A 143545-nucleotide genomic window follows, 5' to 3' on the forward strand; every position below is an offset into this window, starting at 1 on the left:
GAAAAGTGTTCGTGTCCTTTGCCCATTCCTTAATTTTTTTTTTCTCGATTTAAGTTCCTTGTAAATTCTGGATATTAGATCTCAGATGCATAGTTTGCAAATATTTTCTCCCATTTTGTAGGCTGTCTGTTTACTCTGTTGGTAATTTCTTTTGCTGTGCAAAAGCTCTTTAGTTTAATTAGGTCCCAATTATCAATTTTTGGTTTTGTTGCAATTGCTCTGGGGGACTTAGCATAAATTATTTGCCAAAGCCTGTGTCTAGAAGGGTATTTCCTAGGTTTTCTTCTAGGATATTTATAGTTTGTAATCTTAGATTTAAATCTTTAATCCATCTTGAGTTCATTTTTGTGTATGGTGAGAGGTAGGGGTCCAGTTTTATTTTTCTGCATATGGCTAGGCAGATATTCCACCATCATTCTTTGAATAGAGACTCCTTTCCCTACTGCTTACTTGTGTTGATTTTGTCAGATGGTTATAAGTGTGCAGGTTGATTTCTGGGTTCTCTATTCTGTTCCACTGGTCTATGTGTCTGCTTTTGTACCAGTATCATGCTGTTTTGATTATTGCAGCTGTATACTGTAGTATAGTTTGAAGTCAAGCAACAGGGTGCCTATGGCTTTTTTTTTTTCTTTTTTCTTACAATTGCTTTGGCTATTAGGGCTCTGTTTTTGGTTCCAAATGAATTTTAGAATAGGTTTTTCTGATTCTGTGAAAAATGATGATGGTATTTTAATAAGAATTGCATTGAACCTGTAAATTGCTTTGGTCAGTATGGCCATTTTAACTATATTGATCATTCTAATCCATGAGCATGCAACATTTTTTCATTTATTTATTTATGTTGTCTCTGATTTCTTTCAGGAGTGCTTTGTAGTTCTCCTTGTAGAGATCTTTCACTTCCTTAGTTAGATGAATTCATAGGTATTTCATTTCCTTTGTGGCTATTGTAAATGGGATTGTGCTCTTGATTTGGTTCTCAGGTAGAATGTTATTGGGGTATAAAAATGCTATTGATTTTTGTACATTGATTTTGTACCCTGAAACTTTACTAAATTTGTCAGTTCCAGGAGCCTTTTGGCAGAGTCTTTAGGGTTTTCTTGGTGTAGAATAATATTGGCAAAGAGAGAATTTGATTTCCTTCTGTTCCTATTCATATGCATTTTCTTTCTTTCTCTTGCCTGATTTATCTGGTCAGGACTTGCCGATATTATGTTGAATAGGAGTGGTGAGAGTGGGAATCCTTGTCTTGTTCCAGTTCTCAAAGGGAATTGTTCCAGCTTTTGCCCATTCAGTATGATGTTGGCTGTGGGTTTGTCATAGATGGCTCTTATAATTTTGAGGTATATTCCTTCAATATTATATGTTCAACTCTCAGGATAATATGTTGAGAGTTTTTATCATGAAGGGATGTTGGATTTTACCAAAGGCCTTTTTCTGCATCTATTGGGATGATCTTATGGATTTTGTCTTTAGTTCTGCTTAGTGATGCATCATATTTGTTGATTTGCATATTTTGAACCAACTTTGTATCCTAGAAATAAAATATGCTTGATCATTGTGGTTTAACTTTTTGATGTGCTGCTGGATTTGGTTTGCTAGTATTTTGTTGAGGATTTTTGCATCTATGTTTATGAAGGATATTGGCCCGAAGTTTTTCATTTTCATTATGTCTCTGCCAGATTTTTGCATCAGGATGATGCTGGCTTCTTAGAATGAGTTAAGGAGAAGCCCCTCCTCCTCGATTTTCTGGAAAAGTTTCAATAGAATTGGTATCAGTTCTTCTTTGTACATCTGATAGAATTCGGATGTGCAGGGCCGCGTGCAGTGGTTGACTCCTGTGAGCCCTTTGGGAGGCCGAGGCAGGTGGATCACTTGAGGTCAGGAGTTGAAGACCAGCCTGATCAATATAGTGAAACCCCATTTCTACTGAAAATACAAAAATAATTAGCCAGGCATAGTGGCACATGCCTGTAATCCCAGCTACTTGGGAGATTGATGCAGGAGAATCACTTGAACCCAGGAGGTGGAAGTTGCAGTGAATCGAGGTCACATCATTGCACTCCAGCCTAGGCGACGAGTGAAAATCCATCTCAAAAAAAGAAAGAAAGAAAGAAAGAAGGAAAGAAAGAAGGAAAGAAAGAAAAAATAATTCAGATGTGAATCCACCTGGTCCAGAGCTCTTTTTGGTTGGTAGGATTTTTATTGCTGATTCAATTTCCAAACTTGTTATTGGTGTATTGAAGTTTTCACTTTCTTCCTGAATGAATCTTGGTAGTTTGTGTGTTTCTAGGAACTTACCAGTTTCCTCTAGATTCCTAATTTGTGTGCATAAAGGTGTTCATAATAGTCTCTGAGAATCTTTTGTATCTCTGTGGGATCGGTAATAACATCGTCTTTGTCATTTCTTATTGTGCTTGTTTGGATTATCTCATTTCTTCCTTTGTTATTCTTGCTAACAACCAGCGATCTTATTTATTCTTTTGAAGAATCGACTCTTTGTTTCATTGATCTTTTGTATGGACTTTTGGGTCAAAATTTCATTCTGTTCTTCTCTGATTTTAGTTGTTTCTTTTATTCTACAAGCTCTGGGTTGGATTTTTCATTTTATCTAGTTCCTCCAGTTGCACCGTTAGGTCATTCATTTCAGATCTTTATAACCTCTTGTTAAAAGCATTTAGCACTATAATTTTTTAAAGACAGATTCTCACTCTGTCACCCAGGCTGGAGTGCAGTAGAGTAATCTTGGATCACTGCAACCTCCACCTCCCAGGTTCAAGCGATTCTCCTGCCTCAGCCTCTTGAGTAACTGGGACTACAGGCACGTGCCATCACACCTGGCTAATTTTTTTGTATTTTTAGTAGAGGTGGGATTTCACCATGTTAGCCAGGATGGCATGTAGTCAATCTTAGAATAGTATGAATGAAACATATGTATATTCTATGGTTGTTAGGTGGAATACTCTGTAGACATCTATTAGGTTCAACTGGTCACATGTCGAGTTTAAGCCCAGATTTTCTGTTAGTTTTCTGCCTTGATGATCTGTCTAACACTGTCAGTGGGGTGTTAAGGTCCCCCACTATTATTGTGTGACTGTCTAAGTCTTTTTGTAAGTCAAGAAAAGTTTGTTTTATGAATCTGGGTGCTCCTATGTTGGGTACGTAGATGTTTAGAATAGTCAGGTCTTCTTGTTGCGTTAAACCTTTTCTTATGTACTGCTCTTCTTTATCCTTCCTGATTGTTGTTGGTTTAAAATCTGTTTTATCTGATACAAAAATAATGACTCCTGCCCTTTTTTTGTTTTCTGTTTGTTTGGTAGATCTACTCTATCCTTTTACTTTGAAACTGTGAGTATCTTTATATGAGAGATGGGTGTCTTGAAGACAGCAGACTATTGGGGCTTGTCTTTTTGTCCAGCTTGACATGCTATCCATGTGAAGTTGGGCATTTAGACCATTTACAATTCTGGGTTAGGATTGATATATGAGATTTTGATCCTATCATCATGTTGTTGGCTGTTTATTTTGTAGACTTAGTTGTGTGGTTGCTTTACATTCTCTGTAGGCTATGTCCTTGCATGTGTTTCTGAAGGAGCATGTTTCAGTTCTTTGTTTTCATGTTTAGCACTCCTTTAAGTACTTGCTTATGTGAGTAGTATTTGATTTCTCCTTCACTTATGAAGCTTAGCTTGGTGGGACACAATATTCTTGCTTGGAAATTATTTTCTTTAAGAATCCTGAAAATAAACCTTGATTCTCCTCTGTCTTGTAAAGTTTCTGTTGCGACGTCTACTGCTAGCCTGATGGGGTTCCCTTTATAGATGACCTGACCTTTCTCTCTAGCTGCCTTTAAGATTTTTTTCTTTTGCTTTGACTTTGGTGAATCTGATGACTATGTGCCTTGGGGATGGTCATCTTGTGTAGTATCTTGTAGGGTTGTCTGTATTTTTTGAATTTGTATGTTCTCCTCTCTAGAAAGTTTGGGAAACTTTTCATGGACTATATCTTCAAATATATTCTCCAAGTTACTTCTTTTTTGGAAATGCCAATGAAATGTAGGTTTGGTCTTTTTACATAATCCCATATTTCTCAAAGATTTTATTCACTTTTTAATTCTTTTTAAAAATTATTTTTCGGGCTGGGCATGGCGGCTCATGCCTGTAATCCCAGTACTTTGGGAGGCTGAGGCGGGTGGATCACCTGAGGTCAGGAGATCGAGACCAGCCAAACCAAGATGGTGAAACCTCATCTCTACTAAAAATACAACAATTAGCTGGGCGTGGTGGCAGGCGCCTGTAATCTCAACCACTCAGGAGGCTGAGGCAGGAGAATTGCTTGAATCTGGGAGGCGGAGGTTGCAGTGAGCCAAGACTGTGCCACTGTACTCCAGCCTGGACAACAGAGCAAGACTTTGTCTCAAAAAAAAAAAAAAAAAAAAAGACTGGGGGTGGTTGCTTACGCCTGTGATCCCAGCACTTTGGGAGGCTGAGACAGGCGGATCATGAAGTCAGGAGATTGAGACCATCCTGGCTAACATGGTGAAACCCTGTCTCTACTAAAAATACAAAAAATTAACCGGGCAAGGTGGCAGGCACCTGTAGTCCCAGCTACTCGGGAGGCTGAGGCAGGAGAATGGCAGGAACCCGGGAGGTGGTGCTTGCAGTGAGCCAAGATCATGCCACTGCACTCCAGCCTGGGCAACAGAGCGAGACTCTATCTCAAAAAAAAAAAAAATGTTTTTTGTCTGACTAAGTGATTTGAAGAGCTAGGCCTCAAGCTCTGAAATTCTTTCTTCAGCTTGATCTATTCTGCTACTGATACTTCTAATGTATTGTAGAATTCTTGAAGTGAATCTTTCCGTTTCAAAAGTTCAGTTTGGTTTTCTTTCTTCTTTTTTTGTTTATTTGAGACAGAGTCTTGCTTTGTTGCCTAGGCTGGAGTGCAGTGGTACGATATCAGCTCACTGCAACCTCCACATCCTGGGTTCAAGTGATTCTCCTGCCTCAGTCTCCCGATTAGCTGGGATTACAGATGTGTGCCCCCATGCCTGGCTAGTTTTTGTATTTTAGTGGAGATAGGGTTTCATCATGTTGGCCAGGCAGATCTCAAACTCCTGACTTCAAGTAATCCACCTGCCTCGGCCTTCCAAAGTGCTGGGATGCTGGGATTACAGGTATGAGCTATCGCACCCGGCTGGTTCTTTCTTAAAATGGCTATTTAATCTTTCAGCTCCTGGATTGTTTTACTGGATTCCTTGGATTCAACTTTCTCTTTGATCTCATTGAGCTTCCTTGCCATCCAGATCTTGAATTTTATTTCCATCGTTTCAGTCATCTCAATCTGGCTAAGAACCATTTCTGGGGGACTAGTGTGTTTGTTTGTAGGTAAGGGGGCACACTGGCTTTTTGAGTTGCCAGAGTTTTTGCATCGACTCTTTTTCATGTGTAAGAGTTAGTGTTCCTTTAACTTGATGTAAGTTGAGTATAGTCAGTTGGCTTCATTTTAGGGTGTTTTCAGAGGGTCAGGAGTATGTACAGAATGAGCATTTGTTGCTTAATCTTTGCCTTAGTTTTCACAGGTGCTGTATACTGGCAAAATACTTTTGTGTTGTATTTTCGGCTGTGATCCAGTAGGTGGCACTTAAAAGTGTTAGCCAGTGGATAGGCAGATAGGCTGTTTCTCAGCTGCACAGCTCTTTTGTGTTTTCCTCAAGTTAGCAGGAGTGCTCTGTAGTGGGTGGGGGAGAGATGACCCCCCCTCACCTTGTCCACTCCTGAGCCTTGAAAGAGCCCCCTCTGATCACTGGCTCCATGCCTGTATTTATTAGGTGTTCTCGTCCATGGGGCTTCCTCATGCAGGGGCCACAGTTGGCAAACAGGTCATATCCTTTCTGGAATGGCTGTACAGAGGGAGGCACAACCCACTCCTCCACCGGCCTGTGAACTTGGGCATCTCACCTCTTTTAGTGATGCAAGAATGAGGACTCCCCCATGGCTTGGGCACCACCCAAGCCAGCAAGAACTGCTTGGCTAGGAGTTGCAGGGATGAATAGAGTCACCTATTCTGTCCGGGTGCTTCCCAGGGGAACATGGAGTTGTCCCCACCTGCAGAGTTCATATAAAAGCAGGACTGCTGGGCTGGAAGCTCTAGCAGGTATGGGCTGCTGGCTGTGAGCAGTGGGAGTTGGTGGAGTCACTCGCCCTGCCATTAGGGTGTTTCCTAGGGGAACAAGAGGCTGTGCTTGTCAGCAGAGTTCAGACAGAAGTGGTACCACTGGGCTGGAAGCTCTAGCAAGTATGGCCTGCCTGGCTACAAGTGGCGGGGATTGGGTGATGTTGCCTGTCCTGTTGTTTGGGTGTTTCCTGGAGGAACAGGAGGCTGCACCTGTTGGTAAAGTGAAAACAGAAGCAGGACCATTGGGTCAGAGGCTGGTGCTGAGCTTTGTCTAAGTGATTTGGGGTAGAGCAATCTTACTGCTTCCAGGTACTATGACTGCAGCCTCTGTTGGGGCTATGGCACTGGTGCTGGACTGTTCCAGGGTCCGAGGCTTCCAGCAATCCCTGGGGACCTGAGAGTTGCCTCCACAAAACTCTGGGTGTCTCTCTGCATTGGCTTAGAGGTGCAGGGGGTGGGTCAAAGGGATTATCCTGTTCCGAGGCTTGCACAAGTCCCTGTAAAGACTGAATCCCCCAGGGGCTCTCAATCACTTACCCCTTTCCTATGTTTGGGAGCTTCTCCTAGCTCCATGCTGATCCCAGATGGGCCGCCCAGCTTCACTCCTCTCTCCTGTCTGTGTATCTTTGCCGCCTTGATGGATGCTGATGTGGCTTCTTGGAGGATCAAATTGCAAGATCAGTGTTCACTAGTCATTTTGTTTCCTCTCCATGAGAGTAGTGTACATGATCTGCTTCTAGTCTGCCATTTTGACTTAACCCTTTATCCCCAATTTTAAAATTGATCCTGGCACTTAGTCTGCTCTCAGCAAATATTTACTGAATAAATAAGTTAACCAGTGCCATAGCTTTATGTAGCCACTTCTATTACTGCATAACAAATTACTTAAAATCATAGAGGCTGAAAATAACAATAAATATTTATTATCTCATCCAGCTTCCAAGGGTCAAAAATTTGACTTATATATGGAATCTAAATTTATAGAACTGGAAAGTAGAAGGGTAGTTACCAGGGGCTGGAGGGAGAAGAAAATGGGGAGACATTGGTCAAGGGTACAGCATCTCAGTTACACAAGGTGGATAACTTCTGGAGACATAGTATACAATAATATGACTGTAGTTAACAACAGTATATTGTACACTTGAAATTTGCTAGGAGGATAGATCTTAAGTGTTTTCACTACACACACACACACACACACACGCACGAAAATGGTAATTATGTGAAGTAATGAATATGTTAACCTAATTGTCACGATTATTTCACAATGTATGCGTATATCAAATCATCAAGTTGTGTTCCTTAAATATATACAATTGTAACTGTCAATTATACCTCAATAAAGTTGGTGGCAAAAAGAACTTGGTAAAAAAAAGTTCTTGGCAAAAAGAACTCGGTGGCTTAACTGAGTGATTGTGGCTCAGGGTCTCTCTTGAGGATGTAATCAAGATGTCAGCCAGGGCTACAGTTATCTGAAGACTTGATTTGGACTGAAGAATCCAACTCTAAGATGACCCACTCATACGGCCTGTAAGTTAATGCCAGCTATTGCTAGGAGACATCAGTTCCTTGCTAGATGGATTGTTCCATGGGACTGTTTGAATGGTTTCATGACATTGCATCTAGCTTCCCCTAGGGATATTGATCCAACAGAGAACAAGGCAGAAGTCAAAATTCTTCTTATGACCTAAACTTGGAAGTCAGACTCTGTCATTTCAACAAAATCATACTAATTAAACAGATCAACCCTTTTTTCTTGTGGGAAGGGACTATACGAAAGTATTAATAATAGTTGATGAGAATCACTGGGGGCCATCTTGGAGACCGGCAGACATACCCCTTTGTGGTTTCAAAACATGTCCACAAGTGCTTTGACTAGACTCTCTTCCAAAGGTGGAGGTTAATTCTCATTCTTTTGAGTGTGGGCTAGACTTAGTGACTAACTTCCAAACAATACAGTATGGCAAAAGTGACGGTCTGTGACAAAATTATAAAGAGCATTACGTGTTCCTTCATACTCTCTTCTTGGATCTTTTGCACTGGAGAAAGCCAGATGACACATTGGAGGACATTCAGTCAGCCTATGGAGAGGTCTATGTGGCAAGTAAAAAGACCTATTTCCAAGAGCCATTCTGAAACTGAGGCTTCCATCCAATGGCCATGAATAAGCCATCTTTGATATAAATTCTTTAACTCTAGCCAAGTCTTCAAGTAACTACAATTCTCACCAACAGATTGACTGCCACCTTTTGAGACTCTTGGAAGAATCACCCAACTACATTCTCCTGAACTACTTATTCACAGAAGCTGTGAGATAATAAGAGTGTATTGTTTTAAGCCACTAAGCCTTAGTGCCATATTTAATACAGGCCTAGAAAAAATATTTCCCTCCACATATATCCAGATACCATTCTGGAGAGGAACTTGGGGTATCATCTTGATACCATCTTGGGACAGGAATTTGCTTGGGTCATCATTATAGAGAATAATTTGCTTAAGCAGATAGGTGGAATTAATAAGTCAGACTAAAATTACAGGATAAGTTTAAATGTAATCATTCACAACTTCACTAACTCCCAATGGGCATGAACTTACAAAGATGACCACTTATAAAGAAGATTAGATGAGAGCAACTCTTAGGATAACCAATCAGGATATGAAGATAAAGTCCAATCAGAGTAGGCCTACAGGTTTTCCCCCATCCAATCAGAACACAAAGTCCAGGACCTCATTTCTGTAACCTCTATATATAATGCACGTTGAGGGTGTGTTCTGCCATTCCAGCCTCTTCTGCCACGGCTTCACTGTTGCTCCATGCCTGACTTAGAGGAGTGGGTGGAGGCTGCAACTTGCAGCCCCTGGCCAGGCTCCCTGTGGTTAGTGGTGGCCACCAAGACTGCAGAGTGGTCAGAGTGGTAGGAGGCGGCCATGAGCAGAGCTTCTCTGTGTCCCGCTACAGGAGGAGTCAGAAAGGGGAGGCACCTGTCACACACTGGAGGCTAGAGCCTGGAGCCCAGTGGCTCACCTCACTGCAGTTTGTGGTGGTGACAGAGACTGCAGCACGACCAGAGTGGTAGGACAGGGGCCTCAGCCTCCTGGGCTCCCCGGCTCCTCCCGCCTTGGCCAGAGCTGCTGGGACCCCAGGAGCAGCCACCGCAATGGCCTCTGCACCCATTTCCTGCACAGTCCCCTAGACGTGAGAGGTGCTAGGAGAAGGCAGCTGGGCCTCCTGGTCCCAGGTAGCACAGGAGGGTCCTCTAGGGCCTTGCCACAGGCAACCTCCCATGCTCTTGGACAATGAGCAACAGCCACGGGCCTAGTCATGCTCTGAGGACAAAAAGGGGACCCTGAGCCTGGGTGCTGTCCCTCATTAGGTCAGGTGAGAATTGTTCCAAATCCCTCTTGGGAGATGAGGAATGGTTTCTACACACATGTGCGGTCAGGGAGGACACCCCAGGGCCAGGAAATGCAAGCACGGGGCTACCAGGATGAGGCCGGGTGTCCCGTGAGGTACCCGTGCGCCATCCCAGGCTGGGTGCAGATCCCTCCCAGGGAACTTGGGCCCAGCTCTCCGGGTCTCCGGTGCCACCTGGTGGTCACTTGCTTTTCCTGGTTGTGTCACCCAAGCTGGCCTCCAACTCACACTTTAAGAGATCCTCTTGCCTTGGTCTTCCGAAGCAGGAAGCGGGAGGATTGCAGGCTTCAGCCACTGCACCTGGGCTGGACCTATGTATTCTAATTTGTGGATGAGTTCAGGACTGGGGAGAGTTTCCTCATTCGGTATCTTCCTGTGTCCTAAATGACTCTTGGTTAGAGTCATGACTATCCCTAGCTGACCCTGCAGATGGGGCAGGAAGGGAGAAGATATGAGGTCCTGGACAGCGAGGCTCCACTCTTCCCCTTCATGTGCTACACACACACACATGCACACACACTGCACACATACTGCACACACACACACGCACACCCTGCACGTGCACACTGCATGCACACATATGTACACACACTGCGTGCACACACTGCACACACAGGCACAGAAGCAGAGTGTGAGTTCAGAACAGATGGAGCTGTGTCTGCTGTGAAAATACTGAGAAGCATGGATGCCTGGGGAAGAACCCCTTGCCCACACCCCACCTGGTGGCCCAGGTTAACCCCTGGCCCAGCAGAAAAGCCAGCCAACTCCTCCTCCAGTGTCCATTCTGATTGGCCAGTACATGTAACCAGCCCTGGTGAGAACATGCACACCAAAACCCGGGAGCAACATACCCAAGACACAACACACTCACAAACCCAGGTGCTCATGCAACACACCACATCCAGGGACAGCACAGACACCAGGCATCTCCCTGTCAGTGCCACCTGTCACCACCCAGCCTCTACCCACATTTCCCAGGGACTGCTTCCCAAGGTCCCAGGGTCTTCTACTTTCCATGTGGTCCAGGTAGTCCATTCTCCCCAGTGGGACCAGAGGATCCACAGAACGAGAGGAATTGGGGTGGGTGAGTGTTGGCCTCCAGCCAAGGGACCCCTCAGGACTGGGGCACAGAAGAAAGGGGTAATAGACTGAAGGCTGGAGCTCAATGGGGGTGGCAGGGTCATTGGTCACTCACAGGCTGTCTTGGCTCACCATCCTTGCCGTAGTCACCCTTAACACTGTCCTGATCCTGCAGGGATGAAGCAAGGCCAGACTTGGCTGGCATCACCCCTAAAACAGCTAAACCTTGCATCCCCCTGCTTGCCCTGCCATATCTCCAGCTTCCCGACATCCAAGCCCATCAGTTGCACAGAGGGCCCCCATGGAAGCCCCAACCTCTTCATCCCTTCCCCTCCATGGGTAAGACTCACATGAACTACCTTCTTCCGGGAGGCCAGGGTCTCCAGGAAAACCAAGACCCTAATCCAGAGGGAGAACAAGAGTCAGGGTCACAGCCCTGTGAGCCCACCCAACACAGACTCCCACAGGCACATGAGACCCTCTTCCTCTCTACAGGTTCATATGTCGGCACCTCCTTAGGAAGAGGGTCTCTGCATCCCCATCCCCACCTTGAGCACTGCATGCTGTCTAATGCCTTACAGTATTAGCCACAGGTTCTCTCTCACTTTCTCTCTGGACTCCAGATCCCATGCATCCTCCCAGGACACCCCATTCCCAGAGCCTCCCTCCCAGGCATCCCCCCACTCCCAGTCTCCCCACACTCCAAGATCCTCACTCACAGACACCCATATTCCCAGAAACTTGGCCGCTCTGACTCTCCTTTCTCACACTCCCCGTGTGTACCCTGCAGAACAAGTGGAGAGCACAGAGGGTCTTGAAGAACAGAGATGCAGCCCCTGCTTCCAAGACACCTTTAGCCACTCCCTATTGCCCTCGAGGACAATGGGACACACAAAGTCTAGCCTATAAGGGGAGTCCCTGGTCCCTTTCCCTTCAAGGACAGGGTGGACAGGCTCGTTCAGAAGATGATCGGGAGTGGAGACTCCTGGCCACAGAGGAGCTCCAACTTAAGGAAGTCACAGGAAAAGAGGGGGTGCAGCTGAGGGGGGTGAAGGGAATTCTGAAGCTGAAGCAGGGCCCTGGAGCTGTCACTCACCTGACACCTGGCTCACCCTGGATTCCTGGAGATCCTGTCTCTCCTGGCTCCAGTAGCAAAGAGATTGAGGTCAAAAACTTCATTTCCCCCTCACAAAATCCTGGTATTCTCCACGTTTTATTCTCTTTTGTCTCCTCAACAAAAATTGGCAGAAATCCAACTCTCATTCCTCATGCACAAGACTGGTCCTTTCATCCCCTTTACCCCTTTCCCAATTACCTTCTCTCCAGGAGGACCCAGGTCCCCAACACCTGTCAGGGGACCCTGTGGATCCTGAAAGAGGAAGAGAAATAGGTGTCATTGCTTTGGGAGGTGGGGTTATTGCAGGGGCAGAGGCCCCGATGAGCGCCCCAAGGTCATGGCAGTGGGACAGTAGAGGCCTCCCAGGGGAAGGGGCTTCTCAGGGGTGAAGAGTTTATGATCTGGGGAAAGGGGGGCAGAGGATCAGACACGTTGATCTGAAGGGGCAGGGGCTGGGATGACTCATATCAGTGCCACTGGGTCCAGGTAGTCCTTGCAGGGGAACAGATACACCAGAGCTGGGGAAGGGACATGAAATGGCACGATGAAGGAGTATAGATGGAGGAAGAGCAGTCAGGCCAGGGAGGCAGCAGTAGGGTGGGGACTGGCCAGGCGGGGGTGGGCATTTGGGGTCTGGGGTCAGTAGGGGTCACATTCACCATAGAACCCACATCTCCTGTTTCTCCTTTCTCCCCAGAGGGGCATGGCACACATATGCAGGTGCAGAAAGCATGGACCCACGTGACCGCCCACCCAAAACACAGCCCTAGACTGATGGATCCCACAGCCCCTCCACTCAGACCCCACACGGCCCCCAGGCTTCTGCTCCCACTGACCCAGTCCTCAAAGCATGTTGCTAGCAGGGTCTGGGACACACAGCACCTCATCCTGACCCTGCCTCTCAGCCTGTTGCCAGTCGCAACTCACCTGTAGGTCCGTGAATCCTCTTGTTCCTTTATTGACTTTGGCTCCCCACACTCTCGCTCCAAAGTGTCCCTGGTGTCCCTGAGATCCGGGCTCCCAATCTGCTCCCTGGGGAAGGAGGGAAACAGGGACAAGGACATAGATAGACATGGGTCATGGGTCAGGCGTTCTCTATTCACAAACCCCTACAGAGCTGGGTACCAGGTCCAGAGCCCCCACTCCCAAACCCAGCCTCAGGGGCAGAGGGGAACTGAAGGCAGAGCAGAGGCTGCCAGGGCCTCGGGTGGGGCCCAAGGGTTCACTCACCACTGCTCCAGGCTGTTCCATAGACCAGTGAGTCCAGGGGGTCCAGGAGAGCCCTGGGGGAGAGAGGAAAGTCAGAAACACCAAGGCAGGGAGGGACCAGGAGGGAATGAGGTTAAAGGCCAGGGCGTCAAAGTTATGGACACTTGTTCCCTTTGGTGCCCTTCTTTCTGGGGTTCCCGCACCTTACCCTGGAGGAGAAGGCAAAGGAGATATTAGAGGGAGGAAATGATAGAGCTCAGGGGTCAAGCCCACCTCGGCCCTCTCATGTGGAGAGAAGATTGGCTGGGTTCTCTGGGGTTCTTCTCTTGGTCTCCGTCTTCTCCAGCCACACCTGGAGGCCCAGCAGGACTGGGAAGTCACAAATGACTCTGCACCCTATCACGGCCAGGCAGACAAATGGAGCCCTTTTCACCCTGTGGGGCAGGAAGGAGGAGTCATGGCCTGGAGGTGACCCTCACCCTCAAATACCCGCAGGAAACCCTTCATAGCCCATCACCCCTCAGCCCACAGACCCCTCCCCAAGAACCCCTCCCCAGGATCCCCGCTCTCACTGGGACACCTGTCTCTTCTGTTGATCCAAGGGGTTCCTGAGGGCCGGAGCACCCTGGTGGGGGACAATGGGTCCCTTGATCCTGCTGCACCTCAGTCCCTAGGGGGAAACCCTGAGAGCTGAGATGAGTCAGACCCCTAGGAAGGGAGACCCAAGCCCACTCATACCGGGACCCTCAGAGCACAATTCCCAGGAGAAAAGCCTCAAATCAGCTGCATTCTGGCTGACTCTTGATTCCCTCTGCCCAGTCCCACAGCACCTGCCTAGATCCGGATGCCACCTCCACCCTGCCTCAACACCCCTTTTCCTGGTTCCCTCCTCCCACTCCCCAGGAACCCCAGGCTCCCTGCAGGGTAAGGGGGCCAGCTAGACCTCATTCCCCTTCAAGCTGGGTCCACGCCCTGAAGCAGAGATTTGGGGAAGGTGGAGCTTTACAGAAAAGAGAAGGGTGAGGGCTGGTGAGAGGAGATAGGAGAGATGGGAGTGGGGAGTGGGAGTGGCAAGGAGCAGGGTCAAGGTCTGGGAAGGGGTCAGGTCGCTTGGTGCTTGGTCCAAGCAGGGCTCTAGGAGTCACACTCACAGCAGGGCCTAGGAGGCCTTTCTCTCCTGGGAAGCCCCTCAGACCAGGAACATCCTTCCCTTGAATCCCATGGTCACCCTAAAGGAAAAGGAGAGGTGAGGAGCCACAGCTATCCGTGCTGCCAAATTAAACAGAGAGATTTCTGGGCCTAGCTACCTGTTCCAGACATGCGAGCCAGGGGCAGGGCTGTGTGACTGAGAGAAGAGAGCCAGACAGACTTAACTCCAGGGTCTGGGAGCCGTTCCCTCCTGGGGAGAGACCTAGCTGAGGTCCCACCACTTATGGGGGGCCATCGGGGCTGCTCTCCCCTTGGAAACCCTGAGAGGAAAAGGGGAGCATGCAGTGGGTGCTGTGGGGTAGATGCCTGGGCTCCAGAGGAGGAACAGGGTCACACTGAGCCCTGGCCCATGGGTGTGGGCAGCATTAGGACAGGCTCTGTTCTGCCCAGAGAATGATTCCGTGGTCCTTCCAGACAGCTTTGGAATTTGATGGCCCCCCTGAGAATTGGTGGCCAGGGGTATCCCTCACCACCTCTCCTCTCTGGCCCGGGTTTCCCGCAGCTTGTCATTCCCAGGGTGCCCTGGAAGGAGTCCAGATGTCAGGTGAACTCTGGGCTGGAAGGAGGGCAGGGAAGGACTCAGGGGTGGGTCAGAGCTCAGGTGACAACTCACCAGGGGCCCTTTGGGGTCAGAAAATCCATTGAGACCCTGAGATTCAGGGAGACCCTAGAGAAAGAGGTGGACAGAGTCAGGAGAATGGGGCAGGTGCTGGGCAGGGGAACTCAGCTTCCTCCTTGGGGTGAGGAAGGAGCCAGCACACCCAGGCTCCCTCTTCCTAAGAGTGAATTTTCTCCAACTCTAGTGCTGGGATCCGACGTCCCTATGCCTGCAACTCTGTCAAGTCCTTCAGGGTCACTGTGATCCAGTTGCTGCCCACCTGCTAACCTCAGCTCCATCTGCCCCAGCACCCACTCTTGCTTCACCAGGACCAGTTTCCCCACAGGTCTCCGGCCCTTTGCCCACGCGGTGCAGCACCCAACTCCCCTGCATACCCCTTTCTCCTGCTGCTCCAGGGCTCATCCTGCCCAGGCAGCTGTGGGGCAGGAGGTTGGGAGCAGTAATTCTGCAGCCCAACCAATGTGGCTCAGCCCCTGCCCTGTCATTTGATGACCCTCTGATGACTTGGCCTGCTTGTGCATCTGCAAAGCCTCACCTGCAAAATAAGACCAGCTACACCCACCTCACAGGATGGAGAGGAGGTCCCGCACAGTGCCTGCATGTGTCAAGTGCAGGAGAAGTCAGCTCTGGAGACCACAGGTCTCGCTGCTGTTGGTGTCTCCCTTCTAGGGGCTGCCGCTGCTCAGTTTGGACGCATGTTCACTCTGCTTGGACCTGTAGACACTCTGTGCCTGTCTCCATCCAAGTCTTCACGACAGTGGCTTTTCCTTGACTTCTATACCCGCCTCAATCCATCGGCAGCCAGGAGGTGCCGTATACAGAGAAAGGAGCATAATGAATACGTAGCCATCTTTAACTGACTGGCTGCAGGCACCCCCATGCCCACCCTGACCCCGTGTGCCTTCATCCCTAGAGTGTCCAGGCACAGATCCCTCTCTTGTCATCTCCCTGCCTGTGAGTCCAGGGGGCCCAGGGTCTCCAGTTGGTCCAGTGTGTCCCTTTGGCACCCTGGGAGCACTCTGATGCTGCTGCTCCCTGGGGAGCACAGAGGAAGACACTCAAGCCACACCCTTTCTCTGGGGGATCATGGAGGCCATCAAAACCTGATGCTCCCTGTGGAGGAAGCACAGTCAGGGAGGGAGAGGGTGGGAGAGGTGAGCGTTAGGGTCTGGGGATGAGGTCTGAACCCAGAGGAGAAGCAGTCGCCAGCGAGGCTGAGTGGGGCTGGTAGATCCCAGGAGCTATTGTGGGACAGGGAACGCCGAAGTGTATGAATAGTGTCGTCATCCATGGCCAGCGTGATGCAGACTGTGGGATTACAGTCCTGCAGGGGTTAGGCCCCCAAGGATGCACAGCACTGGTGAGCCCAGGGCCTCCAGGGAATGAACTGGTGCTTGGGGGCTCCAGAGTGAATCATTAGGACATGAAGTTGGGGCCAGTGTGAAGTCTCCACTCATCCTGATATCCTTCACACCTATGTCACCTATGAATCCCAGACAGTCGTTCTCCCCGATGGAGGTGAGAGGACCCCCACAGATGAGAGAGGGCTGGGGGTTCTAATGTAGGATTCTGAGAACATGGCTGGAAGGGTGGGCTCAAGAGCTGGAGGGTAGCGTGGGGCAGGTGGGAGTGAGGTGCTGGGAAGCTGGGGACATGGTGCTCACCTTTGCAACCTCATGGCCCTTCAGACTCCAAATTCCATCTCTACCCTGGACTTAGAAGTGAACAGAGATAGAGTGGTCAGGGGATGGAAGTGGGTTAAAAAGACCAAAATCTTGAGACCCCATCTTGCTGCCCTGAACACAGTTCTTTATCCCCAGCCAGGAGGTCAATTACCTTGACCCTCGAGGTCCTGGGTATCCTAGAGGACCCTGAGGTTCAGATGGACCCTGGAAGAAAGAGGCATTTATAAAGGGGTCTTAGAGTACTCACTGTCGGGGCTCTGGGGTGGGAGAAATGGAAGTAAAAACGCTGGAGTCTGGGTAGGGCTACAGGGCAGCACAGGAGTGTAGAATATTGTCACAGCCACGTGAATGATGAGACAAGAAAATCTCAACAACTTTCAGTCTCCAGGGTCTGGGTGGAGACTTTCTCTGGGGGTGAAGGGCATGGCAGATTTTGATTGTCCTTTCCAGTGAATTGAATGGAAGAGATGTAAAACCACCCAGACGATGAAGCCAAGTGAAGCATTAACAAATCTAGATGCTTGTTTTTTTCTGATTGAAAAACCGTCAGTATTACAGTGAATTTACAGAGAACTGAATGAGAGTGGAAAGCTTTCCCAGCTTACTGCTCTCAAGGGAACTTTTCTATTTGTGTAAGAAGGATGGATGGGCTTTGGAGCTTCATTTCCTGCTAGTTGACAGGTTTGGGAAGGTTACTTCTTGCTCTGAATAGTAGTGACAAATGTGTGAAAAAGTCATAATAGTTATCTATTTTCCTGAGTTGTTGAATGATTCTATTATATTCAAAGGGTTCTTATAGTATGTGACCTAGTACTGAAAATTCCCTCCCTTGCCACTAGTATTTAGTAAATTATGTTGTTTTAATAAAAAAAAAACATTAAAAGCATAAGTAGACCTGTGATTTGTTTAAATTTAGTGGAAGAAAAAATTTAAGACTCTTGTTTTTTAATTGGCTTGGCTAGACTTGCAATGCCCATCTATGGAGTGTTAAAGCTACCACCACTGTTTCGATTATTCATATCTTAGAAGCATCATTAACTAAATCATTATCTCAAAACCTCCCCATGCCTCACTCAATCTTTCTGGTTTTTCATTCATCAAGTCTTACACCTGATTGATCAGGAAAGAAAATCTTTTTCTCTATTCTTTTAGGTTCATTCTGTGGGGGCCTGTAGATTAAAATGACAAAAGACAAATTAATGTAAGAATTCAGCTCTCTAATTGTTTAAAGTTTGAGGCTTATACAGTATACCTAACTTAGTAGAGGAAAGGGACGGGGAAGAAATTTGTCCTAAGAGAGGAGCAAATAGGTTTCTTTTTTTTTTTTTTTTTTTGAGACGGAGTCTTGCTCTGTCACCCAGGCTGAAGTACAGTGGCTTGATCTTGGCCCACTGCAACCTTCACCTCCTGGGTTCAAGCGATGCTCCTGCCTCAGCCTCCAAAGTACCTGGGATTACAGGCACATGCCACCACGCCCAGCTAATTTTTGTATTTTTTAGTAGAGAAGGGATTTCACCATGTTGGCCAGGCTGGCCTTGAACTTCTGACCTCAAATGATCTGCCTGCGTCAGCCTCCCAAATTGCTGGGATTATAGGTGTGAGCCACCGGACCTGACTGCAAATAGATTTCTTTAGGGAAGAAGAATAACTGGATTTTTAGGAGAATAAGAAGAAGATGCAAAATTTCATAATAATATATGTCGATGCAAGTGCAGTGTTCTTTCCCTCTTCTTCATGGCCATGAAACTATACCAGAGAGGGGATCTATAACAGGTATATTCTTGCTTTTCTTTCTGGGAGTAGACCTGCCAGAAGAGAATTCATGGCAGCCTCATCTCTCAGCAGTTGCTGCTTTTAATCACATAAGGGAAGCTCTGAGACTTCTTTCTGCATCTCTTGAAATTGGAAATAATGGTCGGCTGGTTCCCTCCACTGCCCCATCCTCCCACCCCAACCTCCATACACACACACACAGACATACACACACACACACTTTTAAAAAGTTCTTTAAGATGATCCTCACAAATCCTGTCCAGACAGGCATTACTTATTAAACAATTTTTTTTTAGGCCAGGCGCAGTGGTTCACGCCTTTAATCCCAGCAGTTTGGGAGGCTGAGGCAGGTGGATTGCCCCAGGTCAAGAGTTCGACATCAGCCTGGCCAACATGGTGAAATCCATCTCTACTAAAAATACAAAAAATTAGCAGGGCGTAGCGGTGGGCACCTGTAATCCCAGCTACTCAGGAGGCTGAGGCAGGAGAATTGCTTGAACCCAGGAGGCAGAGGTTACAGTGAGCAGAAATCGTGCTGCTGCACTCTAGCCTGGGTGACTGAGTGAAGCTCTGTTTCAGAAAAAGAAATATATATATATATATTTAAAGTAGAGATGGGCCAAGCCCAGTCTCTCTCTTATTTGTTTCATTTGGCAACACACATGCCCCAGGCTCTGGGTCCTTACTCCTCAGGGGCAGCTGAGCAGACCAGGACATGTCCAGTCCTGCCCCAAACAACTCATCAAGAACTTTCTTCTAACCCCAAGTCACACTCTAACAGTTGTTCTAGTGAATGTAGCTTTATCTTGTAACTTTTTCAGTGATATCTGATGCCCTTATAATTTGTGCTTAAGGAAACAGCCTGGCTGGTTAGCCTATACCCCATCCTCCAACCACGCCAAGCAACCACCACATCATTCAGGACCAGAGAGCACACAGGAGAGGTATCAGACTGAGGGGAAAGCAGAGTCACCGTTCTAATTTTATACTTGGAAAAAAATTTGCACAAATTACAGGAAGTCGAGCTCAGCAAAACAATCTTCTAGGCAGAGATAGAGATGCAGGAGGGAGGTTATGTCAGACACTAGTAGGTTGCTCACAATGCGACAGAACCACAATTTGCACACAAATACATCGTGGACACATGTCAAAGTTCCATTTTAACCCATTAATGAGGGAAAACAGTGGGATGACAAAGGTGCTTCAAAGGAGAATGCAGGCAACTGACCTACACACGCAATCAAAAGCGGGGAGAAAAGAGAAAGGAAACGCTGGGAATGAAGTGGCTAAATCAGATAGGAAGCTGGTTATGATTCCTACCCCAAGCTGGGGTCATTTGCCTTACACACACACACACACACCACACACATTTTAATGGAGATAGGGTCTTGCTATGTTGCCCAGGCTGGTGTTGGCGGACTCCTGGGCTCGAGCAATTCTCACACCTCAGCTTCCCAGACTGCTGGGATGATAGGCAAGAGCTACTCTGCCCGGTCCATTTGCATTTTTACAGGACAAAATCACTTTTATCGCCACTGGAAAAACATTTGTCTTGCTAACACACAAGCTTTCAGCTTAGTTTTCTACAAGTTAACTTTTCCATTAAAAAGAGTTGTAAAATGTTCTCATTGTAAACAGTAAATCAAAACTACTAGAGTTCAATGACCTTTGGCAGGCTTGTCAGACAGGTGCCTTAGCATGACTGAAGGCCATAGGCCTCATTTCTAGCTCTGACAGGTATCGTCAGGTGGTGCATGCTCTATATTAATCAAATGAGGCTTTGAAAGCTGGGAAAGAGTTGGGGACTTCGTCGGGTGACATCTGTTTGTGTGACCCCCTCCTTCCACCTCTTGTGCTGCGCAGTTCATATCCTTTATGCCCCTCTGTGATGCACCCACCTCCTGGTCTCCGCACTCAGCATTCTGCATCAGGTGGTTTAAGCGACTCTCCCTCCCTCTAGGCTACGGGAGCAGTTTTCTTGTCCTCCTCTCGACCTGCAGCTCAGATCTGGTACATCTCACAAGTTCAATAGTGTTCGTTGAATAACCTCATGAATGAGGTGGGATCTGAGCTGTGTTGTGAAAATAGTGTCTGCGAGGACATGGAGGTGGGGTCAGCAGAGGCGAGGACAGCGCGAGCTCCGCACAGTTCTCTGCTGCGGGACGGTGGCCTGCAAGGCGGGGCCGGTTGCGATCAAGTTCATGTAGGGTCAGCACAGGACACTGGCATAAAAAATAGCCACATCCAAGGGAGCAGTGAGGTGTGGGGACCATCTATTTCGGTGGGCCTTCCCACCCCCAGGCCGACCTTCCCATCACGCGTGGGTGTGGAGGCACTGCCCCCGCGGCGCGCAGGAACAGCGGGAGAGCCAGGAGCGCAGCGGCTTCGGGATGCCAGACTAAACAGTGGGTTCGTCTGCGGCCACCTTTCAGGGAACAAGCTTCCCCTCGCGGAGACTCTGCTTCTTTTAAAAGCCTTCCTGGGTGTAGTCAAGGGCAACAGGACGACCTCCCTCGAGGAGGGAGAGCCTGGCAGTCCTCCTCCCATTCCCCGGGCGGTGCAGCGCCTCCTCCCTCCCCGGGAGCGCGCACTTCAGCGTCGCGGGCCTCGCGCCCCGCAGCCGCGCCCCAGGCCCGGCCTCGGGTTCCGGGAGCCCGCGGGCGCGCGCCTGGTCGGGCGTGTCGGGAGCGCGCGGCGGCCGGGGCGGAGCGCGGCGAGGGCTGCGCGGCGTTCCCCGGCTCCCGCCCGCTCCCCGCCGGGCCCCCCAGCGCTCGCCGGCTCCCGGCTCGAGTTCGCCCGCCCGCGCGCCCCGCGCGGGGGCCGAGTCGCGAACCGCGCCTGCGACCCGGCGTCCGGGCGCGCCGGAGAGGACGCGAGGAGCCATGAGGCGCCAGCCTGCGAAGGTGGCGGCGCTGCTGCTCGGGCTGCTCTTGGAGGTAGGGGCCGGGGACCGGGCACTGCCGGAGGCGCGGCTCCCACCATGCTGGCGGCTGGGGGCGCGCAGTTCCGAGGCGCCCGAGAGGACCTTGCCGGAGAGCGCAGACGATGGAGGCACGGGGAGCCGCAGCCCTGCGCGCCTCCCGGAGCTGGGAGGTGCGGGACCCTGGTGGCGGGGAGGCTCCCGGCTCCGGTCCGCGCCTTCGTCGTTCCTTCGGTTTTCGCACCCCGCCCCCACCCTGCGGGTGAGCGCGTTTCCCGCGCCGGTCGCCTCTGTTAGCTCGGGGTGACCTTTGTGCACCGTCCGCTCCTTTTCCCAGCCTCGAAGGGCCGAGGATGGATGGACCCCGGGTAGCGGGGTAGGGGTGGTCCTCGGGCGCGGCGCAGGCGCCGGGAGGCCGGGGCACCGGGCAGTTCGGGATTAGGAAAGGATGGGTGCTGAGCCTGGGTAAGGGGAGCGGGCAGAGGGGACTGTGGGGAAGTGTCGCTGGAGCTGTGGAGGTGAGCAGCGGGAGGAGGCGTTCCCGCGTGTGAAAAGGAAGCGCAGCCTTCAGGTGCGGGGAGGAAATTCCGCGGAGAGCCTGGCTGGGTGGGGGTGCGGAGCCGAAGCCGGCGGGGAACTTGTTGAGCGGCTCTCGGTTGCGAGCGTCCGTGACCGCAGCCTTGGCTGGGACCGCGGCTGCTCCTGGCTGTGAAATTGCATCCTCGGATGCGGCCACCCACTTGTCACTAAAGCAGGTTCCTTAAAATGCGAACTAGAGGAATTCTGGCGTGGGGTGTCCAGTCTGAATCAGGGCTTGTTCAACTTTTTCCTCAGCTTCGTTATTCTGAAGGAAATTTGCATTAAATTAATGAAGTCAAAGTAAATAGGTAATGAGTCCCATGCCTCTGTTTTAGGAAGTTGTGAAACTGTTTTCCTTAATCGTTGGAGATTGATGCTGGAAATTACTAGTTTGTCTTCGCCCTTTATTTAAAAGTAATTATTACAAAATGTTGGAGGAAAAGTGTTTTCCTGAAAGGAAGGCTGGTGGACAAATTTCTCCTTGCTCCAGGCTCCGCCATCGCCAAGACTTCCTGTTTCTGTTCGGAAATATTTCCCTAGCTTGGTATTTAATGTTTTCGTGGAGTGCTCTGCTTGCATTCTTTGCATTTGTTCAGAATTTTAGAACCTTAGGAATCACATTCTCTGAGTGACTCACCATAGAGAACAAAGAAGTGCATCAGAGACCACTAATCACATGACAACAGATGTGTATGTACCTTAATGTGTGTACCTACACTTGCAATCTGTATTTTTTATTTTATTTATTTATTTATTTATTTAAATATTTATTTTTGGGACGGAGTCTCGTTCTGTGGCCCAGGCTGGAGTGCTATGGCGTGATCTTGGCTCACTGCAACCTCCGCCTCCTGGGTTCAAGCTATTCTCCTGCTTCAGCCTCCGCGGTTGCGGGGACTACAGGCGCCCACCACCATGCCCGGCTAATTTTTGTATTTTTAGTACAGAAGGAATTTTGTCATGTTGGTCAGGCTGGTCTCGAACTCCTGAGCTCAGGTGAGCCGCCCGCCTCGGCCTCCCAAAGTGCTGGGATTACAGGGTGAGCCACCGCGCCCGGCCTTGCAATCTTTTAAAATCAGCACTTGAGGCCGGGCGCGGTGGCTCAAGCCTGTAATCCCAGCACTTTGGGAGGCCGAGACGGGCGGATCACGAGGTCAGGAGATCGAGACCATCCTGGCTAACACTGTGAAACCCCGTCTCTACTAAAAAATACAAAAAACTAGCCGGGCGAGGTGGCGGGCGCCTGTAGTCCCAGCTACTGGGGAGGCTGAGACAGGAGAATGGCGTAAACCCGGGAGGTGGAGCTTGCAGTGACCTGAGATCCGGCCACTGCACTCCAGCCCGGGCGACAGAGCGAGACTCCGTCTCAAACAAACAAACAAACAAACAAACAAAAAAAAATCAGCACTTGATTAAATTATTTAGCATTTCTTTCATTCTAGTTTGTGCCACCCATGTCTCCCAAACCTTCTGTCTCAGTGGTTCTGTGTCCTGTGTGTAGCCTAGACTGCCTCAGTGACTCCATTCTTTCTAAAATAGCTGTTTCGTTGCATAGGAATGTATCATCTTAATAGGAGTTCAGATCATGTCTGCAAAGTTGGAATGACCTTAAAGGCAGAAGTGTGATGTAAAACTGAAACGTAATTGCTTAAGATGATACTTTCACAGTCAAATATTATTTGATTGGCCAGTTTTGTTTCAGAGGGGACAGTGTGATGTCACCCACTTTGACATGATGATTATCCTAAGTACCACCACTTTGTGCTGGAGAGGTGTCTCTCTGAGGAGTTAAGGAGATTTCTTCATCATTCATCACATGAAATTTCATGTATGAGATTTATATTTGAGATTTTTTCAACTCCGATGGGGTGCTCTGATGAGTACCTGTAATGCTTCTGAAGTCCTGAATCACATACGTGGATGTGCAGTCGCAGGTGTGGAGCATGTGCCATGGCAAATGGCTGTCTTCAGGTTGAGTGCATAAAAGCAACCCAGGGAGCTATTTGGTGGCTTCTGGCTTCTGACTGCTAGCTGCAACCTGGGACATTTGTCTTTGTTTCTTTGTTCTGCCTGAGCTGGTTTCAGTGTATAAATTTGCCATGTGGTTGATCATAAACCATTTGAAATTAAGGGGTGGCTTTGTGGCAGTGGTAACTCCGTTCCCACCCCCAGCACCCTGTCCCTAGCTAGCACCATCCAGAATCTCATATGCACCGGGGTTTGTGTTAGTGAGGGGTCCTTGAGTAGGAAGGGCAATCCAAAGACTGTTTTGAGAAGGGCTTTCCTTCCCTGACTCACCATCCCTTTATAGAAATTTACTTACCTGTTAGGCATAGAACTGCATATTTATTTTTGCTTACCAAACATTCATAAAGTGCTCCAGGGTAACTGCCAGGCACTGTTCTATAAATGTTACACATGTTATCTCATTAATCCTCCTAGCAATTACTTTTATCTTCATTTTTGTTTCAAATGGGAAGTGAACACTTAACACTGCTGTTAAGTGTGAGGGCTTAAGATGCTAACCCCGGCAGTGTGGTTCCAGTGTGTACCCCGCTGCGATGCTCTGCTTCCTCTGCCATCTGCGCACACAGGAACATGTTAGGAATTTGCATGCTCTACATCCCGAGGGCAGTGGTTGGCCCTGGAAAGTGTATTCCCCTTAGAAATTCAGTCACCCTTCCTTAGAAAGACAATGTGATTCAGCCTACAGACGGTGACACTTTGAAGAGTGAAATCAGATGTTGTTAAGAACTGTGCCTGGACAGTGGCCATCACCAGGACTCTTCTGAGAAACCCTGGTTGTGTTCCCCTCCTGAAGCCCAGGCAGGGCTTCTGGGAGGAACAGGCAGCAGCTGACAACACCATTCCTCCCCTAGGGAGGCTTCTTGGAAGCTCATTACTGGACTGACTTTTCTTTTCTATTAACTCAGAGTTTCCTATGAATTATATGCACAGCCAGTAAGGGCCCTGATTTTATCTCCCTCTCCCCTGTTGCTCTGTGCCAGCTGGTTATAATCCAGGGACCCAGGCCACGAATGTGGCAGATTGTCAAGGGTGACTAAGATTAGGGAACCTCAGAGGCCTTTTTGGTTCATAAAATGCTAAGGTTCTATGCTTCTGTTCTGCCAGCTGACTTAAGTGAGGGCCTGCAAACAATCCTTATAAGAAGAGTGAAAGTACTAAGCTGTCTCCTAGTAGCCCTGCTGAAGTAATTCCTAGTGGCCTTCAGGCAGTAACTCCTTAGAAACTAAAAGGAAAAAAAAAAAAAGGTTTTAAAACTGACTACACTTCAGTTGAATCCTGGGAGTAATGGGGCCCTGAGCATGTCCACCTCCCCAGGGCTTTTTGTTATGTGCTTTATTTTCTAGATATTGTCACTGCATTCTCTTTCTAGAGGTTTGGTTGTTGACACTTTTGAAATCTACTTAGTATTTGTTTGAAGGACTCTGTTCTTATTGAAGTAAGGCCAGAAATGTATCGTATACTATTTAGTGTAAAATTCACCAATACCAGTGCCCCAGTGCCTCTGCTTCCAAGGAGATAGACTCATTTTAGTGAAGGGACTGATCTCATTGTCTTTCTGATCTGTCCCAGGAACCAAGAACTGGAAACGCTTAAGCCAGGTTGCCTTGTGCTTCAATACTGTTAGGCAAAAGAACAGTTCTTGGACTAGAAAAAGGAACAGTTGTCAGGCCGGGCACGGTGGCTCACGCCTGTAATCCCAGCACTTTGGGAGGCTGAGGTGGTCAGATCACGAGGTCAGAAGATCGAGACCATCCTGGCTAACATGGTGAAACCCCGTCTCTCCTAAAAATACAAAAAATTAGCCAGGCGTGGTGGCGGGCACCAGTAGTCCCAGCTGCTCAGGAGGCTGAGGCAGGAGAATGGCGAGAACCCGGGAGGCGGAGCTTGCAGTGAGCTGAGATGGCGCCACTGCACTCCAGCCTGGGTGATAGAGCGAGACTCTGTCTCAAAAAAAAAAGGAACGTTTGTTTCTTAGAGAGGGTTGCAAAGTGGACATTATCTTTGAACTAGGGAAAAATAATAAGATTACTGAGTATTTTTCTGAAGTTCTGTGTATTTTGATGCCTGAGAGTCTGGAAATTAGAACCGAGTTATGTTTAAGAGTATTTTTTGTCTCTTGCCGAATGTCTTTTGTGCCCTGGAATTCCAACAAATGTGGCAGTCCCTGGCTGCCAATTTCCTGAAATAAACCTTTCAGCCCACCCACTCTTAGAGTTTTTAGAAACCGAGCAACATGCAATTTGAATGAAAAAGAATCCTGCAGGGAGTTTACTGTCTCTGGAAGCTCCACTGGAGGCCAGGTGGTCATGAGTGAGAAGTGGCAGCAATAAATGAACTGGCTGGCAAGAGCTCTGCTCCGAAGTGGGGAAAGCCTGGGTCCAGGTGTCTGAGGAGGGCTGTGGGCGTTGGACCCAGACCTGGGCTTTCTTTGGTCTTTGCTTTCTTTTACTTTGGGCACAGCTATAAAGGCTAACTGGGGGGTAAATGAGTTAGAAATATATGGCAAGGATAGGATTGGGCTAGTGTTCACTTGATTGGCTCCGCAGGGCAAGGACATTTCCTAGAACTCACTCTATCATGTCCTCTTGATGAAGCTTCTCAGATGTCAGCTTCTCAGTGAGGTCTGTTGTGACCACCCTATTGAAAATTTCTTCTCAGTTCTCTTCCTAGTCTACCTTACTCTGACCAATATCCTCCTTTCCCCACAACTATCTTTAAAATATGACGGAATTTACTTTCTACCTTGTAAGCAACTTAGGGGCAAAGGTTTTGCTCTGATTTATTGATTGACGATATATCCTTAGCTCCTGAAACCATGCCTGGCACAGAGCAGGGACTCAATGGAGACCTGAATGAGTAAAGCGGTCAGTGGTCAGGGCGCTGTGGGCAGGAGCGGAGTAGATGGGCAGTGGGAAAAGAAGAGGCAGTTGATTAGGGGCTGGAGGGCAGCAGAGCACCTCTAGTGATGGAAACCCACTGTGTCTTAAGACAAACTATCAACTTTTGGGGCAACTTCAGTTGTTAAAGTTTTCTGTAATATTGAGGGGAAATGACAGTATTTTCAGCCTGGTCCTAGGTCTGCACTCATGGGCTTTTCAGAAATATCACAATGACAGGCCCTCAGTCTTCTAACACAGCTGTGTGGTCCCCTTTTGTGTGTGTTCTTCTCCAGGCCTCACCTCCTGTTGTTTCAGAACGTGGTTTTGAATCATCTCACCATCCTCATAGCTGCAGTTTGAAAATTTTGGACTAGATGGTGATGAGGATGTCCTCAATATCTGAAAATTATTGGTCCTAGAAAAAGGCCACTTAGCCATTAATCCATGTGAATCAGGGATCAACATTTCCTAGTCAAAGTAGAAAAAAAGTTTGGTTGGGACTTTATTTTGGAAAAAAAAAAAGATCAAATTATAAACATAAAAGTTAATTTCATCCTGAGTCCTCATTTTATTTTATTTTAAATCTATTTATGTATTTAGAGACATGGTCTCCCTCTGTCGCCCAGGCTGGCGTGCAGTGGCGCGATCTCGGCTCACTGCAACCTCTGCCTTCTGGGTTCAAGCGATTCTCCTGCCTCAACCTCCTGAGTAGCTGGAATTACAGGTGCACGCTACTGCAGCCCAGCTAATTTTTGTGTGTGTGTGTTTTTTTTCTCTTTGGTAGAGACAGGGTTTCACTATATTGGTCAGGTGCTGAGTACTCATTTTAGAATGATGAGTCCATTTTGGGGGGATGGTGTAATTTTCCTGACAAAATTCTTTGATGCACGTAGGACAGTCTTCACTTGATGTTGGACTTCAGTGGCATGATCATAGCGAAAAATTTTTTCCCCAGAATTAGTTGCGCTAGTCTGGAAACTCCCACCACCCCCATCACCAGCTTCTCTTTGTCCTTTTTATTCATATCATTCTCCTTTGGGCACCTTTTGTTTCATATTAAATGGCTTGACTGCCAGATCTTTTGTCACTTTCATTGGCTTCATGAGCTGCTGCACCTTTGTGAGGTCTGCAGGGCCTGTTTGCGGTCTGTGTCTGGCATTTGGGTTGCACTCTCCTGTGATCGTGGGATCAGAGATTGGTTATGGAACTGCCACTGTTAAGTGGGCTGGGGTGAATCCAGTGTTGCTTGTGGTTTGTCCTGAAACCTTTGGTTCCCCTCCAGTTCCTCCCCGTTGGCACTTAATTGAACAATATTCTGTGGGTGTGGTCTGACTGGCAGCATCAGAACCTTTGGCCCTTGACATTAAGCAGATAAAATGATACTAGTGCATCCTCCCACCTCCACCCCTGCAGCCAGGAGATTCACCCTGAGTTTGCAGTGAGACCGAAATCTTTTTAACATGTGCTGCTTGCTAACCCACCACATCTCGTAATGGTTGTAGAGCTGTTTATTATTTTTTTAAAACCTAAATTGAGGACTTTACATTGGTTCCAATTTCACATTACTTCATTCATCTCATATCCTTAAGCCTGTCAACATCTGTCTGAACACTATTTTTTAAAATCCAGTGTTCTGTATTGTTTTGTGCCATGGACTGATTTGATTATTATACTCCTGTTGGTTTTATCCAACTGATACAAACATGTTGAGCAAAGCAGAGTCAAGTACAGAAATCTTTTCTGGGTGGAGATGGATGACTGAGATTTTGACTTGGAGAGGAAATGATATCCTTACTTTTAAAAAGTCAGAGTTTAATTTTAAATACTGATTTTGAAGTGCTTGATTATCTGTCCTTGGTGAAAAGAGATTCAACAAATGAGAGTCTAGAATGTGGGAGCAGGGTGTCTAAATGCGAAGGTGATCTGCACTCAGATACTGTGGAGCAGTAGAGAAGAGACCTTGCAGAAGGCCATCAGATTCCATAATTGGCAAACAGTGACCTTCCCTTGTCAGGGTTAAAGAATCAAATGGTCAGTGAAGACAGAGAGGCAGTGACTAATACATATATATATATAAAATTTCAGAAAGTGTAGCTATATACTTCAAAACTGTCAACAAGAGAACAGTGTCCTCAGACCAGAACAAAGAGATATTATCCTGTAAATCAGGTTTGAAGTCGATCAGTTGCTTGCTTCAAGTATAGGGCATATCTGGTGGTCGTTAGGAGTCACGGTTGGATAGTGCCATGACTGTGTATTACAGAATCTCAACTCCTTCTGAGTTGCCTGGAAGTCTTTGAAAAACTAACCTCCCACTGATGTTCACCTGTAAAGGGAGATCACTTAGTGTTGCTGGAGGCCCTTTGGACAATTCCCTACTTGGTCTGGAACTCGTGGCCCAGAGTGGATTAACAGAATATTTATGTTGTCAGTCATTCCCACGCAAGTTTCCTGTGCCCAGGTGGCTGCACACCTGCGGACAGGAGGGAGGGTTTCCTTATCCTGTCAATTAAAAAGTGTATTTGCTTGTTACTATCTGTGACTAGATTAAGAAGAAACTTTGTCATAAGCGTCCACAACAAGGGAAAGCAAGATTGTGATTATGATCATAGTTGGCTCTTACTTTCTGCCCTAAGTAAGATTAAAAAAAAAAAAAAAAAAAGGGTCCATAACCATCTCTTCTCCTAGGATGGTTGAGCAGCTACTCAGGTGACAGCGTGACTTTTTTTTTTTTTTTTTTTTTTTTTGAGATGGAGTCTCGCTAGCTTGACTTTTAATACTGGGAGGAAAGATGAGTGAGACTCTTTAGCTCTTTCGTTGGCCTCATTCTCTTGTTTTGTGAGCTGAATGTCATCAAGGGCCAAAACGTGGTATTCTGGAGCGGGTGGGGACAGATCCTAAACCCTTATGGGGAGCAGGGAGAAGAGGAGAGCGAGAGCGAGAGCGAGAGCGAGAGAGAGAGAGAGAGTTGATGAGATTATTATTGAAGAAGGTACTAGTTCCTAGTTCCTCCTGCTTCCCTTTAGTTGGAGAGAAAAGAAGCCAGGCCTGGGGTGAGTGAAGCTATGAAGCCAGGTTCCTATAGCCTAAGGGCAGCTGTGTAAAACAACATCAGTTTCCCTCAGATTAAATCTCTGCAATCTCTGTTCTTCTGTGCTGCTCTCAGAATAACTTCCAAACACTGTTTTTCCACCTTAGAATTTCTTCAGGAATTCTTTCTTTCCTCTCAAATTGAGCAGCTTTCTCTAGCTCAGAAGTTGTCAAAATTTTGGCTCTTATACTCTCTTATGCAATTTTCAAAAACTGTATACCCTCTCACATAATTTTAAGTGGAACATACAGGTTAAGCATCCCTAATCTGAAGTTCCAAAATCCTAAGTGTTGCAAAATCTGAAACTTTTTGAGCGCCAATGTGACGCTACAGGTGGAAAATTTCACACCTGACCTTATGTGACAGATCACAGCCAAAACATTGTTTCATGCACACAGTTATTAAAAATATTGTATAGAATTTCCTTCAGGCTATATGTGTAAGGTATATATGAACATAAATGAATTTCATCTTTAGACTTGGGTCCTGTCCCCAAGATATTTCACTGTGTATTTGCAAATGTTCCAAAATCCAAAGAAATGGCAAAATCCAAAACACTTCTGGTCCCAAGCGTCTCAGGTAAGGGATACTCAACCTGTGTGATCTTGTTTGTCGTAGATTTTAAATGGTTACAATAGATTTGATTTATCATGTATTGTAAACATTGTTAAAAATTAAACTATAACATCACTTTTTTAATGTGTTCAGTGGAATCTAAATAACGTTAGCAATTTGATACTGATTATCATTCCTTTAAAAATATGCAAATAATCTTCTCTAATGGTTGCAAATATAGCATTCCTTTTTTGATTTTCTATTTTCTCTATAGAATTTTCTTCTAATGAAATATATTTATGCTTGAAAGTCTAGTTTTGCTCTGTCATTTTTTGTAACAAAATGTGTATCCAAATTAATTTTTAAAACATTTCCTCAGATATACCTCCAAAAAATTTAAAAATGGCTAATTGATTTATCATTTTTATTGCACATTTGATTAACACTATTCATGTATTACCAATTGAATATTATTAAACATAAACAGTAAAATTTACTGGAAATAAATTTCCGAGTGAGATGGACGAGGATATTTCAAGTTAGGGCATGTATAACTGATGGAAATGGAAAAAGTTTCATGTTGAACTTCCGAGTGATGTGCCCAAAACTCATAGTAATCTACAATTAGGTCATCTTTCAATTTAATTGAAAGCAAAGAATTTGAAACCAGTTGAGATGCAAGGCGTGCGTTGACAAAAATTCTCCTCTTGACCAGACTTTGGTTAGAATCCTCTGACCCCTCTTCTCACTAGGCCTGCACCTTGCACTCTGTGTCTGTCCTCAGTGGAGCTCAGTTTCAGCAAGAGTCCTGCCAAGTCATCCCCTCACCCTTAATATCTCATCACCTTAGGCTGTCTTCAGCAAGAATTCCTCCTTACTTCTCCCCATCATGCCTCTCCTCTTAGCAATTTTGTATCCATTGACCCCCTCACTCTGCTCCTTGGCTGTGAATTCACACTCATTTTGGTTGTGTTTGGAGTTGAGCTCAGTTTCGCTTCTGTGTTGTGATAGATTGACCCCTATTGCAATAGTCTTGAATAAAGCCTTACCATTTTGACAAGTGTCAGAACAATTTCTCTTTAATAATGTCACTGCCAGTATTTTCAGTGGCCTTAGATTGGTACCTTAGAGAGTTTTTAGTTCTGGACCAGCACATCCCAGTAAGACTAGAAATGGAAGGGAGGTGTGCCTTTCTTTGTATAAGGGGAGAAAGGTGACTGTAAATGGGGAATTAGCACTGTCACTTGACCAGCATCTGGACCAGGGCCTGTGTCTCAGGCAGTCAGCTTTAGGAAAGCAGACCCGTGGAGGTTGAAGGTTTGGGATTTGAGTCCTTTAGCAGTATGGAGGAGCGCCATTGGAAAGCTTTCAGCATCTACAGAGACTTCCTTGCCATTCCCAGCTTTGGCTGTACATTAGAATGAGGTAGGGAGTTTTGAACAATTACCTGCACCTGGAGCCTAGGCATCTTTATTTTTTAACAGATGAACATTGCTTCTGATGCATAGATGAGGATCAGAAGTCTTCATCCAGCCCAGCAGACTGAACTGACTGCTGTGGGTCCTGAAGGCACCATACTTTCACTTCTTGTTTTCCCATCCCTTTGACCTTGCCGTTTCAATGCCCACTATAATTGAAGACCCTCAGGTGGTATCATGGAAGGCTGTTCTGATTGTGCACTCAGGTATGAGTTAAGTGCCTGACTTGGGCAAGCTGTTCCCTGGGCAAGCACTCCCACGTGCTCTGAGCCCAGATACTGTAATTGCCTGTCTTTTTTTTGGCGGGGGGGGGGGGGGGGGCAGGGGGATGGGGGCGGGTCTGTGAATTCTTTTTTTTTTTTTTTTTTGAGACGGAGTTTTGCTCTGTCACCCAGGCTGGAGTGCAGTGGCGTGATCTTGGCTCACTGCAACCTCTGCCTCCCGGGTTGAAGTGATTTTCCTACCTCAGCCTCCCGAGTAGCTGGAACTACAGGTGCCCACCACCACACCCGGTTAATTTTTGTATTTTTAGTAGAGACGGGGTTTCACTGTATTGGCCAGACTGGTCTTGAACTCCTGACCTTGTGATCCGCTTGCCTCGGCCTCCCAAAGTGCTGGGATTACAGATGTGAGCCACCATGCCCGTCCTGGTCTGTGAATTCTTTAGACCTTAAGCTCCTAGAGGACCTGTCTGTTCCAGAAAGGTTTGACACAGTGAGGGGGATGGGATTGGGAGCTTGGGTGTAGCGGTTAGCCTTAGGAAGGGGAGTGGGGGTGTGAGGAAGGAGATGAGGAGGTCATCAAGAGGGAAGGTGCATATAGACTTGAAGTTCAGTGGGGAAAGGTTGGCGACCCAGGTGGGATGTCAGGAACTTTGCATTGAAGTAAGCCACAGAGGTAAGCTGGGAAGGACCTGGGCCTCCAGGTCATAGTGACGGTCGCACAGCGATTGTGGTGAGGGCCCTGGGAAGCAGCGATTCTGCGTCTTCTCATTTCTCTCATGCTTCTGTCTCTCTCTGTCACTGTAAAGACTCTTGAGATTACATTGGGCCCACCTGAATTACCCAGCATAATCTCCTCTTTGTAAGATCCTTAACTTAATCACGTCTGCAAAGCCCCTTTTGCCACCTAAGGTGACATTCCCAGGTTTGGTGGATTAGGATGATGACATCTTTGTGGGCAGGAGGTGGCATTAGTTTGCTTGCCACGAGGTTGGAAAAAATATTGCCTAAAATGGATATTATAGTGAAATCACTTGTAAAGGTTTTTTTTGTTTTCATTTGTTGTTTGAGACAGAGTCTCACTCTTTCGCCCAGGCCGGAGTGCAGTGGCATGATCTCGGCTCACTACAACCTCTGCCTCCCAGGTTCAAGCGATTCTCCCACCTCAGCCTCCCAAGTAGCAGGGACTACAGGCATGTGCCATCATCCCCAACTAATTTTTGTATTTTTAGTGGAGACAGGGTTTCACCATGTTGGCCAGGCTGGTCTGGAACTCCTGACCTCAGGTGATCCGCCCGCTGCGGCCTCGTGCAGTGTTGGGATTACAGGCGTAAGCCACCGTGCCTGGCCAGTAAAAGTTTTTATACTCCATTGCCATGTTCTGAGGTTCTTCTGTGGGGCTGACATGGGTGTTGGAATGAGTGAGAACTTGCCGGTTCCACTGCATGTGCCCTGGGTTGGGATGGAGTCATTAACGTAGGTTGCACGTCTGTTTTATGCTTTGAGTTCTTGATAGAATGACACAGGAAAAATATGTGTTGGTTTTATTAATAGCTGGTCACCCCAGTGGAAGCTGAGATTCACCTCTGACTTTCTGAATTGCATGAGAAGATAAATTGCAGATAGGGAGAAGGCTTTCTCTCATAATGAGAGCCTTGGACAGATTGAGATCACAGGTTACTTGATACAATTGATGCTTTTATCACTTCCTGGCAGAAAAGGAGCAGGACTTCAAAATCACGACATCTAGGCCCTGGTGAGCTGAGCCAGGCATTAGAGTCCTTCCACTGTGGAGGCCTGTTGGTCGGCTCAATGGCAAACAGTCAGCTCTGGGGCAGCGGCTGCTCTCAGGGGCTTGCTAATGGGCAGTGCTTACGTTCCTCCATAAGATGGGAAGGGTAGGCATCCTAATTAGGAGTCTCTGGTCCCTTTCCGAGTGTCAGCATGACCGAGTGATGTATTCAGAGAAGCTGCCAAGATTGGAAGTGGATTTATTTAGTGATGATTGTCACCACTAGAATCAGTACCGTTTTTAACTCCCACCCTGTTTATCAGAATTCAGTTGTGTGTATGGTTCTTCTTTTGATGGATGACTCAGGATCCCATTGAAGCCATCAGTCCAGAGGATGAGGGACCAGACTAAAAAGCCCTGGACACTTAGTGACTTACATATAGCCAAGTTCTTTGCAAAGCTTTGGGCACAAATAAAATTAATACAATTATGTCTTCAGAAGAAATGCAGGATGGTATTAAACTTCTCAGCGAGGCTATCTTGTCACTAGCCTTGAACACTGACCTTTCCTTTGCTTTCTTCTTTGGTTTTTAGCAACTCTGCATTATTATTGCTGAAAAGGTCTCAGAACACTAAACTAGCTCTTTGTCAGTCAGCTTTACTAATGATGCCAGGGTTTGGTGTTCACCCTGTAGCCATGCTGTGTTTGAGGCTGTATGTGGTCTGAAGTTTTTACTATGTCTTTTGGATCTTTGTCTGCAAGGAGCCTGGGGTGGGACATGGATGGATGGGTGGGTGGATCTGGGAGGTGAAGAGACTTCACAGTACCTGACACAGCACAGTAGCCTCTGGACGGGGATGCCTGGGCTCTCTGGAGGCTGAGCAGAGATGGTTGGAATGCATTAGCAGGGTGTTTCTGGGGTGGCAGGTCCTCTCCCTGATTAAATCATCTGTCACCCTTGCAGGTGTGCACACCTGAACAAGTAAGCAGGTGAGAAACATTATTTGTATGAGTTTTCATTTAGTTGTCTGAGGGAAGTTTAAAGAACATATTGAAAATATGAAGAATATTCGTTTTCTTAAAATTCAACATTCTTTTGTATTTAATTTTTTTGACATACAACAAGCTGCACATAATTAATGTATACAACTTGATGAGTTTGGAGATAAGTATGTACCGTGAAACCACCTCCACAAGTTATGCATAAGCCTCTAAAAGTTTCCGCCTGCCCTCTGGTTATTATTATTATTATTGTGTGTGATAAGGTCTAGCCTTTAGCAGATTTCTAAGTACACAGTAGAGTAGTGTTAACTGCAGGAGCTTTGTGGCACAGCAGCCCTCTAGGACTCACTGATTTGCATAACTGAAACTTTGTACTTTTTGACAAACACTCATTTCCCCTCCTCCCAACTCCACGCAACACCATTCCACTCTCTATTGAAGGATTTTCTTGTCTGTCTCTACTTACAACGCCCCACAGAGTACTTATTAAACTGCATATTGATTAGAAGGTCTTTGGCCCTCAGTGATAGGAAATCCAATTCAAATAGTGCACACTTGGAGGAAGTTTATTATTTGGCATGGTTAGGAGTCCTCCTGTTGGAGTCCCCGGACCTGGGTTGTTCAGAGGCTCTGCACACCCTCGCATTTGCACCTTCCATTCTGCCATTCTCTGGGGTCGGTCCTGACCTTGTGGTCACGTGTAGGTTGCAGCAGCTCCTCATAAAATGCAAATCAGTCAGCATCCAGCATGTCTTTCTTACGTATGTGTTTTGTTCTCTCGTGGCTGGGCAGTGTTACTTGGCCCCTTCCTTTTCCCATCCCCACAATATTCCGATATTTTCTAATGGGGCACTCATTTTGGGTGGGGTTGGTGTTAGATGGGTCCTGAAGAATCGGTATTTTCAGGTTGTGAAGCCAGTGATTGAAATATGAACAGACATAGGAGCCTTCTTGCTAGCATATGGGTTTTTTTAAGTCCTTTTTTTTTTGAAACATCTTATGTGTGACTATTTTTTTAAACTTTCCAACCTTATTTTATTTCTCTAGATGATGGTGGCAGTGTGATAACCAGCACTTAGCAGGTGCTTGCCGTATGACAGCATTGTTTTAAGCACATGGTGTTTAATCTGTGAAGCCCTCCCACCCCTGCCCCAGGCTCCGTGCTGTCCTCCTGTCCATTTTGCAGATGAGTGGACTGTGGCTCAGGAGACTGGGGCTTTCTCAAGATTTTCTGTAGTCGGACCTAGCATTCAAACCTCAGCAGATTGACTTGCCAACCTACAATAATGAAAGGGGTCAGAATCTGATTTAAAGAGCATTTTAAGAAGTGCAAAGTGTGAGGTAGGCCACTCAGAAACACTAAGTCCAAAGAAATGGAGTCAGTTTTCTGAAGTAGAAAGTGAAGGCTTCGTTTATGTGGGCGGAGACGGGAGTTTTTAGCAGGATTACATTATTCATACAAGGTTGGTACGTATGTTATAGCAATTTCATTGACTATAGGTGGTATTTCTTTTTGGGGAGGGGATGTTTAACATTTTCTTAACAGAAGGTGTAATAGTCCTGGGTTTTTTTTCATCTGGTCTAAGCAAAGCAGGGCAATGGAGGGGGAGTTAATCTATAGCAGGGGTCATTAATTCAGAGGGCAGGAGGCTTTTGACCCTGACGTGGTTTAATTCTCTTTAGCCAATGTACAGAACAAGAAAAAGAAGAAAATGAGTTAATCTATAATCTGAGAAACATAAATTGTAACCGTATGGGACTCAGATCACAGTCGCATTTGTCTCAAAGCTTGCAGTGTTTTGGGGGAGTTCCAACAGCTTTTAGGTTTGTTTGTTTTCACAGACTTCAGAGTGTGTTCTTAAGGGCCCCAATGTGTAAAGTTTATATAATCATAGCATTTTCCTCTTTGAGGTTCCATCATGGCCTGTGCTGGAGGGAGTTCCTGTTGCTGGTTCACGTTATGCATTTTGGTTATTAAGAGACTGAGAAACTCAATCATGTTATCCTAAGTAATGTGTCTTTATTACAAATAGGTGTGGAAATTTGGAAGATGAGAATTTTGGCTCATGGAATCCAGAAACGGATGAACAGGTCTGTGAACTGGAGGGTGGCTTAGGAAGGAACTGGCAAGGCTTACTGTGGCCTTGAGACCTGGTGGAGTGAGTCAGGGTCATTGTCCTGCTGGGCTGAGCCCCTGCCTCTCCCACCTTCTCCTGCCTTGCTAGGTAACCTGCACTCGCCCAGCCCTTTGTGGCAGGCTGGACTCAGGAGGTCTCAGAGGAAGCTCAGCAGGAGGCTGGGAGAGAGCAGAGGCTGCCATTAGGGGCAGTAGGTGAGTGCAGCAGCTTTCTGCTTCATACATTGAGTGCTTGGGGCCCCACATAGGTAAGCAGCAGAGGGGCTTCCAGCACACACCCATGTTCTTATTATCATATACAGGTTATTAGAGAGGGGAAATCTATGGGGAAACAACACATGGAAAAGAAAACAAGTGAGTTGCTGATGGCTGTTGGGGCTATTCATTAGTTTATATTTATTTGCTCTGTGCTGTGTTCAGCAGAGCTCACTGAAGGGAGTCCAGCATAAGCAGTCTCTGTGATACTACAGTCCCTGAAAGGCTTTTGTAAGCAGGAACTATGTAAGCAAAATTTAGTTTATTGTTTCAAAATTCTCATAAAGAATTATGTTCCCAGCAGAGCCTCCTGCTGTGTCAGTGGTAATTGATGACTACTACCATATTTAATAATAATGAGGTGTACACTAGTGAAATGAAGAGGAGCCTATGCCTGAGGAGCTCTGATACTTAGGAAAAGGAGAAGGGCTGCTTAGAACAATACCGTGGACCCAAATGGCACGACTGCTAGGAGCTGGATCTTACCTGGCACCTAAAATGTGCCGTGCAATGTCCTAGTGGTTACCCCCACTGTGTCCCTCACGGTAGCCCTGGAAGCTACGTGTTGCTGCTCATTTTACAGATGCACAAAGTGAGGTTGAGACGTTAAGGGACTTAGCAAAGGTCATCTGTGCAGTGAAAACAGGCAGTAGTTGTTCTTTCCAACTTTCACATGTGAGGAAACAGTAGTGCTAAAAGTGAGCATTTGTCATGCAGTCTGCTTCCCTGGGGCCAATGATTGAACTGGGGGTGGTCGGGAGGCACAGGAGGGCAAGCTGTCCATGCAGAGCACCCACCCTCCCCTGTCCCTTCCCCCTTCAGGCTTGGGTCCCCGTCCTGTGCTTTGCTTCCGTCTCTCCTTTTCCCTCCACTACTTCTCCAAGTTCTACAGGCAGATTGGAAATTTATTTTAAGACTGGTTCCTTTTTAAAAGTATATTTCTCTATGTAACTTGTTTCTGATGGATTTTTCTTTTGGCCAAGAGGCATGATTCAGTGTAGTGGTTTAATTTGTAAACAGGATCTTTCACCTGATTTTCTCCTTCGTGAGATGCAGCAAAAAGCAGCCACCTCGGTAGCTTTCCTTCTCTGTTCCCAGACCCTCATCTCAGCCTCAGATGCTGATGTCTCCTGGGCTTGGGTGAGGTCTTCCTTCTCTCCTCATTCCCCAGTGAAAAATCCTGGGGAATCTCATCTACATCTAAATCTTCAATGACAGTTGTTTATATGAATGTCTCCAAAATCTATGTTTCTGGCCCAAGAATTCCCTGCTGAGCTCCAGCCCTTATCGACTCAGTTGTCTAACAGAGACCTCCTCCAGGGTGGCCTGAAGGCCTCAGCCACTGTATCTGAAGCAGAGCTCACCCTTTCCCCAAAGCTCTGCCCATTGGTTCTATGTCAGTCTGTGGCACCACCACCCATCCAGGACAGTGCTCGAGAAACCCCACCATCCTTGCATCCTCTGCAACCCAAGTTCTGCGATTTTTTTTTTACTCCTTAAAGTTTCTAGAGTGTACCTCTCCCAGGCCCCGTTTTCTGTATTCCTGACTCAGTTCAGGCCATTTTCCTCATGTATAGTCCTTGGGATGTTTCTCCTCCATTCTGCCCATGTGAGCTTTCGAAACGTTTGTCTGATCTGTTCCTTTTCTTCTTGAAATCCACTAATGGTGCCTTATTGGCCTATGGGAAAAATTCCAATCACCCTCAAGTTAGTTCCCAGTGCTCTTCAGTGCCTTGTGAGATCCTGAATGGAACGAGATAGAGCTGCCCTCTCCCGACCTTGGCAACTCCACAGCCCTTGCCCTAAACCAGGTGCTGTATTAGGAAAGGAGGCAGCAGGCATCACACATGTGTAACCTTGTTTCATTTTAGGATTGACCAGCTACTTGAAAAGTTTCAGAGCCTATCTCTCAATAAGAGATAAAACTCTTATTGGCATACCTCTCTGTCTCTCTTCTTTACCAGTAATCACAATTTTGGATAAGCTTTTGCATTTTTGCAACCATGAAGGATGGTAAGGAAAGAGGTCTAATATGGTGAGTCTTGAGCAGGGCAGGTAGCAGCTACAGTTGCCAAGATGGATCCCTCCAGGACATGCCTTCCTCAGTGTGGTCTTTGTAAATGTGTCCCCTGAGTTGTGCAGTGCAAGCCTGTGCGGCTGAACAGGAGAGACTTGGGAGCATCCCTGCTGTGCGGCTGCAGTCTGAAAGGAAATGATGCCTGGTTGCTAAGCCTAGGAAGAGGGTGAGTGTCTGTGTGTATGTGTGTGTGTATAGAGTGGAGGGGAAGGGAGCACAGAGATATCAGGGGAACCAGGGCTTGAAGATGGAGCTCTTTTTCTGAGATGTGATGGAAGGAAGCAGTCGTGGTGTGTGTGTGGTGGGGGTGGGGTGGGGTTGCAGGGATTGAGGCCAGGGAGTGGCGGCTTCTGGAAGGGTTGAGAAAAGTATTTACTTTTGACCCCCAATTTGTATCATTGGTTTCGTTAAGGGATATATTTAAACCAAAAGCAGAACTGTGAGGCCTAGATCTGTAATCTAAATACTATTTATTTTATAGTAAATGGATTGGAGTTTACAGCCAAGCCTAGTGACCTTTGGGTCTTATAGGAAGACAGCCCGTTGCTCCCCAGACTAGTCTTTTTATTTTCCTCACTGTGGGAAGCAGGCCCCTTAAAGAGGTTTTTACTGGTGACTCCTCCCAAGTACTGCAAAAGTAGAAATGAAAATGTATCCCCAATAAAATCCTGTTAGGTGTTGAAACTGTTAGGAGCTACATTAAAAACTGTCTCCCACAAATTCCCCCTTTTTGAAAACCCAAATTCATGAATCTAAAATATAAAAATAGCCTATGTAACAGATGAACTGCAGCTCCTTTCCAACAATGCCTCCTGCTAGGGCAACACATGTATTAGAAATGAGATTATGAGATATAATTAACTCGTCTGCCTATACTGTTACTCTTTGAATGTTTCCAAGTTTATTTTAGGAAGATTGACAGTCATAATTATATTGTCAAGCATTTGTCATTTTTGCTGTAGCAACAACACTGAAACCCAGACAAAAAGCTCCCACCTGACTTTGATTGGAATGGTGCAGCAGACAGATTTCAGTTGCATGTCTTTTCCTAAAGTGCCTTAGCATTTGTCAGCAATTTGCAGCTAGCAGCGTGTATAATTTTTTCTTTGGGTTCAAGAGTTTAGTCTAGGAGGAAATCCTGTCATGTTGCCATAGTGCTTTGTCACCTTTCTGGGTTGAGCACAGCTGAATGACTCAGCCCATGGGAGGTCTCCTAGGAGAACAGGCTCCACTTGCTGCCTCCTCACTAGCTTCTGCGTGAACTCTGTGCCGGCAACCTGGCGAAGAGACTCCTACCTTTGGAGGGGCTGGGGCTTCAGGACCTCAGTGCCCCCTATTTGTTGGAAGGCGGTGTCATGTGGTAGGAAAAGTGCAACTTTGGAGCCACACAGACCTGGTTCCAGCACTTTCTTTTGAGGCATCAGTCACTTGGCATTTTCCTAGACTTCATTTATCATCCTGGGAAAATCATGCTTGTGTTGCTGGGGATGTGTAAGCGTGGAGATCCTGTGTGAGTGTATAGGTCTGATAAATAATGGGTGTCTAATAAGGGGTAGCTGGCATCCTTAGTATGTGTCATCTGCTTTCTGATAGAGGCAGCCATTTGATTTAAGACAAAAATGGGAAACTGTTTCCCACCCCATTCCTATGAAGAGAACAGCATTTTATGATAGTCTGAGCTTCTTGGGAGAAGAAGCATTTTGTACAGAGGTTTTAAAATCAACTAAATTACCTTCTTTTTGTCATTGCTATTTCTAAATCCAAAAGGTGCTTATATTTGTCCGTCTCACCCAGTCCCTCAGTGGACTGCCTTGCCCATGCAGTGCGTGTTAATAACTAGCAGAGGCACAGACCTTGACCCTTGTAGGCCCACTGCTTCCTTTTCCACAGGGTCACTGGTCCCTGACCTGGCTAACCTGTCTCCGAGGGCTTTCCCTGCACCTCCACACCTTATCAACACCTTTTTTTTTGGGGGGGGACACAGTCTCCCTCTTGTTGCCCAGACTGGAGGCTCACTGCAACCTCTGCCTCCCGGGTTCAAGCGATTCTCATGCCTCAGCACCCCAGGTAGCTGCGACTATAGGCATGCGCCACCATGCCTGGCTAATTCCTGGATAATTTTTGTATTTTTAGTAGAGACGGGGATTCACCCTGTTGGCCAGGCTGGTCTCGAACTTCTGACCTCAAGTGATTCGTCCACCTGGGCTTCCCAAAGTGCTGGGATTACAGGCGTGAGCCACCCCACCCAGCCTTCAGCATATATTTTGTATTTGATAATTTCCTCCCTCAGAGTTTTTCTGCTTTCCTTCCCACTGCGTTTGAGATGAAAGAGGGGCCCTCTTCCTCCACCTCAGCCCTGACAGGTCACCGTGTTGAACCCTTCCCCACTTGGAATTTCTTTCCCTTTTTCCTAAGGAAAGGGGGAAAAACAAGGTGACCTATTCCATTTCTAGAAATGGAATAACTAGACCAGAGCTTATTGACAGAGTTCCTGAGGGAAAGAAACACCAAGTGTTTGTGCATTTAATCATTTGCATCTGATGGGAGAATTGACTTTCAGGGTATGCTTTGGGGAGCACTCAGAACCTGATTTTGAAGGGAAAGCATTTTGTGCTATTTCAGCCCCACGGGACGTATTTGCCAGCACAGGTGTGTGTGTGGTGTGCACGTGGGGTTCTGGTGCTCCATGTCGTAACATTCCAGAACATTACTTTGATGTCAGTGAAAACTTCTATTGACTCTAGGAGCGATGAAATAGCAGCAAGCATGGCAAATAGGTTTATTTCATGTGAAGCCTTGCTCATCTTATTGGTAGCGACAGCCCGGAGTGCCTTGCTGTAGAGAAGTCTGGAAAAATGCAGTGGCTGATGAGGGAAGTTATGTCTGGGTGGATGGTAGGGCTCATGGTTCGTTGTTTTCTCTGCATAACAGGAAGATAATTTGCCAACCCAACTGGAGTACTCAGCGTCTTCATGCTGTCATGTGTCCCTTTGCCTGTCACCATGCCCTTCCCTCTTCTAGGGCTGTCCTCACTGCCTGTCTCTCAGTTCTCATTTTAGATACAGCCTTGTCCAGGAAGCCTGCCCTGATTCATTCAAGCCAATGTAGTCTCTGACTCTAAAATTTCATTGTTTTATTATGAAAATAAGCCTAATGCATTCTAATTGTGGAATAATTGAAAAGTAGAAAAATATACAGACACGAAAACGGATCATGTTTTCTTTCCTTCCAGCCATTTTCTGTGCAGTTTTCATACACTGGTCGTTAACATATACCCAATCGTGCATCCTCCTGTCATGAGCACTTCCATTCCATTAAAAATTACCCATCAGCCCATTAGCGGCTGAATACTTCGCGATAGGGCTAATGATGGACTCGCAAGTGCTCCTGACATTGAATATTTAACTTGTTCCCATTTTTGTGTGTTGTAAGAATGCTGAAATGAACATCTTTGTACATTTTGGACTTTTTTAAAGGATGGATTTCTAGAAATGGAATGACTAGACCAGAGCTTACTGACAGATTTAAAGACATCTGATACATCTTTCCAGACAGTAAAGTTTCAGAAAGCTTTTTTTCAAACCAAATTTATATTCCCTCCAGTAGTGTACGAGACCATGGGGTTAAACATTCTATCATTGCTTCTTAGGGCAAAAATAAGTGTTCCCTGTGTTACCAGGTTTGGATCTTCACCCTTATTTGTGTGCACTTAGGTATGTTTGTTTACAATCTGTGTTGGCAGATTTTCTCTCCAGAGGGTGGCACCTGCCAGACTGCAGCACCTAGTGGCTGCTGTTGGGCTGGTGTCGCACCCTTGGCTTTTATGGCAGCCTTATTGCTATGCCAGGAAGTGGATTCTGCCAGGACTCCTTGGACTGATGCAGTGAAGGAAATGCTGTTCCCTCTCCCAGGCGCTGCTGGCATTGCCAGGGCCCTCCCTTGTTCTGGGGAGTAGCACCTGTGCACAGCTCTGCAGTTCCCTTGGCCCGGCCCGTGGTGGCACTCAAGCTGTCATGCTGAGGAGAGGCCTGGCTCATGATGTGGATGACCAGGGACTGTTGGTTTTCCTGGTCAATGTAGGCAGTCCCTGCAGTGACCATGATGGGGATGGGGGTGGGAAAAAGTCTTTTTCCAAGCAAGATCTGAGAGCACCGCTCATGGAGGAGGGGAGCAATGGCATTTTAATATGTGGGATTTTTGTAAGGGGGGATATCTTGCAGAATGTGTGCATACTTTCTTGTCTGGAAAGAAGGAGGTGTTCTTTGTGTAAGTGGATGTGTGCCTAGAGCGTACTGTTTGGGGAAAGGAAGTAGATGAGCTTCTGCTCATTGCAGGTGCTTCTTCCGCTTGTTTCTATTCCCAGGGTAACTGCCCAGGTCCCAGGGTACACGACTGGTCGCACTGCAGAGTGTCTGCCAGTGTGTCCCGCCCCTGCCGGCCACCTGCAGCAGACAGCTGGATGGAGCACAGCCTTTTTTTGAGAGTGGAGAAAGGGAAAAGGTCTCTGTAGAAGATTGAGGTCTGGTTTAGTCCCATTTGCAGAAACAATGTTTCAGGGTCACTTGGTTCTTCAGCTTTTGTCCAGACTCCAGACTGGCTACGGATTTGGGGATCTTAGGAGAAATTAAGCCATGGGCCTGTGCATGCGCCATCAGTCTGCCTGGTCCAAGGGAGTCTGTATGCCTGATTGTGAGGGCCACTTGCCCTGAGTGAAGGGCAGATTATCAGGAGGCTTAGACCCCTTGTTCATCTTCTTGCCCGTGACTGTCTATGTAAATGGCCCTTGGATTTGGGAGCTTGGATGCTTTCAGTGTTTTGGAGTGGTTTGTGATAAACTGGTCCTATCTCCCCTGTCAAACCTTTAGGTAATTTAGGGTGCATTTGGAGTACCTGGTCTCTAGCTGCCTGGACTGCCCATTGTCTGTTGGCAAACCTCTTGGAAGTGGTGTTTTCACTTCTAGGCACGCTCCTACCTGTTTTTCCCCTGTGTTTAAATCTCCAACTTGCCTGCCTTATAGGTGGGTCTGCCCTCAGGCTCCATGCCTCCAGATGGCCAGTCTCACTGTGGTCACCCTGGGCTTTTCCTAGATATAAATGATGATAAAACAACATCCCCCCAGGGTTGTGAATTTTGTTGGGTTTGGGAAATGCTGGGATCTCATGATCCTGCAGTGCCTATTATAGAACCCAGTTGCTTGCCAGTTTTCTTTCATCTTTCATCTACTTGTAATCTACAGAGCAAGAATGCTGGTGATTATGGACTATATTTGCCAGATTTCTGAATGTAGTCTTGGGCCAAAAGGAATGTGGTAAACCCAAGCACAAGGCTAATAAAAGTAAAGATGGTTAGAGTCTGTTAGAAAGTGTGCATGAAAGAGAGCTTTGTACTCCCCAGTAGCAGACCTGTTCACCCACACCCATGCATCTTGCTGGGGATGGCCTGCACAGAGCAGACAGCATGTTTGGGAGTGTGGGACTCATCTGAATGCTAAGTAAGTAGTAGGTTTGCCTCTCATGGAACGAATGCAGGTCCCTGTAAGTGAGGACAGATACACGTCCCAGCTGTAATGTGAGAAAATAAACAGGGAGGCAAGCCAAGGATCCCCCAAGGTATCCCCAAGTCCTGAGGGGTGGAGGGCGGAGCCTCTGAGGACCAGGCAGTCAGCAGCTGCTCTTCTCAAATTAGTCATTGCAGTGTGCTGGGAGGAGGGGAAGACACAGGCAGCATAAACCTGGCAGATCTTCCTGGAGCCTCCATTTTACTTGAAATGTTTTGAGTTGGGGGGTTAAAGGCAACCTTTTGATTGATAAATAATTGAAAACGTTGTGTATGAAAGTTGATGCAAATATATAGTGGTGTAGAATACAACGTGTAAATGAAATAGAATGCAAGGGTGTGAACTTCTAAGGTAAAGCTTTGGGTGTCAAAGAAATTTTGCATCCCACTGAATGTCATTTAAGACCACATCTCCATTCACCTGGCTCCTATTCCCAGAATCTGCAGTCATGGGCATGCTTCTAGGTCTGTGCTCCAGAGCTCTCTGTAAATGTGTATTCCTGTTGTTTCTCAAGTTTACATGAGATTCTGTAACTCCCAAAAAGTTGGCAAGGTTTATTGGTACGCAGAGGCTTATGTTTAAATTAAAGATTCCTGTACTTACATGTCAGGGAAGACTAGGGTTTCACTGTACGTTAGCCCAGATTTCACTCCCAGCCTCGGTGTATGTGTGGCATCAACCTTAGAAAGCCTTGGAGTTCACCTTGCCTGCCACTCCTTCTATTCATTTTGCCCCAGGGGGAAGGTAGCCTCAGTCCTGTTGGGGTCCTGTTATCTGTGGAACCCCTGGAGCCTCTTTGTCCCCCATCCCCAGCCTTAGAGGGAGGACAGAGTTGGATCTGGGTGTTAGCTGACATTAGGTGAGAACAGTGGAATCAATACCCAACCCACCACTCCCTCCTACAGCTCTATCGACTTCTCCCAAGTCTTAACAGCTGACCTGGGGCTGCTAAAATCCAGGTCAGAGGGATTACAAATTGCATGGCCTTCTGCCAGTCTGGGCGGTTGGCAGAATGTGGGTCAAGAGAGCTGCGTTGCTGAGTCATCTCTGCTCTGGCTTGCTCATCAGTGAAATGAAGGCTGTCCTTCTCCATGTTCAGGGGCACTGGGGGACAAGGCCTGCAGCTCCCATTTGTGGAGGTGCTTCCTGTTAGTTTTAGGATGCAGGCCTGATCCCGTGGCTTAGCCTCCCAGGGTCTGCGTGGCCTGAGCTCTCGGCCTGCTGGCCTCCGCTCCATCACCACTCCCTTTGGGCTCTGTGCTTCAAAACTGGGGCCTTATTTCAGGGGTGGTGGTGGTGGTGCTGGTATCACTTATTTCTTAGCAGGGGAGCACAATATATTTGTATATTTTTAAAATCAGCTTTTAATTTTGGAATAATTTTAGATTTACAGAAAATTTGCAAAGGACGTTTGCAAAGCAAATACAGAGTTGCCATATAACTCAGTTTCCACTAATTTAACAACTTACATTGCCATGCTGTATTTGCCTAAAAAGGAAACCAGCACTGGTATATTGCTATTAATTAAAATTGCTTTATTTGGATCTCTCCAGTTTTTCCATTAATGTCCCTTTTTCTGTTGCAGGATTCAGTCCAGCATGGCATATTGATTTACGCTTATTTCAGTTTTGCCAAAACTTTTGCATCCTACCACCTCACGGTCCATAGAGCATATAATTCTGCCTTTCCCTTAAGTGTTAAGTGTTCTCTTTTTACAACTATTCTCAACTTAGTGAACTGCCTGGGAATTATACGTTCATTCATGGGCCAGATCCTGTCTACATCTCCCTTGACTGTCTTGTAACTCAGGAGATGGCACCACCTCTGCCCTGCTCATGACTGAGTCCTTGGCTTCTAGCACAGGCCAGAGCTGTGGAGTGCTTAGTGAGTATCTGTGAGCTGATTGAACAGCTGGGCTCAATAAATCCTTCCTTTTTTTCACTTTTTCTTTTCCTTATTATTATTATTTTTAATTGAGACAGGGTCTCATTCTGTCACCTAGACTGGAGGGCAGTGATGCGTGCAATCACAGCTCACCGCAGCCTTGACCTCTCAGGCTCAGGTGATCCTCCTACCTCAGCCTCCTGAAAAGCTGGTATTACAGGCATGTGCCACCATGCCTGGCTCATTTTTGTGTGTGTGTGTGTGTGTGTTTTTTTTTTTTTTTTTTTTGTAGAGTTGGGGTTTGCTGTGTTGCCCAAGCTGGTCTGAAACTCCTGGGCTCAAGGGATCCTCCCACCTCAGCCTCCCAAAGTGCTGGTGTAAGCCACTGCACCCAGCCAAATCATTCCTTTTTAAACACAAGGGCTGCAACTCTCCACAAATGATAGATCTGTGAGCTTCCATGGGGCTTGCCAGACGGAGTCTTAGGCACAGAGCACGAGCAGGCGGTGTTCAGCTCAGTGGATCCCTCTTGAGTCCCGGTGGATGTGTAACCAGTGTGGCCCACAAGCTGTGATTCCAACTGCAGTCACGCCTGTGTTATTTTTCTAGTCACACTGGAGTGTAGTCATACCTGTTTTTATCCTAAGGTAAATTCAGCCATGCATACTGGGCCAGAAAGAGGGAGGGGGAGAGCAAGCTTCTTCCCTTGTGACTCTGCCTCTGAGTGCCTCCCTCCTGCCACGGGTCAGGTGTGTGCTGCTTTGTCTGGGGTTGGTGGGATCCTGACATCAAGACAGGCCTCACAGGGGAGAGCACCACGTTCCTGGACCTCACAGAACTGGGGGCTTCAGTGACCCAGTGGGATGCCCCTCCTGATGAAAGAGTTTTCTTCTCCTAGTGTGGTCTTACCTGTGCCCCTTTGAAGAAATAGTGATCACAGGCAACATTGACCATAAGTGACTTTTCCTGTATTCAACAAGTTTATTTCATTTTTAAATAAACTAATACATGCATATAAATGGAAAGTTTAATAATGTCAGAGCTTAACACAATCTTCCCCATGCCCCACCGTTGTGGTCTGCTTCTCAGAAGAACTACTTTCAACTCTTATTTAGCTGGTTCTTTTACTATTTGCCTCCGAATTTTAAAATAATACGCATACCTTCTAGCTCTTGATTTAACAGTGCTAGACATTATTTAATCTCTCTTCCTCTGTCCTCTCAGTATATCTGTTAATATCAGTACCTATTACAAGAAAGTAAAATGTATATAAAATATCTGGTTAAATTCACATTTAGTATTGTCATTATTGTGACTCCGTTTTGCTGACTGTTGAGCTGTATAGAACACTAAAATTGCGCTTTTATTGGACAACTTTTTTATTTTCCTTGAGTTCAAAATGGCCTCATGGTTTCATTAGCTTAGTTTATTTCAGATGTTCTCTTGAGTTCCCTGGTCTCCACCAACTCTGTGGAAGCCTTCCACAACACTTTCCAGAGTTAAATGTCAGATTACATTAGTCAGTTTCAGTTTCCCCTCTGGTGTTGTCCTCCCTGAAACCCCCACTCTTCCACGCCAGTTGGAGCTGCGTTCTTTTTGGGAAGACCCAAAAAAAGTTTTCAGCACATTCCAGTATGAGAAAGACTGTTTTCTTCTTAAGAAAGACTATCTCTTCTCACAAGTTTTTCATCTGGTAGACACTGATGTTGTGACTAACAGCGTTCCCCATTCTGCCTTGGCCCAAAGCCTGGAGCTTAGTGTGGGGCCATCTCCTTCCCCCACCAGCCCTACTGCCCCAAACCATGATAACCGTGCCATTGTGTGCATTTATTTTGTTCCAATTTCATCATGTTTTCTTCTTGTGTCGCTTTTGGTCAGCTAAAATCTTTTAAAGAATGTGTTTTACAAATTAACACAGAAGAATGCTGGGCCACACATTTACAGCCAGTTGATTTTTGACAAAGGGGCTGAGAACATCCACTAGGGAAAGGACATTGTCTCTTCAATAAATGGTGCTGGGGAAACTGTGTATCCATATGCAGAAGAATGAAAATAGACTTCTATTTCTCGCCATATACAAAAATCAACTCAAAATCAAACAAAGACTTAAATGTAAGACCTGCAGCTATGAAAGTAGTATACTAAAATAAAACTTTGGGGAGATGCTTCAGGACATTGTTTTGGGCAAAGATTTCTTGAGTAAGGCCTCAAAAGCACAGGCAACCAAAACAAAAATTGACAAATATGATTACATCAAGCTGAAAAGTTTCTGCACAGCAAAGAAAACAGTCAGCAGTGAAAAGACAACTCACAGAATGAGAGAAAATATTTGTAGGCTATTCATCTGACATGGGATTAATAACCAGAATATATAAAGAGCTCAAACAACTCAATAGCAAAAAACAAAATAATCTGATTTAAAAATGGACAAATCATTTGAATAGACATTTCTCAAAAAAAAAAAAAACCTTATAAATGGCCAACAGGTATATGAAAAAATACTCAACACTACCAATCATTAGGGAAATGCAAACCAAAACTGTGATATACCACCTCATCTCAGTTAAAATGGCGATTATCAAAAAGACTGAAAATAAATGTTGGTGAGGATATGGAGAAAGGGGACCTCTTGAACACTGGTGGTGGGAATGTAAGTTAGTACTGTGGAGGCTCTTCAGAAAACTAAGAATATGGAACTACCTTATGATCTAGCAATCCCATTGCCAGGTATTTTAAATGGGCAAAGGATTTGGACACACATTTGTCCAAGGAAGGACATGAGCATATTGAAGCGATATTTGTACTCTCATGTTTGTTACAGCACTGTTAATAGCCAAGATAAGGAATCCACCTAAATGCCCATCAATGGATGAATGGATAAGGAAAATGTGGTTTTATATACACAATGAAATATTATAAAGCCATAATAAAGAATGAAATCCTGATAGTTGCAGTAATGTGGATCAACATGGAGAACATTCAGTGATTTGCCAGGCACAGAAAAACAAATATTGCCTGTTCCTTTTTTTTCTTTTCTTTTTTTTTTTTTGAGATGGAGTCTTGCTCTGTCTCCTAGGCTGGAGTGCAATGGCACGATCTCAGCTCACTGCAACCTCTGCCTTTGGGGTTCAAGTGATTCTCCTGCCTCAGCTTCCCAAGTAGCTGGGATTGTAGGCATGCACCACCACGACTGGCTAACTTTGTATTTTTAGTAGAGATGGGCTTTCACCATGTTGGCCAGGCTGGTCGTGAACTCCTGACCTCAAGTGATCTGCCCGCCTCGGCCCCCCAAAGTGCTGGGGTAACAGTCATGAGCCACCATGCCAGTCTGCCTGTTCTAAATCATATGAGGAAGCTAAAATATTAGATCTCATGAAGATAATGAAAAGAATAGTGGTTACCAGAGGCTGGGAAGGGTAGTGGGGAGAGGGGGATGGAGAGGGGTTACTTGATGGGCATGAAAATACAGTTAGAAGGAATAAGGTATGGTGTTTGATAGCACAGTAGAGCAACTATAGTTAACAAAAATTATATATTTCAAAATAGCTGGAAGAGAAAATTTGGAATGTTCCCAACACAGGAAGTGATAAATATTTGAGGTGGTAGATATTTCTGTTACTCTGATTCGATCATTACACATTGTATGCTTGGATCAAAATATCATGTGTAACCCACAAATATGTACTGCTATTAGGAATCCATACAAATTTGTTAAAAAAAAATACATGCTGGATTTTTCTTATTTTTTTAAACAGCTTTATTGAGATGTCGATCACATGCCATTGTCTCCCCCATCTACATTGTATGATTCAATTTTTGATACAATTACAGGGTTTTTCATCTGTCATCACAATCCAATTTTGGAATATCTTGCTCCTAGAAGAAAACTTGTACCATTAGCAGTCACTCCTCATTCTGCCCCACCCTACCCCAGCCCTGAGGAACCGTTAATCTACTCTCTGTCTCTGTACATTTACTCTTTCTGGGCATGTCATATAAATGGAATCATATAACACATGGTCCCTTAGGATGGGCTTCTCTTGTGTTATAGCATGAATCAGTACTTCATTTTCATTGCTAAATAACCAGATACACCACATTTGTTTATCCATTCAGCAGTTGATGGACAATTGGATTGTCTTTACTTTTTGACTACTGTGAATAATGCTGCTGTGAACATTTGTGTACAGGTCTTTGTGGACATATGTTTTCATTTCTCTTGGATAAATATCTACAAGTAGAATTGCTAGGTTATGTGATGACTGTTTAGCCTTTTGAGGAACTGCTAGACTGGTTTTCAAAGCTGCTGCACCATTCTGTTCCCAGCGGCAATGTATGAGGGGTCAAATTGTTCCACATTTCGCCAATACTTGTTATTGTCTGTCTTTTTTATTATAGTCAGTGGTATTAGTGGGTGTGAACTGGTATTTCACAGTGATTTTTTACTTGTAATTCCTAATGACTAATGTTATTGAGCTTCTTTTCATTTCTTTATTGGCTATTTGCATTATCTTCCTTGGAGAAATGTGTGTCCAAATCCTTTGCCCATTTAAAAAATAACATGTTTATTAAGATAGAATTTAAATATCATATAATTTATCCACTTAAAGTGTACAATTCTGAGGTTTTTCATATATTTACAAAGTTATGCAAGTATTACCACAATCAAGAATATTTTCATCACCCAACAAAGAAACTCTGTACCCACTAGCAGTCACTCCTTTGCCCATGTTTAATGGCTTCTGTTTTTGATACTGAGCAGTAAGACTTTAAACACATTCCTTATCAGCTAGATAATGGGCAAGTTTTTTTTTTTTTTTCCCATTTCTGTGGGTTGTCTTTTTACTTTCTTTATGGTATTGTTTGCAGCCCAAGAGTTTTAAATTTCATTGTAGTCCACTTTATGTATTTTTTTCTCATTACTTTTGCTTTTGGTTTTGCCTTTTTCCTTGTATTTTAAAATGGTATTTATTTCTGTAAGCCTTCTCAGACCCTTTTTGAGATATAAGCCAGACATAAAAATAAACAATGCTGTAAAATGGTGGCGTTGACTCTGTCTCAGTGTCGTCTTGGTGGCGAATTCAGTAGTAAATACCCTGCGTTGAGGCCGCAGCGGAGGTGAAGACCTGACACTTAGGGGAAGCAGCCTGCAGGTGAATGACTCTGTGAGGGCAGTGCCTGTGGTGTCTGGAGGAGCCCTGAGTTCATATACATGGAACTTCTGCTCCTTATGTGTACTGGGTTGGGCACCAGGTGGAGGTCATCCCTTGAAGCTGCTGAGAACAAAAGCACAGCAATGTTGGTGAAGTTCAGGGGTCTAACCAGGAGGCCTCCCTGAGGGCACGTGGGGTCTCCTCGGCAGACAGTCTGGGCCAATCAAACACAAGGACGGAATGGGCGTTCATTTTTATTTATTTATTTATTTATTTATTTATTTGTTTATTTATTTTTGGGACGGAGTCTTGCTCTGTCGCCAGGCTAGAGTGCAGTGGCGAGATCTCGGCTCATTGCAACCTCCGCCTCCAGGGTTAAAGTGATTCTTCTGTCTCAGTCTCCCAAGTAGCTGGGACTACAGGCACGCACCGCCACACTCAGCTAATTTTTATATTTTTAGTAGAGTTGGGGTTTCACCATGTTGGCCAGGATGGTCTCGATCTCTTGACCTCGTGATCCACTCTCCTCGGCCTCCCAAAGTGCTGGGATTATAGGCGCAAGCCACCGCGCTTGACTGGGAGTTCCATTTATTTTATGAGCTAAATAGACATATGTTAGCTAGCCAGGAAAGTTCGCCAACATTTATACCATCATTTTTGCGAGAAAATGAGCCCTAAATTTTAAACCATCCCTAAGTTGGAGATTGTCTGTCTTAATTCATGAGTGTTTTTCTTGCTGTTTCCTTATTTGGGAGGCGTGTGTGTGTGTGCACTTTTATGTTGTGTGCAAATATGCGTGTATGTGTGTATACATAACATGTTTATCCATTGAGCCCTGGTTCCTGTCCATATAGTTGGTTCAGCAACCACTTACTGAGCCTGCCTGTGGCCACCTCTGTCCCAGGTCCACACAAGAAGGCAGTCTCCCTTCAGCACACTATCTCCAGAGGGACTCAACTCCATCATGTCGGGGCTGTTGAGCTCACAGCGGGGCTGATGATCCAGTTGTGAATTATTCACATCATTTATTTCCTTCCCTTTCAGTCTCACATGTGTCCCTTTAACAGCTCATTAGTTTTGTTTTAAGGACAGGCAGGGAGAGAGGAATGGGGAGAAGCTGAATTCAGTTTGGTTGAATCTTTGTGGTAAAGGGGTGAATACCAACTGGAATGGAATTCCTAAATCATCTGGGGATTTCATGTGTTGATCTTGTTCCTGATTCTCATAGATAATTGATTTGGTGGTTTTAAGTTTTTAAATATGATGAGTGCACGTACATTTTTTTTGGGGGGGGGGACGGAGTTTCGCTCTTGTCACCCAGGCTGGAGTGCAATGGCATGATCTTGGCTCACTGCAACCTTCGCCTCCCGGGTTCAAGCGATTCTCCTGCCTCAGCCTCCTGTGTAGCTGGGATTACAGGGGTGTGCCACCATGCCTGGCTAATTTTTATATTTTTAGTAGAGGCGGGGATTTCACCATATTGGCCAGGCTGGTCTTGAACTCCTGACCTCAGGTATCTGCCTGCCTCGGCCTCACAACGTGCTGGGATTACAGGCGTTAGCCACCGTGCCCGCCCCTCACCCCTTTTTAAAGGAATGAAACCTTTCCCTCCGCAATACCTTCTCAACCCTGGACCCTCAGCAAAGAGGCTTACCTCTCTGATAAGTTTCTTGTGTAACTCTTACTTTTTTTTTAAGTTTGTATACCCAAATAGTGGGTTAAAAATACGCAGATGGGATCATATTATACACAGTGTTCTGCATCTTGTTTCTCCTTTTTTCTTAAGAAATGTTGCTTGGAGATGTTTCCTCAGCAGCAGCTCAAACCCACAGCATTCCCCTTGGAGTTACAAAGTGTTCCATTATAGGAATGGCCGTGACTCATTTTAATCCACCCTCTCTTGATGAACAGCTAAGTAGTTTGTAGCTGTTTCTGCCATTGCACACAATGCTTGGTAAAACTCTTGGGTGTCTGTCTTCTGTGCTCTTGCAAGTTTGTATAGATGGACTATTATGTTTGTCATTAAACCATGTAAAGCAGTTTACAGTGATCCTCAGCTGGACTGTGGAATCCTCAGTCTTCGGACCATAGGGTTGTTCTTTTGTGTGGTTTGTGTAGCCTGGCAGGAAGGTCTTGTGTTTAGATTTTGAGAGGACATTTGAGCATCAAGTTAGCAAAGAACGTAAACATTGTTCATTTCAGGAATAAGTCTGAGTAAGATGTTGGATTTATTCTTTGCAGCTTCATAATGCTTTGCATACTGGAAGGACTATGGCTGCATCTTCACCTGGGCCTAGAGAAGGACCAGAGGGTGTAGCTCAGTTGCAGAAGAGAGTTCCCAAGTGCGGACTGATAAGGGATAGCCTTTGCAAATTGCTTCTCAGGGTTGTTTGTAGCAAAATAGACTGACTTTGCAACACTTCATATTCCAGAAACACTTCTGCAATGAGAGCAGTCTCTAGAGGGGATCAGCAGAAGTTCTCCACTACTTCAGCTGGTGAAAGAGGTGTCTTGAAGCCATAAGGTGGGAGAGGCAGAGGGCAGCTTAGTGTGGTCGGGCCAGGCTGGACAGGCAGTGTTTGGGTCTGGGTGTGTGAGCCTAGTGGGGGCTCCCGGGGCCTCCTTGCCAGCTGGTGGAGAGGAATGGCAGGTGGGCAGGAGACGGCTCAGATTCACACTGGCCTCCGTCTCTGCCTGGCAGGGCCACTTGGCACTTAGTAAGTGGTTTGGGGGAGAATGAACTTTCGTGGGCAGTTCTCCCTTTCATGGGTTTGGAGTAGTGAAAGTTGGAGGGGAAGTGGGGGGCTGTGGGAAGTGCATGCTCCTTGGTGGCCTGGGCCTGGAGGCCAGACCCGCTTTTCACATTGTCACAAATGCTGGCTTCTTGAATCCTTGTAGCGTCCTCCATGGTAGATGTTCTCACCACTCAACAGAGGAGGATACTGCAGGCTCTGCGGGCACCAGAGTTTATTTATGTGTGCTCCGTATTGGAGGGCTGCGTATGACCCAACAGTGATAGGACCGTGGGCTACTGGCTGGAGAGGAGTTGCGCTGCCTGCATCCTTCTGCCTAGCGGAACGCGAAGGACAGGCTCACATGCTCAGGTGCTTGCTTGGCTGATGGTTCAATTTGCTGTGAAGTCTGGCCCAGAGTTTGGGCTTCAGTTCCGGGAAAGAAGAGCATGGGGGGCAGTCATGTGTTACCTCCAGAAGGCTGGAGCACAAAGTCAGTTGTCTGACTTGTCGGCCTCTCCTTGCTCCAGAGCCAGAGGTGGGGGCGGAGTGCCAGCTGAGGTGTGTGAGAGACGCCAGTGAGATGCCTGCTTGGCTTCCCAGATGTTGCTGCATGCCCTGGGTGTTTGGGGTACAAAATAGGTGTGTTCAGCTGAAGGAAGTGGATGCAAGCCTGGCTGGGACAGGACAGGGTCAGTGCTGGCGGGACGAAGGGCAGAGCCTTCCACTCAAGCACAGCCCAGGGTCAGGGAATTAGATGGGTCAGGTCGAGAGATCCTGGAGTCACCATCTGCATTGCGTTTCTCATCAGAAAATGTCCGGCCCCTTCCCAAAGCCCCTTCCTTAATCCTCTCAACCTCTCAGACATAACATGAAGTCTCAGGTTTTGTGGCGAGGCAGGCCCCACCTTCCCCTGGTGGTGCCTCAAGAGCTCTGCATTTCATGCTGTCTGGCTGCCGTTCTGTTCACTGTCTGTTGCATTCCTGGGCACTTACATTGAATGCCCTACCGAGTGAGGCTGGGTGCCTGCCTCAACCAGACCGGGTACAGTACGCCCTTCCATGCGGCAGATGTGCTGTCTGAGCCAAGATCAGCATGCTGCCCCTGTGGTCACACTCCGTGCCTGGGCCATGCTCCTTGGTGTGAACACGAGTTGTTTTTATATCAGTGTCATTGTTCATTCCCGCCGCGTGCCATGTGCTCTGCCCTCATTCTATCCCGTCTTCCTCTGGGAAAGTGTTTTGAGAGACACAATGAAGTTCTCTTTGTCTCCCTCAGCATGTTGTGCTCCTAAGTTCTCTATCCTCCTGGTGGTAAATCTGAGGTTTTTTGCTTTGTTTTGTTTTGTTTTGAGATGGAGTCTCACTCTCACCCAGGCTGCAGTACAGTGGCGTGGTCTCGGCTCACTACAACCTCTGCCTCCAGGGTTTAAGCAATTCCCCTGCCTCAGCCTCCTGAGTAGCTGGGATTACAGGGTGCCCGCCACCACACCTGGCTCATTTTTGTAATTTTAGTAGAGACGGAGTTTCACGATGTTGGCCAGGTTGGTCTGGAACTCCTGACCTCAGGTGATCTGCCCGCCTTGGCCTCGTAAAGTGCTGGGATTACAGGCATGAGCCATCACGCCCGGCCTTGCCTGAGTTTTAATCAGCCTATGTAAGGCAGTCAGGACCAGTCTCCACACTTCAGGGTATGTAGTCAAATTCAGGTACAACTCTTGAGCAGGCAGAGGAGGAAATGGATATATGAGCATTTCCACCAGGAGTTTCCTGAACACTTGGCCTGGGTCAGACACTGGGGCCAACAGGGTGGCCGAGGCAGGGCCCTCACTCCTCAGGAGCTCCTGAAGACCCAGCCCTGCAGGAGGAGGCAGGGCCCTGAGTGCATGGTCCTAGCTTGGCACCGAGTGTGGGGCAGGTGTAGGAAAGAGTCGGTCGTCATCAGGGAAAGAACATGGCCTTTGGAGATAGCCTCAGACCTGCCGTGGGTTGGTGTCTGTCTGCCCATTCTCTGCACAGAGGGACAGTGCCCCTGACTGCATGCTGGGATGGCAGACACAGGGCTAAGCATGTCTGCTGGCTGAGGGCAGCCCGCTCCCTCCCATGGTCTCATTAGAACCAAATAAGTTCATGGAAGGGAAGATTCCTTGTAAGCTGAGGTGCTGAGAGTTAAATTTAATCAGAGTCCCAAGGGGAAAATGAACAACTCACCTTCTGGAAGTCTCGAAAATTTTCATCCAAGGGACACTGAGGCTGAGGCTTCGTTGGTGGAAACTGTGAAGAAGTGTATTCCAGATGGAAGCGAATAGACCTAGGCTTTTCTAGAGGCGCACGGATGGAAATGGCTGCGGGGTGGGGGACTGGGAGGAGCGGCAGAGACAGGAAGAGCTGATGGCATGGGGGGCGGCCAAGCCAGGACACTCCCTGGGGTCTGTATTTCACCCTCGGTGAGGCGGCAGGGTTTCCACGGGGAGCCTGCCCCAGTGCCCTCGAGCTCTCTGAGCTTTGCCCTGATCAGTCAGCCCCACTCTTCCTTGTTTGTGTTATGAAGCCCACTGAAGATAAAATTGCATTCAGAAGAAAGGAACTTGTGACTTCAAGGGGAAGCAAAGAGAAACCCACAGTGAATGGGGAGCCCCTGGAGATTTTCTAGCAGGAATTGGTGGGCTGTGTGCCCTCCTTTCCTATTCTCTTTGACAGGGCACTGCATAGCCCCCTGAGCTTTGTCAGGTCTGCTGAGAAGTTTAGGGGCAGGTACAGTGTCAGGAGCCCCCCAGCCAGACCCTGGCACTAGAGGCCATGCGGCCAGGCTTGGATTCCAGTGGCAGTGGTCTTGGGACAGATGCTGCAGGCTCTACCACTCTTCAACTGTGTCTTCCTGTTCTCCTCTTCTCCCATCAGCAAGCTCACCCCCTGGCTTTTGATGCCAGCAAGGCTGGCCTCCTTGATGGTGTGGCAGGAATGTCCTGGGGAGAGACAAGTCTTGATGACCAGGTGGATGGAGTGGGAAGACAGGAGGCACTGGGGATAGCATGTGGCTGGGGTGAGCTAATGGGCGGTGGTACTTTCCCCAAAGTCCAGTGCACTGGGTGGGAGCAGCACTCAGCTCTAGAGATGTCTGGTGTGAGGTTCTTCTGGGCATCTGGCAGAGATCCCAGGTGGCAGCTGGCAGAGGGCCCCCAGCTTAGGGTGGACCCTGCATGGCATTGTATGCTGGTGGTCTTTTGTGGGCAGGACACCTGCAGGAGGGCTACAACTGGAGAAATGGGTGGGGAAGAGTGGCTGTTGACAGCTCCCTGGGCCCAGACAGAATTGAGTCAGAATTAGGCAAATTGCAGAGCGAGCTCAAAAGCAGAAACCCAGTTGGGGGAAAGTACTGAGCCCAGGGCTCTAAATGACTAATGCAGAAATGATGTTAAGTTTACCTCCAATCAGAGTGAAACTTTGGGCAGCCCCCGCTCCCTACACGCAGCTGCCCTCCAGGAGAAGTGAGAATTGGCCCAAGCCACAGGTGACCATGACAGGACCTTGCACTAGCTGAGAGACCCGAGGGTTTAGGAAATATGAGAAGTGAAGCAAGAGATGATTATCTTTTGACAGCCAATTCCACCAATGAAATTTAGATATTTTATCTATGCCTAAGGAATGTCTGTCTATTAAGTGTTTGTAGAAATTTCTGTCATCTGCTTGCACTTGCTGTTTTACTCTGCTACATTCTTTTCTCTCTCCATCTCCTTAAAAAAAAAAAAAAAGCTACATGAAATGATTTCCTTCACGGATTTTAACAAGCCAGGACACAGTGACAGCTATTAGAAATTATAGCTGACAGGGCTGGGAGACAGCTATACAGTTTGCTGGTAACCTTGCACAAATGAGTTGTTTTGGGTGGAAAAACTGTTGCTTATTTACAACACTGAGGCAGAGTTGTTACTTTTGGACCTGAGTTTTGCCATCTTCCTTCCTGTGGGTGTTTTCACTCATCTACCTCCCTATCCACCCACCACACCCTGGGTACGAGAAAAGGTAAGAAGAAAAGACTGGGAGGATCAGAGGATATGAAAGGACTGAAGATTTTCTAATACACAGATGCTGCTGTGGGGCATCACGTGGAACTGACTCTCTTTCTCCTCAAATTTGCTGTAATAGCTTAGTCCCTTAACATTTATAATAAATCAGTTCATGACAAGAAATAGAAAGTCAGCCTCCCTTGCTGGTCTCCCTGATGGGGACTTTCCTTTGGTGGGTAGTATGAGGGGTTCTTTGAGTTAGCAGAGTCCCTCCTGTCTGAAGAAACTGAGACTCAGGGGAGTTTCCAGGCAGTGAGACCCTAGGTCCGGAAGGTACCCTGATGTGGTATCGCACATAGCTGCTTCCTCTTTCGTGGTTAAAAGCAGATGGCAGCACAGTCAACCACGGTCATCTCTGAGGCTGACTCACAGCAGGCAGGTTTTTGTTTGTTTGTTTTCTTGGCACAGGGAAATCTAAATGAGAGAAATATATTATGAGTGATGGCTCTAGAAGCTGCTTGTGGGTGGACAGTGGTGCCCTTCCTGAGTGGGGAAGGCAGGGGCATCTCTGCTGCTGTCCTTGGGCACTGCCTTTCAAGAGCACCACACTGCCCCTTGCATGCACCCACAGACAACACTGAGTGACCGACCTCCATCCTCACTGGTCTGACCTGGAGGCAGCTGACTGAACCAGCTTTTAGGAGGCACTCATGTGAGTTTGTGTTAAACAGAAATGATTGAGTTGATTGGGTTCAGGAGAGAGACAGAACTGGCATCGAAATCACCTTCCTGGCACATATGTTCTCAGTCCTCCTGGTTTTAGCTTAGGCCTCCACACCACCAGAGATTCCCTGAAGATTTTCTAATACACAGATGCTGCTGTGGGGCATCACGTGGAACTGACTCTCTTTCTCCCTAAATTTGCTGTAACGGCTTAGTTCCTTAACATTTATAATAAATCAATTCACGACAAGAAATAGAAAGTCTTCTCAGCACAAGAAATCACTTTTTGACTCCAGGTTAGATATTACTAGATTTAATGAAAATGCATATTACCAGAATTGAGGGGGTGTGAAATTTGGTAGTAGTGAAAAGGAATGACAGAAGTACACGTGGCAGTGCTTCCTAGTACCTTCCTGGGAAGAGAATGCTGACAGGGTGTGCCATAAGCCGTGAAAACTTCCATGGAAAGGGGAGGAAGCTCCCTCAGATTGCTTTGAGCTATATTTTTCCACACCAGGGTATCATTTCCAAGCTGGTGGTTGTAACTAGTGTAGTTTCTAACTTCTGGTTGTTGTTTTTTTTTTTTTTTTCTGATTCATTTTGGATCACAGGTTCCATATTCTCACTCTTCATAGAGACATAAAAGTAGGTTGTAGAGAATGTTAACTGCATCTTTAGGTTGAGCTTTACTTGACCATGATTCTCAAGAATAAACCCACACAGCACACAGTGTAACGACTTAGCGGGGCCTCCTAGAATAGTGGGCATGTGCCAGGTGGTTCGCATGTGCTGTTTCATGTAAACCTCAAGGCAAGACAGAAATACCCCTCTCCATTCTGTAGACAAAGAACCAAAGCTTAGAGACCTTCGGTGACCTGACCATGGTTGGATCACTGTTCAGGCCCAGAAGCAGGCATGCAGCAGGTGCTGTGTGTGTTTATTCTAGTAAGTCACATTGTCTTTAAATGTGGGTAATACCATCATTTATTCAGCCTTTAGTCAGATTTTAGTCACATCTCAGCTTTTCAATTTCTTGTGCTCTTTACAGTTAGAATCTAGACTTACAGAAATACATGTCATCAGAGAATCAAACACATTTTTCTTCTAAAATAGAAGTCAAATAGGTAGGGTAGTACACAACCTAAGTGCGAAAATCCTTATGCATTTTTTGGCGTTTTGCTCTTGAAGCGGCTCCACTTATTAATCTTTCTGGGCATTTCTGTCAGCAAAAGGTAAGAAGGTGATATTTTCTCTTAAGTGTGGTGGTTGAGTTTTGGATCTGCTGGCCAAGATTTAGGCCCAACTGGAGGAGAGTAGTCTTTTGGTACATATCTCAGTTATTTCATTTTGGGGGCACAGTAGTTGGAAACAACAAGCCTGTTACTCTTTTCAGTCATGTATGAGATCGTCAAAGCCGGGTGCCCAAATCATAGATTAGGAGGTAGCAGAGCTGATCTGTTGACTTTTTTTTCATAATGTTATTCTTGCACTCTGCAATTACATCAAAAAAAGACAACTTTTTCTGGGCGCGGTGGCTCATGCCTGTAATCACAGCACTTTGGGAGGGTGAGGCGGGCGGATCCCCTGAGGTCAGGAGTTCAAGATCAGCCTGGCCAATAGGGCGCAACCCCGTCTCTACTAAAAATACAAAAAAATTAGTCAGATGTGGTGGCGCGTGCCTGTAATCCCAGCTACTCAGGAGACTGGGCAAGAGAAGCGCTTGAACCCAGGAGGCAGAAGTTGCTGTGAGCCAAGATTGCACCATTGCACTCCAGCATGGGTGACAGAGCGAGACTCCCTCTCAAGATAATAAAATAAAATAAAATAAAAAATCAAATCCTTTCTGGATTAGGCCTTTAAGGAGAGCATTCAAAGGTTTGGTCCTGTTCATAGATTTTGTTGGAATTGAGCCCATAAAAAGGATGATCATATTCATTTATTGCCAGCAGATAATAGTAGCACTGATATTTCCATCTGTTATCACTGCTTTCAAGCCATTCTAATGAAGTCTCCCACTCATCAGTTTTTTGAATGAATGATGTTTTTTGGCATTTGGAAAATTTGTCACGTGAACCCTTTTGGCTGCAGGCCTTACATTCATTTTATATAGTTCTGTGCCTAAAATGGCACCTGTAAGTATTTTTGGCAGCTAAAAAGTCATTTCTGAGAGTGAAAGGATGCTTCATGGTTTGCACCCTGGTGGGCTTTGGGCTCCTTGATTTTGCTCCTTTCCTTTCTCTTGTGGTTTGTTCGTGGTGGGCTGGCCATGCTGATTGCAGAGACACTCTCCTTAGCAAAGCTGCTGGGCACACTTGTGTTTGATTTCTGCTCCTGGAGATGTAGTCATTGACAGTGTTGAGAGTTGAGGAACGCTGAAAGGTAGAATTCCTAGTAACTCATAAAAAGTTATTTTGGGGGCATGGAGATAGGGTCTTTCACGTGGATTCAGTCATTTTAGTTTTCTTCTATACAGCAAAATAATGCCTACAATAAATCTCATTCCAGTTCCATGCGCATGATGTGACAGACATTCCAAAGGGTGGATCATGGATTATGATGACACAGAAAACTGCAGCTTCTAGACATTACCACAGAAAGCACACAGACTTTGGAAACCAACAGACCTGAAGTCAAATGCCGACTTTCAGCTTGCTCCTGTGTCACCTTTGCAAGTCAGTTCACCTCTCTGAGACCTTAGTTTCCTCATTTGTAAACCACCTAATTCTCAGGGTTGTTACGATGTTAAGTGAGATTTCACATGAAAAACACCTATTGGATCACAGGCATTCCATGTATGGCAGCTACTGGTTTTTGCCTTCTCATTGAGCTGGAATGAAAAAGAGTCTCTACATCATTGGTCATTAGGGAAATACCAATTAAAATCACGATGAGATACCAGTACAGTATCAGATGGCTAATATCAAAAAACAGATAATAAGTGTTAGTGACGATGTGGAGAGACTGGAGCCCTCTTAGACTGTTGGTGGGAATGTAAAGTAGTGCAGCTGCCTTGGAAAATAATTTGACAGTCTCTCAACAAGTTATGTAAGGAGTTACTGTGTGACCTGACAGTTCCACTCCAGGTCTTGGAGTAGAATGTACGTACCCATTCCACTTTTCTTGGTGTGTACCCAAGAAATTAAGACATCTGTCCATGCAAGGACTGTATACAAATGGATATAGCAGCATTATTGATAGCAGCCAAAATGCAGTATCAACCCAGATGTCCATGAGCTGGTGAATGGATAAACAAAATGTGGTGCCTTCATAGAATGGAATATTGTTCAACACTAGAAAGGAATGAATTGCTGATATATGCAGCAACATACAATCCAGACATAAGAGACTGTAAGTTGTATGATTTTCTTTAATTGAACCGTATAGCAAAGGCAAGACTATGGATAAAGATAGAAAGCAGATCAGTATCGCCTGGGGGCTGGGGTAGGAGTTGGAATTGACTACAAAACAACACGAGGGAACTCTCTGAAGTGAAGGAAAGGTTCTGAAGCTGGATTGGGGTGGTGGAGGCACAGCTGTATACATTTCCTAAAACTCATCAAACTATATCTTGAAAATGAGTGATTTTATAGTGTATAAACTAAAGCTAAGTAAATTGAGCTAGAACTTGGATCACCTGATCCAAGTATCATAAAATGTGATTTATATTGATAATTATGTTTTAAAAGATAGCATAGTTTTCAGAATGCTTGTGTTCAGCGGACATGAGTAGGAGCTCCTGGGTGCACATGTGTGTTGGGTCTTGCAGTGAATCCAGTCCTTTGCACTCAATGAGGACTCTTTTTTTTTTTTTTTTTTTTTGAGACGGAATGTCGCTCTGTCACCCAGGCCAGAGTACAGTGGCCCCATCTCAGCTTACTGCAACCTCCGCCTCCCAGTTTCAAGCGATTCTCCTGCCTCAGCCTCCCAAGTAGCTGAGACTACAGGCAAGCACCACCAGGCCCGGCTAATTTTTTGTATTTCTAGTAGAGAACGGGGTTTCACTGTGTTAGCCAGGATGGTCTCAATCTCCTGACCTTGTGATCTGCCAGTCTTGGCCTCCCAAAGTGTTGGGATTACAGGCATAAGCCACTGCGTCCAGCCCATTGAGGACTCTTATGTGTCCCTTGTCTCTTGCCACAACAGCCTCTATCATCAGAATTGAAGGCTTCAGTAGAGAGATATTTTAAAAAGAAATCACACCATCCAAATATAACATTGTGAATTTAGATTTATGCTGTTACATTCTTTCTTCTATGAATATGTTTATTTTTACATTGTTGAAATTAAATATATATAATGTGTTTAAATTAACTATATGAAATAAACATTTCCCATGATAAACTTTCTATGAATACAGCTTTAATTGCCGACTCTGTATTTGTTTGAGTACACCCTTTCTAGCCTTGTATATTGTTTCACAAACTTTATCTGTTAATTTTTATTTCATTCCTAGCTGGAGAATGTTCTTTCTTGTGAACAGTTATATTTTCTTATTTTAAATATTTTTCTTTTCTTTTTCTTTTTTTTTTTTTTGAGACAGAGCTTGCTCTGTTGCCTGGGCCGGAGTACAGTGGTGCGATCTCAGCTCACTGCAACCTCCGCTTCCCAGGTTCAAGTGATTTTTCCTGCCTCAGCCTCCCGAGCAGCTGGGATTACAGGCATGTGCCACCATGCCCAGCTAATTTTTGTATTTTTAGTACAGATGAGGTTTTACCATGTTGGCCAGGCTGGTTTAAATGTCTTTTCATATCCAGTTTTCACTTCTTTTTTGGGTACTAAGTGGTCTGCATTTTAAAGTAAAATTTAATAGAGATTTAAAAATAAAATGCACAAGTTCTGTACAGAAAACTTGGAGACTGACTAACAGAATGTATAGTGGAAAACAATCATCTCTAGCACCAAGTAAAACATATTTAGTTGTCAGTATTTCGGTACATGGCTTTCCATATTATTTTCTGTTTCCCAAAAAATCATCTCTAGTACCAAGTAAAACATAATTCGTTGTCAGTATTTTGGTACATGGCTTTCCATATTATTTTCTGTTTCCTATAATGTATAACAAAAAATAGAATTCTAGATATACTACTTTATTGATCTTTTTTTCTCAGCAAAATATTCCTAATTATGTTTGTCTACATTCTGATAGTAAATACCTACAAATACATCTTTTGGATGTCTTATAATTTTGTTAGCAAAACCCATTTTGAAAATGTTGGTTATTTCTAGTTTTTTAAATAACATTTGTTCTCAGTTGTTTAAACTTGCTGAAATTATGTACATTTTAAAGATTTTTTATATATATTGAAAAATTGTCTTCTTGAGACATTTTATTTTCCCAACAGAATTATGTGATTTTTTTTTTTTCCCTCATGCCCTTGTCTACAAAGCGTACTATGGGATTTTTTTATTACCAATTTGATGGGTTAAAAACCATACTATTGTGATTTATATTTGGTTATTAATGAATATTGGCTGTTAAAATAGGTTTATTGGCCTTTTGTGTTTCTTTGAAAAATTCCCATATCACTTTTATTTTTTTTCCTGTTGGAATTTTTCTTTTTCTTACTGAATCATGTAAAGTCTTTATTGTTTAAAGATAACAGCCCTATTATATTTGGATAGTTTCCTTTGCTTCTACCTTTTTAGTTTGGTTACTGATTAATTTTCATCTGCTGAGGATGAGGCTTTTTACCTACTGGAGTGAGGGGCCATGAGGAGGTCTCCTCCCCTGTCCTTCTGTTGAACACAAAAGCAGGTAAAGCAGACCAGCTGTTCAGAGTCTAGGAGAGTTGACAGAATTTCCCCCGGGATCTGTGGTTGGGATTCGTTTAAGGTTTACAGCCTGCATCCTCGGAATCTCCACGATAATGCCTCATCTCTGATTGTTATTTGCTGGCCGTGTATGAATTTCAGGTGTGGTTTCTTCTATAGGACAGGGGATCTTTTATTTCTGTTATTTTCTTAAGAGTCTATCTGCTTTCTTCCCTCTAAGAAATGGTGCTTGTGAGAAACCTCTTACTCTCATCTCTAAAAATCAAGTTTTCTTGGAGATAAGACATTCCTGAGAAACAGAATGTCCATAAACCTGGGGATTAAGTAATTAGCATTAAGGGAACTGATTGAAATTCCAGTACAGGAATTTAAAGCGTGGTCGGTCCTATTTATTAATTGAAATTCAGAGACCTTGAGATAATTGCCTGTCATTCCCTGCATAGATTTTTCTCTGTGCATTGAGCAGGCTACCCCCTGCCCTCTGCTTCTGTCCCTGGTCCTGAGCATCAAGCCTGCCAGCACCCGCGAGGCTCCCTTTGTTCTCAGCCTGTGCGGAGTGTAACGAGCCCACTCTAATTGGGCTTGAGCTGAAAGCAGCTGGGATCTCATTGCCTGTGTGTCAAGTTCAGCTTTTGATGAATGCAAAAGCAGTGCAAGGCACAGCAGGGGGCCCCTCCCTTTTGAAAAAGACGGAATCCTTGGGCTGATCTTCCTTGGGGCCATCCCACCATCCTGAAGCAAATCCTGGACTTCTGGCCCGGGACAGACTGTTGACCAAAGCTGTTGCCGCGATAAGTAGCATAAGGATCCTTACTTTCCAGAGGTCAGTGAAACGAGTCCTGTCAGTGAGCTGCTGGTTTGCAAGTTTGTCTGCTATTTATCTAAAGATCTCACCTTATCCCCTGAACTTAACAAAAGCAGAACAGGTGGAATTTAGGTAAAATCCATGTTGTTTTGGATCCTTGACCCTGCTCTCCACTCCCTCATGTCCCAGAGTCATAAGCTTCAGTTCCTACCAAGTCAGCTGTGCCTGCCTATGGTGTGGCTCTGTTTTAGCCTGGGATAGAAAAGGGAGAAGCACTCATCATCAGTGGTGTCCTGCGTCCTTCCTCACTCAGTGCACAGGGAGGAGTCATTTATGTCACTATGAGGATTACTAGTAGAGATCAGCAAGGGTTTATTCTCTGGGGCTTATTTAGATCCTGCCTAAATAGGGATAACTATATTTGGGATGGCTGAACTACATCTATAGATACCCTAGTCCTTGAACCACAGGCGTCCAGAGTCCATCCTGAGCAGAGACGTCTTTCAGGCCTCTCCAGCTGTGAAACGTAGATGCCTTCAAGGGAGTTGCTCCTGAAGGTTTCCTCGTGAGCCCACACCCTCTGCTGTGTTCATAGTTTGTAAGTTGTATGTTACTGTTTTCATGAGCTCTTCAAGAAGCATGTGGCTCTATGTATTGTCTCTGCTGTGCACATGGAGGGAATATCCCACAGGCACTCATGCAGGGCTGCTGTTTTCCCAGAGCCCAGGACAGCTTCCTGAACACTGAGGATGCCTGCTAGGTAACAGAAAGCAGTCGACCTCTCCTCACACACACAATTTCTGTTTCCAGAGATGGTTGATCCTTAAGAAATCATGGTGAAGTATCTTCGCAAAATGGGTAGACTGATTTTTCCAGAGTGGGTATAAAACCTGGAAATTCACTTTTTCCCCCATACATTTTAAGGTTTTTTTTTTTTAGAGAGGTTTGTTCCTTTTAGGGAGATTTTGGAACACTAAATACTGTACACATGTAAGGCATTACATATTTAGAACCTTTGTTCTCAAGAGGTTTGGAAGCATTGCTTCTGTTTAGATGATAGAGGACCATGTAAGATGAGCCTTGGAAGTTGTTTGTTCCAGAGAAGACACAGGGACAGAGGTGCTACCTGGTGTGGGATGAGGAAACTGATGCCCTAGTCTGGCCAGGCATTTCGATGCATTCAATCTCAGTTTCTTCATAAAGCAGGGAAGAGAGTCCATACTCTTACAAATGAGGAGACTGAGACCCAGACTGGCTGGCGGCGTGGCTGGCAGGTTGCAGTCAGGTTCAGAACCCAGAGCTCTGGTTCTTTGGCTCCTCCTTTCCCTGTGGGTTCCCCTTTGCCCGTTGACTCTGGTGCTTCCGTGTGACCCAACACGGGGCCTTCTTTCTGCCTCCTCCCACTTGCTTGTGAGGCCATATCTGCGTGCCTGCTGGTGGTTGGGAGTACTCTGAAGATACCTGTTACTTGTCCCTGGCAAACTCCCCTTTGACCACAGCTCCAGCTATCTGGCTTTGTCCTGAGTCCTGATGCTGATGCTGGATTTGGAGTTTGGACTTGGTAGGCGGAGACTGCCTTTCTCATCAGACTTCGACTTGGCAGCACCTGTCTCAACCGTGGGCTCCTCGGGCAGGCGTGTGCCTCTCTACCTCCTGGTCTCCATTCCCATCACAAGGCTGCGTCCTCCTGAATTGGACAGGCTGACTCTGACACCTGGTGTTCAGTTAGCAAGCATTTGTTGAAGGAAAGGCTCAACTACAACTTATCAGGACTTCTGAGTCCTCATTTTGGCATTTTTCAGTTGAGTAATGAGACCTGTGACTTTGCGTTCTTCATATTATCTGACCGTCAAATGGAATCATGCCATGCATTAACTGTAGTGAGACAGTATATGTCTGTATTATTACGATGTTGGTATTCCTCAGGAGAAAGCTGCTACAAAAGTCCAGCTACCAAAAACAGGGAAGCAGTTTCCAGGATATTAGCAAATTTCAAACACAATAATTTCAACAGCAACAAAATGGAACTATAGCTTAATGCAAGGTAACTCTGTTTAAAGGTACTTTATGTTTCAAGAAATGTAGCCTTAATATTTTCTTAAGAACAGTTTTTGTAAAGGAACAAACTGGGGTTAAATTTTTCAAAATGTTTTATTTGTGTAGCTTAGTGAGAGGTGATAAAAGGTTATTAGCAAGTAACTGAGCAAGAGTAACCAACAAGGAGGCAGCTGTGAAGTTAGGGAATATCCTAGAAAAACGTGGGAAGAAGAGTAGGATGGAAATGGTGCCCTTCACCCGGAAGGGCCCCCAGAAGAGTGCGTGTCTGTGCGAGTCTCCTGTGAGCACTGACCTCACAGGCATCTACCCTGCTTAGTTGTCCCTGTGGTCCCTGGCCTAAAGGGGACCTGTGTGATCATGTCACAATAGTCTTTTATAAATGTTTTCAGTCTGAGAAGTGATTTTAAAAAATACTTTCTACTTTATTATCTGAATATGAAAAAACATTTCAAAAGTCAAACTATGTAAAAAGATATACTCAGATGAATTTGGCTCTTGTCCCTGTCTTTTCCACTCCACTCACCCCCCAGAGGTAAGCATTTTCATTAGTTTTTACAGAGACAGATCTCTAAATTTAAAACATTTTGTTTAAGAAATGAGCATTGCAATCTGGGCCATATATTGCATGGTCTTCAGTAGGTCTGAAGAACAAAGAGAAGTTTGGAAGTTTTATAAAAAGGAGAAATGTAAGGGAGTGTTTTGAAAGAGAGTTGTTCATTGGCACTAAGTAAAGTTTTGGGGAGCTGGCAAGCCCTCATTGGTGTGTGATGGGGCTGGGCAAGCTAGTCTGAGAGTCAGGGCAGGCAGTTTCAGCAGCCAGGCTTGCCTGGAAATGACTTTTTGGAGCAGTGCTATGTGCCCTGAGTACTTTGCCCCTCTGGCCTTGACTCTGTTAGTTGGGTATGACAAGAATGACCCAGTTCTTGTGATCAGTTTTCACACTATCCTTCCTGTGATTTTTTTTGAAAAAACATTTATTGGTATATAATAATTGTACATATTTATGGGATACATGTGATGTTTTGATGTGTGCAAACTATGATACTTTTTGTATAAAGCAGGCCAAATGTACACGTTTCCTTTTGCATCAAGGATGGCATACTGGACGTATGTTTTTGTTTTTGCATATGCTTTTTCACTAACACCATATCTTGGGGATCATCTCACACTGGTTCTCAGAGGCCTTTGTTCTTGCTGGAGGTGGGCAGAGTGGGTTCCTCAGGAGAGCTCTCTTGAGTGCAGAAGACACTGTGCTGGGGGCTATTTTGCTACCACAAAGAAGTTGTGTGACCCAGAAGAAGACACCCACCAAGGGCTCTGGTGCCTTAATTTGTAAAGTGGTATTCCTCATATTGCTGTATCCCAGAGACAGTGTGCATTCGGATGTGTGGCATTATTTTGTCTGGTTGGAAGAAAAAGTCCTTTCTGAAATGCAGTGCATTAGTGATGGAGGTGTGCTGCCAGAGTATCAAGTGACTGCTTCGGATCTGGAAACGCTTTAGACCAAGAGGAATTGCAGAAAAGGCCACTGCAGAGGCCAGAGCCTGTCCTTGTTTCCAGTGCCAGCCTGTGCGCCCGGCTCTCGCTGCGTGGCTGTGGCTCTGAGGAGAAGCCGTGGAGCAGCCAGGCCCCAGGCGGGGACGGGTCTTCAGGCTTGAGTTCTGATGTTCCCTGGCCTCACTTGGTTGCGTGGAACTTAAGTGTCAGGTTCCAGAAACGTTTGACTATCGGTGGCGGTGATGGAGAATAAAGGAGACCCGTTTAAAGTGACACATGGAAGGCAGGCCTGGTTTCTCTGTTTATCACAGAAGACTCTAGTGAAATGAATTATAATTTGGGGCAGAGACCTGAAATTACTCTTCCTTGCCAAAATAAATTGATTTCATCAGCTGTCTGAGCTTCATTTCTTAAACTGGACAGGAACTAACCTAGTCTAAATAAAACTCATTTTCCGTTAATAAAACTAGGTCACTCCAGGCTGCCAGAGTATGCTTCTGAGTGTCTTAAAGCACATTCTCCAAAATTCAGGGGTTCACGTCATTTTCATAACCCATCAAATGTCGCCAGCATGACGATGGCACTCACCTCTCCCATGGCATGCCACTGTAGGTGTGGGGCATGTCTCTAACTCCATTCCAGCTGCAGGGCAATTATGGCAGGAGGGCATTGCTGTACACCTGCTGGGGCTGCGGACAGGCTAAGAGGGAGCTGATCCAGCCACCCTCCCACCGGAGGAGGGGCTTTGGGCAGGACGGCCCTGCCTTGCCCAAAGAAAGCTTTGTTTGCTGTGCCTTTGCCAGTGTTCCTGCTGCTGGGAGTTTTGCACCATAATGTTTTGAAGGTTTTATTTACACATGGGGGCCAATAAACTAGATCATGGAGGTAGGAAGTTGTGAATTTAAAACAAAAATGACAGCACGAATGTAATAATTTTAGAAAAGCCTTGTTCAGATAGGAAGAGCATCTCTGCATAGAGAGTTCCCTGAGCAGTGGGGATGCTGGCCTGCCTCACTTGCTGGAGGTTTGTGAGAGCCTCCAGGTGGCATCTGGCCCCTGCTCTGATGCCTGTGCACACTCACCTGCCCTGCCCTGCCCTGTGGGCCTGGGCCCTGCCTCCAGGATGTTAGGAGCTGGACTTACCTGGAAGGCCCAGGAGAGGCTCCCATTGTCTTTCCTTGTTCCTCCTTTCTCTTCCTGCACGTGAGAGGGCAAGGAGTGAACCATGACTCATAGCATCTGGCAGACGTAGGTCAGAGTGCGGCTTTAGCATATTCTGAAATATACAGCTCTGGAAATGCTGAATCTATTGGAGATGTCTTTCTAAAACAGAAATTGGGGGGCAGTGGCAATCTTTGCAGTGCTTTATTTCTAGCATTCTTGTGTAATCTGAAGTATCATACCGAGTACATTTTAAACAGTGGATTGTCTTTAATTTACCTTTTTAGTAAAATGCTGACACTCAGTGTATATAGAGATATGAAAGCCTACGAAAAAATAGAAAAACAGATGTTTTAAAGAAATAGAAAGTCATGAGAAAGGGGGTGGCTCTCCCTGTAATGCATTGTCTGCCCCGACATCCCAGCTTTTCATGGGTTAAGCTATATCCTCTCATCCTTCTTTGCTGCCTTTGTGAGAGCTACTCAGCAACATACAGATTCCTGAGTGCTGATAAACTTTTTCTTGCTTCTATTTGCAGTGCACGGAAGCCAAAAAGCATTGCTGGTATTTTGAAGGACTCTATCCAACCTATTATATGTAAGTATTTGCACCTTTCTGTGGTTTCATTCTGTGGCTGTACCTTTCTCTGGGAATTGTCTTGCTAAAGGTTGGGTGTGGGATGGGGAAAGCCCGACGTGGCCCAGCCTCTGCTGCGGTGCCAGGCCTGCCTCGCTGGGGGATTAGCAGGTGACCTCACCATGGTGTACGGCCCACTCAGACCAGTTGCACTGAGGACAGCCTGAAATCCTGTGCCGTGTTCTGTGATGCAGGTGAGCCCACTTGTGAGTGTTTAAAGGGGGCGAGATGTCTGTGGAAGGCAAATATTATATTGGCGTGTACACATTTTCTTAGGCAAAGAGAGCAAGAATCATAGGAGCAGCCTTACGACCTTGAACAGGACAAGAAACAGTCCTCAGCGGAGCCACTGTGACAGTGTGTGTGTGTCTGTGCGTGTGTGTAGGAAATCACAATGATCGCCTGTCTCTGAGGCCTCCTCCCCAGAGAGCTGTCATCACAGCCTCTTGTGGCTCTTGGCTCAGAGTGGGTTATAATCCTTTCGGTGCCCCCTCGGTGTCTGCCAGTCTTTCTGTAATGAGGGCATTGCTGCATTTTCTTCGTGCGGTTTTTGTATGTTTGTAATATGTGCTGTGGTAACCACCAGCCCTGTGGAGCCACCTGCCTTGGTGACCATATTAACTCTCCAGGTTATCAGTCACTGTTTTTGATTCTGTTTTGAAGTTCCTGAGGTATTGAGTGGAATGCCCTAACCAAAATTTCCCAAAAGCTCTATTATTTTTAGTATTGAATTTTGTAAAACCTGAGATTCTTCAGGCATATATATTGTAGTCTAGCAGAAGTACTGTATATTCTAGCATATAGGGTAATTGGATAGGAGATATAGAATAGGAAAAAGGGTTATTTTTTAATCTGCCAAAACATACATTTTTCTTACCTGTCATTATTATTATTATTTGAGATGGAGTCCTACTCTGTCACCAGGCTGGAGTGCAGTGGCACAATCTCGGCTCACTGCAGCCCCTGCCTCTTTGAGTTCAAGCGATTCTCATGCCTCAACCTCCCTAGTAGCTTAGATTACAGGCATGTGCCACCATGCCCAGCTAATTTTTCTTTTTTTTTAGTAGAGATGGGGTTTCACCCTGTTGGCCAGGCTGGTCTCGAACTCCTGTCCTCAAGCAGTCTGCCCGCCTTGGCCTCCCAAAGTGCTGGGATTAGAGGTGTGAGCCACCTCGCTCAGCCTCTTACCTGTCATTCTTGAGGAGCCCAGTGTATGAGGGAAGGGCTGTGTATCTGTGAGTGGGGGGTGAAGCACAAGGAAGCTGGCCATGTTCCTCATCTTGGTTTCATACTGACAAGCAGGAATCAATGTGCCCTATGGCGTGGGGGCCCTGGAAGGAAGCCTCTGCAGCTGCAGAAAGACAGACCCCACTTGGAAAATAAAGCAGCAGCGTAAGGACTTGGGCTGTAATTACACAGTTGTCAGGTTGAAGAGAAGTGGTTGTGGGATAACAGGAAGAGAAAATATTTTGGTTCTTCTCAGCGTAATGAATTTTCATCAGTATGGTTTATTTCCTTGTTCAGCTTCTTGCGCAAATGTGGACCTTTCGCCTCCTCCTGTGTGCTCTTCCTTAAAAACCTGTTTCTCCAATTGTTTTATAGGTCAGCTTTGTCAGAGCTTGGGCATCAGAGGTCACTGCTGTTCTTGTATTGACTTGTTCATTTGTTCTTTATTCATTCACTTGTTCCCTGCATATTTTGAAAGTGTTTTGCATTGCATTGAACTGGAGACAGGGAATACAAAGACAAGCCCTGCTTTTGTCACTCAGGCCTGTGGCCCAGTTTCCTTTCATGCTTTTCTCTTCCCATGGTGGGGAGAAGGATCCAGAGCTCCCTAGGTGCACTGTCCAGAAAAATGGAAAAGTGAAGTCACCATGAGAACATGAAGCTCAGTGTGAGAATAACAGCAGGTAACAGTTATTAAGTACTTACTCCAGGCCCTGGCATTGCCCTGTGCCCTGTACGTGAATTAAGGTCTTCTGATCTCATGATACCAGGAAACCCCAGCCCCACCCACTAGTCTTCTCTGTTCGGCCTCTGGTCTTTCTGTTTCTCCCCTCTCTTCCCAGTGTCCTCACCCAAATCCAGATCTGCGAATGTCCCTCTGAACCCTTGCTGAAACTTTCTAACTAGTCTCCTTTCAACCTCTTCTCCCATCCAGTTCTCATGTCTTTCTAAATTTCCATGTCACTTTCTTGCTTAAAACCATCAGGAACAATGTCCTTTTAACAGTAGACTTTCAAGAGAGTGTCTGGCTTTATCTTCCTTCTTTATTGTGAGTCTCGTGAGGGCAACAAGTTACAAATACTTGGCTTCCCAACAAGGTGTAGGATAGTGCCCGGCACATAGCGGCCATCCTCGATTTTGAGCGGATGCATTTCCTTGCAGTTCCCACCATGCAGTCAGCAGCGCCAACCCACGTAGGGGACCTTTGATCATTCTCCAGTTCTCTGAGCCTCTTCTGACTCAGTTCCCTGTCTCCATAAGAGTTTGTTCCTCCCCTGCTGTTTTGGCTGGTGAGAGAGTGCTGACAACACCAGCAAACTGCACCACGCTGCGAGTTCTTCAGGATGGGGCCATGGCCTGTGCGTTCCGTAACCCTGCTGCGTGGCCCAGTGCGTGGTACCTGATGTTTGTCATCATGTTCGTGCAGAGTTCACATATTTGCTCTGTTACTTTTTTATTTAATTGAAGTGAAATTCAAAGAACAGAATTAACCATTTTAAGGTGACACGTGCAGTAGCATGGAGCACTTTCCCCACGTGATGCGGTCCTCACCTCTGTCTAGTACCAGTCTTCCCATCCCTCCAGTCTGTTTACCAGCTCTGTGACCTTATCAGCTGCTTCCTCTATGAGATGTGATTGCGAATTCTGACCCTCCAGGTTTGAGGCACAGGGCTTGCACATGACCAGTGCAGAAGTCCTATAAGAACATAACCTACCCAAGGCCAGCTCACCTCTGTGTTACATATGCTCATGAGATGAGTGCTACAGACTCAGTGTGCCACTTCCATGCACATGTGAGGGACCACAGTGTCTTGACACAGGTGAACTCAGTGTGGTGTCAAGGAGAAAGTTGTTTTTTTTGGGGCCAGCCAGCATATATGGGGTGGCTTGTCCAATATCCTAACCGGTCCAGATATTTAATACTCAAAAACTGTCTTCTCCAAAGCTGTCTTCTCTGCTGTCCATCAAGTTGGGGTCATGAAGCATTTTTCTTAAAGGGGAATGAATAGAAATTGCTTAGCTGTATTCTACTCCTTCCAAGCTTGTCTCGCTCAAGGAGAGGTCTGCTACAGGCAAGAGACGGTAGCTACACCCCCACTGGAAGTGCTTGACCTGCAGGAGGCACAGCTGCCCTAGAGTTAACCTTGAGGGCTACATTATTGTTGATCTCTGAAGCCCACTGTGGTTTCTGCTGCCTTGGTGCAGAAGGCAGTACAGGTACAGGAGACTCACATCTAGCCCAGGCTTGCCCTGCTGCCGGGGGCCTCGGCCAAGGGGGATGCAGGGAGGCAGGCAGGCTGCCATTGCACACTGCTGCCAGCCTGGCCTCTGAACACATGGCTGGTGTGCAGGGTGCTGTCCTGGGGATGGTGATGGCTGCACTTTCATCCACAGGTGTCTGTGGAGGGCCCACGACGTGTCAGTTGTGTTGCGTTGTGGTGTGCAGGACAGGGAAGGTACCTGTGCCTCAGGCAGCAGTGGTATAGTTATGTGAGTGTGACTAGTCATTTCTGAAGCATCTTCAACATTACATTAAAAAAAACTTAAATTAGGCCGGGCACGGTGGCTCATGCCTGTAATCCCAGCACTCTGGGAGGCCGAGTTGGGCTGATCTCCTGAGCTCAGGAGTTCGAGACCACCCTGGGCAACATGGTGAAACCCTGTCTCTACTAAAATCCCCCCCCCCCCCCCCCAAAATATTAACTGGGCATGGTAGCACAAGCCTGTAGTCCCAGCTACTCAGGAGGCTGAGGCGTGAGAATCGCTTGAGCCCCAGAGGCAGAGGTTGCAGTGAACCACACCACTGTACTCCAGCTTGGGCTACAGAGTGAGACTCCATCTCAAAACAAAACAAAACAAAACAAACAAACAAACAAAACCTTAAATTATAACAGATCTCATCTAAAAAGTACATTTCCAGTATTTTCTATGTTTCATTTCATCTGGGTAAAGTGCTAAGATTCTCCGAAATAGATACTCCTTACAAATATGTTTACTCAAGGTGACATCCTGTTTTGTTAGAGGTTGTTTTTTTTCCTTCCCCTGCAGAAAATATATATTTTAAACAACATCTCTGTTTTGTGAGTGTAACTCACCATGCAGAATGCATTGAGGAGGGAACATCTAGGTTGCAAACTTGTTTTAGAGATTTTATTCCTATATTTGATAATCTGATTTCATTTTGTCTCACCGGAAATCCCAGGTGGCAGCCGCCTTCTCCCTACTTTGCCTGTCCCTGCATTTCATTCCAGTGTGCCAGTTAGTAAGCTAACAGAGACTGATCTCTTTTAATGAAATGTAGGTTTGCCACTGCAGCTACCTAGACATAAAAAATGTTCTGATTTCTCTCATCTCATCTATTCTGATTTCTTTGTGCTAAATGATCTCTCTCTTTTTACCCTATCCCTGCATCAAGGTCTGTTTCATTTCCTTAATTTGATATTTTTCCATTTTTGGTCTGGGAGACTGTGTATTACATGTATAAACAAGATATACTTATTTTTGAAGAAAAAGACCCTTCGGGATCTGAACAGAAAAGCAACACATTCCTGTTCCCTCCAATAATGTTTCCCCCTTTACTTCCCTTCACTACCTGCCTTTCCTGTTGCAAGCTGCCCTTCCAAGAGCTCTGAATTAAAATGTGCCTTTCTGTGCTTTGGTTCAGGGCTTACTAGGTGTCTCCTCTTAGTAATGTGGTTTAAAAACAGCAAGTGGCTGTGTGGCCTCAGCAGCTCCCACCCCTTGGCTTGCATTCTATCCTCAAGACGAGCTTCTGCTCGGGCCTCGCTCCCTCAGCTCCTTTGCCAGCACGGCCTGAAACAGGGGCCACCGTGTGAGCTTCCTGGAGCCCAGAGATGAGAAGATAAAGGTGGGAACTGACCGAGGAGCATGTCCTGCAGGATCCAAAGCAGCAAACAGCACACTTCCCTCTCAGTCCAGAAAAGTGCTGCTGACTAAGGTGACATTTGTCAGAGAAGAGCCTAGATGCAGGTCCACGTCCGGGAGCTCAGTCTGATGTCCAGGTGTCTGCGGGCAGCACTGAATCCTCCTCATCAGGTGACAGGGAGCTCCTGCCTGTCACAGAGTCTGTGCCTGCTGCTTCTGTGGCGCAGAGGGGAAGTGGAGTGGCTTGGGAGGAGGTAGCTCCAGGTGCTATTCAGCCTACGGCTTCAGTTCTCTTTAAAAAGGTGTGGTTGTGGTGCCTGCTGCACTGGGTTGCTGTGCAGTATGAATACTGCTGTGCATGTGAGATACAGAGTAAGGACTCAGTCACTATTTGGGATGCCTGTATTCTCTCTGATATTTGCAGTTTCGTTTGGCAGATTTTAACACTGAGCTTGGAGAAGATCGGGGGTTCTGTGTCCAGAGGTGGCTGATGGGTCCCCTGATTTTACCTGGGGACCTCTGCCCCAGGGGACAAACTCACCTCGTTGCTGGGCATGCTGTTGGTGACACTCTGGGAGGCAGCCCGTCCCAGCCTGTCTTCGATATCTGCCAGTGGTTACCTGGGCCTTCCTCGGTGCCTGAGTTGACACCACCACCCCTTTGTGGGTAGTGGGAGGCCTCTTGGGTCAGGAGCAGTGACTATAAGAAACGTCACCCTCTCCACTGAGATTTCCAGCCCAGGTGCTCCTCAGCCCCCCAGAGGCCACCTGGCTCACAGCCACCACCCCTAAGAGGACTTGGTGCACAGAAGAGCAGAGAGAGGGCGGTGGCTTGGGAGGCAGCAGCAGGCTGGAGGTGACAGGGCGTGCCTGTATGCCAGGGTGTGGACAGGGACCTCGGGAGGCTCCTCCACAGCTGACAGAGGTGCAAGTATGTCACACAGGGTCCAGGGCTTATCCAGCAGGAGGCAGAGCCCATTCCAGCAGCACTGCACAGCCGCAGCTCACCACAAGGACAGCTGAGACCTGCCCACTTCTTTGCATCTGCCTTTGCAGCAGGACAGAGCAGAGGACGGCCCGAGTTGTCCCAAACTAGCTGAGACACAGAGTCTGCCAGATACACAGCCTGGGAATGCAATGGCTGACATTTGTGGAGTGCTTGCCTAAGCACACTATGGTGTCATCTCCAGAGAGCTGGGGATGAGGGTCCCTCTCTGCAGCGCATACCCCTCGTTGGTGCATGGGTACCATGCTCCTTCACGGCAGTTGCTGAAATAAAACATCTGTATGTCTCCTCCCTAGACTGGGAGCCTGTCTTGCTGATTTTTATACCTTCTGTGCTAACACAGGTCCTGGCCCATAGAAGGTCCTCAGTATACCTTTAGGAATGGAGACAAATGGTGGCCTAAGGAGGGTTGGAGACAGAAGGAGTGATTCTGAAAGCAGTCTTTGGGGATGGAAAATATTTAAGGGACTGGAATTCAAGAGATCATCTTTAGACCAGCTGTGCCATCAGGTTGCTGTGTGATCTTGGGCAAATGTCCAACCTCTCTGGGCCCCCGTTTCCTGTGTTAGGTCACCTTCAAGGTCTCATCCTGCTTATTCCACAGCACTCTGGCTGGCTGCTCGGAATAATTTATAGCTTAGAGAATAAAAGATGAATGGCTGAGCAGGCATGTGTCTTGTAGCAGAGACAAGTGACAAATGGGAGATGGATTTTAGCTCATGAAGGGCCCAGCCTGCCTGCCAAGTACAAAGCGACCACCTCATGTCTCCTTCCAAGCCAGTGAGTCTTCTTTCTTCTGCAGGTCTTGGTACTGACATGATGGTGTGAGAAAGGGCGCTGCTTCCAGTCAGGCACTGGGGTGGATCTGGGAGCCTGGCCTCACTGGACCAGATCTCGTGGCTCCTTAGACATATCAGGTGCTTTCTGACAGTTACCCGGACTTCAGACGATGACTGGTTCATGTGACTTTAATAAGCCAGAGAGAGCTGACGATTTAGATGTGCACATTTCTTGTTACTATATATTGAAATGAATCTCTGTCCCCCAGAAAATTGAGGATGGGTTAGAAATGGTTGAGTATTCTTGACTGGACACCAATGATTTAAAAGTGAAAATAGCCTTGTGGCCCTTTGAAAAGGTGGGAGAAGGAAAAGATTTGACTCCGAAGTTTTACTTTACTTACCTCCATTCTCATAGAATGCCAGGAAACCCTAAGACCATCCTCATCTAGTTTTACCGACATGGCAGCTGACACCAGGAGATGCGGTCTCCCTGGGCCTGCAGCATCTTTAGAGGTCTTTTGCGTGACTGGGTCACATCTCTGGCTGCCACATGGATGGAGCAGAGCTTCAGGGTATTTGGGTTCGGGGTGTTCTGTTTGCTCACTTATTTTAGTTTTTTGTTCAGATCTAAGTACCATTGAAGGAAAGAATGTGGGGAAGCTTCTCAGAGAAGTCAACTCCACTGAGACGATAGGGAATTTACATACCGCCAAGCTCAAAGGAGAGGGAAAAAATGGACGGTTGCATGTTGTCAAACGGCTGGATAAAGGGAAGATAGGATCCATGAAACAGAATTAAGGAATATTATCATCAGTGTCATGCCTTACTGAGTACCTGTAATTTCCAGAGTGCTACTAATGTGGGAGGGAGCTGGTGTGTAGGGATGATGGGAAGTTAGGGATGAGGGAGGCAGGACCTGTCCTGGAGGAGCCCAGGGTCCAGGGCTTATCCAGCAGGAGGAAGAGCCCATTCGATTTTGACCAGGCTGCTTTCAGGCCCTATTCCCAAGTCTGCTATTGGAGTGTGAAGCTTCTTTTAAAGTGCTTACATTACCCTGTGTTGTTGGCTGCCTCTGGGTTCATTTCTCTGCTGTGAATAATTAATGCTGTGAGTGGATGAAGTGCTGTTCACAAGTGTCAAATCGAGATCCAGAGACAAGGTTGGCAGAGCCAGCACCGCTGGGCTGCTTTACCTTCCTGCTAGGAGCGCAGGTGCCAGAGTCAGTCCCAGGCTCCCTGGACACAAGGTCACCTCTGACCAGCAGGCGCCCTTTATGGCTCTGCAAGCAGACGCTGAGCCTGATGGGGAGGTCCCTCTGTGCAGAAGTCAGCTGGACTCCTTTGCTGAGCTCTCCTCCCACAGCACTGGGGCCTTCCAGGATGCATGGAAGAGGGCAGTGGGGGTGGGGGCACTTCCCTGGCTGAGTGCTCCATATGCCTGCTGCAGACTCTCACTGTTCTGCCATCAGGAGACGGAGCACAGCTTTCGGGTTGCAACCTGGAGGGGGCAGATATTCAAAGAGCAGAATTTCTTTTCTCTCAGTTCTTGGATTTATCAATGAAGATTCGTAGTGTAAGTTGAAGACACCTTCTCTGTAACAGGGAGAAATTTTCGCTGGCGATCTTCTGCTTAAGCGCTTTAGACCCCTAAAATGTGACCTTGATTTCTCTCTCTTTTTTTTTTTTTTGGAAATGGAGTCTCACTCTTACCCAGGCTGGAGTACAGTGGCACGATCTCGGCTCACTGCAACCTCCGCCTTCCAGGTTCAAGTGATTCTCCTGCCTCAGCCTCTTGGGTAGCTGGGATTACAGGCACGTACCATGACGCTTGGCTAATTTTTGTATTTTTAGTAGAGACAGGGCTTCACCATGTTGGCCAGGCTGGTCTCGAACTCCTGACCTCAAGTGATCCGCCTGCCTTGGCCTCCCAAAGTGCTGCGATTACAGGTGTGAGCCACTGCGCCCAGCTGAACTTGATTCCTTTTAACTATACATTGTGAGTATGCTTCTAAATCAGTGTACAAAGCCCCTCATTCTTTTTGATAGTAGCAGAATATTTCCTGGGGATGCCTCCTCATTCATTTATACAGGTAGTGCCTATATTTTGGAGTTTTTGTTTTGTTTAACTGTTGAAGGTTCTCAGTTCCTTGTCTGTAATTCTTGTAAACCCAGAAAATCTGAGACAGGTCTCAGTTAATTTAGAAAGTTTATTTTACTAAAGTTGAAGACGTGCACCCGTGGCACAGCCCCAGGAAGTCCTGACAACATGTGCCCAAGGCGGTTGGGGCACAGCCTGGTTTTTTTTTTTTTTCTCTTTTTTTAATAATTCTTCAACTTTATTGTTTTTTGTTTTCTTTTTTTTTTTTGAGACGGAGTCTCGCTCTGCCGCCCAGGCTGGAGTGCAGTGGCGCGATCTCGGCTCACTGCAAGCTCCGCCTCCCGGGTTCACGCCATTCTCCTGCCTCAGCCTCCCGAGTAGCTGGGACTATAGGCGCCTGCCACCGCGCCCGGCTAATTTTTTGTATTTTTAGTAGAGACGGGGTTTCACTGTGGTCTCGATCTCCTGACCTTGTGATCCACCCGCCTCGGCCTCCCAAAGTGCTGGGATTACAGGCGTGAGCCACCGCGCCCGGCCAACAGCCTGGTTTTATATATTTTAGGGAGACATGAGGTATCATCAATATATATAAGAAGTACATTGGTTTATCCAGAAAGGCAGGGACAAAGATATTTTTCTTTTACATTCTAAAATTTTTAGCTGTGCGCATAAACAAATTTTTAATAATTCACTTGGTAGCAAGAACCTATTTGAACAGACAGGCTATTTATAGTCTTTAAAAATTCCATTTGGTACGATGTTTCATATATTTTAATGCTGGCCATATTATATGGGGTAAATTTGCAGAAATTGAATTGCTGAATAAAAGCTTATGCTTATTTTATATTCTACTAAATACTGTCCAGCCGCTGTCCCTGAGGGTCATCATGATAATAGGCCATCATTGCCTGGGAGCACCTGTTTCAAACTGTCCTCACCAGCACTGTGTTAACATTTTAATCAGTGTCCTTTGTATGCTTTGAGTTCCTACTAATTAATGTATTGTTCCCAGCTTTGCTGAGTTGCCTTTCTGCTGCAACATCCCTTCTGTTTAAGTCAAAACCTTTACAAGGTTCTGAAACCAAGGTGGATACCTGGGCTCTGCATAGAGGAATTAGATGGGGTTGCTCTCAAGCTCGCGTCTGATGTAAAAGATAGAGGCCTCTAACAGTTAACCACAGTTTTGCACATGGTGAGAACTGTAGAAATGGGGGTCCTGCCAAGGGAGGAGCAGGACGGATCGGGGAGAGCAGGAGATGGTGTTGGGAGAGACCTCACAGGGCTGAATCTTTGAAGCAGCACGGAGCAGTCAGAGAATTTGGGAAGAGTGCAGGCATGGGAGCATGAAGGTGCAGGGTGCAGTGGGGACCACGGGGCTGGAGTCCAGGGTGCCTGGTTAATGGCAGGAGATGAGATGGGAAAAGGCGGGAGAAGCCTAGCGAGAAGAGTCTCAAATGCTCAGTCTGAGGGGCTGAGACTCCCTCCTGCATGCAGCACTGTGGCAGGCCAGGTCTCACCAACACAGGCCTCCATAACAAGTGTTTCAGTATGGGCTGAGTGGTTAAGTTAAATATTAAAAGCTAAAAAAAGCCAGTGCCGTTATATAAAGGCTGGGATGTAACAAAAGCCCACCAGGAGTTTTGCCTAGGCTTTTCCTGGGCCTTAAAGCATGACAAAAGAACGAAGGAATTCTTAACATGACCCATTTAGGATTAAATAAGTTTTTTTGGTGTCTGAAGAAAGTCCCCAGGCCTCCACAAACAAGTTTATTGGGGGTCTGAAGGAACTCCCCAAACCTCTGTGATTTAGCAGGAGACAAGATAAGGATAATCACCCTAGCACCTGGACCCATTTAGATTTACATGAATTTACTGAGGCTCCAGTTATAGTTGTAGTTTAAAAGAAGGTAATCACTTACGTCTAGATGAATGCACACTTACAGGTAGACATATAGCTTAGAAGGTATATAAGCTCTGGAAAACTTTGTAATTTTGAGTTGGTCTGGCCATAATTTCCAGGCCTTCTACCAGTAATTGGTTGCAGAAATAAAAATTCTCTTCCTCCCCAGTTCATCTGCATCTCATTATTGGGCCACAAGAAATAGCAGCCTGACCCTCAGTTTGGTCTAGAAACAGTATGACGACACAGTCCTCTGGTCTAAAGGGGAGGAGGTTGTGGCTGTAGTAAAGGCAAGACAGTTTGACTCCTGTAGAAATAGGGCTGAGGAACAGGCGGTGGTCATGAAAAGCATCTCACAGAAGAGTCGATATAGAGGTAAAGGGAGTCAAATAAATCACAGATTTCTGGTTGGGAAGACAGTGAGAGGGAGACCATGGAAAGAATAGGTTCCGGGAAAGATTCAGTTAGAAGACTGATTAGAGAATGTCATGTATGCATGTGGAGTTTGGACTTCTTGGAGAATACCCAGGAAATTGAGCCAGTAGAGGTGGAAGAGGGCAGGATGTAGTCCAGAGCTGGAATGTAGACTTAAGAGTTCTGAGCATTTGCATATAACAGCTAACCAGCTGCTATAGTCTGAATATGTGTGTCCTTACAAAATTCATATGTTGGAACCTAACACCCAGTGTATTAGTAGTAAGACGTGGGGCCTTTGGGGAAGTGACCAAGTCATGAGGGCTCTGTCCTCATGAATGGGATTACAACAGAGGTTGCGGGGAGCTCCCCTGCCCTCTTTTGCCCTGTGAGAACATAGCAGTAAGACATCATTTATGAAGCAAGGAGCCCTGACTGGATATTGAATCTGCTGGGCCTTGATCCTGGGCGTCCCAGCCTCCAGAACTATGAGCAATCAATTTCTGTTGTTTATAAGTTGCCCAAGCTCTGGTATTTTGTTATAACAGCCTGAATGGACTAAGACCAACTCAAGTAAAAATAGAGCTGAGAAAGTAAGCCAGGTGTGAACCTCAGTGTAAGTTTCCAGTTTTTAGGTACTAGAATCTATCTCCCTTCCTGATCTCATTGCCAAACTCAGCTAATTCCGTTAGTATTTATAATGCCTGTGTGATTTCAATGATAGGAAATTTATTATGAAATTAAAATGGATAATAAATTTGGGGCAGGGTCTTGCTCTGTCACCCAGGCTGGAACACAGTGGTGCAGTACTAGCTCACTGCAGCCTCAAACCCCTTGGCTCAAGTGATCCTCTCACCTCAGGCTCTGAGTCACTAGGACTGTAGGTATGTGCTACCACGTCTGGCTAATTTTAAAGGTTTTTTATAGCGACAGGATCTCACTGTGAGCTCATAAACAGACTTCTGTTTTTCACTTTTGTATGGAAAAAGAAAAACACCTTCCAGAGAAGGTGGTTTCTGGTAATTACTGTGTCTCTGAAAGAGACATGTGGCCAGGATTTATTTTTTTAACCTTATATTTAGCCAGAAACTAGGAGGATTGTTTTTCAGGATAGGATTGAATAGAACTAATTTTAAATGATCAGCAGTTTACTGAAAGAAGAAAGAGGGAAAACCTCTACCGCAGAAACACAAGGGTGGAGTTTCAGAAACTCTGGGCCAGGTGCAGTGGTTCACACCTGTAATCCCAACACTCCTAAAGGCAAAGCCAGGATATGACCCAGAAGGTTATGCCATATTAAGGCTGGAAATGCGCAAGTGTATTAAGTAATGTTATAAAGAAGCTTGTGGGGCTGGGCGCACTGACTCAAAGTGCCTGTAATCCCAGCACTTTGAGAGGCTGAGGCGGGCGGATCACCTGAGTTTGGGAGTTTGAGACCAGCCTGACCAACATGGGTAAAACTCTGTCTCTACTGAAAATATAAAAATTAGCCAGGCATGGTGGTGCATGCCTGTAATCCCAGCTACTTGGGAGGTCAAGGCAGGAGAATCGCTTGAACCTGGGAGGGGAAGTTGCAGTGAGGTGAGATCGTGCCACTGCACTGCAGTCTGGGCCACAAGAGCAAAACTCCGTCTTAAAAAATGGTGATGAGTAATACATTTTCTCGTAATAGACTTATAGTTGGGAGAGATGAGTGTGAGGCAGTGATGTCATCTGAAAGGGAAGCGAGCTTGCAAGAGTTAGTGGACAATGCCCTGATGATCACAGATGACTTGTCTAGGAGGGAAGAGGCAGGAATGCCCAGGGCACCAGTGTGCCCAAAGACAGCCCACCAGGCTGAGATTTTAGAAGGACATGGGCGAGAGATGGGAGGTGGGCTCATCAGGGCAGTCGCCAGAGCAGTGGGGACCTCTTGAAGGCATCAGGAAATTATTAAAAGGGTGTTTTGTGCTCGATTACAATTAATTTGGGTTTGCCTCTCTAAGGTCATATTGAGTTGGTCTTTTATGGGACCGTGAGACCGGGACATCAGTGATCTGACTCTGCTGAGATCAGTAATAAATAGACCAGTTAGGTGGATTTGTAACTGGTATAATAGCTGTATTTATAAAATTATGATTAGTAAAATCTCAACATAGAAGGAACGTCTCTAATGGAATTCACCATTGACTTCATCAGTATTTTAGCATTGACTTGAATGAAAATAGGGAAGGCATGCCATGTTGATCATATGTACAAGTTGTAGGTAGAGGAGGTCCTTCCTCCCTCCCTCCCTCCCTCCCTTCCTCCCTTCCTTCCTTCCTTCCTTCCTTCCTTCCTTCCTTCCTTCCTTCCTTCCTTCCCCCTCTCTCTTTCTTTCTAAATTAAGGTATAATTCACATACTATAAAATTCACGTGCCCATTTTTTTAATCCCGATGCTGAAACTGATCTCCATCTGAGTAGAGAGCATCTGGCTATGAGTTGGGCTGAGCTCATGGGCTCTCACCTTTCCGTATTCCCACCTCACCCTCCTTTTCTGCACACTCCTGGACTCCTTGCAGCTAAGCCAGGACTCACTTCGTGGTGCAGCCTTCTTTCTCTCCCTTTGATTTTCTTTCTGCAGGCAGCCTGCTGGACTTTGGTAAGATCTCAGGTTTTGAATTTCAGTTTCAGGGCATGGAAAGATTCCTCTTCATTTTCACGCCCCAGTCTCATCTCTTCCTGACCCAACTGTGGATTTTTGGACATGGCCATTCTAAGTCATGTTTGTGATCATTGCAGAGAGGAGGAGCAGAGTTGGTCGGGTGGCCTGAAATTCAGCAGTCCTGGGTCCCAGGAAAACTTGACTCATATCCTTCATGTCAGTGACAGAAAACTGGAAGAAATAGTGAATGCCTTGAGTGACAGAATGAGGATCCAAAGTCTCTTGACAGGATAAAAGTAAAGGGCCAGATTGCGTAAGTTTACCCTTTTTATGGATAAGCATGAAGTCCTATATTTGGGTCCCAGACTGTACTGCACCTGTACAGCATGGGAAGACAGAACCTACTGAGAAGAACTTGGAAGTTTAGATGGAAGGTTTATTAGGATTTGACTGTGTCACAGTTGTTAAAAAGGTTAATCCTGCCTGAAGCTCCAGTAAGTGTGGAAATGAGAGTAAACTGGGATTCTTCCCTAAAGAGAAACCATAATTTTGCCCAAGATAGATACTGTTTCCTGGAGAAGACAAGGCTTGGGAGAATATGTGAGTCCCTTTGGACACTGGAAAGAAAGACTGTGTGAGTCATGAATCAACCTAGCGGGGCCTGCCTTGGATTCTGCCCAAGGAACAGTGCCCATGGTCATGGAAGGCACGTGCCCTGGGGCCTTGCTGCAGTGAGTGGCAGCCTCTGCCTGGGCAGGTTGGAGGGGAAGGTCAGTCACTAAACGGTCAGGTGGATTCCTTGATCCAGGTGAGGCACAGAGCTCTGTAGTCCTTACGAGGAGATTTGCCGGGGCACTGGGTGGCTAAGGATGGAGCCCTCCTCTGCTCCCCCAGAGGCTCACATATCCTTTGGAGTTTTCTACTGAAACTTTTATAGGGCTCTGTGTTTAGATTACTGGAGAGCCCAATTTCTCATAGGTAGCTAATCAAAGGCCACTGATAAGCCTGAATGTACTTCCTTCTTCTAACTCGGGAAGCCTCCTTCAAGTATGTGCTGCGGGCTCAGCTCTGTGGAGAATGCAGATGATAATGAGTAGTGTGAAAAGCAGGGTTAGCTGGTAGGGGCAGTGTGATTGAGGAGAACAGACCAGCTGTCAAACTGAGAAACTGGGACTGGACAGGAGAAAGGAGGTGTTGTGCCAGCAAGTGCTTAGTGAAGAGAAAGGTTTGCTGAGGGTTAATCCTGCAGGCAGGAGAAAGGATTGGATTCTCGAACTCCCCCAAAAAAGTTACAGTCCCCACCAACTCTGACTCCAGACCCGCACCCTGAATATTTTACGCAGACTTTAGCTGCTCCACCAGATGCAGAGATGATTTTCTGTAAATCCTTTTAACTGTGATTATTGCTAAAGTGGTGCTTAAGTTCAGGCTGATGTAACAGCAATACCAGAGGCTGTGGGGCTTAAACAGTGTGTGTTTATTTCTCACAGCTCTGGAGGCTGGAAGTCCCAGACCAAGGTGCCGTCAGCTCTGGTGTCTGATGAGGGCTCTCTCCGTGGTTCGTAGGCGCTGTCTTGTTCTATCCTCACGTGGTGAGGAACGAAGCAAGCAGCAAGCCCTCTTCATGACTTTTCTTACAGAGACCCCAACCCTGTCACAAGGGCTTCAGTTTGGTGACCGGATCACCTTCCAAAAGCCCCACCTTTTAACACCATCCCATTGCAGGGTAGCCTTTTAACAACCATCTGGGGGAGACACTTTCCATCCATAGCAACAACACATGGAAAAGTTTACAAACTGACATTTGGCTTTTTTCTTTTTTACATAGAAAGATTCTGTGACTTCACTAACACTGAACATTCCTTGACCTAGTATGTTATCCTTTCCTACTTCTGAGATTTATGTAACCCAAAGGCTAAGAATTACATGTGTCCAGTGGCCATACCCTCTTTCCTCCTTTACAGGACTAAGCATAACACATGCTTCCTTCTTAGGCTCCAAAAACTCCCGCAGTGGCTACCTGTTGTTTGAGTTTGTTTGTTGCTCTGACACATGTCTAAATCGTGGCCCATAGACTCTCAGACATACATTTCCTTTTACATGAGGAATCCCAGGGACTGCAGGTCCTATCATTGACTAGGGGAGAGAAGCCAGACACCTGATTTTATCTGTATAATATACCTAGTTACCTGTCAGCAGCTGCTCAGAGTGGACTACCCATTCTCTGACCTCAGCAGAAATCTACGTTTGTATCCAGGGGTACAGTAAGGAATACTTGGCTAACAGCAGTAAGTCAAGTCCAGGGGCCCATGTCTGCTGCTATACGTGATCTTTTCATTCTTTTGAAATATCATGTGTATTTCACAGTCTCAGGACTATAATTAGATATGCTGTGGAGCGAATTTAGTTAAGAGTAATGTTTCTTCCTTTCTATGGCAAGTCTGAGAATTTATACATGTGGCACACAGAGAAAGATGAAAAAGCCCTTGCTGTTTTCTCCATTCTGATCTGTTCTGCAAAGGTGTAGTCTTGTGACGTCCTTGGGAGCAGCATTGCCATTCTGAGGCTGAGGGCACTAGGAGTGTTTGACTTGATGCATCCATGATGGGTGTCTTCAGTGTGCTCGACTGCCTGGTAATGTTTACTACTTTAATTAAGCTCAGTGTTGCAGTGAATACCTCTTTGTAATTGCAGCTTTTTGAAACATCAGCAGGTGTGTGTGCTTAGGGCCTCAATTTACCAGCAGCTTCAAAAGGAAGAAAGCAGCAGAGAGAAAAGGGGTAACAGTGTCAGCACCTAGGTAATTGTGTGCTCCTTTGAGTAGCTGGGGCCTGCCAGCATCCACACTGGGAGTTGGGCCAGGGCCGCAGATGAGCCGCAAGAATGTGGAGAGTGAATGGGTCTTCAGCTCATGGAAGGAGCATAAAGCGTCCTTGTGTTTTGAGAGAAGAAAGTGATAATCAGTTGACAGCGTGTATTTGCTGCTGGTGTTCCAAATTTGGATTCTGAAAAGTGAGCTAGAGCACATAGATGTTGTATCTTGCCAACAAAGAGGAACTTGTAATCCGTTATACTCCAGATATTCCAGGACGGATATGTTCTCAGGCTGAGGGGTGTATGTGTGTTAATTCTGGACGAGGGCTCTGCATATGTCTGAAAGCTGGTAGTCTGCTCTCTCCAGCATGGGAGATAGAATGCCATAGGGCTTAGGTTTCCAGGCAGCAAATGCTTCCTTGTAAGTGTAAAGCTGAAAGGGAAGCATTTTAGCAAATTTAGCTCACGAAAAACAATTCAGTCACTAAATTTATTAGTGTGTACCTGTTTTCCTCTTTTATATCAAGTGCATGGCTATCAGTATTGGAGGGACCCAAGTATTCATACCTCTTAAGCATTGGCTGTGCTTGGACCCGGAGCAGCTGCCGTTATAGTTGGGGTAAAACCTGAGAGGGAGAGATACAGGAGCATCATGGTGGCAGAGGGTGGTGGATCTATGGGAGGGAACTAGCAGGAGCTCAGAGGATCACGGCCAGTTCTTCCCTAAGCTACGGGTGTCTGTCGTCTCTGTTCTGCACCTCCGTCTCCCCGCTCCCTCACCGTCAGCACCTGCAGAGAATGCTTGCTGTTCATGGCTAGGCAGTGAGCTGGGGTGTCCGATTTGAGAGGGTCTTCATGAGAGTTGTATCTCCTACAATTTGATCACTTGAGGACAAAATATAGTACAATTAGGAGTAAAAATGGCAGTAGCCATTTGACTAAAGCCAGTTTCACCTAGACAAAAGATTAGCCCAGCATTGTTAACAGCAGAAAGTGACCTCACAGGGGGATCTGAGCCTGAAGGCCATCCAGAATCTCCCAAGAGGTTGAATGGGGCCAGTCCTGGACACACCAGAAACTTGAGCCTGTCCACTTTTAACTTGGGGCTTCCCTGGCAGCAGCTGTGAAGAGATGTGCCTTATGTCACAGCCTGACACACATAGATTTTTGTGCATGTGTGTGGATGTCTGCTGAAAACAGCTAATGTTGCGGGAGCATCCACCGTTCACTACAAATCGACACTGTCCTTTCACCTAATATCGCATCTTACTTTATTATTTGTCTCTATGCTAATTGTAGAGCATTACTGACATCAAATGATACAGGCTTTTCTGGGAATCTTTCTGGTCAATATGCAGTTCCAAACTGAACAAAGAACCATGCAAGCACTATTAAAGAGTGGTTGCTGAGTTCATGTCTGTGGGTCCTGTCTCAGGGACCTCCTGTCATTTGCCCAAGGGTCTGTTTTTTTCACATTGTCTCTGTTACCATGGTCTTTGAAATTTCCACAGCAGGTTATAAAAGCAGGGCCAAAGAAGAATAGGAAAACCAAGTGGGGATAGAGAAGGTGACCCGTTGGTCATGAAAGGCTCCATGTTACCGGAGAGGCAGCATCTGTGCAAAATGCTTTCCTGAAGTGCTAGCCAAGTCCACTCTTGGCTTCTGCAGACAGTGGCCTGGGCTGGAGGTGCAACATCCCTAATGTCTTGCTTCTAAGCTAACTTCAAACATGGCACTAGTAATACTTTACCTCGTATGTGGATGTTTTGAAAATTAACGAGACGTTTGTGAAGCATTTAACCTGGTGTAAGGTAAGAAGTGCTCGTAACCTGTAAGCTGTGTTCTCCTTGACTCTGTGGCTGTGTAGTAAATCACTATAAACATAGCAGACTGAAACAGCACACCCTTATTACTGCACAGCTCTGTAGATCTCAAGTCTGGGAAAGCACATTTGGGTTCTGAGATCAGGGCCACCTCATGAGGCTGAGATTAAGCAGTGGGCTGGACTGTGTTCTCACCTGGAGCTTGGAGTCCTCCTCCAAATTGATTTGGGTTGTTGGCAGAATTCGGTTTCTTGTGGTTGTAGGACTGAGGTCCTGCTGGGATTGCTCTTTGTGCCTGCAGACCACTCTCAGTGCTGGCCACATGGCCCTGTCACGTGGCTGCTATTAATACTATTTCAAAGCCAGCAGGAGAATCTCCAGTCTGCAAGGGCAGAGCCTTAGATAACACACCATCTTGATGAATGTTCTGTGATCGTGGGAGGGGCCATCCAATATTCACAGGGTCCTGCCCACTGAAGAGGAGGGGATTATGCAGGGTGTGTTCTCTGAGGGGCGCAATTCTCAGGGCCATGGTTGCGTTCTGCTTTCCACACTCCTGAACTCACCACAAACCTCACCAGAGTGCTGAGGATGCCTGTCTTTGCACACTCATGAGAGGAAACAGTCCCACCTCTTCTAGTTTACTGTTAATTATCTGAACTCCATCCACCCTAAAAGCAAGAAGTCCTTCATCTCCCTCGACTGCTCCCTTCTCTTCCACACACATAGGCACACACACCTTGATCAACCGAGACCAGTGAGATTGTAGGGGAAGGCCTAGGGGAATTGCAGGAGGTACTGTTTGTGCAGGGCTCTGGCCTGCAGAGCTCCCACACTCACCGCTAGCATGCAGCTGTGGAACCAGGGGCACTAGGATGGAGTGGCCAGCATTCCCCCTTCCCGAGCGCTGAGACCCTGTGCCAGCTTCCCTCATTGACAGACTGGATTCCTGCGTGCTCTCTGTTCAGACATCATGTCCTCCCTGAGCATCCTGCTGGCTTGTGCTCTCAACCTACCAGTGCCGGCTCCATTTTTCACCACAGAAGAACTTATTACCATCTAACACAGTTTATGTTTTCTTGTTTATTATTTTCTCCCCCTTCTATAGAGAAAGCTCCTCCCTAGCAGGGTTTTCCTGTGGGTTTTCCCTGCTCCACCCTCAGGAAAGCACAGAGCAGGCTCCTAGTAGCCCCTTGGTGGCTGCTTGTTGGATGCATGAAGTGTCAGGAGTGCAAGTGGCACGATCTTGGCTCACTGCAACCTCTGCCTCCCGGGTTCAAGCAGTTCTCCTGCCTCAGCTCCCCGAGCAGCTGGGACTACAGGTGCACACATTATGTCCAGCTAATTTTTGTATTTTTAGTCGAGACAGGGTTTCACCATGTTGGCCAGGCTGGTCTCGAACTCCTGACCTCAAGTGATCCACCCGCCTTGGCCTCCCAAAGTGCTGAGATTACAGGTGTGAGCCACTGCACCCGGCCAGGACCAGCAGCATTCTTGAGCACTCATTTAGGTAACTCTCAGTGGGAGCCACTGGGAGCATCTCGTGGAAATCACAACACTTTGGGTACTGGGTAGGAATTCACGTTCACGGGCCAGGGGAAGACTGGACATGAATGCTGTCATATTGTCTGTGGAATGGTGTGGGGGTGGAGTGGGGAGGGAGTGTCTCTCAGCCCAGTTTGTCCTTGAAACGATAGAGGATTTAGCTGCCGTTGGGTGCAGGGTGTTTACAGAGAGGCAGCACCACGTCCAGGAGCCTTGGGCCTACTGGGTGCACAACCAGGGAAGAGCAGCTTAGGAGCTTGGTTCTGCTGAGTTCCAGGCTGCCGTTATCTCACTTCGCATCTTAACTAGTTTTCTACACATATTTCTCTACATAAAACAAGCCTATTTGTACTGCAATAATCTACACATTCAGTGCCCAAGACCTTGGACTGAATTGTATATTTCTCCCAGCTAATGTTTTTTTTTTTTTAAAGGAAAAAACTGGCTGGAACCTAGATCACAATTAGGTAAAGGTTTAATATTACAGAGAAGTGGTCCTCACCACATCCCTGCCAATCCATTGCCGCTTGGGCTCGAAACGCTCCAGTGAAAACTTCTCTGTAAAACGGAAGGGTTTGCACTTTCATGGCATCTTCTCTTTTCAAGGAGGACTTGGGGTTGGGGAAGGGCAGGGAAGTCGAGGGCACTGAGTGCCTCACCCAAGACCTGCGCAAGGGCCCATGCTCAGGCAGCTCTCTGGGAACAGCTTCTGAGAATACCCCCAAGAGCTATGCCCTGCCAGGGGCCCGGAAACCTCAGACACATTGGGGGATGAGGGGAGGGAGGCAGCATGAGCAGTAGTAGAACCATCAGCACTTTATATGGTGATAAAGGCCTTAAAACTTAAATCAGTGCTGTGCAGGGCCCCTGTGATTCCACCTGTTTTGCTGATGGAGAAACTGAGGCTTGCCGAAAGTCCCACAGCTAGTAAGTGGCAGGACCAGGACCACACCTGCAATTTATCTAACTCCACAACCTCTGCTTTTAGCCTCAGTGGGTGTGGTGGGATATTTCCATCTTTTCCTCATAGTCGGGGACTGAAGAAGCAGAGATGAGCACCACCTGGGTGCTGGGCGCCTGCGGAGCCTCCCCTCCCAGCAGCATTCCTGGTAGGCTTAATGCCCGTCTTTGGTTGTGCCACCTCCCAGAAGGAATCCATTGGGATTTGGCACACAGGATGCTTGGTAAATGCAGGGCTTTGCATCACACTGACTGTGCCCACCTCAGCACCTTGCTTTGGGCCACGGGCTGATGTCAGTCTGTTCTGCTGGTTGTGTGAAATGCAGTGGAGGCAGTTCTGTCCTTTTTGCTCTTAATGATTTCTTCCTTCAAGAATGATTACATTGAAGCCCAGCCTGGGCCACACGGCTGGTCCAGTGGCTGCTTCCAACTCAGTGCTGACCAGCCTGTGCCTCTCTCCACAGATGCCGCTCCTACGAGGACTGCTGTGGCTCCAGGTGCTGTGTGCGGGCCCTCTCCATACAGAGGCTATGGTACTTCTGGTAGGTCACAGCTCCTCCTTGCTCCCTCTTTGCTCCCCACCCCGAGAGCTCTGCCTGCCTGTCAGTATTGTCACAGCCTTGGGTGTGACACCTTCGCTTGGGTGGTGGCCTCAAGGACAGCCTTGGTCAGGAAAATGGGTATGTTTGGGTTGGCTTCATAACCGGCAATTGCACACACGGAGTTTGTGGGGAGTCTGTTTTCGTTTCCAAGGATTTGGGGGTGGGAAGAAGAGCTCTGCTCTTGGGAAGGTGGCTGGACAACAGCCTCATCCTTCAGCAGTTCCTTGGCCAGTTTCTGAAATGGAGCCAAGGCTGGTTGTCTTGAAGGATCAGAGAATCACCCAACTGAGACTGGCGGGCAATCAAGTTTCCATTGCCCTGACTCTTCCCCATCCATCTTGTGTTGGCTGACTCTTCACTTTCAAGATAGGCAGCCTGCACCCATGTGCCTCCTCCAGTTCCTCTGGGGCGCATACGGAGCAGTCCGAAGTCTGCTCCTTCAGCAGGAACTGAAGCGATGCCTGCAGCATCCTGGAAGGGTGGGAATGCATTCCATCGGGGGAGCCTCCTGTGGGCGGGAGCCTCAGGATGCCTGCTGGAGTGCCCTAAGCATCTGTTGGACAGGTATTGCTTCAGATGCCAGGGTGGCAGAGCACATGTGGGAAAGGATTTATAAACCAAAGCAGCATTTCTTGCATCCACCTGCTCCTCTTCTCCCATGCAGTGGTGATGCCCTTCAGTAAACTTCAAAAAGTATTAGAGTTTGTTTGCTGCATGACGCAAGCCTTTTTATGATGTTAAGATTTTGACTATACTGACCTTTTGAGGCTTTAAGACCTTACTGAGCATGTGACAGCAGCCACCTGAATTTTTGTGCGGTTTTGTCTTTCTCCCTTAACACCTGTGCCCAGGGTTTGATTAGAGAAGTCTGTAGGGAGTGGGAATGCCGCGTGTTATGTGACCAGGATGTTCTTTAATAGTGATGCCTTCTTTCATCATCACCTCACCACCTCCTTGGCCTCACCTGACCTTACGACTGCTGGCCAGGCCTCCCTTAGGACCAGCCCGGTAAGCCCCACCTAGGTGTACCCCCACTAACAAGGGAGCTGGTATCAGGTCCCCACACTGCAGAGGTGCCAATACCTAAAACTCTGTAACAGAAGAATAATTGTTGTAGCCTAAGACTGTCCAAAGGTTGATGGCTCTGTGTGGATCTCCAGATGGAGGGGGCCAGTACCAGAGATGGGGAGGGCCCAGTGTCAGGGGCTAAGGCCCAGCTTCAGGGCAGGCCTTCCCTCCAGATCCTCCTGCCAGGACCTTGGGGTGGAAGAAGGCGAACCGTCTGGAGTGTGAAACCCTGAACTGTGAACGGGCTTGTGAGGATGTTGGCTTGGTCTAAAGCACCAGACACATGATGATGAGGGCGTGAGAATGCTTGTAAAGTTTGTCAGTGTTCAGGCATTATATGATCAAAAAGAGAAATTTGAGAAAGTCCAGCTGAATTGTTAGGGCCTGGCAGCTTCTGTCGGGCTGCCTAGAAGCTGTACCTGCACTGGCAGCCAGGTGCTTCCTAGCTGCTGGCCAGGGTCACCTGTCAGAGGCAGGGCACCTTGGCGAGGCAGCACATGACGACTTGGTGGGCCCCATTTGAAGAAACTCCCACAAGTCGCATCGCACATGGTCAGGCTGTTGCAAGGTCTGAGTGCCAGATGCCAGAAGATGGGGCTGAGTCATTAACGTTGAGATTGACACAGGGTTCCAAGCTGGTGATGTAGCCAGGGAGCACCTGGGGGTATGAGCGTGCAGTGCCTCACCTGAAATACAAAGGGCACCTGGGTTCCACCCCATGAATTTTCTCTCTCAATTAACATCGGGCCTGATAAGCACCAGGCATTATGCTGGGGTTTTATGGAGAGGGCCTTAGGCAGGCAGACACCTGAAGAAGATGATATCTAAGCAGATAATAAGGTGTGGATACTTTAAAGCCAGAGCGCAGAACTTCTGAAGCTAGAAAAGTTGGAGAAAGCTACAAAGCTTTTGACTGGGTCTTCAGAGAGGGCGTTTGGGGCAGAGGGACAGCACCTTACAGGGCCAGAGCATAAGGAGAGTGAATGTGTGAAAGGTGATGGGAAGCTTCTGTGGTGAGGATGGGCATTTGGTGGAGAGGAGGAAGGGGCAGGATGGGAGGGAGGGGCTGCTCTGCCGCCTGGGCCCCACGACATTTGAAGGTGTCTCCTGACCATAAAAAAAAAGGTTTTGAAGGAGAATGCCTTCAGAGTTCCTGCCAACTCTGAGATCTTGAGGATCTTTTCACCAAGGAGGTCTGGATGGAATCATCAAGAATAGAGAAGGTGGACTGATGGCACCCTTGAGTGGACTCAGGAAGCACAGTGGGCCTGAGTGAGAACTAGCCTAGGTGGCACTGCGGGTGAGTCCACAGCAGGGTCCTGTGCGGAGTCCTGAGTGGGTCTGGGCAGGAATTGCACAGTAGCTGCACCAGTCCTTGGGACTGCAGAATTGAGAACTGCTACACTTGGGGCTAGGGGGTCGGGGGAAGGAATCAAAAAACAAATTGAATTAAAGTAACCAGGTAACTTCTAATGTTAAAAAAAAAAGGCACAAACTTCCTCTCTTAATCCCTTTGAAAGCTTCCAAAACCTGTTGAGCAACCAAAGAGGACATCTAGGGAACAGCCAGCCTGCGCCCCCAGCACTGCAAGAACTGCCTTTCTTACTACTGCTCCTCTCCCCCAGCCAACACCCTGCTGCATCTTTTTCCTTGTTTTTAGAAACGCTTTCTCCTGCCCCTTTGTTAGTTTCTCTCTTTTAAAATAAGTTCTTGTCCTTGTGCAGTGGTGCACTTTGGGTGTACCCCCAGCACTTTGGGAGACAAAGGTGGGGGGGATCACTGAAGCCAGGAATTTGAGATCACTGGGCAACATAGTGAGACCCCATCTCTACCAGAAATTATTTTAAATAAATTTTTAACATAAACATAAATGAACAGAAAAAGTTCTCAGACTATGAGTTCTGTAAGGGGCGAGGTGGATCCCGTGTAACTCCATTCCAGCCTCGCTTTATGCTTGTTCTCCATCAGTCTAAGGTGGGAGCTGCAATGTCATTTTCTTTTGTCTAGAAAAACAAAATGTTCCTACTACTGTTGCCAGTGGAACCAACATTTTAGCTTATCTTTTAGACAAGACCAAGATCTCAGGTGCCTTCTGCATTTTTCAATCCAGGGAGCCTGGTCTCTTGAAAGTGGCCAGTGGCGCTGAGAAAGTAAACCCTGTACACATCCAGCCTCTCTGTGCTTTGTATATTTCTACCCAGATACTAACAGCAGGACTCAGTGCTGAGTGTAAGACTGTCACTGAGTCCACCTGAGGGAAATCAGTTTTAGGAGAGGAAGCCTTTCCCTTTGGGAACTTAGCAAGTTTTCCTGATGCCAAGCACATTAAGCCTTACGTTGCCACACTCCTGAATGGTTTGGGTCTCCTGGCTCCCCATGGCTGCTCTCTCCACCCATGATGGGGATTGAGCCTCCAGGCCTCCTGCTCCAAGCTTCTCCGGCCCCAGCACCTGCACTGTGTTCTTTCCACCCAGAATGCCCCTTCCTCCGCTTCAGCTTATCTCATTCTTCAGAGCCCAGTCCAGCTGTCACTAAAAGAAATGCGCTTTCGCAGTCTTGCTCACCACCACAGATACCCTTGTTCAAACCTCTCAGTGCGCTGAATTATACACTTAAAAATGATTAAAACAGTAAATTATATTTATGTATATTTTACCCCCCCACACACAAAATTCTTGCATCTTCTGTTTTTCCTTTTTAGCACTTACCAGGTTGTGGATAAATAATTGTATAGGTTGGTATCTGTCTCCTTCCTCTGTAAGCTCAGTGTCAGCAGGGGGCATGGGGGCCTCACCTGCCTACTCACTGCCATGATCAGTGTGGTGATAGGGCATAGCAGGCGCCTGAAGATGACTTGCTGAATGAATAATGAATTAGACAGCAGATGACAAGGCCACAGTTTCAGTCTTTCCTGAGTCATTCCTGTCTCGTGCCTCTGGCTTTTCTCCCTGCTCAGCCTTCCAAGGTTATCCGGTAAATACTTTTGGGCTGGCTGAAGACCTTCCACTTAACATCACATTAATATTCTCAAAGGCTTTATTGTACGCTCTTAAGCTTTTTTTATATGTGGACTGGTGCCAGTGACCGCGACCTACTCTGCTGCGTGCCCATCCTCACAGGGCAGCAGGTACCCTCATCATGTGGGTGTCTGCATGGTTTCTGGATGGTTCCAGGGATCCCCTCATAATTTCAGTTCAGAGATGGGCAAGAGTTTGCCAGTTTTGCCAGTTTGCCAGTTTTGTCTATTACTAATTCTTCTCAAAGTGACTCTCCTCTTTTTCTAGAAACAAAAAGTATAGGGCAAATGAGGAATGGAAGGAAGCCATTCATTGGTTCATTCTGCAGTCATTTACTGAATGCTGATGAAGTGATAGTCAATGAGAATTCACAGATGGGTTGGACAGAGGTGCTACCCTTAAAGCGCTCAGCTCTGCTTCTGTTATTGATTGTATTTCTCTTGATTCTATTTTTATTGATTGTATTTCTGTTCCCATAGTTTCCCTATAATTAAGGTGTGCTCCAGGAAGCGTACTTCTGTTTCCTTGTGGGTGTTCATGTGATCACGGAGACATGGTTTGGAAGGATAAATGTGCTCTGCCTTGCTGTTTTGACAGTGAAGAATGGAAAACAGGGAGACAGACAGCAAGGCCAAGGCTGGATCGGCCATGGCGTTCAGACAGGATTCAGACGGCATCTCCTGTTCTAACTAAAATGTTGAGCTGAGGTCAGAGCCGTGGACAGGAAAGTGACTGCATGAACTTTTTGAAACTGGCTGGCCATTTGAGCTGAGACAGAGCTCACTTACGGTGCTTCTGTGTGGGTGGCCTCACTGGGGCCTGTCCCAGAGGCCGCAGGTCAAGCATCTACTTGGTGCCTTCCACTAGAGGAATGTCCCTGGGTAAAATGGGCCCAAGAGGACCAAGTCTGAGGTGCGAGCCTTGTGGCTATGCCTCTGCCCTCTGATCCGTGCATTTGGGAGTCATTGGTCCTGGACCCCCGAGAAGTGCGTGAGGCCTTTGAGCTGCAGGGCCGAGTCCTCAGGGCCCCCATCTGCCAGCACCACCCTCACGTCTGTCCTCTCCTCAGGTTCCTCCTCATGATGGGCGTGCTCTTCTGCTGCGGAGCCGGCTTCTTCATCCGGAGGCGCATGTACCCCCCGCCGCTGATTGAGGAGCCAGCCTTCAATGTGTCCTACACCAGGCAGCCCCCAAATCTCGGCCCAGGTCAGCCAGCCCTGTCCTTGTCTCTCCTCCCCGCAGTGTGTGTCCTCTGCCAACATTTATAAAGTGTACTGCTGCAGAATGTGCCAGAAGAGAGAGCTCAGGTGTGTTATTCATTTTTTTAGTTCTGATGTCCAGCTCCATTGTGCATTTGTGCAGATAACAAACGTAAGGTATATCGCACACCCGTCGCCTCATATTCTTACAGTTATCAGTGTGCCACATATGCACGTGATGTGATGCAGTTTGTATAAGCATTTTATTTGCTCTCTGCCTTTTTCCTTAAACATTATTTCACATATAAATTTATGTGTAGGAACGGTAATACCCCTGCCATTCTTAATGCTTGTGGACTAGATATTATGTTACTAAATGGTAATTTGCTTATTTTATTATTGCTGATAATTTGTTTTGTTTTCTCATGTTTCGCCTTTTATTCATGCATTCAACAAGTATTCATTGTGCCGTTACTAGTATTCCAGATACTTACAAAGACTGTAGCAATAGATGTTTCTGTACAGATCACATTTAGTCTGTTTAGTGCATATCACCCAAAGTGACATCCCAGGGTCAAAATGAATTAGCTGTTTCTTAATTCTTGTAAAACATTGCCTTAGCCATCTAAAACTCCTACATACTGTGGTGGGTGGTGTGGACTCCCTCAGGACACAGGCCAGGGAGCTCTCTGATGACAGCGGGGAGCCAAGGGTCCTGGAGGGCTGGGCTGGCTCCGCTCATCAGAGCACTGGTCTTCTGGCCACGTGTAGATTGAGGCTGGGCAGAGGGGCGTTGCTGGTGTCTGTGCCACCCTGCTCCCAGCCACAGTTTCCACGTGGGAGCCTGGGGATGGGACTCTCTATTGACTGTACACTGTGGATAGGTGGTCAGTTCTGGGAGCAGTGGTTGCCTTCGCTTTTACAAAGTTTCAGTTAAGAAAAATAAGTCCTAGAGATCTGTTGTACAGTGTAGGACCTACAATTAATACAACTATAATGTATAATTAAAATTTTGCTAAGAGGGTAGGTCTTATGCTAAATGTTTTTATCACACAAAAATAACAAAAAGAGTAGAGAAAGCTTTTGTAGGTGATAGAGATGTTTATGGAATAGAGTGCGACGATGGTTTTCTGGATGTGCCCCTGTCTTTAAACTCATCAGGTTGTAGTCTTAAACATGCACAATGTTTTGTCTGTCAATCAGACATCAATAAAGTGGTTTTTAAATGGGAGAGAAGTAGAGGGATTGAATGTAAAAGGAGAAAATTATCTTCTCTCTTCTGTTTTCCTGAGAGAACAGGCTGTTATCAAGATGCAAAGTCATTTGCGTATTTGTTCTTGTACAGCTTTCTTCCACCACATACTCCACAGGGTTTTCCTTTCAGAAAGAATTTTCTTTATTTTAAAAAATGTTGCTCAGAAAAATAGAAAATGTATTTTCCACAGCAGTTCACTGGGAGCTGTGCCTTAAACTTTCAGCCAGGTTAGTACCATTTTGAATCCATAAGTGGATTTTAGTCTTTGATATTTGGAAATATTTAAATCGTTTCAGATTTGTGCTGTATCAGAGGGCAAAGTGCAAATTTCTGTTAAAATGAGAGACGCAAGCCGTCACTCACTGGGTCTCATCTGGATCAGTCAGAGAGGTTTTACTGCAGGGAGGAGCAGCCCCTGCCCCACTTGGCATGGGAGGCCCCACAGCCCCCAATGCAGAAGGCTACATGTCCCTGGTCTGTGGTCCTCAGAGTCTACCGCTCATGTGAACTGGGGCTCTTGTGAGTAGGTGAGGTGCTGAGACTGTGCCTGCAGCTGCATAATTCTTTTGAACCCTGGCATGCCAGGGTTTTGAGAGGAGAATGCATCCCTATATGCACTCCTTTCTGGCCCCATCCCTCTGTTCTGCAGAACCCTGCACCCCATCTACCCCCACCCCATCTGTCTGGGAGAATCTCCAACAACCAGGCCATTAGATCTGCCACATCCCTTATCTCACCCTGGCGCAGTGCCTGCTGGCCACTGGTCTCCGCCAGCTCCTCTGTCTTCCACTTGGCTACCAGAAGGGTCTTAAAAAACAAAAAACAGAAGCACATTGGCCGTGCTGTTTTTCTGTGGCAGAGTCTCTGCCGGCTCACCTGGGTCACGGTGTTAAGTCCAGAGTCCCTAGCTGAGGACCGAGGACGCGTTCACAGCTTCCTCAGACCCATCCCCGCTACTCTGTGTCCAGTTTGAGTGACCTTCTCTCTCTCATCCTACATCGCACTGAGGCCTGCACACATCCTCCATCTGCCTTGAAAATGCCTTCCTCCAAGGTGCCGCTCTGCGTTGTGCCCATAGTGAAGTTGTCTCTGGCTGCTTCACATCCTCCACTTTCTCCCTGGGTGCCCTGCCAGGGGCTTTACCAGCTTTAATCCTCCACATTTGCACTGGGCTCCCCACGGGGCTGTGTACAGGACTCATGGTCTCAGGCACCAAGTAGATGCCCTTATCCTCAGGCTGGGTGAACTGCAGGAGCTCCCAGGTTTGCAGCCTGGTAAACCAGGGTTGCAATGCATCACAACCACAGTCACAGCCTGGAGCACAGACCTGCCTGAATTGCTGTCTTGGTCCATATTTACTGCACACCTGCTGAGGCGCCTGCAGGAGCTCAGAACACTGCACAGCCTGGACGCCCGCCCTCAGTCACCGCTGCATGCATAGCTCCAGCACCTGTGTGAGCTTTGGCACAAACAGCTCTGTAGTGAGTGACCATCATGAGTGCAAGGGAGAGAAAGTCGAGGATGCTAGGAAACCGTGTAAGTAGGAGACTCCATCTGGTGCACAACTCCAGGAAGGCTTCCCACAGAAGGGCCATTTGGCTTAAGAATAATTAAGCCCCCAGCTCTCTAGAGTGAGCGGCTGCTGGTCGCAGCGCATCTTCTCTGACCAAAATTTAGACTTGGTTTGCCATCCCTTTTTCATTTTATACTTCTTGCAGGCCTGCAGTGGTGTGGCTGATCCCAGGATATCCAGACTGTCATATGAAAGCAGGCTCCCAGGGCTCCCGGGAGTGTACAGTTTCCATCATTTCCCTGCCAGGTCCAGGGCTGGATCATTTGTTAACAGTGCTGAGCTTGGGAAGAATTCAGCTGTTTCCTAGACAGAGTAATAGTGAACACAAGAATGGAGTCAGCAGGGTCCTGCCTGCTGTTGGTCTGGACACCCACCTCCCCTGAGGGTGGCTTCACCCTGCTGCAGCTGTCTGCTCAGATCCCATATTATCTGTGGCGTGGGCCCTGGGAGCATGGGGACTGAGGAGGGCCACACAGAGGTTGGCAGTCCAGGGAGAGAGAGGAGCCGAGGGATCCCAATGTCCCATGTGGTCCACAGGGTAAATGTCATGCCCGAGGCTGCCCAGGCAGTGCCAAGGTATGCAGGCATCTGCACAAAGCAGGGTGGGTGTTAGTGAATTTTCGGCAGAGCCTCATTTCTCCTCTGCTAGTCTGAGAGGGGAAGTGGGTTTAGGCGTGGGATGCCTGTTAATGAAGATGAAAAAGCAGAGGGATTTAGAGGACCCAGACTCATCCACTGTGTTAGGGGAGGGCAGTGGCTCATACTCTGGGGTGCGGGGGTGGGGGGCTCACGTGGCACTCCTGCTGGGACAAGCATCACTGATGAGCATGGGAAAGCAGAGAATCTGTGCATTGCAGAGGCTCCTGGTCGGGGAGGGGAGGAAATTGGCAGCATCGTGGTCCTGGGGGTTGGTGTGGGTTGGGGCAGGACTCTGAACGTGGTGGAAAGGGGCTGGCAAAGTCAGCATGAGGCTGAGGTTCAAAGGTGGGGCTCCAAGGCCAGCCCAGGAACCAGGACCCAAAGGCTGCAGCTGCTGGCCACAGGACTCAGGGCCTGGCCGGATTGTGCAGAGGCTGAAAAGTGGGAGGAGTGTGGAGTAGCTGTGGTTTGAGAAAGAGGCCCTGGTCAGGGAGTTAAGAGGCCTGAGGTCTGGAGACCCAGTGTAGGCCACGGTCCCTTCTAAACCTCAGCACCTTAACTGCAAAATGAAATGGTTTGCAGAAAAGCACTCCTCATTCTATGTAATCTATGCATATAGTATCAGCCAAGATGCAGCAGCAGCAGAAAGTCAGAGCTCCTTAAATGCCCAATCCCAAATCCTTCCCCATCAGGATGCTGGCAGGGTCTCACCAATATGTTCTCCTGGGTAGAGAGGAACAATTGTCTTCATTCGTTTATTCACTTCATTCGTTCATTCACTCTGAAAACATGAGCTAATTAGCTCCAGCCACTGTGTTCACCCAGGTGGAGGGTGTGGGTGAGAATCCTCCCTGCTCTTTAGGAACTGTAGGGTGGAGAAAATGTAAAAGTCTAGGCTGAGGCAGCACTGTAGGCCTGGGGGAAGGAGGGGCTGGCTGGCAGGAGGTGGCCTCAGCTGAGAGTGGTGCCCCTGTGATTGAATGTGGCAAATGGGTAGTTAAGGGAGCTCCAAAGGAAATGATGATTGAATTATGGTCCATCTTCTTTGTGGAATATTATGTGGCCACTAAAGGTCATAGTCAAGATGACAATTTGCTGGTACAGCAAGACCATCAAGGTGCAGTTAGGAAAGAGAGCATTGGATAATGTTTTTTGTGAAATGGTCATGAGGCTAGCCAGGCCCAGTGACAAACACCTGTAGTCCCAGCCACTCAGGATGCTGAGGTGAGAGGATGGGCTGAGGCCAAGAGCTCAAGACTGTAGTAATTATGCCTGTGAATAGCCACCGTCCTCCAGCCTGGGCAACATAGCTTGACCCTGCCTCTAAAAAATGGTCCTGAGTTCCACTAGAGAATCCCGCAGATGCATAGAGATTGCAGAGGACAGTCAATAATGAAATCTGTGGTGTTAATGTGATTTAAGTTTTGTTTAAAAATGATTTCCTTAATGTGACTGAAGTAGATGGAGTTTTCCCGACAGATAGTTTTCTTCCTTTCCAGCAGCCATTTGTGGTGAGTTCATTTATGGGTTTCTGACTATTTGTTCTCATGTCTCAATCCTGTAATAAGTCTGTCAGCCTGCAGTGACTAAATGACACCAACTGAGAGAAAATGGAAATAGTAGGGAGGGTGTTTTGACAGTTTAATTACCCTCAAGTCATAGCCCAAGCACAAATGCTTCGGTTGTGAGGACATCTGGCTTCAGAACTGGTGGAATGCGTGTCATTCTTTTCCAGTGCGACGGTGCTTCTGAGGGTGCTTCTGAGGTGCGGGGATGATGATGGGACAGCCTTGCAGGCCACCTCTCCCTGTTCTTCAGCCCCTGGGGCTCCGACATTTTCATTCTGGGTTTTTTCCTGAAGAAACAGGAGGGCAGAGGGACCCAGGGTGTGTGGCCGTGGGGGTTTTGTAAGGTTCTGTTGCATTGTGGGGTCTCACACTCATTTCCTGCCCTGTGCTGCCCTGGGCGGCAGCCTTCAGGATAGAGATTTTTGAGTTTATGGTTTTGCTGAAAGAAATCAACTGGAAATACTTTTTTGTTTACAAATCACAAATGCCAGTCTATTCATACATTCTCATAGCTACTAGAATATTCCTTACCAGTTCATCCCTGATAGCAGAAGGAAACTGGCTGATCAGGGTCAGGGTGAGGGGGTGTGGGTGTGGGAACTGTCTTAGTTGGTGAGGGCCTCCCAATATGGTGGGCCTCCACACCAGCGGGAATGTTTCCACAAAGTCCTCCAGCTCTGTCCATCTGACATTCCATCTCTGTCTCCGTTATTCTTACTCAGCACTTCTCTTTCCAGCCCCCGTGCTGCCCCTCCCCTCCCTGTGACCTCTGCCTTGCTGTTACGGTTTGCACAGCCCAGTTTGTGTAAAGTGGATATATCTAGAATGTTCTGCCATACAAAAGTGGCGGCTGTTTTTTTTTTTCCATGTGAAAGCATTTAATGTCCTTAGCCACTATAAATAATGGCAGATAATGCACTTTGCACAGACTGTATTTCAAAAAGAATTTTTTACAGCCTGCCCTGTTGGTAGGCAATTTCTGTTGTTACATTACTCAAAACAAAGCTTGCACATCTGTGATCTTTGATCAGTGGGAACAGAAACTTAGAGCAGATTTAAGTCCCTTGCCCGCTGTTCTCTGCTTCGCCAGTGATGGGGCTGAGATGGAGCCCGAGCTCCTGGTCCGTCCTCGTCCACTCATGGGTGCCTGCATCTGGAGGGGCGCACTGCATGCACCAAGGGTCTCCCTCACGTTTGCTCACATGGGCCTCTGCATCCGACAGGCACCCCCAGCCTTGCTGGCTGCGTTCCTCTGGGAAGCAGAGCCTCCTTCAGATCCCTCAGCTCCCAAGTCTGCCATTGCACTTTTCTCCCTAAATGTATTAATATTTGAAATGGCTGCTTCCGGCCCTTCCGAGGGGCGGATGAGGGAAAATGTGGGCCAAACAAGACCGGAGGCTCCTTGTTGCGATGAGGCCTGCAGCCCCACGTGAAGTCCCTGTGCCTACACGTCCAGCCTGCCGTCTGTCACTCAGTGCTCTGTGAGCATACTGTGTGCGTGTCCTGTGTGCGGGCGCCCTGTGTGGGGGCATGGTGCAGCCACAGGACAGCCGGGGTGATGAGGCAGCTGTCCCTGGGATGAGGACAAGATGACAGTGACTTCTGACCTCCTCTCATAGAAAAACGTGGATGCTGCACCACCCAAAGTGAAAGGCTGAAGTTGGAAGTCCCTTTTATCATACACGTTCAAATTGCCTGTGGAAATTCAGCAAAAATATGACATGCATTTCCATTCTATCTGCCTTTTACCCTCTCAACCTTAAATCTACTTTTAGTTCTCTGAAGACTTCTAATGACTTGGGAAAATACTTTTAAAGGATGTGAAGTGGTGTTTTTCTGTCTGCTGTTTGTTGAGTATCAGTATTTTAAGCCTTGGTTCCCTGTGGAGGAGAAGTTGGCGGGTGGGGAGGTGGGCTGGCTGCTTAGATGAGGCCTGCACACGTGATGATGATTACTGAAAACAAAGCAAGGCGCTTAACTGGGCATGTGGCCACGGGGATTTGTTATTAATTACCTTTGATCTAACTTAGGCAAAAGGGAGAACAAAATTATAGGGTCACAGAATCCCAGGTCTAGTCGTAAACAAACAAACAAAAAGAAGCCCTGCACAGTTTTAAAATGTTTCCACTAATTATGCTTCTGGGAGCAGTGCTGGTTTTCTTGTGCTGAGACTGCCTCGTGTGCTGTGGGCTGACGTGGGCTTGTGCTGTTGACAGCGGGAGAAGGTGCATACTGGATTCATGTCCCGGGGCTGCCCTCACAAAGTGCTACACAGACTGATGGCTTAAAACAGCAGGAATGTGTCTTCCCCCAGTTCTAGAGGCCAGAAGTCGGCATATCAGTGGGGGTAGGTTGCTTCTGGAGACTGTGAGGGAGAATGAACGCATACTTGTTTACAGTATTCTAAACATCTTTTACAGTAACCGTTGTCTTTGTAGTTATTTCTCTCTCTTCATTCTGTTTCTGGAGTGCCTTTTCTCCTTTTTCTTAATTAGTTTTGCTACATGTTCATTGTATTATTTCAGGGAAAAAATGTCAAAAGAATCTCAAGGCTGGATGGAATTTTCAAGGGCACCCATCCTAAGCTCACTCCGTGCCAATAATCTCCTTACTTCACAGCCAGCTGGCCGGCACAGAGACCATTCCACTGAGGACATGGTGCTGTCCTCAGCAGCTCCAGCCTGCACTTCTACCCACCCCCAGCACCTGTGCTTCTCCAGGTTCAGTGAAGAAAGACTGGTGAGGGGTTGGAAGGAGGCTCACGAGGCTGAATCTTCACAAAGTCGTGTCTGATGTGTTTGACAGCTCCTGGGATGTCTCTACAGTAGCTCCTCTTGAAATCTAAAGCAACATATCCACATTCTAAACCACTGTCAAAGATAGTAACGAAAGTTAAAAAGTGGGGGGAGGGCAGGGAAACAGACTAGATAAGAAACAGCAAGGAAACAAAAACAAAACATGACAGAGGAAGATCATCCACAGTCTGCATGGCAGTGAAGAGGAATGTGTTAACACTCCTCTGTAAGAAGAAAAAGACGGCCGGGCGCAATGGCTCACACCTGTAATCCCAGCACTTTGGGGAGGCTGAGGCAGGGGGATTACCTGAGGTCAGGAGTTTGAGACCAGCCTGACCAATATGATGAAACCCCATCTCTACTAAAAATACAAAAATTAGCCGAGCATGATGGCATGCACCTGTAATCCCAGCTACTCAGGAGGCTGAGACAGGAGAATTGCTTGAACCCAGGAGATGGAGGTTGCAGTGATCTGATTGCGCCATTGCACTCCAACCTAGGCAACAAGAGCGAAATTCCATCTCAAAAAAAAAGAAAAAAGGACATGTTGTGTTAAAATCAAAATTCAAGTATGTTCTGCTTTAACGAGAGAGGCTAAAGAGCATGCGTGACATGGGAAACTAACAGGAATTCACCAGGAGGGATTAGCAAAGAAGGGGCGAGATCAAAGGTGACTTGAGAGCCGCACAGGAGAACTTCTGGAGAGAATCATAAACCTAAGCAAAGGAACCTGAGAGAGAGCTGTAAGAGGCACTGTCCTACTTGGCCAGGGTGGGGCATTGGGGTGGTGAGGACAGAGCACGTATGGAGTCCTTCCTGGGCCCAGAGCTCATGGAACTTACTGAAGGGTTGAGTGAAGGGAGGGACCTATCCTTCATGACTCAGATTCCCACTCTGTAAGGAAGGATGGTAATCATAACATGTTACGAGGATCCATAGATGCTTATCAAGTACCTTGCACATGCTACTCAAATTACAGCCTGAAGACATGCATGCTTCCTGGAGCCTGTTAGAAATGCAGGCTCTCCCTCACCCCAGCCCCACTCAGAGCCACTGAGTCTAGGTCTGTATTTCAGCAAGGTCCTCAGGTGATGCAGGATGCCCCCTGCACTGAGAAGTGCTACAGGTTTGATGAAGACACAAACATTGAAGGATGGACTGTGCTGGCCACAGTCCTGTAAGTTGAGCATTAAGAATAGTGTGAGTACTTGTGAACTCTGCAAGGCCGGAGTGAAAGTTAGTATTCATCTCTTGGAATAACATGACTGCTTTTGCTCTAATTTTTGGCAGATGCTCGAGGATCTGCTCTGTGGGATGCACTGGAATTCTCTTTATTAACACAGTTATTTTTGTTTTAAAAAAGCAGCAGCAAGCAAAACTATTGTCTTCACTCAACTTCTGGTTTATACAGCTAGGAAAGAAAAAGTGAAAACTTTTAGCGTGGGGGTTTCATTTTCTACTTCATCTTGCTCACCAAATTTGTGCCTTTTCTTGTGGGACATCAGGACCCCAATGTCCTAAAGCAATGTTAACATGCATCCCAGCTGTGTTTCAAGTGTGTGGTCTCTGTAAACCCTAACAGGTCGGCCTGAAGGCTGGGTACCTAATACCCACGTCTTTTAACTCCCTTCCTCCTCTCTTCCCCAGAAGGCAGTAGCAGGAGGTTCTGTGTGTATGTACCTCAAGAGGAAATGTACAGTGTATACAGTGGAAGAAGAAATACGCAGTCTGCAGTCCAGTTCCCTTCTTCCCACTTACCAGTTTTTTGTGTATTCCATAGATTTAGTAATATATGCCTATGAAAAGGAAGTCCTTTTAATATGGATAAAAATCATCTTTTATAAAAGGGGAAGATTTAATAGTCATGTCTTAAATTAATTTTCAAAGTATATAAAACAAAAATGTAAAAATAAGAGGACAGAGTGATGGAAACTGTAGGAGTGTCAATGCATTGCTATTAAACTGATCAAAATATAAAAATAAATGGAACATTTGAAAGAAGCTCTTAGATTTTACACCACAAAGGTGTCTGAATATGTTTATAGAAATAGAAGCTGCATACCTCCGGATACTAGGGGCTTCGTTTTAAACTTCGTGCCTCTCTGGCGATTTTGGGAAAGTTGCTCAGTTCTCTGAACCTCAAGCCCCTGAAGCTGGGATCCTAAGAGTACTTCCTTCATGTCCCCTGCTGAGCACAGGCCGGAGAGTCAGCACTCAGTGAGGGGCAGCAGTTACTACTCCCAGTAGGATACCTGAAGTTTGTAGATGTCGGTAAATGAACAAATGCGTGCTCTGCACCCACTTGGAAATGAAAGACTACTCCCATAAATTATGTATTGAGTCAAAAAGGTGGGAGTGGAGGACCCTGCAGGCTGATTCTTCCCTCCGCCCTCTTTCCAGGCTCCACCTCTGTTCTTCCAGGGCTCCGGCCAGGAGCCTTGGGGCCAGTTGGCCTTTTCTCTCGACACCACCCTGGCTGCCACCACCCTTTGTTGAGAGCCTCCCTGCTGGTTCTCTTGCTGCCCCTTGCTTCCAGCAAGGCAGCCAGTGTCACAACAGGAGCCAGGGCTTGTGCTCCTAGCACTCCCATGGACCCACTGTGCCCACAGAAGCACTTTGAAAGGCCAAGGAGGCCCTCTCTTCTCTCAGCACCCCTCCTGGCTGCCCAGTGGGGTCTGACCTCTTCTGCGACCCCTCCTGGCTCACTCCCCTCCTGCCACTCACTGGCCTGTGGCTTGTCCTGAGACCCTCCAGACAGCCATTCAACCATCAGGAAGGAGAAACAAAACTATTACTATTTGTAAACAGTTTATCAGTACTTACCTAAAAATCCTGGAGAATGAGCTCAGAAATATTTTTAAGGGTTGAGACAGTTTAGCAAAATGAGCAGATACAACCTCAAACCAAACCAAACTAGAAAGCTCAGAGGACACAGAAATGCCAGTACTGAGCTGGCAACATGTCTGTTGTTTGTGAAAATGTTCTCTGGAAGAGTTAGTTCAAGGCTTTTGGCTACAAGTAACACATACCCCAATTCAGCCAGCTTCAAAAATAAGAAAGAATTATCTCTTATGAAAGTCACATAGAGGAAGCGGCCGTGGTTTAACTGCATGGCTCAGCAACATCCTCGGGCCGGTCTCCTTCCATGGGCCCCTGCTGCACCCCTCAGCTCCTCCCCCTCCAGCTCCTCCCTCTTCACCTCCTCCCCCTCCACCTCCTCCCCCTCCAGCTCTCCTTCCTGGCAGAGAGGTCCGCCTGGGTCCTCACAGATGCAACAGTGTACACTGGAAGGAGAGTCCCTTGGGCACATTGTGTAATTTATTTGGGTTTCTGCTTTTGAATCTATAAAATGGAAATTGTGTGTATCTCATAGCATTCCTCTGTGGCTAGAATGACAGGCTGTATGTGAGATACTTGGATCTGTGGGGGAAGTGCGCTTAGCATGTCACGGGACCCTGAGGTCCTAGTTCTCTTCCGTGCTTCCTGCACTGAGAGGTACTTGGTCAGAGGCAGGCAATCTGAATGCTCTCCCCAACATCCAGTCAGGTGTCATTTATCTTGGTCTTTCATTTTCCCTCGCGCATTTTTTTTTTCTTTCCCTTTCAGTTTGCAAACCATTCCCCTTGGGAGAGAATACCATTTAAGGTAGTTTATTTTGCTAGTTGTATTATTTCTTAATCTTCTTTATTCTCTGTGCACATGCAAAGCCCCTTTTTTTGGCTAGAGTCATTGCTTCAAGCTGCAGCTCCCTTGGGCTTTGTTTTCCTGACTTCATTCTGTATTTGTTACTGGTAATAACCTCATTTTGTAATTTTGCTCTTTAGTCACAGGGCTTCATTTGGAACACTCACATTTTTGTTCTCACCATGCTTATTTGTGATTGTGGAGTTGAGGTTTTGACTTTAAGGTGCTTTCGATTCCAGAGCCATGTGCCATAGAATCATCTGTGTGTTCATGGGAACGTCTTTGCCGTGATCTCTCTGAAGTCTGTGGGCACATTCCAGGCCCTGCTGGCGTTCTGTCCACGGGCTTCATGCAGGGAATGAAGTGTCCTTGCTTTCTCTTTCCTAAATAAGTCTCTGCCTCTGTGAGAACTGGGTCCACCTTGTCTTGGTTGCTTTTCTCTGTGAGAGCCTGAATGGTAAGCATGGCCAGCGTCCTATGAGGACGCTGTGCCCCATGTGCCCTGGGTTGGGAGGGGCTGACTAAAATGATGCCAAATGAGCAGAAGCTGAGCAGCTGTCTGGGTCAGCGCAGCCTCTGCGTGCTGCTTTCCCGGTTGCACTGCCTCCATCTGGCCAGGGTCCCTCAGCTGCTCACATGAGGCTCTGGCCTCCGGCCCCGCTGCCCTTTAACCTCAACTGCAGCCTCTCCAGTGTGGTCATCAGTTTTTTCACCTAAGGGTTCATGTTCTTGACAAGTACACAGTTTATTCACCTCCTGTCCATTCTCTTTTATATTCCACATACCTCTCCATCTCCATGTTCAAATATTTCAATCCCATCCCACCAATTCCTGGCAGGATCCATCACTGCGGCTATGAACACAAATATACCCACTGGATTGGATGCAGGTGCTGGCGTTTCTGGTTCTGCAGTGTGAGTGGCCACATTGCAAACATAGCCTGGCTGCCTCTCTGCTACAAAGACCACACTCCCGCCCCTCCCTCACCTGCAGCAGGGTGTTGGGCTCCTCCCCTCAACAGGAGCCACAGGCTTGGCACAGGCTTGCTGAGTGGGGCAGCCAGTCACTCCTGTCATGTCAGAAACAGGTGTGTCTCAGGAAACCCATGCACACCCAGCACAATCTGGCAGTGCCAAAACCCAGATCCAAGTCGTCACTCGTCCCATCAGTCACTCCTCCCATGTATTTATGGAATGTCTGCCACATGCAAGGTGCCATTCTGGGCTCTCAGGGCACCAGGATGAGTGATGCTGTGTCCTCGTGTTCAGAAGGCTCAGGAAATCATACCATACTGGGCAATTGCTTCATACTCACGGGCGTGCCTTGTTCTGGGTGCCAGAGGACAGGGGTGCCTGCTCTGCTGGGAAGGCAGTGACAGGCAGCAAGAGGGGGCTGCCTGGTGATTCTGAGCTGAGACAACAGATACATGGGAATTAGCCAGACCAGAGGCTGGGAGGAGCCTGGCATGAGGTGGCCACAGGCATTCCAGGAGACATGGTCTGCGTGGTGAAAGCCCGGGACATGTTATCTAGTGAGGGCCCAGGAGGGCAGACTGGATCCAGGCAGTGTGATTACTGCTGGAGGAGAATAGGGCACGCAGTGAGACACAAGGCTCTGAAGTGGGCAGGAGCCCCTCATAGCAGGCCCTGTCCCTCTGGAGAGCTCACCCTCCCATGAGTGATGGGTGGCGAGGAGTGTAGGGCCAAGCCTGCCACAGCTTGGGTGGTAGGAACGAGCTCTGCCCCTGCTGCCCTGTGTTGAGGCTCCTGCCCATGGCTGTAGGGGCAGCTGGGCCAGAGGGGAGAGAGCAGAGAAGCCAGGGCGTGGCTAGAGAGGAGGAGAGGTGAGACCAAAGACCCATGTGCCCTGGGTTGGAAGGGGCTGACTAAAATGATGCGGGGATCCTGGTGGAACTGGAGCGCTGTCAGGAGTCAGGCCCCTGGGCCCCTGGCCTCTGTCGCTCCTGGGCCACACGCCGTGTCAGCCGCCTCTCCCTCTCCCTACATTTCTACCCTTCCCTCTGCGGCCTGCTGGACTTTCCTGCACCCCCAGGGAAGATTGGCCCAGCCCCTCTGACACGCTACTGGCCAGTCAGCTGGGCTGGAGAGGTGGCAGGTCCTGCTAAGAATACAGGCTGCCTGGCCAGCCCCCTGGCACCCGCGGGGCTGGGCCAGCTCACTGAGAAGGGATGGTTGTCAGTTAACATCACAGCTTATCCTCCCAGTCTTTGCTGAGCCTAGAGCTCCCTTTCAAACCATGCCAAGACTCCCAGTGAGGAAGAGATGATGGCGTTCAGAGTAAAACGACTCCAGCATTGTCTGGAGACAGATGACATGCCAAGGGTACTAGTGCAGCCCGGCTGGGAGGCTGGCTGTGGCGGCCCTTAATTCTTAGACAGCGCTCCACACAGAGGCCCGTGATGCCCCCAGTCTCCTGTGGCTCTCCCATCCCACCCTTGCCTGAACTTCTTTCTGCACTTCACCATCCTGTTTCGAGAGACGCCTGTCATCGTAGGAAGAGTCTGACTGTCTAGCTCACTACTGGGTTCAAGTCCTGGTGCTGCTGTAGCAGTAGTGTGGCCTTGGTGAGGCACTCACTCTTGCAGAGCCTCTGTTCTCCCACCCAATCCCCATCCTGTGCCATTCCCCACCATGTGCACACGGCACAGGCTGGCCTGATGGACACTGGCGACATGAGGGGCAGCCATGGTTTTACTCACCTCTTCTTACCCTTTCTACCCCATCTTCTGGAGAAAGTCTTCCTGCAACCCCAGCCTCTTCCTAGAATGTTTTGTGTATTTTCTTTAACCAAACCATCAACCACAAACCAGAACTGAAGGGCTCCTCCCAGGGCACACCCCGTGTAGGGAAGGGAGGTGTGGTGGACTCTTCTTGCTCCTGGCTGACACTTCTGTGCAGATTGTCCCCACCACATCAAATCCTGCACCAGTGGGCCTGTCTCTCCTTGTCACTATTTTGGCTCCCATCTGTGACCATCACACATTGCTCTCTTTGTCCTTGAGGCTTTTGGAATCTCCCTGGTTAGTTCTCCTGTTGCCCTTTCCCACATCCCTGTCAGCAAATGAATCACCTGGACCCGCTTCCCCTGGTAGTGGAGGCTGCCGGCCACGTTCACCCACCCCTCTGCCAAACCCGTGGTGGCCAAGTCCCTTGCTGTGCTTTTCAGGGCAGCACCGCACATGGCTCTGTCCACTCGGCCCACTGTCTCGGGTGCCTTCCTGTGTACCAGCTCCCAGCTAGTGGGCTCCAAGTGCTTCACCAGAGGCCCCTGCCTTCGCCGAGCTGTCTTCTCCCCAAAAGTCCTCTCCGTCCTGTGTGTCTCTCCCCACCTCTGCCCATATGTGCAAGCATTTCCATCCTCACAAAGGCACCTTCCCTTGCCCTGTGTGACTTCCAGCTGCCACCTGTCCCCTCCTACAGTCTTCACCCCCACCTTGGACTGTTTTCTCCCTACTGCGGCAGGGACCTGTGTCTACCATGGTGTGAAACTGCAGAGAAAGAGCACGGTAACCCCAGGGCCACAGCCACTGGAAATGTGCCGTGCTTATTTTGATCTCTCTTCAGCTGGGGAGAGGACATCACTTTTTCCTGAAAATTCTCCCACCCCTTGCTGCCCTGGTTCCTGGTGAGCCACCTCCTGCCACGTCTTCCCATTGCCTACACGTCCTTCTCATCAGCCTTAGATGCTTCATGCTCCGCTCCTGGCCTCAGTGCTGCTCCTTCCTGCAGCCTTCTCCTGGGCATGCCCACGTTTCCATCACCACCTTCCCACAGGAGGCTCCAGAGCTGCTTCCGCCCTCTCCAGCCCAGCACAGACTTTTTCATCTGCCCTGCCCTTGTCCTGGTGCTGCTGTAGCGGTAGTGTGACGTTGGTAAGGCACTCACTCTTGCAGAGCCCCTGTACTCCCGTATTGCCCTGCCTGTTGGGGGGGCCTTTATTGAGACCAGAACCTAGGGCCTTTTCTTCTCAGCCCTTGTCTCCCTCCCCATGCGCTCCCCATCCAGTCAATCCCAGGCCAGTCATTGCTGACAGCCTCAGCGCCTCATTCTCTTCTCTCCATTTTTTCTCTAATATTCAGAAGCCTTCATCATGTCTTGCCTAGACTATTGCAATGCCCTCTTTTTAAAAATCCTCGGCTTTTTAATTGTATAACATATAGCAGGATCCAGTCTAAATAAAACATAATCTCTGCCCTCGGGAAACTCACGGTAATGGCAGTAGATTGACTTGTAAATAGAACACACGCAAGGCGGTGGCCGAGATGCATCAGAGCAGCGCAGGTGGCATCTGTGGAACCACACAGCATCTCACTCAGGTGGTGTCTGTGGGACGGCACAGTTCAGGGCAAGGCGGCGGCTCACACAGGTGGTGTCTGTGCCGAGTGCCCTCCTGGCAGGAGAGAGTGCTCGGTGAGACACAGTGCAGGCCTGGCCTGTGCTGCTGTTCTACATGCTCTCCTTCTGCACATGCGCAGATTCCCATGGTCTGACTTATGTGGGCTTTGGAGGTTTGGGACATCTTGTGTACCTTGATGGGCATATTTCTAGAGTCAGAACTATATCACACTGTGTCGGGGGAGAATTGCAAAAAAACAAAAAACAAAGAAAACCCTACACAATATTCACACAGGGGCAGCTTCTTTGACACTTGAGTGTCTCCCTGAGCTAAATGAAGCCTCACTTCAAATATACCTGAGTCCTGTCACAAAATCAGCTTTACCCAGGGAACACCCAGCACTTCCACGGTTTCTCCTGATAATTTATTTACATATGCAGAATTCTATAGTGTTCATCTGCATGCTCACAGTAACAAGACCAAAAACAGCACCTCAGAGTGAGGGCTAGATTTGGGGTCTGGTGTCCAGCCTGTGCCCTCCCGTCACCTTCCGTGGTGCCCCCATGCCCTGCTCCTCAGCTTGTCACTAGGGAGTCTGCCTGCGGCTCCACTCTTGACCCGTGGAGCGTCCATCAGCTGCAGCCCGGCTATGTGTGCCCAGGTGCACGGCCTCCCTGCCTATGAGTAACTCCTGCCCTGAGGACACGCTAGCCCAGCAGGGGAGAATGGAGACCTTACTTCAGAAATGGTCACCAGGCAACGGCGTGCCCAGAGGGGTTGTGGAGCTGCTATGATCATGCCAGGCTGAGTCGCAAACCCTGGGTGGTCTTTGCAGCTCTTCCCATAGTTCACCGCAGACGGCCTTACCTTACTGTGACCCAGTTCCCTCCACCCTAATGTGTGAACTGGTAGCGTGGAGTGTAGTCCACTAGAATCAAAGCCCTGAGAGGGCTTGTCACCACACCCCAGGTGCCCCCTTACCAGCATGTTGGGTCCTTCATACACTGTCGCTGAGTGAATGACAGGGCGTGGTCTGCTGGCCCTGCAGCCTGCGCATACTCGGGGTGTGATGGAGCTTTCCCTTCTGTGCTCACCTATGTTCGTCTGTCTTTCAGGAGCCCAGCAGCCGGGGCCGCCCTATTACACCGACCCAGGAGGACCGGGGATGAACCCTGTCGGCAATTCCATGGCAATGGCTTTCCAGGTCCCACCCAACTCACCCCAGGGGAGTGTGGCCTGCCCGCCCCCTCCAGCCTACTGCAACACGCCTCCGCCCCCGTACGAACAGGTAGTGAAGGCCAAGTAGCCGGGTGCCCACGTGCAAGAGGAACGACAGGAGAAGGCCTTTCCCTGGCCTTTCTGTCCCCGTTGATGTTCACTTCCAGGAATGGTCTCATGGGCCGCTAAGGGCAGTTCCTCTGATATCCTCACGGCAAGCACAGCTCTCTCTCAGATTTTCCACGGAGGACAATATATGAACTCACACTATGTCTCCTCTGTTGCTTCTGTTTCTGACACAGTCTGTGCTCTCAGGTGGTAGTGTGGTGATAGTCCCTGAGGGCTGATGTCCTTACGATGGCGTGACCAGATCTTCAGGAGAGAGACTGAGAGGAAGAAGGCAGTGCTGGAGGTGCAGGTGGCATGTGGAGGGGCCAGACCAAGCATCCCAGGCAAGCATCCTTCTGCCAGGTATTAATAGGAAGCCCCACGCCGGGCAGCTCAGCCAACAAAGCAGCAGCTGGCTGAGCTGAACCCAGCAGGTCGTCTGCTCCAGCCTGTCCTCTCGTCAGCCTTCCTCTTCCAGAAGCTGTTGGAGAGACATTCAGGAGAGAGCAAGCCCCTTGTCATGTTTCTGTCTCTGTTCATATCCTAAAGATAGACTTCTCCTGCACCGCCAGGGCAGGGTAGTGCGTGCGGCTCTCACCGCACGATGGGGCCTAGAATCAGGCTCGCCTGGGAGGCCTGACAGTGATCTGACGTCCACTAAGCAAAGTTCTTTAAATTCATGGGAAATCACTTCCTGCCCTAAACTAAGACATTGCATTTTGTGAGCTCTTGGTCTGATTTGGAGAAAGGACTGTTACCCTTTCTTTCGGTGTGTTTATGGAAGTGTATGTAGCGCGTCCTGCCCTTTGAGATCAGACTGGGTGTGTGTTTTCCCTGGACATCACCGCCTCTCCAGGGCATTCTCAGGCCCGGGAGTCTCCTTCCCTCAGGCAGCTCCAGTGGTGAGTTCTGAAGGGCGCTTTCAAAGCAGGGGGCACATCTGGCTGGGAAGTCACTTGGACCCTTCCAGGGAGAGAGACCAGCTGAGGTGTCTCTGTGAGATTGTATTGGGTCTAAGCGGGTATGTGCTGGGCTCCAAGGAGGAGGAGCTTGCTGGGAAAAGACAGGAAAAGTACTGACTCAACTGCTCTGACCATGTTGTTATAATTAGAATGAAGAAGATGTGGTTGGAAATGCATATTCCTGGATAGGAATCACAGCTCACCCCAGGATCTCACAGGTAGTCTCCTGAGTAGTTTGGCTAGCAGGGAGCTAGCTCTGTTCTGCCGCGTATAGTGTTGTGTGAACCCTGACCTGTCCTGTGTGCTAAGAGCTATGCAGCTTAGCCAAGGCGCCTAGATTACTAGATGTGCTGTATCACGGGGAATGAGGTGGGGGCGCTTATTTTTTAATGAACTAATCAGAGCCTCTTGAGAAATTGTTACTCATTGAACTGGAACATCAAGACATCTCACGGAAGTGGACACGGAGTGATTTGGTGGCTGTGCTTTTCACTCTGAGGACATTGAATTAGAGAACCTCCTGGGGAATTTTGTGGGAAACTCTTGGGAACAAAACAGACACCCTGGGAATGCAGTTGCAAGCACAGATGCCGCCACCAGTGTCTCTGACCACCCTATGTGACTGCTGACTGCCAGGGTGGTACCTCCCATGCTGCAGGCCTACATCTAAATGAGACAACAAAGCACAATGTTCACTGTTTACAATCAAGACAACTACGTGGGTCCAAACACTCCTCTTTCTCCAGGTCATTTGTTTTGCATTTTTAATGTCAGTTTCTCCCTTTATTTTTTGTAATGAAAAAGCACACTAAGAGCTGCCCCTGGAATCAGGTACAGCCGAATAGGCACCCAAAGGTCTGTGACTAAATTTTGTTTATCTTTTTGATAGCAAATGATGTTAAGAGACAGTGATGGTTAGGGCTCAACAATTTTGTATTCCCACGTTTGTGTGAGACAGATTTTGTTTTCCCTTGAACTTGATTAGAATTGTGCTACTGTGAACACTGATCCTGCATATGGAAGTCCCACTTCGGTGACATTTCCTGGCCATTCTTGTTTCCATTGTGTAGATGGTGGGTTGTGCCCACCTCCTGGAGTGAGACAGCTCCTGGTGTGTGGAATTCCTGGAGTGTCCGTGGTTCAAAGTAAACTTGAAGCAGATCTGTGCATGCTTTTCCTCTGCGATAATTGGCTCATTTCTCTTTTTTGTTCTCTTTTGATAGGATCCTGTTTCCTATGTGTGCAAAATAAAAATAAATTTGGGCATGTGCTTTGATTGTTTTGTGGGGGAGTGGAAAGAGGGTGGAGATGAAGTTTCTAATGAGGAAGGGTGTACAGCAGATCCTTGGTTCAGTGGAGTGGGGTAGGTGGAGGATGCGCCTGGTCTCGGGAACCAGAAACTAGATGTTATTTGAGAATGTAAGATACAAGCTATGGAGACAGTTGTCCCCGGTGGGTAGGAAGACAGAAGCATTGCTAAAGTAATGTTTTGTTGATATTGTTAGTTATCCTTGAGCTAGGAATGTTTTTCACAGATGGGGGGAGCCTTCATTTTAAAACACAGCTCTGCTTGGTCAGAAATAACACTTCTCTCACAGATGCTACTGAAGGGTGTAGCTGCTACAGTTAAACTGCATTTTAATTTATTTTTTATTTTTTGTTTTAGAGATGGGGTCTCACTATGTTGCCCAGGCTGGCCTCAAACTATTGGCCTCAAGTGATTCTCCTACCCCAGCCTCTCAAGCTGTATTTTAGATATATCACTAATTGACATAATGTTTGCAAAGAAGCATTTTCCATTTTGCTTCCTTTTTTTGTTTGTTTTTTAGAGACAGGGTCTTGTTCTGTCACCCAGCCTGGCATGCAGTGGTTCCATCATAGCTCACTGCAGCCTCAAACCTCTAGGCTCAAGCAGTCCTCCCTCTTCCCAAAGCTGTGGGATTACAGGCATGAGCCACAGTGCTTGGTTGATTTTTGCCTTCTTAAAGCATGAGTCCTAGAGTGTGGTCCCTCCCCTAAAAGTCTTCTGTAGAACTTTTGGGGACCACAATTGTGTCCATCCCTGGGCAACTGGCAGTGCACACCAGCGTACTGAACAGTCTGAGAAGCGTCTTAATGCTGTTTAATCCAGCACTCCCCCACATTAGTAGGCCATACAGTTCTTTTCCTTGTAGCAGGCAGTGCTGGCAGTAAGCACACCACTTCTGCCCACCCCATATTTGAGGACAGCTGCCCTGAAAGGCAGAACAAAGAAAGGGCAGCAATGCTTCCAGCTCTGGTATTTTGCACCCTTGCAGCTGGGCCTTTATTAAAATGCTGTTCTCAGGCAGGGTGCTGACAAATCCACTGACTACTTGGCACTGTGTGTGGTTTTTGAAAGTCTGAGTTTTTTAAAAATATATTTTGCATCTGTTTTCACCTTTAAAAGGCAACCGCAAATGACCCATTTTTATGATAAAACTGACTCAGAGTACAGGTACAGCCCCACTGATGTAAACCGCTTTTGAGGCTTTGAGGTTTTAGATGACAGTCATCTGAAAACATCAACTTCTCAAACACATCAGCTCCAGGCCTGGTCTGAGCCTGAGAAGCCCCTAGGAAGTTAGAGATTTTCAAGCTCAGAGGGCTCAGAAGAGGCCCAGTGGTTTTCATACTGCATTAACCCGAAGGCTTCCCAACAATCGTCCAGGGGTTCCTCAAATGCTCGACTACAAAGTAAAATGTTGTTTGACCACTTCTAGGTATTTTGTCCTGAAAAATTTAAAGCATACAGAAAAGCTGAAAAAAATTACCGCTAACACTCATAAACCCACTACCTAGATTCCATAACTATTTATATACTATAAAAACTAGTATGCTTTAAAAGAAAAAAAAATGTACCTTTTCTAACACTTTATATACTGTATTTTAAAGCATTGATAGTCACTTTGATCCTAGAATAAGGTAAAAATTAGTTTATCCTCGAATACTGTGACTTTCCCCTCCCTTTTCATTGATCCTAAGCACAATTCTAGTCAAATTCTTCAGACACTGAGGTCTGACCCGCCCATTTTAGCAGGAAAACATTATCTTCCCTCCTGTCCCATGATACCCTGGGGGTTCACTCTGCCCTTAGGCCACAGACCTGTCTCCACATTGATGTCATTGACAGCCACTCCTGTGGGGTCCCATGCATGCTTACCTGCAGCTGCAGCTGACCCGGCCCTGCCCAGGCACTTCCAGAGGGGTTCCATCCTGGGCCACCTGCTGGGCCTATCCTCCAGCCCATCCCATAGTTGCAATACAGTCGCTCATCCGAACACACCTTAACGTCCCTCCGAGCTGTGTGTGCCACCAGAAACCATGACCGTTGATCCATCTGATGAGTTTCCAGACCATTGCACCTCCTCTGGGAAGGGCCAGGCCTCAGCCTTTCCTTGGAAGCTCCTTGGTGCCTCTGCAGTTTGCCCAGGGGCAGCCAGCACTGCCATCATGGGCCACTTAGAGGGGAAGAGGGGAGCTGTGAGCTCCAAAGGCCCCATCACATTCTCTCTTCTCCTCAGGGCCTTTTTTTTTTTTTTTTTTTTTGAAACGAGTCTTGCTGTTGCCAGGCTGGAGTACAGTGATGCAATCTCGGCTCACTACAACCTCCACCTCCCGGGTTCAAGGGATTCTCCTGCCTCAGCCTCCTGAGTAGTTGGGACTGTAGGCACATGCCACCACACTCAGCTAATTTTTGTATTTTTAGTAGAGACAGGGTTTCACCATGTTGGTCAGGATGGTCTTGATCTCTTGACCTCATGATCCCCCCATCTCTGCCTCCCAAAGTGCTGGGATTACAGGCGTGAGCCACTGCCCCTGGCCAGGGCCTTTTTCTCTGATTAAAAAATGTTTTAGTTACTCTTCAGCACTTATGTATTCTGAAAAAGAAAATACCAGTTTAGTTTGTTTTATATACTAGAATCCTGCTGTCAGTTTTACCTGATAGAAGGGGTATATTACAGGAACAAGTTTGATGGATACTAATCTCATCCAGGACCTCGTCATGTGGGCAGGAAGTAAGTCAGAAGAGACTGAGCAGCTCACCTGATGTCACAGCCACCTATGGGGAAGAAGACCCCACCTGGCCAGCTTCCTCCAGTGAAATGGAAGCAGAGGTCATTTACAAGGCAAATGTCATGACTTGAGATGCAAACTGCTCACTTTTATCTGTCCTTCCAAAATATCACTGACCTTCAAAAAATCTGTAACAGGCCAAAAACAAAAAGTGTTGAGTAATTTTTGAAATAGGAGAGGTGGCTTTGACTGATGGGGAAGCAGATCTAAGGAGATAGAAGTTGAACTGTACACAGAAGGTGGCTGGGGAGGGAGGAGCTGTTTCTCAGAGAGGCTCCACATTGAGGCCGGCAGGTGCAGAGAGCAGAGGGGCCGTGGCAGGGACCGGGGAGATCGACCAGTGGCCATTGTGAGAATAGCTGTACCGGGGACCAGAAGTCTCCTTCCTGACTCCCTCCTGCCCCTCACCCCATGTGCACAGAGCAGCTGGCTGCAGGAATTAATGGCCCAGAGCTTGTCTTCTCACAAAGGGATGCCTTACATCCGGGGTTCCCAACCCTCAGGCTGCAGACTGGTACTGATCTGTGGCCTGTTAGGAACTGGGTCGTACAGCAGGAGGTGAGTGGCAAGCGAGTATTACCACCTGAGCTCTGCCTCCTGTCTGATCAGCAGTGGTATTAGATTCCCATAGGAATGTGAGCCCTGTTGTGAACTGTGCAGGAGAGAGATCTAGGTTTCATGGTCCTTATGAGAATCTAATGCCTGATGATCTGAGGTGAAAGTTTCATTCTGAAATCATCCCCACCACCCCCTGGTCCATGGAAAAATTGTCTTCTACAAAACCAGTCACTGATGCCAAAAAAGCTGGGGACCATGCTTTACATGGTAAGGCTCCTGGCATGAGTGAGGCAGGCTGTTGGCATCACTACCTAATTTTAAGTGTTTTGAACATTTTCTAATTTATCAATTAAAATGTTCATAATTGGGCCAGGCACAGTGGCTCACACTTGTAATCCCAGCACTTTGGGAGGCTAAGACAGGAGGATCACTTGAATCCAAGAGTTTGAGACCAGCCTGGGCAATATAGTGACATCCCATCTCTTTTTTTAAAAAACTAAATTAAAAAAGTAAAATGTCTCTGATAAAACAGACTTTAAAACATCAAAGATCACAAGAGACAGGGTCATTACATAATGGTAAAGGGATCAATTCATCAGGAAGAGCTAACTATCCTAAATATATATGCATCCAATACAGGAGCACCCAGATTCATAAAGCAAGTCCTTAGAGACTTACAAAGAGACTTAGATTCCCATACAATAATAATGGGAGACTTTAACACCCCACTGTCAACATTAGATGGATCAACGAGACAAAGTTAACAAGGATATCCAGGAATTGAACTCAACTCTGCACCAAGTGGACCTGATAGACATCTACAGAACTCATTCTTCTCAGCACGACATCACACTTATTCCAAAATTGACCACATAGTTGTAAGTAAAGCATTCTTCAGCAAACGTGAAAGAACAGAAATTATAACAGACTGTCTCTGAGACCACAGTGCAATTAAACTAGAACTCAGGACTAAGAAACTCAATCAAAACTGCTCAACTACATGGAAACTGAAAAACCTGCTCCTGAATGACTAATGGATACATAACAAAATGAAGGCAGAAATAAAGATGTTCTTTGAAACCAATAAGAACAAATATACAACATACCAGAATCTCTGGGACACATTTAAAGCAGTGTGTAGTGAAAACTTATAGCACTAAATGCCCACAAGCAAAAGCAGGAAAGATCTAAAATTGACACCCTAACATCACAATTAAAAGAACTAGAGAAGCAAGAGCAAACACATTCAAAAGCTAGCAGAAGGCGAGAAATAACTAAGATCAGAGCAGAACTGAAGGAGATAGAGACACAAAAAACCCTCCAAAAAATCAATGAATCTAGGAGCTGGTTTTTTGAAAAGATCAATGGCTGGGCGTGGTGGCTCAAGCCTAGCACTTTGGGAGGCCAAGACGGGCAGATCACAAGGTCAGGAGATTGAGACCATCCTGGCCAACATGGTGAAACCCCGTCTCTACTAAAAAATACAAAAAACTAGCCAGGTGAGGTGGCAGGCACCTGTAGTCCCAGCTACTTGGGAGGCTGAGGCATGTAAACCCGGGAGCGGAGCTTGCAGTGAGCTGAGATCTGGCCACTGCACTCCAGCCTGGGCAACAGAGCGAGACTCCATCTCAAAAAAAAAAAAAAGATCAACAAAGTTGATTGATAGACTGCTAGCAACACTAATAAAGAAGAAAAGAGAGAAGAATCAAATAGATGCAATAAAAAATGATAAAGGGGATATCACCACCGACCCCAAAGAAATACAAACTACCATCAGAGAATACTATAAACACCTCTATGCAAATAAACTAGAAAACCTAGAAGAAATGGATAAACTGGACACATAACACTCTCCCAAGACTAAACCAGGAAGAAGTTGAATCCCTGAATAGACCAATAGCAAGCTCTGAAATCAAGTCAATAATTAATAGCCTACCAACCAAAAAAAGTCCAGGACCAGACGGGTTCACAGCCAAAGTCTACCAGAGGTACAAGGAGGAGCTGGTACCATCCCTTCTGAAACTATTCCAATCAATAGAAAAAGAGGGAATCCTCCCTAACTCATTTTATGAGGCCAACATCATCCTGATACCAAAGCCTGACAGAGGTACAACAAAAAAAGAGAATTTTAGACCAATATCCCTGATGAACATCGATGCAAAAATCCTCAATAAAATACTGCAAACCGAATCCAGTAGCACATCAAAAAGCTTATCCACCATAATCAAGTGGGCTTCATCCCTGGGATGCAAGGCTGGTTCAACATACGCAAATCAATAATTGTAATCCAGCATAAACAGAACCAAAGACAAAAACCACGTGATTATCTCAATAGATGCAGAAAAGACCTTTGACAAAATTCAACAGCCCTTCTTGCTAAAAACTCTCAATAAATTCGGTATTGATGGAACGTATCTCAAAATAATAAGAGCTATTTATGATAAACCCACAGCCAATATCATACTGAATGGGCAAAAACTGGAAGCATGTCCTTTGAAAACTGACACAAGACAGGGATGCCCTCTCTCACCACTCCTTCCTGTTCAACATAGTGTTGGAAGTTCTGGCTAGGGCAATCAGGCAAGATAAAGAAATAAAGGGTATTCCGTTAGGAAAAGAGGAAGTCAAATTGTCCCTGTTTGCAGAGGACATGATTTTATATTTAGAAAACCCCATTGTCTCAGCCCAAAATCTCCTTAAGCTGATAAGCAACTTCAGCAAAGTCTCAGGATACAAAATCAATGTGCAAAAATCACAAGCATTTTTATACACCAGTAACAGACAGCCAAATCATGAATGAACTCCCATTCACAATAGCTTTTATTCAAAGTGAATAAAATACCTTGGAATCCAACTTACAAGGGATGTAAAGGACCTCTTCAAGGAGAACTACAAACCACTGCTCAGTGAAATAAAAGTGGACACAAGCAAATGGAAGAACATACCATGCTCATGGATAGGAAGAATCAATATTGTGAAAATGGCCATACTGCCCAAGGTAATTTATATATTCAATGCCATCCCCATTAAGCTACCAATGACTTTCTTCACAGAATTGGAAAAAACTGCTTTAAAGTTCATATGGAACCAAAAAAGACCCCACATTGCCAAGACAATCCTAAGCCAAAAGAACAAAGCTGGAGGTATCACGCTACCTGACTTCAAACTATACTACAAGGCTACAGTAACCAAAACAGCATGGTACTGGTACCAAAACAGATATAGACCAATGGAACAGAACAGAGCCCTCAGAAATAATGCCACACATCTACAACCATCTGATCTTTGACAAACATGACAAAAACAAGAAATGGGGGAAGGATTCCCTATTTAATAAATGGTGCTGGAAAAATTGGCTAGCCATAAGTAGAAAGCTGAAACTAGATCCTTTCCTTACTCCTTATACGAAAATTAATTCAAGATGGATTAGAGACTTAAATCTTAGACCTAAAACCATAAAAATCCTAAAAGAAAACCTAGGTAATACCATTCAGGACATAGGCATGGGCAAGGACTTCATGTCTAAAACACCACAAGCAATGGCAACAAAAGCCAGAATTGACAAATGGGATCTAATTAAACTAAAGAACTTCTGCACAGCAAAAGAAACTACCATCAGAGTGAACAGGCAACCTACAGAATGTGAGAAAATTTTTGCAATCTACTCATCTGACAAAGGGCTAATATCCAGAACCTGTAAAGAACTCAATCAAATTTAGAAGAAAAAACCCCATCAAAAAGTGGGCAAAGGATATGAACAGACATTTCTCAAAAGAAGACATTCATACAGCCAACAGACACATGAAAAAATGCTCATCAGCACTGGCCATCAGAAAAATGCAAATCCAAACCACAGTGAGATACCATCTCACACCAGTTAGAATGGCAATCATTAAAAAATCAGGAAACAACAGGTGCTGGAGAGGATGTGGAGAAATAGGAACACTTTTTCACTGTTGGTGGCACTGTAAACTAGTTCAACCATTGTGGAAAACACTGTGGCAATTCCTCAAGGATCTAGAACTGGAAATACCATTTGATCCAGCCATCCCATTACTGGGGATATACTCAAAGGATTATAAGTCATGCTGCTATAAAGACACATGCACACATGTTTATTGCGGCACTATTCACAATACCAAAGCCTTGGAATCAACCCAAATGTCCATCAGTGACAGACTGGATTAAGAAAATGTGGCACATATACACCATGGAATACTATGCAGCCATAAAAAAGGATGAGTTCATGTCCTTTGCAGGGACATGGATGCAGCTGGAAAGCATCATTCTTAGCAAACTATCGCAAGAACAGAAAACCAAATACTGCATGTTCTCACTCATAGGTGGGAATTGAACAATGAGATCACTTGGACACGGGGAGGGGAACATCACACACTGGGTCCTATTGTAGGGAGGGGGAGGAGGGATAGCATTAGGAGATATACCTAATGTAAATGACGAGTTAATGGGTGCAGCACACCAACATGGCACATGTATACATATGTAACAAACCTGCACGTTGTGCACATGTACCCTAGAACTTAAAAGTATAATAAAAAATAAATAAAAATAAAATGTTCATTGTCTGGAGTTCCTGTGGCTTTCCTACAGCCCCTGGATCTCGATCCAAGGTCATTCACCACAATGCCAATCCCACCTTGGAGAATTTCTCTGGCACTAGAAGAAAGAAACTCAGCTTCTGATTTCCCCCTCAGTCCCTGAGCCTCTGCCCACATTTGGCTCTGTGTCCTTTTCCAGAGGATCTGCGTGCTGTTTAAAATGCTTTGTCCTAAAGCAGAACTCTTCTCTCCTTTCTGTCACTCTGTAGGAGGGGAGAGGAGTGCCTCCATTTTAACTCTAATCTTTTCTTCTGACTTGCACTATGCCAGCCTTTCTACCCAATCTACGCCCAAGCATTTCTCAGCTAAAGTGATCCTTAGTAGTTTGAATTCTTGTCACAATCTGTTCAGGCTGCTATAACGAAATGCCATAGGCTGGGTGGTTTATAAACAAAGGAAATTTATTTCTTAGAGTTCTGGAGGCCCATGGTCAGGAAGGCAGTAGGTGCAGTGTCTGGTGAGTGTCGGCTTCGTGGTTCGTAGATGACTGTCTTCTTGCTGCACAGTCACTTGGCAGAAGGGGTGAGGGGGTCTCTCTGGGGCCACTAATCCATTCATCAGGGCTCCCTCCCCTTCATGACTTCATTTCCCAAAGGGCCCACCTTCAAACACCATTGGATTGGGGATTCAGTTTCAACATATGACATTTGGGGGGACACAGACATTCAGTCCATAGCAGGTTCTCAGTGCCTAACATTCTTTGAATGCCAAGAATGAGAGCACAGAGTAGATGTGAGAGAGTCCCTGTGGACGTAACTGTCCACTGCTGGTGTCATGGAAAGACCATGGGCTCTGAAGATGGACAGTCTCGCTCAAGTCCTGAGTCTACTAATTACTGGCTTTGTGTCTTACAGCAAGTGATTTAATCTCCAGTCTCAGTTTCCTCAACTCTAAACTGGAGATTATACTATTGTTTATACCAAGCTTGCACGTAGTGGATAATCAGCAAATACTAAAAATGCTCTGCTCTCTCTCATTCCACAATTCCTTGCGAAGTTGAAGCGCAGTGGGAGAAGAAATGCGCTCCCACCCAAGCTTTGTCTCAACTGTGAGAAGTCTAGGTCTGTGGTATAGTCAGAGGAGTGTGAAAGGAGGAATTTTCTTGAGACATTATCCATGTAGTCTCCATCTTTCAGACTGATCATGTGAAGGAAGCCAAGGGTTTTCACATACACCATCACCACTCCACACATCTCCTACCGTTCTCCTTGTCTTAAAAGGTTGATGTGTGTTGCCCAGTGGATGTTGAGCCAATCAGAGCTAGAAGGAGAAACCTTGGGCAGCCACCTCTTTTTTTCCCCTCACTACTTATATGGGATGAGATCTGTGAGCATCCCAGAACAAGCCACGAAGTGTAAACAGTATTTTGTCCATCCAGAGAGAAGGGCTTCAAGATAGCTGACTAGAGACACTTGGCACTTCTGCACAAAGAAGGACCAAAACTGAACAATCACATATCAAATGGAGCTTCTAAGAGAACAATGGAATTCACCAGAGAAGTGATGGGGAACATCTGAGGCTTGGAAGGAGAGGGAAGCAAAGCAGCTGGCCCAGCTGCGATCAGCTCTGAGCCAGGAGAAACCCCCCAATGCGGAGAGAAGAAAAGCAAGAGATGTTCAGCAGTCTACATTGCCACTGCTGACTCCTACAATCCTAGCCACAGGAGAGCCTCTCAGCTCTTGCGGGCCCTGAGACTAGTCTAGGAGCATCCTCAAGTCCTCCAATGCCATTAGTCCAGAGAAGAACTTCACTACCCCTAGACCACACACCCCTAGACCAAGGCAGCTGCAGCATGGCACTATTTTGAGAGTCCAGCCTCCACCAGACTACATACTTCCCTGGGACTTAACAGCCCCTGTATCTCCACATCCCTCTGACATCCCCCCGACTGACATCCATTCAGAAGGCAGCATCACAACACTGGCTGGACCCAGCAGTATAGCCAGATCCCCAGGACTCTTAAGTCATACAGCATTCTATGCCGCAGGGAATCAGTGATACTGTGCACTGGGGAGGCAGTCACCAGAACAAAGGGAACTGGATTTCATGCTCCCCAAAGCCTGAGAGCTGCCTGGGTTGGGCCACTGCCATCGACAGCAACCCCATCCTCCAACCTCCAGCAGTGGAGCCACTGTGCACCTGCACTATACCTTCAAGGGACCTGGGGACTGGTTTGCCAGGCACCATCCTGGAAACTGAAAACAGGTCTGCTGTACCTATCACCACCACTGGCACCCAAGCATGCCATAAAGGGGACCTGAGGATCAACCTGCCCTGCCCACCACAGCTGGCAAGTGCATGCACCATCAGGTAGGCCACCTGCCCACCACCTCTGCCCACACTAATGCATGTTGTCAAGGTGACCGTGGGATCAGCCCATGCCACCTGCCACTTCTAGTGCCTGCATGCACTATCGTGGGTTCTCATGACAGGCCTGCCCCCTACTCTGCCACCACTGCTGGTACCCAAACATACCACCCGAGGGCCTGGGGATCAACCTGTTCAACCCACCACAGCCTGTGCCTGTGTGTACCCTTGAGAGAGCTGAGGATAGCTCTGTACTGCCCAGTGTCATCCCTGCCAATTGCCATGTACATTGTCTGGGGACTGGTGGTCAATCCGCTCCACCTGCTGCCATTAGCATCTGCACATGCCTCTGCTGGTCTGAGAAGAGACCTGCCCAGTCTGCCAGAGTCTGCACATGTCCAGGCATCTGGGGATTGACTAGCCCTGCCTGCTGGAGCCTGCATCTATGTGCACTATTGTGGGGCCTAAGGGCAGGCCTGCCCTGACTGACACAGCCCCTATCAGTGACCACATGCAATGTCCAGGGTCCTGGGGATCAATTCGCCCCACCCACTGAGCAGGTCATGCACACTGCTGGGGGGGCGTGAGTAGGGGAGGAAGGTTAGCAGGCTTGACTGACAACTGCCACCACTGGGGCCCAAAGACTGCCCCACCTGGCATCCCCATCCCCAGCAAAGACTTGCCACAGCCTCCACAGACAACCACAGCCCAGTCCACTGAGGAACTCACAGATACCACTGACACTGATTATAGCTGAAGAAATTATATGGAAAGTAAACTACTGCACCCACCCAAAATGGCAAAGCATCCTACCCAACCAATACTATAGATACATCTATCAGGAAAAGTCTTTTCCTACGAAAGCCAGTCCATCAAATTGAAAGAAGAGACAGATCGGATGCACAAGTATGAGTGTAAGGATACAAGAAACATGAAAAAGCAAGGAAACAGAATGCCTCTGTAGGAACACAGTAATTCTCTAGGAACAGGTTTGAATGAAAAAGAAATACATGAAATGCCCCAAAAATAATTTTAAATAATGTTATTAAACAAGTTCAGTGAGATACAAGAGAACACAACAAAAACTGCAGAATACGTTCTCTCATCAGCACATGGAACATTCTCCAGGATAGGCCATATGTTTGGCCACAAAATAAATCTTAACAAATTTTAAAATTAAGATAATATCAAGTATCCTTTTCAGACTACAGTGGAATAAAACTAGAAATAAATAATACAGATAAATTAGAAAAACAATTTATGATCTGATTAAGAAATTCAGCAGAGATAGATATCGTAAAAAAGAACCAAACAGAAATCCTGGGACTGAAGGGTTCAATGAATGAAGTTAAAAATATAATCAAGAGTTTCAACAATAGACTAGACCAAGCAGAAGAAAGAATTTCTGAATTTGAAGACAGGTCTTTTGAAATAACCCAGTCCAACCCCCCCCCAAAAAAATGAAGAAGAAAAGAACAACAAAGAACAAAAGAGAAAGAGAGCCTATGAGACACCATAAATGAAATTTGAATATTGGGTATTCTGGAAGAAAAAAGATGGGCAAAGGCATAGAGAACCTATTTAATGAAATAATAGCTGAAAACTTCCTACATCTTGGAAGAGATCTAGACATCCAGATACAGGAAACTTAAAGATACCCAAATAGATTGAACCCGAAAAAGTCTTCCCCAAGGTATATTATCACTTGATGAACATTATAGCTTATAACTGTCAAAAGCCAGACCAAAAAAAAATTCAAAAACAACAAGAGAAAAGTCAAATCACATTTAAGGGAACTCCCATCAGAGTAGTAGATTCCTCAGCAGAAACCTTACAGGCCAGGAGAGAATGTGATAATACATTAAAAGTGCTAAAGGCATAGCATTAGGAGATATACCTAATGTAAATGATGAGTTAATGGGTGCAGCACACCAACAAGGCACATGTATACATATGTAAGAAACATGCACGTTGTGCACATGTACCCTAGAACTTAAAGTATAATAATAATAATAAAAAGAAACCAGACACAGAAGAGTACATACTATGTGAGTCCATTCATCTGAAGTTGAAAAAGGGCAATACTAATCTGTAATGGTAGAACTCAGAATAGTGGTTACCTTTGGCAGAGGAGATTAACTACAAGGAGACTTGGGAGGGCCTTTCGAAGAACTGGAAATGTCCTATATTGTGAGCTGGTATTTTTTGCATGAGTATATAAATATGTAAGCATTCATTGATCTGTACTTTCAAGATTTGTACATTTTACAGTATTCTGATATACTGCAATAAAAATATTGTCAGAGTTATAACAAAAAAAAAATGCTAAAGAAAAAAGAAAACTGTCACCCAAGAACACTATACTTGGCAAAGTTGTCCTTCAAAAATGAAAGAGTAATGAAATCTTTCCCAGTCAAGCAAAAACTGAGGGAATTCATCACCACTATACCAGCCCTACACGAAATGCTTAACATGTTCTACATCTGAAAGCAAAGGAATGATACTTCCATCATGAAAACATGAAACTCACTGATGGAGCAGATACAAATGAGAAAAAGAAAGGGATCAAATGTTACCACTAGAGAAAACCACCAAACCACAATGAAAACCAGTAAGAGAGGAAGAAATGAATAAAGAATGCACAAAACAACTAGAAAACAATTAACAAAATGGCAAGAGTAAGTCCTCACCTATCAGTAATAACCTTGAATGGGAACTGATGATGTTTCCCACTTAAAAGATATAGACTAGCTGGGCCAGGGGCAGTGGCTCACGTCTGTAATCCCAGCACTTTGAGAGGTTGAGGTGGGTGGGTCACAATGTCAGGAGTTCAAGACCAGCCTGGCTAACATGGTGAAACCCTCTCTCTACTAAAAATACAAAAATTAGCTGGGCATGGTGGCACATGCCTGTAATCCCAGCTACTTGGGATGCTAAGGCAGGAGAATTGCTTGAACAAGGACCCAGGAGGCAGAGGTGGACCCAGGAGCCAAGATCATGCCACTGCGATCCAGCCTGGGCTATGGAGTGAGACTCCCTCTGTCTCAAAAAAAAAAAAAAAAAAAAAAAAAAAAGAAAAGAAAAAAAGATATACACTAGCTGAATCCATTTTTTTTTTTTTTAATTTCCATAGGTTATTGGTGAACAGGTGATGTTTGGTTACATTATTAAGTTCCTTATTGGTGATTTGTGAGATTTTGATGCACCCATGAACCAAGCAGAATACACTGCACCCTATTTGTAGTCTTTTATCCCTCACCCACTTCCCACCCTTTCCCCATAAGTCCCCAAAGTCCATTGTGTCATTCTTATGCCTTTGCATCCTCATAGCTTAGCTCCCACTTATGAGTGAGGACATATGATGTTTGGTTTTCCATTCCTGAGTTACTTCACTTAGAATAATAGTCTCCAGTCTCATCCAGGTCACTGCAAATGCCATTAATTCATGGCTTTTTATGGTTGAGTAGTATTCCATCATAAAACACACATATATTATATATATATAGAGAGAGAGAGAGAGAGAACACAGTTTCTTTATCCACTCATTGATTGATGGGAATTGGGTTGGTGCCACTGAATGCATTTTTAAAAATAACCCAACTATATGCTGCCAACAAGAAACTCACTTCACTTGTAAAGACACATACAGACCGAAAGTGAAGGATGGAAAGAGATATTCCACACATTCCACACAAATGGAAAACAAAAGTAATCAGGAATAGCTATAGTTATACCTGATAAAACAGACTTTAAGTCAAAAACTATAAAAAGATAAAAAGGTCATTATACATGATAAATGGATCAATTCAGCAAGGGGATATATTAGATTGGTGCCAAAGTAATTATAGTTTTTGACATTAAAAGCAAGAACTGCAATAACTTTCACACCAACCTATAAAAATGCTCAGTATACATGTACCTCACACTGGAGCACCCAGATATATAAGGTAAATATTACATCTATAGGGAGAGATAGACTCCAATACAGTAATAGTTGGGGACTTCAACAATCTACTCTCAGCATTTAACAGATACCTAGATAGAAGAATCAATGAAGAAACATTGGACTTTAACTGGATTTTAGTAAGAACAGAAAATAAATAAACTGGACTTTAGATCAAATTTGACTTAACACTTACAAAACATTTTATTTTATCCAAAAGCTGCAGAATACACATTCTTCTCATCAGCACATGGAACATTCTCCAGGATAGGCCATATGTTAGGCCACAGAATAAATCTCAGCACATTTTAAAATTAGGATCATATCAAGCATCTTTTTAAAGTACAATGGAATAAAACTAGAAATAAATAACAAGAGGAGCCTTGGAAACTGTACAAATACATGGAAATTAAACAGTATGCTCCTGAATGACCACTGGGTTGATGAAGAAATTGAGAGGAAATTTTTAAAAATATATTTAAGCAAATGAAAATGGGAATGCAACATACCCAAACCTATGGGATACAGAAAAGTAGTGCTAAAAGGAAAGTCTATAGCACTAAATGCCTACATCACAAAAGCAGAAATATTTTAAATAGCCTAGTGATACACCTCAAGGAACTAGAAAAGCAATGACAAACCAAACCCAAAATTAGTAGAAGGAAAAGTATAGTAAATATCAGAACAAAACAAAATAGAGACTAAAAAACAAAGGATCAATGAGACAAAAAGTGCATTTTTTAAAAAAAGATACACAAAATTGATAAACCTCCTAGCTAGACTAACCATGAAAAAAGAAGATTAAAATGAAATCAGAAATGAAAAAGAAGACGTTATAACTGATACCACAGAAACATGAAGGATCATCAGAGATTACTATGAACAGCTATATGCCAACAAAATGGAAAACCTAGAGGAAATGGCTCAATTCCTGGGCACGTACAACCTTCCAAGATTGAACCTGGAAGAAATAGAAAACCTGAACAGACCAATAACTGGTAATGAGAGTGAATCAGTAATAAGTCTCCCAACAAAGAAAAGCCCAGTAGTGGATGAGTTTATTGCTGAACCCTACCAAACTTACAGAGAAAAACAAACACCAGTTCTTCACAAACTGTTTCAAAAACAATTGAAGAGGAGGGAATTTTTCCCAACTCATTCTACAAGGCCAGCATAACCCTGACACCAAAACCAGAGAAGGACGCGACAAAAAAGAAAGCTACAGGCCAATATCTCTGATGAACACAGGCATAAAAATCATCAACAAAATACTAGCAAGCTGAATTCAACAATACACCAAAAAGATAATATGCTATGATCAAGTGTGATTTACCCAAAGATGCAAGGATGGTTCAACACATGCAAATCAATAAATGTGATAGATCACATCAATAGAATGAAGGAAAAAAACTATATGATTATCTCAATAGATGCAGAAAATTGTCTGATAAATTCAGTATCCCTTCATGTTAAAAAAAACTCAACAAATTAGACATACAAGGAACATACCTCAACATAATAAAGACCATATGTGACAAATTCACAGCTGACATCATACTAAATGGGGAAAACCTGAAAGACCTTCTTCTAAAAACTGGAACCAGAACAGGATGCCCACTTTCACCACTCTTATTCAATATAGAACTGGAAGTTCTAAGCAGAGCAATCAGGCAAGAGAAATAAATAAAAGGCATCTAAATTGGAAAAGAAAATTAGAAAAGGCAACTAAATTTGTCGCTTTCTGTAGATGGCATGATCTTATATATAGAACAACCTAAAGACTCTACCAAGGAAAACCCTTACAACTGATAACTTCAGTAAAATTTCAAAATATAATATTAGTAGTGTTTTGATGCACCAATGATGAAAAAGCTGAACAATAAATCAAGAAGACAATCCCATTTACAATAATTAAAAGATAAAACACCTAGGATCTAACCAAAAAGGTTAAAGGTCTCTACAAGGGAAACTATACAACACTAACGAAAGAAATAAACAAATGGAAAGACACTCCATAAGCATGAATCAGAAGAATTAATATCATTAAAATGACCATACTACCCAAAGTAAACTATTGATTCAAGGCAACATCTATCAAAATACTATTGTCATTTGTCACAAAAATTGAAAAAAAAATACCAAAGTTCATACAAAATCACAAAAGAATCAGAATAGCCAAAGCAACCCTGAGCAAAAAAGAAAAAGCTGGAAGCATCACACTACTTGATTTCAAAACATTACAGGGCTATGGTAACCCAATTGGTATAAACAGACACACAGACCAATGGAACAGAATAGAAAACCCAGAAATAAATCCATATGTTTACCACCAACTGATTTTCACCAACGGTGCCAAGAATATACATCAGGGAAAGGATACCCTCTTAAATAAATGGTACTGAGAAAACTAAATATTCATCCGCAGAATAATGAAACTAGACCCCTAATGTCTCACCATATACAAAAATTAAAATGATTAAAGACATAAATATAAGACCTGAAATAATGAAACTACTGGAAGAAACCACAGGGGAAATGTTTCAGGACATTGGTCAAGGCAAAAATTTTATGGCTAAGATCTCAAAAACAAAAGTAGACAAATGGGACTATATTAAGCTAAAAAGATACTGCAAAACAAAGGAAACAGTCAACAGAGTGAAGAGACAATCTGTAGAATGGAGGAAAATATGTGCAAACTATTCATCCAGCAAGGGACTAATATTCAGAATATACAAGGAACTCAACACCAAAAAAAAAAAAAAAAAAAAAAAAAAAAAAAAATCCCTTTTAAAAAGTAGGCAAAGGACATGAAGAGACATTTCTCAAAAGAAGACATACAGATGGCCGAGTATATGAAAAAAATGTTTAACATCACTAGCCATCAGGGAAATGCAAATCAAAACCACAATGAGATATCATCTGACCCCAGTTAGAAGTTAGAATGACTAAAGACCGAAAAAAAAATGCTGGCAAGAATGTGGAGAAAAGAGAACTCTTACACACTGTTGATGGGTATACAAATCACTACAGTCATTATGAAAAACAGTATAGAGGTTTCTCAAAAAACTGAAAGTAGAACTACCGTATGATCCAGCCATCCCCAATACTGGGCATTTACCCAAAAGGCAGGAAATTGGTATATCACAGGGACGCTTGACCTCCATGTTTACTGAAGCACTATTCACAATAGCCAGCATATGGAATCACCTAAGTGTCTATCAATGAATGAATGAAAAAAGAAAATGAGACATAACTTATACAATGGAATACTGTTTCACCATTTAAAAAAATGAAATTCCTTCATTTGCAGCAACATGGATTGGAACTCAAGGTCATTCTGTTAAGTGAAATAAGCCAGGAAAGCAAGTATCACATGTTCTCAGCAATATATGGGAGTCAAAAAAGGTGATCTCATGCAAGTAGAAGGAAGATTGATAACTACCAGAGGCTGGAAGTTGCAGGGGTTGGGGAGACAGGGTATCATGAAGAGAGGCTGGTTAATGAGTACAAAGTTACAGCTTGAAAGAAGGAATAATTTATATTGTTCAACAGCACAGTAGGTTAATAATTATTTTATAATAGAAGAGAAAATTTATTATTTATTATTATACTTTAAGTTCGGGGTACATGTGCAGAACATGCAGGTTTGTTACATAGGTATACAAGTGCCATGGTGGTTTGCTGCACCCATCAACTCATCATCTACATTAGGTATTTCTCCTAATGCCATCCCTCCCCTAGCCCCCCACCCCATGACAGGCCCTGGTGTGTGATGTTCCCCTCCCTGTGTCCATGTGTTCTCATTGTTCAACTCCCACTTATGAGTGAGAACATGCAGTGTTTGGTTTTCTGTTCTTGTGTTAGTTTGCTGAGAATGATGATTTCCAGCTTCATCCAAGTGCCTGCAAAGGACATGAAGTCATCCTTTTTTATGGCTGCGTAGTATTCCATGGTGTATATTTGCCACTTTTTCTTTATCCAGTCTATCATTGATGGACATTTGGGTTGATTCCAAGACTTTGCCATTGTGAACAGTGCTGCAGTAAACATAGGTGTGCATGAGTCTTTACAGTAGAATGATTTATAATCCTTTGGGTATATACCCAGTAATGGGATTGCTGGGTCAAATGGTATTTCTAGTTCTAGATCCTTGAGGAATCACCACTGTCTTCCACAATGGTTGAACTAATTTACACTTCCACCAACAATGTAAAAGCATTCCTGTTTCTCCACATCCTCTCCAGCATCTGTTGTTTCCTGACTTTTTAATGATCACCATTCTAACTGGCATGAGATGGTTTCTCAATGTGGTTTTGATTTGCATTTCTCTAATGACCAGTGATGATGAGCTTTTTTTCATGTGTGTGTTGGCTGCATAAATGTCTTCTTTTGAGAAGTGTCTGTTCATATCCTTTGCCCACTTTTTGATGGGGCTGTTTTTTTCTTGTTTAAGTTCTTTGTAGATTCTGGATATTAGCCTTTTGTCAGATGGATAGATTGTAAAAATTTTCTCCCATTCTGTAGGTTGCCTGTTCACTTTGATGATAGTTTCTTTTGCTGTGCAGAAGCTCTTTAGTTTAATTAGATCCCATTTGTCAATTTTGACTTTTGTTGCCATTGCTTTTGGAGTTTGAGTCATGAAGTCTTTGCCCATGTGTTTGTCCTGAATGGTATTACCTAGGCTGTCTTCTAGGGTTTTTATGGTTTTAGGTCTTATGTTTAAGTCTTTAATCCATCTTGAGTTAATTTTTGTATAAGGTGTTAAGGAAAGGACCCAGTTTCCGCTTTCTGCATTGAATCTATAAATTACTTTGGGCAGTATGGCCATTTTCACAATATTTATTCTTTCCATCCATGAGCGTGGAATGTTTTTCCGTTTGTTTGTGTCCTTTCTTATTTCCTTGAGTGATCAATGGTTTGTAGTTCTCCTTGAAGAGGTCCTTCACTTCCCTTGTAAGTTGGATTCCTAGGTATTTTATTGTCTTTGTAGCAATTGTGTAATGGGAGTTCACTCATGATATGGCTCTCTGTTTGTCTGTTATTGGTGTATAAGAAAGCTTGTGATTTTTGCACATCGATTTTGTATCCTGAGACTTTGCTGAAGTTGCTTATCAGCTTAAGGAGATTTAGGGCTGAGACAATGGAGTTTTCTAAATATACAATTACGTCATCTGCAAACAGAGACAATTTGACTTCTTCTTTTCCTAATTGAGTACCCTTTATTTGTTTCTCTTGTCTGATTGCCCTAGCCAGAACTTCCAATACTAGATTGAATAGGGGTGGTGAGAGAGGGCATTCTTGTCTTGTGCCGGTTTTCAAGGGGAATGCTTCCAGCTTTTGCCCATGCAGTATGATATTGGCTGTGGGTTTGTCATAAATAGCTCTTATCATTTTGAGATATGTTCCATCAATACCTAGTTTATTGAGCGTTTTTAGCCTGAAGAGCTATTGAATTTTGTCGAAGACCTTTTATGTATCTATTGAGATAATCATGTGGTTTTTGTCATTGGTTCTCTATATGTGATGGATTACGTTTATTGATTTGTGTATGTTGAACCAGCCTTGCATCCCAGGGAGGAAGCCGACTTAATCATGGTGGATAAGCTTTTTGATGTGCTGCTGGATTCAGTTTGCCAGTATTTTATTGAGGATTTTCACATTGATGTTCATCAGGGATATTGGCCTGAAATTTTCTTTTTTTGTTGTGTCTCTGTCAGCCTTTGGTATCAGGATAATGCTGGCTTCATAAAATGAGTTAGGGAGGATTCCCTCTTTTTCTATTGTTTGGAATAGTTTCAGAAGGAATGTTACCAGCTCTTCTTTGTACCTCTGGTAGAATTCGGCTGTGAATCTGGTCCTGGACTTTTTTTGGTTGATGGGCTATTAATTGCTGCCTCAATTTTAGAACTTGTTATAGGTCTATTCAGGGATTCGACCTCTTTCTGGTTTAGTCTTGGGAGGGTGTATGTGTCCAGAAATTTATCCATTTAGAAGAGAAAATTTTAAATGTTCCTAGCATAAGAGAAAGATAAATGACTGAGATGAGAGATATCCTAAATACCCTGGTTTGATCATTACACCTTGCATGCTTGTCTCAAAATATGACATATACCCCATACATGCATACAATTGTTATGTGTCTATTAACAAAATTTTAAAAGTAAGGACTGGATGTGGGTGATGAATAAATTAGGATTTGGTATACTATTTTCTCTACTTTTTATGTTCAAAATATTTTATAATAAAAAGTTAAAATGAATAATAAAATAACCAAAAAAGATCTCAAAAACCACTATATTTTGCACATTCATATTACAGGCACACTTTATTTTCTTGTACTTCACTTTATTGCTCTTTGTCGGTATTGAGTTTTTTACAAATTGGTTTGTGACAACCCTGTATCAAGGAAGTCTATCAGTGCCATTTTTTTCCGACAGCATGTGCTCACTTTTTATCTCTTTGTCACATTTGGTAATTCACACAATATTTCAAACTTTTTCATTAATAAGTAACTGTTGGCCAGGCACGGTGGCTCATGCCTATAATTCCAGCACTTTGGGAGGCTGAGGCAGGTGGATCACAAGGTCAGGAGATCGAGACCATCCTGGCTAACATAGTGAAACCCGTCTCTACTAAAAATACAAAAAAAGTTAGCTGGGCATGGTGGTGGGCGCCTGTAGTCCCAGCTACTCCGGAGGCTGAGGCAGAATGGCATGAACCCGGGAGGCAGAGCTTGCAGTGAGCCGAGATCGCGCCACTGCACTCCAGCCTGGGCAACAGAGCAAGACTACATCTCAAAAATAAATAATAAAATAAAATAAAATAAATAAATAAATAAATAAATAAATAAATAAATAAATGTTACAGTGATCTGTGATCAGTGATCTTTGATGTTACTGTTGTACTATAGGGTGCCAATAACCATGCCTATACAAGATGGTGTACTTAATCAATAAATGTGTGTTCTGACTGCCTTACCCTCCATTCCCTCATCTCTTTCCCACTCTATTCCCTGACACACAACAAATAATAATGAAATTAGGCCAGTTAGTAACCCTACAATGGCCCATAGTGTTCAAGTTAAAAGAAGAGTTGTATGTCACTCATTTTAACTCAAAAGCTAAGTTTAGTGAGGAAGGCATGTCAAAAGCTGAAACAGGCTGAGAGCTAGGCCTCTTGCACCAAGTAGCCAACTTGTGAATGCAAAGGAAAAGTTCCTGAAGGAAATTAGAAGTTCTATTCCAGTGAACACACAATGCTGATATAGTCTTCAATTCTGTGGAGGCTGAAAGAGGTGAGGAAACTGCAGAAAAAAAGTTTGAAGCTAGCAGAGGTTGATTTATGTGATTTAAGAAAAGAAGTCATCTCTGTAGCTTGGAAGCACAGGGTGCAGCAGAAAGTGCTGACGTAGAAGCTGCAGCAAGTAATCCAGAAGATCTAGCTAAGACCACTGAGGAGGGTGGCTACACTCGACAACAAAGTTTGCATGTAGACAAAATAGCCTTCTACTGGAAGAAGATGCTGTCTAGGACTTTATAGCTTGAGAGGAAAAGTCAGTGGTTGGCTTTAAAGCTTCAAAGGACAGACTAACCCTCTAGTTAGAGGCTAATACAGTTGGTGAGCTAAGTTGAAGCCAGTGCTCATTTATCATTCTAAAAATCCTAGGGCCCTTCAGAATTATGCTAAATCTACTCTGCCTTTGTCCTATAAATGGAACAACAAAGCTTGGATGACAACATATCTTTTTACAGCATGGTTGACTGAGTATTTTAAGCGCACTGCTTCTCAGCAAAAAAGATTCCTTTCAAAATATTATTGCTTATTGACAAAAGACTGAATCACCCAAGAGCTCTGATGGAGACATAGAAGAAGATTATTGTTTTCATTCCTGCTAACACACATTCATTCTGTACCCCATGGATCAAGGAGTCATTTTGACATTCAAGTCTTATTGTTTATGACATACATTTTGTAAGGCTATAGCTGTCACAGATAAGTGATTCCTCTCATGGATCTGGGCAAAGTAAATTAAAAACCTTCTGGAAAGGATTTACCATTCTAGATGCCATTAAGAACATTTGTGATTCATGGGAGGCAGTCAAAACACCAACATTAACAGGAGCTTGGAAGAAGTTGATTCCAACCTTTATGGATGACTTGAACCCCTTCATGGAGGGATTCAAGACATCAGTGGAGGAAATAACTGTAGATGTGGTGGAAATAGCAAGAGAAATATAATTTGAAGTGGAGCCTGAAGTTGTGACTGAATTGCTACAATCTCATGGTAAAACTTTAATGGGTGAGGAATTGCTTCCTATGGATGAGTGAAGAAAGCAGTTTCTTGAGATGGAATCTAGTCCTACTAAAGATGCTGTGAATATTGTTGAAATTACAACACAGAATTTAGAATATATCATAAACTTAGTTGGTAAAGTAATGGCAGAGTTTGAGAGGTTTAACTCCAATTTTGAAAGAAGTCCTACTATTGGTAAAATTATATCAAACAGCATCACATGCTACAGAGAAATCTTTCCTGAAAGAAAGTCAATCAATGCAGCAGACTTCGTTGTTGTCTTATTTTAAGAAATTGCCGCAGCCAGTCCAACCTTTAGCAACTACCACCCTGATCAGTTAGCAGCAGTCAACACTGGGACAACACCCTCCACCAGTAAAAAGATTATGACCCACTGAAAGCCCAGATAACCATTAGCATTTTTAGCAATAAAGTTTTTTTGTTTGTTTGTTTTTAGATGGAGTCTCGAGCTGTCGCCCAGGCTGGAGAGCAGTAGCGCGATCTCGGCTCACTGCAACCTCTGCCTCCTGGGTTCAAGCGATTCTCCCACCTCAGTCTCCTGAATAGCTGGGACTACAGGCTCCTGCCACCACGCTCTGCTATTTTTGTATTTTTAGTAGAGATGGGATTTCACCATATTGGCCAAGCTGATCTCAAACTCCTGACCTTGTGATCCGCCCGCCTCAGCCTCCCAAAGTGCTGGGATTACAGTTGTGAGCCACCATGCCCAGCCACAATAAAGCATTTTTTAATGAAGCTATGTACATTGTGGTTTTCCGACATAATGCTGTTGTGCACTTCATAGACTACAGTATAATGTAAACAACTTCTATATGTAGTGGGCGACCAAAAATTTATATGACTCACTTTATTGCAATACTCACTTAATTGTGGTGGTTTGGAACTGAACCTGCATTTCTTTTGCCCCCACCCCATAACTTTTTTATTGTAATGTTCCTGTCTCAGATGGGCTGTGCTGAAGTGTCCAGAAAGGATAGCATTCCACTCCTGTGCCTGTGTGGAAGGGGTCCAGTGCCCTCCTGCAAATGGTGTGGTGGGTGTAAGGATGATTATCAAGACACCTCCCACCCCCAGGAAGAAGGTGAAGGGAATTAAATTTGGGTCCTGTTGAATCTCCTCACTAGGAGATCTCCCTCTGATGCCAGCCCTGAAGATCCGGGCTTCACTTTTACAAAAAAAGACGTATGTTCTTGTAAGGGTCTCAAGAGTATAATGAAGGAGGAGCAACGTGACTTGGTCTGTTTTCAACAGTGACAGGAATGCTGGAGAGCGCTGTCTTTTTCTTTCTCCCTGGACTCCAGAAATCACAAACAGTGCTGATATGATTTGCCACAGACCTAGAATTCAGTGCACATGGAACAGAAGATTGATAACAAACGTGTACCTGTGAAAATTGCCTGGGTGCAGCCCTTACGACAATCTTTCATGTTTTTGTAGAAGAAAGGAATTTTGCATCTTACTTTAAAGGTTACATGGAGAAAAGCTTTTAGATGTATATTCCTTACCAGCGCTGTCCACTAGAGGTATAATGTGAACTAGTGCATTGTTTTAATTTTCATTACATTACTAAATCAAAAAATTTTTATTTTAGTGATATTCAGCCAATATATCAAAGTATTATCATTTCAACATGTAATTATATAAAAATATATGAATGAGAAATGTTACTTTGTTTCCATATTGTCTTCAAAATCCAGTTTGTATAACACATACTCAATGCACACTTCCACTTGGAGCGGCCACATTTCAAGGGCTAAAGAGCTGGTAGTATTGGTGAGTGATTTACTGGACAGTGCAGAACCAGAGTGCATAAGGAAATACTCAGCTTCTGGGTTCTGCGTGGTTACACAACAAGATCCAGTGCTGGGTGGTCCTCCCTGAAATGGCATCCAGGTGCTGCTGGGGACACCCAAGGGAAGAGGCAGAGGACTGGTGGGACCTCAAGAGCACCTCCAGGTCGGGGAGATAACACTAGAAGGAGCCTGAGGTCTCCGGCCCCAAATGTGCCCCCAACCACAAGTCTGTCACGCCACCTTCTCCAAGGGGAAGCTCAGGGGTCCCTGGAAGCAGTGAGATGCTCTCAGCAAATGGAAGTAGATAATAATGCAGTCCTTCCTCTTCTTTTTATTACCACCCTCGTCAGTGTGGGTGCACAGAAATGTAAGATGCGGACAGAGGGCAGAAATCCTGGCTTCTCATCGAACTGCATTTCCAAAAGTCTGCTGCCCACCGGGGTGTTATGCCAAGTTTCTCCCCTCAAGCATGGCAGGTTTGTACTCAAAGGTCTCTGGGATCTCTGGCACCCCTGACATCCCTGATACCCAAAAGTAGGCGTGTTGAGGGGGCCGCAGGAGGGTGGCAGAACCTACCGAGGCAGGGGCGATAGAGGGCACAGTCCGTTGGGGTAGAGGGCTCCCCGTCTCCTCAGGAGGCCAGGCTGCTCGCTGTTCTCCTCTGCCGGGATAGGTTCCGTGGCCAGAATGCCTCTGCAGGAATCTGGTCGGAGTTCAGCTGGCTCCTTTCAGGTGACCCCAGCCAGTCACCAGGAGGGGTGGCTTTTCATCCAACCTTCAGCTGTCTTTAGGGTGCCCCTGCACCTGGGGAGGGAAGGCCTGGGGCGTCGTCTCCCCCTCCTCTGTCCTGCGTCCGCTCGCCGAGCTCTCCTCCGAGACCGGCCCCCCAGCCCGGCGTAGTGCAGGCCTGGGCCGGGTGCTGCAGCTGAGCGAGGACGGGGCACCGGCAGGCCCCGAGGCGATGGCAGACGCAAGTGGACGGGTGTCCCTGACCTGCACGTCCCTAGGGAGGAAGGGTTCGGACGAGGCGGGGCCGCAGTGGCGTGGCGGGAGGCTGAGATGGGAGACCTCCCGGGCCGGGAAGGCCAGCGTCCCAGTCCACCCGGGAGGAGCGCGGGCCCTCCCCGGCCGTCTCCTGTGCCTCGGGATGGGGACCGCCTGAGGCAGGGGCACCGACAGCAGCAGGGGACCCAAGGCGGCTCCGGGAGCGGACACCTGCCAAGCACTTCAAGGTCTTTATTTAATACCGATAGGTGACAAAGTGCTAGCAGCCGTCACTCTCAGCGCCTCCTCGGCCTCAGCGTCCACTCTGGCGGCACTTGAGGGGCCCTTCAGCCTGCCCGGACACCGTGGGAGCCCCTCTCTGGGCTGGCTGAGGCTGGGGCCCCCTCCCTCTGCTTGCTGAGAGGTGTAGAGGGAGAGGCCCCAGCGGGAATCCAGGCTGCGCGCTGCGCTCGCGGGCCAGTGTGAGTTCCGGCGGGCGCAGGCGTGGGCTCCGCGGGCCGGCACACGGAGCGGCCGGCCGGCACCGCCGGCCCACGGCAGTGAGGGGCTTAGCACCCCGGCCAGCAGCTGTGGCAG

General features: G+C 46.3%; 2 protein-coding genes across 2 annotated transcripts; one reads left to right on the top strand and one right to left on the bottom strand.

The window, feature by feature from the left end:
- Positions 1–7143: 7143 nt before the first annotated feature.
- On the bottom strand, positions 7144–15889 carry LOC115898143 (collagen alpha-2(XI) chain-like). Its single transcript, XM_030931870.1, has 13 exons — positions 15383–15889; positions 14815–14868; positions 14144–14221; positions 13565–13662; positions 13266–13426; positions 13014–13066; positions 12711–12815; positions 11982–12035; positions 11763–11896; positions 11017–11065; positions 10782–10835; positions 9815–10009; positions 7144–9124 (listed from the first exon to the last, which is right to left on the bottom strand). Exons 6-12 carry the CDS (start codon positions 13032–13034, stop codon positions 9818–9820), a joined length of 609 nt encoding a protein of 202 aa, XP_030787730.1. The 5' UTR covers positions 13035–13066; positions 13266–13426; positions 13565–13662; positions 14144–14221; positions 14815–14868; positions 15383–15889; the 3' UTR covers positions 7144–9124; positions 9815–9817.
- A 5078-nt stretch (positions 15890–20967) lies between these two features.
- VOPP1 (VOPP1 WW domain binding protein) lies at positions 20968–117604 on the top strand. The gene is made up of 5 exons (XM_030931871.1): positions 20968–21214; positions 71118–71176; positions 92756–92833; positions 98048–98184; positions 115163–117604. Exons 1-5 carry the CDS (start codon positions 21161–21163, stop codon positions 115351–115353), a joined length of 519 nt encoding a protein of 172 aa, XP_030787731.1. The 5' UTR covers positions 20968–21160; the 3' UTR covers positions 115354–117604.
- Positions 117605–143545: the final 25941 nt, after the last annotated feature.

This window comes from Rhinopithecus roxellana, chromosome 6, assembly GCF_007565055.1.
Source record: "Rhinopithecus roxellana isolate Shanxi Qingling chromosome 6, ASM756505v1, whole genome shotgun sequence".
Lineage (NCBI taxonomy): Eukaryota > Metazoa > Chordata > Mammalia > Primates > Cercopithecidae > Rhinopithecus > Rhinopithecus roxellana.

Coding starts and splice junctions, on each gene's coding strand:
- LOC115898143 (XM_030931870.1), bottom strand. CDS start 13,034: ATGGAACAGCCTGGAGCAGTG. Junction 12,816..13,013: donor TGGAACAGCCTGGAGCAGTG/GTGAGTGAACCC, acceptor CTCCTTCCCCAG/GGAGCAGATTGGGAGCCCGG. Junction 11,897..11,981: donor TGGGTCCTCCTGGAGAGAAG/GTAATTGGGAAA, acceptor ATTTTTGTTGAG/GAGACAAAAGAGAATAAAAC.
- VOPP1 (XM_030931871.1), top strand. CDS start 21,161: ATGAGGCGCCAGCCTGCGAAGGTGGCGGCGCTGCTGCTCGGGCTGCTC. Junction 21,215..71,117: donor TGCTCGGGCTGCTCTTGGAG/GTAGGGGCCGGG, acceptor TTCTATTTGCAG/TGCACGGAAGCCAAAAAGCA. Junction 98,185..115,162: donor GCCCCCAAATCTCGGCCCAG/GTCAGCCAGCCC, acceptor TCTGTCTTTCAG/GAGCCCAGCAGCCGGGGCCG.